The following is a 144,179-nucleotide window of genomic DNA, read 5'->3' as shown; positions in this document are numbered from 1 at the left end:
TATAGAGTAAAAGACAGCTGTTTTGGTAAAATTTTGCAGTTCTCATGTGGAGATTGAATGGAAGTCCTGGGTACAGTGGGAGTTTCCAGAGGGCTGTGTCAGTTGGCTGGCATCTTCATATCCTGTTACACGGTTGACTAGAGCAAGTAGGTGGAGAGTCTCAGCAGGGAAGCTCCTCAGAAGTTATTGCAGTTCCATTAATGTCTGTCTAAACTCAGCTGTGATCCTAACGAACCCTGGCCGAGCCTCCTCATTTTTATCGCTTTTTATTCCAAGCATAAAAGCAGTTGCCACATAGGTGTGGCAAAGAACTTAGGAAAAATGTGTTTGTCAAATTGTCTTTGGTATCCCACTGTTTCCTGAGTGTTTTCAGTTATTTTTTCCAATTCAAATCCTCCTGGAGATGTTTAGCTATAGCAGCAGTTAGACTCTCAGTATATCATACTATTGGCGCTCTGATTGCAGGAAGGGGAAACCTAAATAAAGACAGGTTTATATGCACACATACATGCTCTAGGCTTTCCTAATATACTTAGAATAAACAATGAAGGAGGGTTGACCTCTCAATTGCCTGTTATTCACTGTGTCCTTTTATGAAGTTCTGGAATAAAGTTAGTTTCCCCAAACTAGCACTAGGAATCTAGTCAGTAGAGTAGTAGTGTATTCTTAGTTTTCCCTTCCTCTCATTCTATGCATCAGCTTTTTCTGCTAAACAAATTCAAGTCATGAAATTCCAAAATCAAGCATTCTCCTTCCCATTCTACTTGTTTGTGAATAATTTATTTTTCCCTTATCTGAAGAATGCATCCTCTCTCCTCACTGTGTATGTCTAAGTAAAATATTGATGCCGTATATGGACAGGTCTATAAATGATGTTAACCATGCACCAGGTAACCTGCAAGCATAGATTGTGTTATGAATCTCAAGCCTTAGTGTACAACATTTACTTGAATATATATCAATCATTTGGCTATTCTCTTGAATATGCCAGGAACAACAGCCCATCAGATATGGGGACTTGTTAGACCATAGTTCCAGTGCCTCACTCATCTCTGTCCCTTCTTATTTTCTTCCTTTTGACACATCACCTAATGTGTTTGCTGTGTAATTATGGTACTTCCTGAAATACCTGCATAACACTGAAGAATTTCTATGTACTCTGGTTTCCTAGGGACAACCACTTATCCAGCACTCAGAAATTTAGTGCTTGAATTTGAAGCGTTCATTTGGCTTACTAGAAACTTTGTCCTTATGGGTTTGAATATATTCTACATTCACCTTTCTTCTAGTACTGGATTCTTTGAATGAACTTTCAGACTCTAGGTAAAGGTCTCTTGTTTTCTTCTCCTCACAGCTCTGGATATTCTAGAGTTAGCCTGTCATCTTACAAATAAAATGAAACTTGTTTCTTGTTGCTACTGTTATCACCAGTTCAACTCAAACACATTTTCCTGTGTTTGAGTTCTGGGAGATGTATTATTCTGTAAGATAATATATAAAAAATTTCCTTAGTTATTGTTTTGCGTGGATTCATGTGGGTTTTTTTTGTATTTTAACATATGGTATTCACTATAAGATCCATAGGTTGTAGTATAAGTTTACATACATTAATATATTATCAAAATAAAAAACCTTCCCTTGGCTTCTGGGTGCTAACTAAAGAAAACATACAACTTTATGGTGGTTTAATTTTTATCATCTTCTTGCTATATAGATAATTTTACTTACAAACAATGAGAAAGAGTGAGTTGCTAGGGAAGGAGGAAACTTGTGTCAGGAAGGATTATTTTCTTTTTTTACTTTATTTTTTTTCCTCCATCTTTATTAACTTGGGTATTTCTTATTTACATTTCAATCGTTATTCCCTTTCCCGGTTTCTGGGCCAATATACCCCTAACCCCTCCCCCTCCCCTTTATATGGGTGTTCCCATCCCCATCCTCCCCCCCATTACCGCCCTCCCCAACAATCACGTTCACTGGGCAAATACATAGGAGAATGCCAGCAGCAAACCACTGAACTGAGAACAGGACTCCCAAGAAGGAATCAGAGAAAGGACTGAAAGAGCTTGAAGGGGCTTGAGACCCCATATGAACAACAATGCCAACCAACCAGGAAGGGATATTATTAAGACCTTTTGAATACCATTTACATCTTTTAAATAAATATGTGAATAAGTTACCTACAATGAATAAGTAGTGATCAGCAATTTCATGTTGGGCTGATCCATTCGCTACGTGATGATCATACTTTTCTCAGTTCCCTAGTTAATACCTCATGAATGGGAACTATTGATCAGGGTGAGTGGCTATGTTATGGCAGCTACACTCAATTTATTTCTGTAAAATGATAATTATATATTATTTCTCCTTCAAGAAATGAAAGCAGGAAGAAAATGAGACTTTATTTATACTATTTATGTACTTCTGTCAACCCCACAAGGCAGAGTTAAAGCAATGGTGTTCAATACAAATTTCTGTGATAATGCAAACATTCTGTCTTGTAAGTTGGTAATTTTTATTTGTATCTGACTACCAGTCACTGAAAATATGAGTACTGATGGAGTATATTTAAAATAATCTTAAATTTATTCTTCCTCCACCTTCCCACTCACCCATCTTCATGTTCATTCTCTCGATTAAAAGAAAACACACACACAACAGCAAAGAAGTCTGATTCATGTTAGTCAGTTACCCTTTACCTGTTACTTGCTCTAACAGGTCATTTCTTTGAAGAAAAACAATTTCCTCTTTGGGTGAGGTGGGACTTTGTACCTACCTACCATTTCTTCATGCTGGGATTTTTGTCTTGCTTAAATTTAAGTAGGTCTCATACATGATGGTACAGCTTCTATATGTTTTGATTGTATCTGCCATATTGAGTCTGGAACATTCTGTCTCTTTGGAGGTGTCCACTACCTCTCTTCAATCATTCTACCTCTTCTTCTGCATAGTTTCTTGAACCTTGAGGGAAGACGGTGTGATAGAGCCATTCCATTTAGAGTTTAGCCTTCCAAAGTTTTTCTCACTCTCTGCATGTTGTACAGTTGTGGATTCTGTATTAATTACCATCTACTACAAGAAGAAGTTTTGCAGGTGAGGGTTGAGTGATGCTTTGATCTATGGGTATTACAATATGCTATTAGGAGTTGTTTTATTGCTATATTCATTTAGCAGAATAATAGTATTAGATTTTTTCCCCGGGCCTGTGACCGATCTGTTCTGTTCTCGGGTTCTTGGCCTTAGTGGTTAACCCATCTTATTTATCTTAATTTCTGTGATATTGGACAACTAAGAGGTTGAGTATTTTGACTCATAAGTAGTGGCTCTTTGATTGCAATTGCAAAGTTCTCAGCATTTCTGTACCACATACATACTGACCAGGGAGGGGGATCTTTGGTATAAGTAGCCTTCCACATTGCTAATGCTTCTGAGATTATTTGACCGTTGCACTTATTTCTTGTTGATGCTATGCTACTGTATTTATTTCCTTCAACAAAATTGCTCCACTGAATAGATGGTTGTGACATGTGCTATTTCTGAAGGTACGGAACTTTTATTCAGAGTGACATTTACGTAGATTTGATGAAACACATTTAATTTCCTCCTACTAAGGAACTCATTTAGTGTGAATAAGTACTTCTCACATCAAATAATGAAGAAGAGTTAGAAATATCATCTTTAATTTACCAAGTACTGATTACTAGTATCTCCATGATCACTTTTGGAAAAAAAATCTCTCGGGATGTACAAATGTAGCTCAGTGATAGAGCACCTACCTACCTTGTATGAGGCCTTGGATTCTACCCTCAGCTCCAAAATAAATAAATAAATAAATATATACATATATTGTGATGGCTAAGAAAACTTTGTAACAGGCACCCATTTAGTAGCTGTTGATCTTTGCCATAAAATTCCCATGGGCTCCTAGAGGCATGCATCCTCCCCGGAATGATGTTGCTGCTATGAGATAAAAAAGAAAGAATGGTGTGCCTGCTCAGAGATAATTGACTGCTTGTTCCGGATTTTGTAAACTGCTTATCGCCGTGGGAAAGGGAACGAAGCAGTTTTCTGTATCCCAGTGTAATGGGAGTGAGAGATAGTGTTGGGGAGTAAAAACAACCTCCCCACTCAGTTGCAGAGTCCACAGGAAAGAGTTAACTGTAATACCTACCCCTTCCCCTATCCCTCTCCATTGTGATATGATCTCACTTTGGTTCTAAGGCTGTTGTCTTCTGCTAGGAGTAAGAACAAATTCATTTAATTTTAATCTAAATTTAGGTTGAGACTTTAGCTTTTTCCAAGTGGATTTGAACTCCATAACAAGGTAAACAAACAACAAGGAAAAGCAAACCAAACCAAACCAAACCAAATAAAGAAAAGAAAAACCAAACACAAAATCCAAATCACTCATCATTTAAAATGAACCAGCAAACCAGGTGTCTGGCATTTTAACACTTCATTTATTTCCTCAGAGTTGGCTACCCAGCCTCATGCAAGAGTTAAAGTGACAGGAACTACTTTTGTTTGTATCCTAGAGTTTCTCATTCTACTTTAAGGTGACTTATATTCCTAGATAATAGCTCACTGTAGCATGAGCACATTTATTTTAGGTCATGGTTCATACATCTAGGGTAATATGGCATAAACACTTCATTTTCATGTAGCATCATTTCGCAGACTGAAGATGTAGTTCCCCTTTACATATATCTTCCCATGTTGAGTTCCAAGTGTAGACAAACCTAGTTTTCTTCACTATTAGGTCCTGCTTATCTTGATATGAATATATGCTAATTTATCAGTGGCCCATTTGAGGTAAATTGATACCCCATCTGTGGATTCCCAAATTACTCACAGAGCCGAGGATTACTGCTCTCTTTTCCTTTTAAAACAGGGCTATTCCAATACTTTTATTGACTGATGATCAACTAGAAGCATGTTATCATATTTTCAAGTATTAGGTGACATCTCTCTTCTATTCACACAGTTATGTGTAGGTGGACTTCATATTAAGCCAGTATTAGATCTCACCTTGATTACATTGGGGAATGCATTAACAGACGCTTCTGTAGAATCAAGTCATTTATCCTGTTCACTAGAATGTGATTGATATGAACCTCGTAATATCAGAGAGTTTGGAAGTTATTTCAGTTGATGAAAACTACCTTGCCAAGGTTTTTCTTGCATTTGGGGATAAGTTCTATGAACTGAACAATAATACAGCAATAAATGTCATAACCATGCTCTTCCCTCAACTTTATTTCATAGTCCCCTTAAAATCTTGTCTCAGATCCTTTACTCTCTCTGGGAAATTAAAAAGGATTTGGAATTTCATCATGTTTGTCTCATGTGATTACTTCGTTTTTACAAATGTGACCACATAATCATTATGCAATGTTGAAATTAAGTTAACTTTATTTGTTTACTCAAACATCATTTCGTTATTGCAAACTCCTTACAAATCCTTTCTTTTACTTTTTAAAATTATGCTGCAAATATGATATCTACAGTGAATGTGCTGTGTTAACAGTGCATCAGAACTTCTGACTCCTATGTATGTCTCATCGGTTAGCCTTTCCTTATCTTTCATTCTCTTCAGTCTCCTTACCCTTAGTCAAAATTATGCTATCCATAATGTATTCTTTGATGATACAAGAGTTTGATTTGATTACTAAATAGATTATGCAATCTTTGCACCATCAGAACCACAATGTACAGATCACAGAACAAATGAACAGGGAAATATCTTTCAGTAAGGAGAGGGTTGACTCGCATAAATATTAACTTATACTGCCTGATGGGTGATCACACTAAAACAGTGATCATATGGAAGAACTGTCTTTGACTAAACCAGTTGGCCATTTCAATGGTTATAAATAAAGCAAACGATTTTCACCAGTTTTACCTCACAATAATACTTTTTAGATATATCTGAAAAGTTCTAACTAGTAAGAGCATGACTTATATGTCATTAGGGAAAGGGAAAGTTAAGTTTTATGGTGAGAGGTGGTTGACAATATTTGGTGTAAAGTGCAATCAGTTTGAAGGGTCTTTCAATGTCCTATGCAGTTAATTATGGTAGAAGTCAGTGTCTGAATGCATCCCGGTATAATACGATGTTGTCTAAGCAAATAAAAGCATGCAGGCTGATGTTATTTTCAACTACATTTTACTGAGGTGTTTCTCAGTTTCCTCATGTTGTATCTTTTGTTTAAGTTTGGAGTTATGTTTTGAAATATATATTTATGACGAAGGAGCTAGACTGTGAACAACACCTTGATATTGTTTTTGTTTATTTTTCCATATGAATAAAATAGTTTCAAAATCACAGGATGAGAATGTAAGGAAATATGTAGAGGATAAGACCAATATCTGACCTACAAAAACTATTCAGCAACACATCATTATGGTAAATATATTTTAAATATGTTTGTTATTATTTATTTTCTAAGATTACTAGAAATTAAACCAAAATGTTCCTTCCATATTAAATACTACAGACATTTTGCTATTTGTTCATAGCATAATAAGAATTCCTTTGTGATTATATTTTGTAATTATTTGATAAGTTTTCTTTGTTAGTCTATGAGTATTTTTAAATTTTAATTCTTTCACCTTTATTTTCAACATTAAAAAATAACAGAATCTGTGAAGCAACAGATGAAAAATGTTATCACTTTTTGAATAATGCATTATGTTGAAAATTAAATGATTTAAAATATAATTGCTTCTGGAAATGACTTTATGAGTAGGAGGATTTAGTAGAGGAATGAAAATAATGTGCATGAACAAAGCATAATTTGATTTCTTACCACAGCTATGTGTGAGTTAGTTATTCCCCTCTTCTGCAGAACATGGTCAGTTTATTATTAGTAAACAGCTAGCTCCTACTTTTCAGTGACATATTTTTAAGCATGGTTAGTTCATATTTATGTTACTGGGATGAGAAATCAAATACAAATTACATGTGCTCTAAAATAGAAACACAATCTAATTTGCAAATGATAATTATTCTGATTTGCTTAAAGCGATCTTGTTGGTAGTAAAATTGTTCTCATTTGTAAAGTTGCAATGCTGTCCTCAAAGCTGTAGAGTGGCAATGTGTAAGACACAAAAGCCCTTGTAAATTAAGAACAGTTAGATAGATTTTCAGCACACCTGTTTATTCCAGGAGAGTAGGATCTTTGTTTTAATGATATATAATATATAGTGACATAGCAATGCTGATTTGAGGAACTCCAAATGAGCAATATGGCATTCAGAATTGTCCCAAATCTCTTAGGTGTGGTACATTATTTTCCCTTCAACATTGAGAGTAGCTAATATTCTGTAGATGACTTGTTCCAAAGTCCTACTTTTGCAGACAGGACTCAGGCCTTTACCAGTGTTTGTATATGCTCCCCTCCAGGAGTGGCACTCTTAGGAGGTGTGGCCTTGTTGGAGTAGGTGTGTCACTGTGGGTATGGGCTTCCTGGAAGCTAGTCTTCTCCCAGAGGCCTTCAGACGAACCTGGAGAACACTCAGCTCCTCCTGCACCGTGCCTGCCTGAATGCTGCCACGCTCCTGCCTTGATGACAGTGGACTGAATCTCCGACCTGTAAGCCAACTCCAATTAAATATCGTCATTATAAGAATTTTCTTGGTCATGGTGTCTGTTCATAGCAGTAAAACCCTAAGACACCCACTATCCCAGTACTTAGTGGTAGAACAGTCAGGACACATCGCTTAATTCCCTTTAGATTCCAGTGCTCAGTGTTCTTTGAAATACTGTATCCTCAATATGACTACTTCCTTGAACATGCCTCATTATCATTTAATTACTTTTTATTTTAGTCAAAGAGGTGATTGAGATGTATATCTGAATCATTGTCTACAAAACAAGAACAGTGACCAAATGACTCTATTTTGAATGTATAAAGAACACTGAAATTCCTGTGTTTGCAATGTCTCCAAGCTAAAAAGTTTCTGCACGTGTCTTTTGTCTCACATTTTTGATGAAAGCATTCCATTTATTTTAGTATGTTAAAACTATAAATCTAGTTCTACCCTATTTAATAGAGAAAGAAACAGAATGTAAAGTAACGTCTGAACTATAATTGTTGTTTGTCTGAAACACGTATTAGATAAGAAAAATGGTCTGACAAAAAAGGGAGAAGTTGGGATGTTTATTTCTACTTTTTTTTTTTTTTGCAGACGATCCTTGAGGTTTGCCCACTACCTACTTTATATTTACTTAGGCAAAGCATTCTAAAGTTTTACATTGCCAAAGAGTACATTATTTTCATCCGGTTCTGTAGCTATAACTCCTTCAGAAGCAGATGCGTCTTATCTGTGACTTCCTGGTTTTCTCAAGGATGCTGTTAATCTAGAAAGTACACTAAGAGTCTACCTCAGAAAAATAAAAGGTCACTTGGGCCTGCTTGCAGGGCTAAAAAGAAACTATGTAACAGAAAAGTGCCAGCTCTCCTTGTTTGCTTGTTTTAGAGAAAGAAAACCAAAGGATCCGGCAGGGAAAGCAATCTTCTGGCCTAGAAGCCCCCAGGAGAAAGTGCACACACTGGTAAGTGGCATGTAAGTAGTTAGTAGGTTATCTAGCTAGAAGATGGCAGAACTGGAGCTGGAATCTAGGGAGTTTACACTCCAAAGTGAATGGGTCTGTTTACTCACTGTCTGTACTGCAAGAGAATGAAGTAAATGATGGTCAGCATAAAAGCACGCCCCTTTGCTTTGTTTCCCTGGTGTGGAAAGGAATTGCCTTGCTCTGTGTGAGTGCCTGATAGCCCAGAAAATGTCTGCTAGTGTTTTCTGTTTTCAATTGCAGCTAGCACAGGCAGTGTCAAAAGGGTAGCTGGGTAACAAAAAAACATTTGGTATAGAGTGGCAATTGCTAGAACGGAAATAAACCACTTGTTAGGAGCAAATCTACAGAGAGCTTTCATTACAAAGAAACCACCCTTTTCAATGGTTCCTATTCCTCTTATGCTTTTCAAGCACTACTTAGCCTCATTGTTGGTACTAAAGCTTTTATGTTTCCAGGCACTTCAGAGACTCCCAGCATGGTTGATACCTATTCTCTTTCATTTCCTTTATTGGTTTTGATGCTCTTGATTTCTCTATTGTGTTTAGGGCAACTATACCCTGCATAAGCTTTAGGAGCTTTTCAGAAGGAGCCCATACTTGCTTTTGCTGCACTGAGCTCTCAGTACCCAGTTAGAATGACTGCAGACAGGAGGTTGATTAACCTGTACCATCTTGTAGATGGTTTCACACTACTACTCCTGGGTATTATCCCACCACAACTCCTCTGCAATATCTAACTTTGCATCAATGTTTCATGGAGTATCAGTACAGGCGTGTTGTTGGGATTTTTGTGATTTAGGAAAACGAAATCATGCTAAATGTATTCAAATTATGACCAGTTGAGGAAGAAGACAGAAAGAAAGAACCTAGTCATGATGTTTTTATATAAAAGTGGCATTGTAAAATTTTGTAAATAGTTTATTTCCCATAAAAGTTGAAGTCTAGCTAAAATGAAATGAAATTCTGACACAGAACATTTTCCCATACAAATTTTCTAAATGTTTCTCTATTTTAAAAATTTTGGAGATGGTTGCTACATTTAAATGTCAGTTTGGGATTGTTTCCTGGGTTGTTAATAACTCATTGAATGTGAATCATAATCTGTTTTCTTTCTATTTTTATTGGCATTTGTGATTGCTTCTTAATCTCAGTGTTGTTTTTGGGCTTGCTGCAATACAGTTCTTATGAAAAATTCCAAAGAAATGAGTTCTTTTACGTTTTAGATTTCATTTTGTTTACAATAGTAGATACAAATACTGTGTATTTATATAGTGGTATTTATATAGTACTATATATTTATATAGTGCATGTATGATGTCTCCTTTGATTATTACTGTGACATTTCACAGTAAGTATAACAGACATTATAATTCTAACTTATAGATAAGAAATTTGAAAATCTAAGAGATCACAGTACTCATAAAAGTTTTAGTTGCAGATCCAGTGAAACTTCATATCTATAAATTTTGAGAGACATTTTCTCACTATGAAGTCCAAGTTGAACTCATGCTCACAATACATGGACCATAGGCTCCTGAATGCTAGACTAAAGTTCTTATGAATCTTGAAAAGGAATGATACAGGTTGTAGGACATGGGATAAGAGTAAAATATAGTGTGGATCAGGGGCTTATGTATTAATTGGAAACTTACTGCTATTTGGGTTTCCTCTTTCCTCACCAGTTCCTACTATGGCTTCTGTGCCCACGTCAGTACTGAATTTCATAGTCTTCGAAATAGTGGGAGACTTGACATTAGAGGCATGAAGGTCATAGCCTGAGTTTTGGGAAATCCAGCAAGTGAAGAAAACCTCTACCTGCCTTGCACAGCACTAACTCTGAGTAACAGAGACTTTGTGGGCTGTCCTGGGGTGCACTTGGGATTGCTCCCTGCATCTCTGCTTCTCAAGCCATCCTCCCAGGTGCTGAAATGCTATACAGCATTTTGTTTTCTCAGAGGACTATGATGCATTCTGATTGAATTTCATGTCAAAGATGAGCTTTTACCAGTTGGATATTCTCCCTTGTTTTATTTTCCTCAATACTGATCACTATCTGATAATACATTCTTTTCTGCCGTCTCTGCTCTCAGAATACCTGCTTCCTGAAACACGGAGAATTTAGTCCTTTTTTTGTGTTCAGTCAAATACCAGGATCTTTAATCTATATATGAAAAATAAAGAAATACATAAGCAAATAAATAAATCAGTGTTTTCCAAGAATAAGTGTATTTTAGAGTGGACTTTCTACAAGAAAAACATTTTACCATCTTCTATAACACCATTATATCTCATTAATTTAATTAGTTTAGTTTATATGCTTATAACCTTCACATTTCTTCCTTCTACTACAAACTCATTCTGGAACAAAGTATACAAGGGTAAAGAAATGAAAGATATAGAACACAACAAAAATCATCCTGTCATAAGACATTTTGGGGAATGCTAAATGGACGGAAGCAAGGGGACTGTGGCCAGGTGACTTGAGTATAAGAGTGAGGTACTGTGACTATACTAAATATAAATCTATTTAAGAGAAAATGATTATAAGCAATTAGTGAAGAACAGTTTATTACTCGGAAAAGGACAGAGATTTGAAACCACTGTCTGGCAACTACAGATACCAAACCTGTGGCTTTCAGGACTTTCGTGTTCATGGATTAGAATCTGCCTTGGAGCATACAAGAAAAGCAAAATTCACCTACTTTAACAGAGAGTCAGTGCTTCTCACATCTTACCCCATGTTCATAGTGACCCCATTAGCTAAATGATTGCAAAATCTAATGCTGACCAAGTGTTTTCTGTGTGAAAATTTCTAGGTGAATGGTATCTTACTTATTCATTGGTTTTTCACCCATTAAAACTCTGTATATGAAGGAATATAAATTCTGCATTAAATTAGGTTGTTGCATATAATGATAAAAAATATCAAAACACCCTATTGCAGGTTACTCTCTGGCCGCAGTGGTCTCCCTGTCCCCATGGCATTCCCAAGTGAACTTCTCACGGTTCACTTGTCCCTGAACTGCTGTTTTTTTTAGTCATTCAAACCCTGTGGCTAGCTACTGCCAAACCAGGCAGCACTTCCAAATTTCTGTGGCTAGCTGGGGGCATACTCTCTCAAACCCACGCTCCACTACAATTACCTTTCCCATGGAGCTCAGTTGAGTAGCTGCAAAATGGAAAACATCAGACAATCTTAGTGTAGAACCAACAGATAACACAATCACTGGTCATGGAATCTATCACTATAATTTTATTAACTATTTCTTGTTACAATCTTCTGGTGGCAGATTCTGGTGGATTCGGCCACTAGTTCTAACAGTCTCTGGCCTACATTTTGCCTGCTTTTGCTCCCCTCCATACAAAAGGAAATACCCTCTTCCTTCATTCCCTCTTCTTCTCTTGGAACCGGAAGATTTGTCTCCTCCTCCCCCAGTAATTGACTTCATGTCATCATTATTATTCAATTAATTAGGGGAGAATTCTGCTACATGAGGTAACAGAGAAAACTGGCTCATTGACATAATAAGCATTATATTACCCTTTAAACTAGTTAGATTCAGTGTGTTTAATTCTTTTAAAGGATGTGCTTATGACTTCAATGTACTCATTGAGTACTTCAAGTACTTCTGTAATGTTCAACAAAATGTCGTGGTTACCAAGACTCCATAGTACTGAAAGTAGGTGTATCTGGAGGAATACCAAATGACATTTAGCAACCTTCTAGACTATAAGACGTTTCCTTCTTAAATCTTTGTTGGAAACCTTGCGCTTTGTAACACATTATTTTACAAATCAGGAACAGAGAAGGCATAGAAAAAACTGGTGCTACAAAAGTGGTTGGGGCACGAATTTACTTTTTGCTTTCATACAATGAATTTGTTTTAATCATTAGTAAGTTCTAGGTACTTTCTTATGTTCTGGCATAAACAATAAGCCATAATGACAAGGCTCAATCTTTTGTGAAATTTAAGCTTTAATAAGCAGAAGTAGGAGTATACTTATACTGAAAGTATAAGAAATTATTATTTTTTGGCCAAAACTATTTCAGATGAGCCCTGAAGAATGAGAAAAGGAGTAAGTTGTTACTTTCCCAAGATAGGATTGTTTGACATTGCAGTATGACATTTATGGTGGTGCTATCCCATTATACACCAATACACATACATAAATCTAAGTTCTCATTAGTTGGTATTTTTTCAGAAAGTTATGAATGTAGATTTTTCCATGCTCAGGCACCGTCTTTGTCTGCACCATTGTCTCTAGGCATTCCCTGCTGCATGATGGGTTTTGCCCCATTGTCATTGCGTGTATCCTGTTTAAAGCACTGATTTCCTTTACCAAGTTTGCTCCCTAGTACACTATCAGTGATATTCTAAGACTCATTCTCATTTCTCTTACTTCCACAATCAGAACTGATCAGATCCTTTTATGATCTTTTGCTATTTGGTAGCTATGACTATTTTGATATTTCTCATATTTGAGGATATAACTAAGCAGACAAGATCGGTATCGTATTCACAGACTGCATCAACTGGTTTGTCATCAATGCTAGTAATCAGTGTTTATGACTGACTCCTAAGAAAATCACTTAATTTATTGGTATGATTGTCTTTGCGTATGAACATATTTATACCACAGTGGAGACAGCAGTAATAGCTCTAGAAAGTAGTTAACCCTAACTCATTAAGAGCTAAGGTACTTTATGAGACAGAATATGAATAAAGTTGTCCCATGCTAACACACAAACAAACAAGCCTGGTAGATTATTTTATTGAGAATTCTTTCTCCTGTTCCAGTGACTGTACTAGATTATGTGTGATCTGGGATTGAACATAAAAACATCACTCTGTTTCCCACATTTGTAAACTTTATCTTCCCCTTACCTTTTCTCAAGCTTTTGGTTATTTTTGTTTTCCAGGTTGCTGAAAACCATGTTTCAGCATCAAGTTTTGCAGAGCCTAATTTTAATTTTAGACTTGAATGCTTAATGTCTAATACTTTTTGCATTGAAGTGCATACATTCCTTCAAACATCCTTGTGATTAATTGAGTCATTAAAGCAACTGTTGCCTTATTAGTGATCCAAGAATGTGGAATGGAATTCTAGAAGTGAAAACTAACCACATTTATTTTCCTTTCACAGTACGTGTGCTTGTGTGTTTTCAAAGGAGATAATGCTGCAATGAAAATGCAAACTGTATAAGACTATAATATATTATAATTCATAATAATATGGACAACTCAGAGGGAGAAAGCATAATAGAAACACAAATATAATGTCTATCTGGCCTCTGCTTCTGCAAAGAAACTTGGCAGTAGAGGCATACTTTAAAGGAGAATTTCAGTTGATAAATTCAATGACATTTAATACTAGCTACCGTAACAGGATTATAAAATCTAAAACTCAAAAGGCAATGATACTAATATCGTCTGTGCTGAGTCACCATTTTCATTCCTGTTTGTAACTAAATTCAACAGTGTGTTGTTTCATTATATTCTTCCTATAATACCCAGAAACACAGTTGCTTCCCTTTCTCCACATTTCCCATAGAGCTTTAGTTTTAATGATTGATGTGTTTAGATAACGGCACTGGAGAGGCATGACTTTGAGAGGTATGCTCACGAAGCACTCCTCTGGTTTATACACTGAGTCTATGTGACATCATAACCAAATTAATCCTGAGAAATCTCAGAATGGAGTCTGTTATTGAATCTAAACACTTATAGTGTTTTACTCTAAGAATAATGGCTGCTGGTTATTTAACCTAAGGATTTTGTAGTTATTGCAACAGCACATGGGTATCTGAAGCCGGCAGACATACAGAGCTTGAACTCCAAGTGGAATTCAACCAATGCAGTTCACTTTCATAAAGAGAGGTACGTGATAGTATAGTGTTCAGTCACAAATAGGACATCAGTAGCACACATCACTACCAAGGATCAGGGATCATCACAAAAGAGGGGGCAGAAAGAGTGTAAAAGCCAGAGTTTGCAAAGGATGAGAATGAAATAGTGTTTTGTGGACATGACAGGCCTGTTCCACTCATGAACTCACAGCAGCTGTAGCTGCCTGCACAGGACTCGAGCAAGAGCAAGGCAGCCAAAGTGCGAGCATGAAAGTGAAAGAGGCTACCGCAATTCACATGTACTTATTTGTATGAATAAGTCTTAGTACATGAAACCAGAGCAAAGTTTGGAAAGAAATGAACTGAACATGAGAATTGATCATGGTAACAAAAGTCTCACCTTTATAACCAATAGTTAATATTTTGCTTCTATAAAATGAATTTGAATTAATGTTTTATCTTGTGCTGTATCAATGTTATATATAATAATAATCCTGGAAAAATTCAGTAATATGAACTTGACTATATTTGTTGATTTAGACAAGACATTATTTATTTCTAGTGCTAATGCCTTTTCTGGCTACATGTATTATAGACATCCTTCACTAATCTGTTGTTTATATTTATTCCTTTAAAATTATATATTTTTATATAGACATCTTATGACTTATCACATCATTTTGTATTATAACCAGTAAATTCTTTTTGTACTAAGATTAAAGTATTTTTCCTAACATATAAGAGGTTGATTTCTTTTTAAAAATACTATTCTGCTGTATCGTTAGGTTTTACGGCCACGAACAGATGCCATGACCAAGCCAACTCTTACTAGGACAACATTTAATTGGGGCTGGCTTGCATGTTCTGAGGTTCAGTTCAGCATCATCAATGCAGGGGTATGGCAGCGTCCAGGCCGACATGGTGCTAGAGAAAGATCTGAGAGGTCTACATCTTCATTTAAAGGCTGCTAGGAGAAGACTGGCTCCCATGTGATTAGGGGGAAGGTCTCACTGCCCAGCTCCACAGTGACACACTTCCTAACAAGACCACATCTCCCTGGGCCAAGCATATTCTAACCACCATATCTACCCAGTATTTATTTTGCATGTACTATGAAGTTGATATTTAATTTCTTTTCTATTTTATTTACCCTCTGACTAGCTAATGCATTTATAAAAATGTGTTTACATATCTTCATTTTGTTGTGGTTTTGTACCATTGTTTCTAAAACACCTCTAATACATTTAAGGCATTGGGTTAAATGTTATGAAATTAAACTTGTGAAGCTTATACAAATCTACTAGAGTGAATAAATTAAAAAAAACCCTATTGGATAGTTTTTCAGCACCTAAAAGATAACCTTTTATATATTATAATATTTTCATAATAATTTTTCTTTGCAAATCACCATAACCTTAAAACTCTAGGCACACTGAGCTAGCTGAGGACTTTTTTCTATCTTGCTTCATAGTGTAATTTAAGATGGAAAAATCTCAAGTCATTTTGTGTGCAACATTCATCTAAGAATTAATTCAGAACCCTGATTCTCTTGTAGGGGACATTTCAGATGGAAGTGTTCTGGGGATCACACTTTGAGAATAATGTTTCAGAAGAAAACATATCCATCTTATTAGAATAGTTGCTTGGTTGATTGCTTATCTCCGCATTTAAAAGTCCAACATTAAACCAAGAACATGAGAACCCAGAGGCGAGAATGAACTAACAAGTCCTGCATTGAACCATTTGAAAATGTCTTTAAAATGTTATTTATTTATTTATTTATTTACAGACCAACTGAGTTATTTTTTTTTACTTATTTAATGCACTAAGTTTAGCTAGTGTTACCCATAGATGTAGGGGTATAGTGTTGCCCACTGAGGAATGCACAAGCAGAGGCAAAACCCCTAAAGAAAAGCGAGTCTACTTCCCTCAACAGCCATCAACTGTCTGTATCTCCTCAGTTAAGGGTATGCCTTCTTGAGTCCCTCCCTCATCCATGGTGGAGTGTTTAACTGCCTTGATCTTCTGCAGGTAAGAAGAATAATCAAGGAAATAAGGGTTTCTGTACCTGAATGTTTTGGTACATTGAGAAGCATATATTAGCCTGTGGCATACTTTTAATTATAAAAAAGAAGTTAAGCATGCTAGCCAAAATTTTATGACAGATTGTCCTTAAGTGTCAGCTGCATTTGATAAACACAGGCAGTAGAGTGACCTGATTAAGTGAGTGTAGATTTACAAGATTGCATAGAAGAAATCACTGTTGACAGTGAATATCCAACTTATATGAGAGTAAATCCCTGACGTCCCCATCTTGAAAAAGATTACATGTGGACGAAAATGAAGCTTGGTGACACTAGACCGCTTCTTGTTTTCTTTCTGTCAGCATGCAGTGCAAGTACCCTTTTGTTTTCTTAGTGGAATGGCTACCCTCTTCATAGGATTCCCTGAAGCACATATACCTTGTAAAGGCTGTTCAGAGTTATGCTTCCTGTTCCCTTTGAATTCTTTGCATCTTAAAGGAAAATTAATTCCCCCTTGCTTTCTTACAGTTTTTCTTCTACCATCGAACAGTTCATTATTTAGGTCTCTCTCTCTCTCTCTCAAATTAGAAGTCCTCATGATTCTTTTTCCTTATTTACACTCTTAAAACGATCTTGGCTATACACATAGCAGTTTAGACATAGATTCAATTGGTTCACAGGGGAGAACAGGAAAAGGGAAGAAGAGCAAGGAAGAAAGTAGTTAAACAACTTTTATATATTATCTAATGATAGGTATCAATTAAATAATCACGTCATCCAGACACTGGGCTAAGGATATTCACTGTATCATCTAATTAAGTCATTGCGAAAAACTCACTCCATGCTTTTTGGTACTAAGCCATTTCCCTTATTGGACTTCTATAGATACCCAATCTCTTTTTCCCCATTGGATGTTTTATTTATTAATTTTTTAAAAATGTTATCCCCTTTCCCTGCTTTTCCTCCACAAAACACCTATTGTCCTTTCCCTGCTTCTATGAGGGTGCTCATACACCCACCTTCCCACACACTTCCAGCTCACTTCCCTGGCATTCCCCTACACTGGGCATCAAGCCTTCACAGGACCAAGGGCCTCTCCTCCCATTGATGCCAGACAAGACCCATCCTCTGCTACATATGCAACTGGAGCTATGGGTCCCTCCATGTGTACTCTTTGGTTGATGGTTTAGTCTCTGTTAGCTCTGGGGGTCTGCTTGGCTGATATTGTTCCTTCTCAAGTTCAGTTAGAGACTTCCCCTCTGATGCCACATCAGCAATTTTTGATCTATTGCATCAATGCTAAAATAAATATGCTGCAATTTTATTTAATCTAATGGACGGAATTATGTTCTTACATATCCTTCCTTCTAGAGCATCAATTCTTTGTTGTTTTTCAGCAAACTTGCTTACATTTGTTATTTCCGACTGCTCTCTGTCATAGTTAGGGTTTCATTGCTTGGAAAAGACAGACACCATGACCACAGAAACTCTTATAAAGGAAAACATTTAATTAGGGCTGGCTCACAGTTTCAGGAGTTTAGTCCATTATCACCATAGTGGGAAGCATGGCAGTGTGCAGGCAGCACCATGACTTGATATGAAGAAAGCAGGACACTGACTGTGTACCATACTGTGAACAGCTCAAAGTCCATTCCCACAGTCCATTCCTTCAATATGACCCAACCTACTCCAACAAGGCCATACTTCCTAATAGTACCACTACCTATGGGCCATCCATTCAAACATATGAGTCTGTGAGGGGCATCCCTTCTTGTTCTCCTTCCTTTATCATTTGAACCCACTCCAATCAGACTTCTACCTTAGTAGTTTGCTAAAGCTCCTATTTTTTCATCCCTCATGATGTTAGAATTTCTAGTTTCAATGATCAAATATCAGCTCCCCTTTTCCTTGGCATACATGTAATCTCTGAGGAAACCACATCTTCTTCATTGTATTTCTCTATACTTCCTCACATGGTACTGCTATCTCTGTCTCATTTGCTGATTGCTTGGTGATTGCTCTTTTTCACAAACTGAAAAGTGTAACACCTGAGGGTTAAGCTCCACTGAATTCTAAGACTTCTTTCTGTATCCCTATTCACTAATCAAATTGGTATAGTGGGGCTTTTTCTTACTTTGTTTTTCTTTGTTTCTTTCTTTTCTTTTGTACTGTTTTGAGTTGCTTTACAAGAGTTCTAGGGGTTGCAAATATAAAGTTTTGGAAATGTTATTATTTTCTTCCTTCGGGTAAAAGGCACTGAATATTGCTCCTTATTTTCAAATGACTCTGTTCATGTTTGCCTGACATATTGTGTTTGTGAATTTGTGTAAATCTACCACTAACCTGATGATTTTGTAAGGCCATCAGGTATACTGGGATAAGAACAACCTTATCATATTTTTATTTAGGGATCCTATAATAACCTGACTTGGAATGAGTTTAGTTTCTAAGGTATCAGAATTTAGGACTTTAACATAATAACTCTGGGATGGAGCCAATTCAACCTATAACTTGATTTTATTAAATAACATGACTTTGGGTGCCATGTCTATAATGAATTCCAGAAATATGTTCTATGGTCCTTTCAGATATTTAATATTTAAGATCTTCATAGCAAACTACTCATCTTTGTACCCTAATATTCAGTTTGGTAATGGAAACTTCACACTGCTAGTTTCTTAAGCTAAAAATGTTTATCCTGTGTGCATTGTCTTTCACATATAAAATACAATCCATCAGCAAACACTGTTCTACACTCAAATTCATCTGGAAATCAAAATCCCTCCAAACCTTGACTTGAATTATCTGCCTCTTGACCAAAAATTATTGATAATAACTCGTTTCCCCAATTGTAATTGCCCTGTGACATAATATTCTATTCATCAAGATTGGTGATTTTAGAAAACCATATGAACTACTGCCTTTGATCCTAATAAATATTTTTATCATCTTGGATCCCAGTTACCCTTTTAACGTTAATACCCATTATATTTCTACTTCTAACATTATGCTCTGTTACACTTCCTTCTCTTTACTCTTCCTTCTTCCTGCATTCACACCAGCCTTCTTTCTGGCTTTCAGACAGGCAGGATTTCTTGCCAAAATGTTTTACACTAGCTCTTGTTTCTGCTAGCAATATTTCTTTTCCCATTGATGGCATAGTTTAATAGTTTACTACCTTCAAATATTTGCTCAAATGTCACTTTCTTAAAGGCCTTTCTTGATCTCCTTGCTCAAAATGTCAGCTCCTTTTGCTTTACAGCAATGTTGTACCTCTACTCTGCTTTTCTCCTCAGCATTTTTCACATCTGATAAACTGTATGGTTCATTTTTTATTGTCAGTTTTGATCTGTAGAACCATCACATGTACCTCTGTTTAGAGGTTTATATTTTCAGAGTCTGTGATTATTTTGAAGAAGTATTTGTTGGCCCTCAAAGTTTTTCCTTAGCAAATAGTCATTTCAGGCTGCCTTATCTGTGATCAAAGCAGGAACATAAGAATTAGAACATCACCATTTTTGTCCTTGCCCTTGAGGAAATCACAGTGCAATCAGGGAGAAAGTTAGAACTCCCAGTTCTCCCAGGGGCGGCAAATGGCCCAATAAGTAGCAAACAGTCTTGATCTGAAAGGAGACAATCAGCAAGTGAAGCCCACATGTGCTTCACCCTGAGGCTCCTCTCTGACTTTGCAGTTTTCCCTATTTATAAAATAACCACCATGCATCTCTGTTTACTCTGACTTATAAGCTTGCAAAATCATGACTATGATTATTTATGCAAATGACATTAATTTCAAAATTCATCAGCATCTTTAGTGTTTGGCGAATGAAGATTTCACACTACTACATTTCCTGTTAAGAGTTAGGTCTGATTCCAATTTTGTGAAAACAGCTCCTATTTAAGGAACACGGCTGTGACATAATTTTTAAAAATCAAAATATTTTTATTTCAAAATTAATAATTTCCCCCAATTTACCTCCTTTGTATGATTTGAAAAGCTATGATGCATACCCTTCTGACAGGAGGCTCAAGCTTGTGCATGATGGAGTTGAAACAACAATAAATTGAGTCTTTGTTCAAGCAGCATTATGGATTTACACTATGACTTGAAATTAGGTTTTCTGATGTCTACATTTTCTTCTTCACTAATAAGGCTACATTCTTTGTTTGCCAAAGTTACTTGACAAACACAGAGTCTGTGACTCTTCCTTTTGCTTTTTCCTATGTAATTGTGTAACTGACCTTTTCCTAGACCCTTGGATAACAATACTGACTGATCTTCCTAAGAACCAAGTCTAAATTTCTGCTTTGTGAAAACTCAATACTTAATACACACGTAGAACTAAGTTTTGCTTTTGTTTTTCTTTGTTCTCTGTCTCCTACCACTTTATGACCTGTCTATGTGAACGTATTACTTTCATGATTATTTTAAACGAATATTTATCAGAAATGCAAATAAATGCCCATACATAATTTAGCAAATTAATTGATTCTTTCCTTCAAAAATAGGAAATAAATAGTTAAAAGTGAAAGTGAGAATAAAAAAGATTTTAATTTTTATTCAGTGGACATTCATACTCTTCTCCAGGCTCAGTTCCAAGCCCTTTTAAGCATTAGCTCATTTAATCTTCATTTAACTCCTTGAGGATACAAAGACATTGAAAATTTAGAGAAGCTTGTCCAAGGTTACAGATTTCTAAACTGGCAAAGCTTGGATTCTTAGGCCCAAGGATTCTTAGCTCCATGTCTATGCTCTCAGCTTCCACATACACGCACTGTACTAAAGAGCCTCGATGTCTGTCTTCACCGAGATTTCTGACAGTCTGCATAGATATTACTGTCCATGCTACGGTCTGAGGCCCTGCAGACACTGTACCTCTTTCCCTTCACATCCTTGTCACTAAACTTGCAGTTCAATTTTCATTCTAAGCCCCTGGTTGTTGTTGTTGTTGTTAATTACCCATATCTTCCCGTTTCTGTGTAATATTCATAATATTTTCTTTCTACCAACTGAATTTTCAGTCTACTTAAGAAACTTATAGGCTTCCAATCTTAACTCACTCCTTACATTCTTCCAATTTTAATTTCAGAGTCCAGCATGAGTGGTCAAGCATACCCTGATATCCAGTAATAATGAAGCAGAGGTATGTATTTTTCTTTTGCTTATTTTATTGTATCCCTTAGTCATCATCATTAAAGGGCCATAATTAACTCTCATAAACATTATGAAAACTAATGATGTGCAGTTGTAAGCCCTCCTGTCCCCTCACCAAATCCCAGGCTTTTTCTATAACAAAATTGATTTCTTTTTTAAACATCTTTCATCACTTGTCCATCCAGCATATCCTCAATGTACCTTTATTTATAATGACTAAGTCCTTCTAAGAAAGTAAAGCCAATACAAATTAACTTAGGAGTCAAATGCAAATCTATTCTTCAGGATCTTCTATAGAAAGCATCACATTCAGATTTAGAAGAGCTGTATGTGATTGAGGATTAGGATAACACTGACATCACATCTTATGATCGACAGAATAAGGATGGCAGACAAAATGATCTCTCAGGCCCTTGTCAGCTCTTGTGTTCTTTTGTTAATCAGATCCAGGAAAATCACGAAAGGAAACTGAAAAACAGTTTAGCAATTGAGAACTAAAGCTATAATTTTGCTTTCTCTAGGTAGTGATTATATGAAAGTGGCACTTGTTCTGAAATAATTTATATTACAGTCACACTTAGAGATAGTTCAGTCCTATTAAAAGCTCTTAATGAAATTATTATTCAAATAATAAGATGTTATTAGATTTTTTAGTAGTAATGATATTCATTGTAACAGAAGATTAATCTGGCACTAAAATTTAAGCCCAGCTCCGAGTGTAAGGGTCATTTCAATGTGAGAAGAGCAGTTTGCTTATGAAGAACATGATGAGTAAACCCTGCTTTGGAGCAATGGAAAACATGGGCTTTTCCAAACACTGAGAAAAACAATTTCACTTACTGATTTAATCAAAACTTCTAATAAGCGATGTCAACTCACCCAATTAAATATAATGTGGGCTTTTATAATCAGTTATTTATTGAAACAAATTCAAATGTATAATTAGTTATTTCTGCAACTTGTTTACATGTTGTCTTCTCTGTTCAGCATTTTACTATTTGCAGCCAAGGTACAGTTTTTAAGTCTGATCTTTATTTTTTAAGTCCTTTTTTTAAATGTTCTCTGATTTGGATTAAATTTGAAAATACTTATCACTGAGATTCATTGACTTCTTAAAATTTTGAGACAAAGTTGGCCATGCAGGTCTTGGACGTGTGATTCTCTTGAATCTGCCTTGTACGTAGCTAAGATTACTGGCCTGTGCTCTAATACACTATTTTCATCAATGTAGTCTTGGGTGACTGTTAACTATGTGCTTATTCATGGAAAGTGAAGTTCATCAATTGTGTGGTATTTGTGGGCGTTTGATGATGGCACACAGAGATGAAAAGGTGAGTACTAGGTTACTGGCCAAAGCATATTCCTTCAACTATTCAATTATGATGGGAATTTCCATCTATTTTTCTATTATAATAATTGCTTATTAAGTTTCATATCCATTTTTATATATTATGTTACTATACTACAACTTAATCAGAAATATTTTGTATTTTATAAAGGGTTTACTCTTGTTATAGATTTCTGTGTCCTACAAGTGGGAGAAAGATATTACATATTCTATAAACAGCTGTAGAAAGTAAGGCTCAGAACTTTGATCAGACAACTGGTAAATCAGAGACTCTCAATTTGTCTAGTGCAAACCCCATGCACCTTCTACATAATTTCATTACCCCTCCCCATAAGCAAAGGGCAATCAAGAATTTTGAGCATGTTCACACATCAATCACTTCTTAAAATCAATAGTGAAATCAAAATTTTCTACATAAGTTCACTTTGCATTTGTCTTTCTCATTTAAAAGGTTCACAAGGTTACTTAACTTTTTAATGTTGCATAGCATTTTAGCTTTACGGGAATGGGCCCCAATCTCCTTTAAAGACTCCTGGGCCAGTTCATAGACTAATTACCAGCTGAGGAAGTTCTCTGTGTGCCGAGGGTCTGCTCAGTATGATGAATGTTCATCTCTGCTAGGGTGAATGGATTGCAAATGAAGTGATTAATTTAAAAAATCAATTAGTGTGGAGAGCAAGTATTTTACTTACAACACCCTCCAGTTTAGAGTAGACCCCTTCATAAAGCAGTGGTAGCATAGCAATAAAACTGAACAGGGAGGAAGCTATGCCAAGAGAAAAAAAAAGCACAGGGTACACTGATTGTTCTTCATCCAGGAGTGGGAGGAAAGTTTCAGTGAGCCAAGAGCTTTCCTTCCTCCCACCCTGCTGAGTAATGAATGCCCTTGACTTGTTCCATGATAAGATTCCAAGATGAAAACACTTACTTAACATTGGATGCTTTCCTGCCTTATTCTCTCTCTCTCTCTCTCTCTCTCTCTTCTAATTTTGGGAATCAGAGAGCAATAGATTATCAATGGAAACAGTTTTCTGTGCAGTAAAACATGCACCAAATTGGTAACCACCGCTAGCCTGGAGACATTTTGGAAATAAACAGATTGTTCAAGTCAATGACATGGAGGTAATTAACTTAGGAATATTTTATTCTGTCTTTAGCTCATGTTTTCCAAGGTAATTGATAGCTGTAGTAAAATTAACTGGATTGCTCTAGTGGAACCCGTGAATTTTTCCTCATTAGCCAACTTGGTTGATAAAGTAGAGGTGGAGGGAGAGAAGCCTTTGCCCTTCATTGCTCAGCCGGCCACAGGTCTGCATGTGCTTTATACACTGCTACTCTGATGCTTGTTGATAACCCACTATACCTACTAGTAATGTCACTTTTCATCCCATGTTACCCTCGTTTTGGTGGTGAAGTCTGCAACCACCCTGCTCAAGGCTTCTCTTTTACAGGGCTACTTTGACTTTCAAATAACTAGGAGTAACTGGCTTCTAAATTGTTTTTATATTCTGTTTTCTGAACCCGCAAGCAGATAAACTGACCAAAAATAAAAGTGCATGGGAAGTCAGCTTTATTGAAACTGAATACTGAGTTCGTTTACTAGATCTGACTTACAAAGTACCAGAGACACAGTGGTGGCTTAAATAATAGAAATGTCACTGTTTGAGACTGTAAGTTTGAAACAATAGATTCCAGCAGAGCTAATCCATTCCTGAGAACCTTAAAAGCAGGAGTCACTTCAAATTTCCATGTTATTTTCCACCTATATTTTTACACTCATTCTCTCTGAATGCTCTCTCTTTATTTTCAAATCCAGTTTTTAAATAAGAATATCAATAATATAGTATTGTGGTCACCCTGATAATTTTATTTAATTTGATCACCTACATAGTGTCAAATAATGTCTTTAGCCGCCCCCCCCCAAATATGTCCATATTCTGAGATGCCAATGCTTTAGAAAGAATTTGGGGCAGATGATTAAATTCAAACCAAGCCCACTACAACATGTAGTAGAAAAAGTGTTTTCCCAGGACCATTTTATTTAAATCTAGTAACAAGCTTATAAATACTAACTCCACATCCTTATTTTCCAATTAATGAAACTATAACTCATTGTGGATTACTCACCCCAAAACACTGCCACCAGGTAATTATCTGGATGAAAACCTCCTATCACTACGGCTCCTGCCACTCACAGAGGTAGAAATATTATAATTCTATAGTTTGGTGAAGAATTGAAATTCTTAAGTCTTAAATTTATATGAGGTTTTATTGAATTGCAGAAACAAGACAGAGTTATACATTAACTCAAAACGGGTAGTAATGTTTTAAGGGGACCACAGCAGAGTTTGAATAGAGAAATAGAAGAGGGTAGTTAAAAGGATGGATTCCAGGTTGGAGTGATGGCTCAATAATTCAAGGCATTTGCTGTATAATGATGAAGACCAGAGTTAAGATTTTAGATCTTATAAAACAAGCTGCCTTTTTCTGACCTGGGTGCAAATCCACCTGCCCATGTAAACACACAGTCAACAACCAAAATTATTTAAGAAAATAAAAAAGAAGGATGAGCCTACTCTAAGTGAACATGACATAGAAGAGAGTTGTGCATATTTCTCCAGTCTTTTTTTTGGAAAATTGCTGCCCGGGCCTACTCTGTCATTTTTGTTATCATGCAATTATCTTACTTGGAATTTCTAAAATGAAATAAATACTTGGGGACATGAAGCTACAGTTTATGTACTGTACATTCAATGTGACAGTGACAGGACCACACTCAACTCTTCAGTGCTGTGGTCTCAATATAGTTTCTGTAAGATGTGGTCACAGGTGGAACCTATTGACTTAACTGCTGTGTGAATTATAGTTACACATAAATTGGAAATTATTTTCCTATATGGTTTAGTCTAATCTTGCTGCTGCTATCAAGGGTCTGTAAGTATGCTGATTATTACATGTTTCTTTTCTTTATAATACCCTCTTATTTGTCTGGAAACAAGACCCTCTATGGCAGTTAGAGACATTGGTCAATTCAATAGAATGGTGCTGAATGATTACTGAGGTAGTTATTCTTTGGCAGAAGAATCAAGACTGATTTATTTAAACTAAGAAAAGCATTCGGATTTCTGTCTCACTTGAGGGAGACCATAGATTCTGTGGCTGGATAAGAGATGATGTGCCATGTGTTTCTACATTTTCAGATGCTCACTGACTCAGGGACTGCTGCTTTCCCTCTGCTTCCTTCTTTGTCCACCATGTTTTGTAAACAGGATGAGTGTATATACATCAGAATAGTGAGCATCTCCATGATGACCTTTCCAGAATTCTGCCTTTGGATTATTTCTGGATTTCCTTTTCCTTGCTAGAGAGGCAGAGCATGTGGACACATTTCAGTGGTGTCTGAAATTCATGTTTGGACAGTGTTTCATAAAACCATGTGCTGATCCCAGAGGGGAAAGACAGAGTAATTAAAATCTTTCCTTGAAAGACATAACCGACCATGGATATGCTTATAACTAATAAGACTCACAATTCTTCCAGGATATGAATTTTTCTTTAAAGAGACAGGGTTGTTTTTTTACAACATTTTTAAATAACAAAAGAAAGAATTACCATTTGAATAAATCTTTATAGTTTTAAGTGTTTTCCATCTGTTATTTCATGTAATGCTTTAAATAGCTTTGCAAGGTAGGGAAAGCAAATGTTGTCATTACTAGATTGCCTTGGGAATGCAACATGTTAGAACTTAAGCACCACTGGGTGGCAAGACATTGAGGAAAGCAGTATGAATTGTCAAAAATAGTCTGGGAGCTAGTATAAATTCAGTTATAAATTTACACAGAGCTCACGGCTAACTGAAAATCATGTCAGTGTTTAAGGATCACACTGATGTTCATGTAAAAGCCCCATCAGGTTAACAAGCCTTGATGGTTGGTATGGTAAGTGTTTGACTGAATCTTATAGGAGTTAATAAGGTACTGAGTTACCTTGATAGAGAAAAGACTGACATTTGGTCATGAAAATCCTGGCACATATATCCATACATCCCTTCCCAAGCACACAGATAGGGAAGGGACATATTCCAGTCTCCTTAGTAGACAGGGATGAGGTTGTCAAAAAACACAGGTTTTGCCAAGATTAGGCTAGAGATTGATGTAGGTTAAAAAAATGAAGCAGAAGGAACAGCTATTATCTTTCCCTTTTATACCAATAAACACATGAACAATTTTAAGTTGAATCAAGAGAAAACTGTAGGCTATTTCCAAATAGTCTTTTACAGGTTCTGAAGTCTTTTACCCAGTAGAAACAGGAAGGGTTCCAGCATTAGAATACTGAACTCTGTGGTGAAGTGATAATAGATGTGAAAAATTAAATTACACAAAAACATGGAGGATGGACTTAGTGAACACTGGAAGTTTTTGTACGCGCCTGACTTTTGTTCTCAAAGTCTTTAATATAATAACTAAACTTAGGTTTCTGATTCAGATTTCACAGAAACTTTCTCTAGCTTAAAACACTGTTCTTAAGTCTGATTTACAGAGCCAGAGTTCTTGTGGTCTATGTGGACTTTTGCATTGCATATACTATGTCATTGTTATAGAGTTGTCACATACACAAATTATATGTACAACATAGAGAATAGATTCAGTGCATAATTCTCATAAACTTTTAATCCTTATAAAGCAAATATGCCCATTAGATAATTTCTTAGAATGTACCAGTGTACAGTTGTGGATGCAATTATAATGAGTAGATGTGAGTTGTGAATATTCTATATTGAATTGCTCTGCATCTATTATTGGATATAATTATGTGTGAAACTGACAGTCAATGATTCTATGAGCTCAAGGACATGATAGATTCTAAAGAAAATAATATCTTGAGGTAATTTTAATTGTCTGTGTTCTCAAACTTTGTGTTTTACATAACTGTTTCTATCAATAGAATAAAAGCTTATTAAAGGTAGGGTATGCATGTTATTTCTTTCTATGATACTATGGCAACAGAAAAAGTAATTCTGAAGATATTGGAAGATTAATAAATTTGTTTGCTTAGATTTACAGTAAATGAGAGAAACAGAAAATGGTGCTATCATTCTTTTAATAGACGGTTGTATTCTAATCTGAAAAGGCACTGGTATTCAAACTTAGGCCTCCAAAAAGAGAGGCTACAAATAAATATGTGGTAAAATAAAAAAATGACTGAATTAAATTGTTAATAGTAGAGTGCTAAGAATTGACAACTCACATGATTCCAAGGGGCTATTAATTGATTGAGATCCTTTTTCCTTGTTTTCAAACAAAGCCATTTAGCTGATCCTTTCTTTTGGATCTATCCTATACATCAATTTGATTGCCCAAAGGGAAACACTGCACAATGGCTTCAATGGAGAGGTTGGCAAAACAGACATCTCTGGGTATTTTACTGTAGTAAACAAACACACACACACACACACACACACACACACAAACACACACACAGTGTGTGTGTTTAGTATGTTTGTCATTACACATCATGGTCAGTTTTCTTAGGATAAATTGGTGGCACCTGAACATTTAAAATCTGTTGTCAAAATCTTCTATGGAAAGAAAATGATACACGATATGCTGCTCTCTGAGGCAGGAGAGATGTTTCCGTGGGTAAAGGGAAGACCTGATTTTAGCTGTGCAGTATCTACATAAAAGCTGTGACCTCTACAAATGGAGCAGGATGCAGAGATAGACAGATCCTGGAGAGTTGCTGCTCAGCCAGTCTTGCCAAAACTGTAAGCTTCATGTTCAATGGCAAACCCTGTCTCAAAACATAAGGTGGAGAGAGAGAGATGAAGACAACTTTGAAATTTGACTTCAACAGTACAGAAACATGCACACAATAGGATAAGAGCAAGCTCATTCTACTGCTCCCATAAAGACTATGATTTATTATTATTTCTTATTTATTTTATTATTTTGAAATTTTCTGTTGCACTTTTACTTTGGTATGTTACATATTTGATAATTGAGACTCTTTGTGGGAATTGCTTTTTTCCTGGTTGGTTTGTAAACATTTTTTCCATTTTACAGCTTCCCTTTTGGCTTCTTTTATTAGATATATTTCTTTACTTACATTTCAAATATTATTCCCATTCCTGGTTTCCTGTCCATAAGTCCACCCATCCCCTCCCCCTCCGCCATATGGGTAGTCCCATCCATCCCCCTTACTGCACCTCCTCCCATATTCCCCTGCACTGGGGGGCCAATCTAGGCAGGACCAAGGGCTTCCCTTTCCACTGGTGCTCCAACAAGGCCATTCTCTGCTACATATGCAGTTGGAGCCCTGGGTCAGTCCACCGAAAGTACTGAAAGTATAGTCTTTCAGTAGTGGTTTAGTCATTGGAAGTTCTGGATGGTTGGCATTGTTGTTCTTATGGGGTTGCAAACCACTTCAGCTGTTTCAATTCTTCCTCTAATTCCCCCCAAGGGGGCCCTATTCTCAGTTCAGTGGTTTGCTGATAGCACTGACATCTGCATTGGACATGCTCTGGATGTGTCTCTCAGAAGAGATCTATATCCGGTCCCTTTCAGCATGCATTTTTTAGCTTTATCAATCTTGTCTAGTCTTGGTGGACATGTGGGGAAGGCTCTGAATGGCCATCCCTTCAGTCTCTGCTCTAAACTTTGCTTCCATATCCCCTCCTATGGATATTTTCCCCCTTTTAAGAAGGAATGAGAGCATCCGCATTTTAGTCATCCTTCTTCTTGAGCTTCCTGTGGTCTGTGAACTGCATCTTGGGGATTTCCAGCTTTTGGGCTAATATCCACTTATCAATGAGTGCATACCAAGTGTGTTTTTCTGTGATTGGGTTATGTCACTCAGGATGATATTATCTAGTTCATTTCATTTGCCTATGAATTTCATGAAGTCATTGTTTTTGATAGCTGAGTAGTACTCCATTGTGTAGATGTACCATATTTTTTGAATCCATTCCTCTGTTGGAGGGTATCTGGGTTCTTTCCAGCTTCTGGCTATTATAAATAAGGCTGCTATGAACATAGTAGAGCATGTGTCTTTGTTATATGTTGGGGTATCTTTTGGGTATATGCCCAGGAGTGGTATAGCTGGGTCCTCAGGTAGTTCAATGTCCAATTTTTTGAGAAACCTCCAGACTGATTTCCAGAATGGTTGTACCAGTCTGCAATTCCACCAACAATGGAGAAGAGTTCTTTTCTCCACATCCTCGCCAGCATCTGCTGTCACCTGAGTTTTTGATCTTAGCCATTTTGACTGGTGTGAGGTGGAATCTCAGGGTTGTTTTGATTTGCATTTCCCTGATGACTAAGGATGTTGAACATTTCTTTAGGTGCTTTTTGGCCATTTGATAATCCGCAGCTGAGAATGTTTTGTTTAGCTCTGTACCCTATTTTTTAATAGGGTTATTTGGCTCTCTGGAGTCTAACTTCTTGAGTTCTTTGTATATTTTGGATATTAGTCCTCTATCAGATGTAGGATTGGTAAAGATCTTTTCTCAATCTGTTGGGTGCCATTTTGTACTAATGATGGTGTCCTTTGCCTTACAGAAGCTTTGCAGTTTTATGAGGTCACATTTGTTAATTCTTGATCTTAGAGCATAAGCCATTGGTGTTTTGTTCAGGAAATTTTCCTCAGTGTTCATGTGTTTGAGACTCTTCCCCACTCTTTCTTCTATTAGTTTGAGTGTATCTGGTTTGATGTGGAGGTCCTTGATCCACTTGGACTTAAGCTTTGTACAGGGTGATAAGCATGGATCGATCTGCATTCTTCTACATGCTGACCTCCAGTTGAACCAGCACCATTTGCTGAAAATGCTATCTTTCTTCCATTGGATGGTTTTGGCTCCTTTGTCAATGATGAAGTGACCATAAGTGTGTGGTTCATTTCTGGGTCTTCTGGCTTTTAATGTTCATGTTACATAGTGTGGTAGCTTTATATTTTAAGAGAGTCATATGTAATAATCCCCCTTTTAAAGGTTTCTAGTTTTATTTCTTCTTAGAACTGTCTGCTTCGCTCAAATAGCATGTAAAAATGCATTTATTGTCTTCCATCTTGGTGGTATTATGTGGGTTAAAGAGATTAGAATCCCACACTTGCTTTATGATTGTGGAAGTCTTTATGTAAAAGCATTTTGTTGTGCTTAATCAAGTAACAGTTTCCTTTATTATCCTTCTTTGATAAGCACAGTTGCTAAGTAGAAAATTTGAAAGTGTTTTAAATAAAAAATGGGTACACCATTCTATTCTAGTTCAGGGTAACCCCAGTCAGTTTATTTTTTTAACACTTTTATTATTTTTAACCTTCCATTTCATCCAAATGATAGTGTTGAACTTTTGCTGAATTTCTCTGACTTTTTATTAGTTTCTTTTTCCTAGATATGGATTTTCTGTGCAGAAAATCTTCTTTCCCTTCTGCTTTTCCTTTCAAGCTACAGATGTGTCTCTTTACGTGGCTACTTGAAGGTTAGGTGTTTTTCTTAGCCTAAGATATGCATAATATATTAATTATGCAGCTTGAGAAGAAACAATTCCCTTTTGCTTTCTAAATTTGATAAATTTGTCGGTTTTATTGTTGACAAAGCAATGCAATAATATTTGTGTCATCTTTGGGTAAGAATGGTCAGCATAACATTGGGTAGGGAAATACAGAGTCAAAAGATCTTCCAAATCACTGTGATAGATCATGATTAGTGGGAATAACAGGAGATATGTTCTTATCTTCTGAATTGAAGATCATAGAAGAAGCAAGGGCCTAGAATAGAAAATCTGTTTATGGCAAAAATAAGACCCATGAGTTCCTATAGACACAGGATAGGGGTATAAGTGAATATATAGGCCTTTTGTTAACACCAGGAAACCAAATGCTTTGGTTAGCAGGGTTAAACAAATTTTGCATGGGAAAATATAGATCCAGTGTTGTCAAATTGTCCCTGATTTTTAAAGGTAAGCTATAAAACTGCATTTTATTTGGTGTACTCAGAAGGTTACATGTTGACAACTAATTTATATGTAAAAGTAAGCGAATAAACCAGGGTACAAGTGTGCAGTCACAGAAAATACATTTTGAAACCATGACTTGGTAATTTTTCCCTAGGCTAGGATGGCTTCAGTACATTCTCCTATAATTATAAGAAGATTGTAGACAATGCAGTTTCTTACTTCCTTTAAGCAACGGAAGACCAGAGCCTCTTTTAATTTCTTGGAAGTACAGCAAAGGCAAGTGCCTTCACATGTAGGGAACAGGACAGAAAAGATAAGAAGGGAATGATAGAGAGGGACAAACAAGGAGATGAGGAAGAGGTAGAGATAGAGATGGAGTTAGATGGGGGAAAGGAGAGAGGGGGAGATAGATGATGGACAGACAGATAGGATGTATTTGATCTGGGAGAGAGATTTAAGAATGAGATGGCAGTAAAAACATGCCAACAACAGCAAGAGTAAATGGTGTGCGAACAAATACATTCTTTTGTTCTTTTAAGGAGTGAGACTAAGCCAATTTAATGGCCTGTGAAGCACAAGCTCAGCAGCACTCCTGCTTACTTTAGTGTAGCTTTGTGGTTGTGTGGTGGCCCTGTGTCTAATAGGGCAGTTGTAGATGTAAATGAGACTAAAATGCTTCTCCTATACTATCCTTCCACCTAAAATTTAAGAAATCCCTTGAAAGAATGACTATTTTATATTGTGATGGGATTCTTATTAGAATAGTAGTTGCTGATGCTAATAGAAAATATGTATGAATTCAATGTGTTTTTTGATTCTTAGATCGTTCCATATCAAAGGGTATTTTGAGCATAGCCCTAACACTGGTCTGTATTTCAGAGATCAGTTCAGAAACTGTTTTCTTTTGTGAACTTGCTTTAATGTCCCTCAATATCCAAATCATGTTTACTCTCTAAACTTTATAGCGCCTGTTTCTTTCATGTTCCAAATTGCAATATAGGTTTTAGAATCATATTTTATATTTATAATTAATGTAATTAAGTTGTTCATCTTTCCTTGTTTGTGGGGAGACTAATCTGAAGGAAAGATGGAGTAATAATTGATAATGCAAGCACATATAACTTTCTGAATAGAAAACCTTAGTCATGGGGGTTTTCCTGGAGCATTCTGACGCTGTATCTTTGATTCACCATCATAGATGATAAAGGTCCTGTTCCAAAATATAGCACAATGTTCTATAGCAGTGCTTTAACTACTGTGTATTAGAGCAACTTAAACTCTCATGGCTAGGCTAGCAAGAGCTAGGATGCTAAGAGTAGAACCCAGACATTTGGAGGCTTGACAACTCCATAAGTGGTTGCATATGCAGTTAAGTTTGAAATTCAGTGTTCTTCATACTGGTAAATTTGATCCCATGCCAGCAAAATGTTTCAGAAAACATTCTTCATTTTCTGTAGCTTCTGTGCACTTACCTGATCCATTTATTTGCTTTTAAGACTCTTTGGAGTCCAAAATAACAACAAGCCCTATTTCTTTCTTAAAAAAATGGAGATAATAGTGGCTTTTTCTCTTCTTGTTTTACAGGGTTGTTGCAAGGATTTAATGAGGTGATATAGGGAAAAGTGCTTTGTGAACTCTCAAGAGCTATAAAAATGCTTGCCTTTCCACTTACCAGACCCATATTTTCTTTCTGCACATATTTTATTTATTTCTTGTGAATGAATTGGCTTCCAAAGAGTGTGAAATTTATTTCTAGGATTACTTAAAAGCGTTCTGCATTTTAAATTAACTTTGTTATGATCCTTTTCTTATTGTAGACCTAGAGCTGTTTCTTTTATTTTTCTCTCTTGACAGCTTTACATTGATCCAAATATAGCCTACTTCAAAACTCTGTGAATTATGAGCAATATCTCTTATAAGTATTGGAGCCATTCATGTAAGCTCCAAAGAACTAGTACATTTTTCAAAAAAAGTGCAGCATATTTTTTTTGCAAATAGAGTCTGTATTATACTTTTTTGACTGTTAGTTTTATGATTAAAATATTTAAATCATTTCTCTCTTCCCTTCCCTCCTTCCAAGATCACTCATATATCCCTCCTTGCTTCTTTTCATATTCATGGCCGCTTTTTAAATTAATTGTTGCCACATTCAACCACAACCATTCAAAACAAAGAGTAGTAGAGCCCAATCCCAATGTGTACAGCTATAAAACAACACCTTTATCAAAGGTTCACGGATCATTACACAATAGAGTGAGGTGGAAAGACAGTTAAGGTGGGCAAGTTTCCTTTCAGAGTGTGTCACCAGCATGATTGCTTAAACATGAGCTGAACAAGGAAATAACAACAAACATGCCAAAGTAGCCTGAGGAAAACCCATGAAGCCTCAACCACACACAAAGAACTACAGGCAAATTGGGAATGCTGAGAGTGGGAGAAATAGTGTTCCCCAGGGAAGAGTGCATCAATTGGTTATAGAATGTTTTTGTCTTTGAGATATTTTTGTCACATATGATGAGATGACATATTGAATTCTACCAATTTGCATGGCAGATACTTCATAGAATAATTTGATGAGGGACATTTCTTTTGATAGAAATGCAATTCAATGACATTTAAAATACAATGAAGAGAAATCTTGGCAAGGGAACCAAGCAATAAATTTCCCATGCCTTGTTACACTGAGCCTTCTCAAGGTAGTATATCTCAAATGCAAACATATGGGTAGTATAATTTTATAATCTCCAACAAAGCATTTTTATACTCATGCCATTATTTAATTTTTTGGCTTTCAGAAGAAACATGAGTATAGTAGAGGGCTCTGTAGTCCTCAGAGTCACATCCATAGTAAATATTTCCACTCACCACAGTAAGCCAATTTTTTTACAAGCTAAAACTGGTTAGCTTTAAATTGCCATCCAAGTGCAATGCCCTTTATTATATCAGCACAGTAGTTCCAAAAGGTACAGTATAATACTGATGCTCCTGAGAACAAGGCTTCTAGAGATAGGAGAGTAGAGATACAACACAAATTCATCCATGCTTATTTCACCAATTGGGTTAAGTTAAAGTCTCCTTGCTTTGCATAGTTTTTGCCTGTAAAAGAATACTACTACCAGATGTTCAAACATCACTGAGTGGTTTCATAAGTGAAAAACAAGGAAGGCTTTTGAAACTGTAACATTTTTCTCTAGTAATCTATAACTGAGAAGAGATTTTTGAGACACACAGTGCTTATATATATGAGGCAAGGCTGACAAACAATGCTATAATTAATTAAAGATACAGCATATCCATAGGTTGAGCATCACTGTTATAAAGGTGTAGGAGGATTGTAAGAACCAGAGGATCAAAGGTTTTCTTTAAGGGTGGTTGATCTCACATCCGCGAATATAAATGCAGCACAAACTGAGCTTGATGCATTGTTAAAAACTAAGAATTAAGGTGATACAAATTTGTGATCGAAGTGGAGATGGCTCTGGTAGGAATTAGAGGAGTTTGGAGGTGAATGCTATCAAATCATTGCATAAAATTCTCAAGAAATAATATTTAAAAAGGAAAATTGAGAACCATCTAAAAGTAGTTTTAAAATACTAAAATTTGGACCAAAAACACTCTAAGTAGCCAATTTAACCATAAAGAACACAACTAAAGTCATCATACTTTTTGAAATTTAATGATGTTGTGAAGCACTAATAATTGAAACAGCATAAAAATGGATAAACCAATCCATAGAGTATTAAATGGGAAATAGGGTTATGCATTTACAGTCAAGTGATTTAAACATTTTTTATGTTTGAGTTATAATGGAAAAAGATTGTCTCTTCCTCTGGAAGAGGTTAATATTGTGGCATGGCATAGATATATTAGCTCTGGTGAATAGCTGTTGTTACAAAGCATGTTTGCTTCTCTCCTTTGTATTCACTTTTACTGTGAGACCATTCATCATGGTATGATGTAACCAAAACCTCAAAGCTATAAGGTTAGTCTTCTTTCTTTATAAGGTACTCAGTCATAGATTTTTTTTTTTTATTACAACAGGGGTTTGTATTCTAGAATACATTAATGTAATAGAATATTATGTATTAATTAAAAGCTTATAGTTGTTAATTATATATAATTATATAGGAACATGCATGCATATGTACATATGAGATCTATTTTTCAAGTGAGAAATTTGAAAATGGAAATTCTGTGGATGGTGTTCTTTCACCTACGATTTGATTTATTTAGAAAAGGGTGGCGTGGAAAGAATTTACACGTTGGATTGCAAATGGTAGAAACTGGATGAAATGCAGGAAAGAAACTGATTACAATTTTAATTATATGGATTTTTACCATATTGATAATATTTATTCATATATTGATCTAAATTTCAAAATCAAGTATGTACTTGGAATTTTCTTTCACCTAAGAAGTCCATGTTGTAGAGGTTATAAATATTGCACAGTGTTTGTTTGCTGCTCTCTTCCTAGGGACTCAAGTTTGTTTCTCAGCACCCATATAAAATGGCTCACCATCACCTATAACATCACAGTCACACAGTCACAAACACACAATTAAGGATTTTTCTAGAGGAATGGGTTTTGATTGTAAGCCTAATCCTTATAGGCTAAGCTATTTTCCAACATATAAGTGTAGTCTGCATACTTCATCAAAGAAATTCCATTTTTGTTGTTGTTGATGTTTGCTTTTGTAGCAGAAGAACACTACCATGGAACACCATAACCAAAAAAATGAAGAGTTGTGGAGTCTCAATTGTTACATCTACAAAACACTCCTGTACCTGAGGCTCACAGAACACTGTGGAAGATGGGTCAGAATGATTTAAGAGCCAGAGGATCCGGGAGATTGTTGTAAGATTGCGTACTAGCAGTGTTAAAAGATACACCTATAAAGTCTTACCAACATGACTATCTAAACATGAGCTGAACAAGGGTGACACCAATAGACATGACCAAAATAGATAGGGAAAGCCCACTAGGTCTCAACTATACACAAAGAACTAGAGATAACTAAGGAATGTTAAGTGTGGGAAAAATAGTCTTCTCCAGGGATGATCATGGCACTTTGTTATCCAGTACCAAATGGTCAACCTTGAAAACACACATACAAGAAGTAACATTATACAGGTTTAAGAGGATAAATTTAGTTATGTATACATACATACATACATACATACATACATACATACATACATACGTACGTACATATATACATATATACATACATTGATGCATGCATGCAGTGAGAATTAATGAAAAAGAAAAACCGTGTACTTGAAAATAGGCAAAGAAAGATATATTGGAGGGCTTGGAGGGAGGAAAGGAAGTGAACAAAGTTGTAATTATATTAAAAAGTAAAAAAGAAATATCTCCAAATTAAAAAAAATTCTTAGGTTTCAAAGAAAAAAATTCATGTCTTGGCATATGATGTAATACTTCTGTACTATGACAGGGAAAAAGAAAACACCAAATAAATTTCATGGCACCCAAGGCTTTTATTTCCTCATATAAAGCATGTTGCTTCTGTATTTGTACAAATTGGTATGGGAAGGGTTCATGCCCATAGAATGAGCAATTCCTTGGGTTTTAGAAAATATAAGATGATTATACAGTTTATAGTCAAAGGTGATTACTGGCAAGCATAAGTGGCATAGTGAAATTAATTTTCCTCCTGGGAAGAAAATAAGAAGTGACTGCAAATGAATAAATGATGATTTATACTTAAAATACGTGATTTTTATTTTGACATAATTCCTAATTTATAATAATTATTTCAATGAGTTCAGCTTTTGTATCTTCTCACAGTTATTTAAATATGACAAATAAAACTAACATCTGAAAAAAGGCATTTATGAGTATAACTACTATCCAAACTTTTGTTACAAATTTGGTTCTAACCACAAGAAAATTTTTAGATATTTTTCTGGGTCATCTCTTTTCAGGATGGAACATAAGACATAGATGAAACATCTACTACTTAAAATAGGATGGCCCAAACTTTAGTAACACAAAAAACCTAAACAGAGATTGTCCTAGCAAGACTTCAATACTGTCCTTTACTTGATGTCATTGTAAGAAATTTCTATGAGTCAAATAACACATTGCTATGAAATGGACATTCTATATCCATTTTTTGGGCTGGGACTTAGTTCAGTGGTAGAGCGCCACCTAGGAAGCGCAAGGCCCTGGGTTCGGTCCCCAGCCCCCCCAAAAAAAAAAAGAAAAAAAAAAAAAAAAAGAATCTATATCCATTTTTAAAAATCTGCATTGACAATTTTACCTTTCCTATATACTGACCATTTTACCCACCCAATAACAACACTTGTTATATTATATTTGAAAAATCAGACAAGAATTAGATGTTAAAGTAGTCATCAACTTCCATGCCAAGAGTTTCTAATTTTTATTTAATTTTGGTAAATTAGTTGGATTCTAAGAATTTTTTATTAGGTAGATAGGCAACTATATAAGTGTCAAAAATAAATGCTGGTAATATATATTTTTCCTTGAAGCATTATAGTTTTGTAAAATGACAAATATGTACAGTCCATACAATAACTGAAATTCTGAAAATTAAAATTACTTAGAAAGAGAACCATTATTCATAAATATTTCAATATTCATAAATTATTCATTTGGTGAAATTATTTTTTGCTTGATGATTCAGTTGTCTTTTTTTCAATTGTCAGCCCTTCCTATTTGGTTCAGGGCGAGATACATGGCCGTGAGACTTCGATAAATATGTACGAACTCAATGAACAAATAATCTAAAGTTGGTAGAAGTAACCATAGATCCTACTCCCACACTGTTTACTTTGACTTCTAAATATAGTGCAAATCATCCCAGCTATCAAGGAGTGGGTGGCTAATTTAACTCTTTTCTTTTTTCTTTTTCAAAGAAAGACGTTTCTTTATTGACCCTGAAGAATGAGAATAGCACATAGAACATCAAATATTTTACAAACCTACATATGAATACAAACAAACATACATGATGGAATTTTTGAAAGATTGCTTTTAACCTATTGGCTACTTTCACCATAATGTTACCACGGCATACACATATACATCCCTCAAACTTCACATATTTTTCTTACTGAACACTATACAGCTTCAGATTAATTCTATTTTTTAGCTTAAGTTGCTAAAGCTAATTTTATGGGAAGTAAAGACATAGTAAAGTAAATTGATTACATTATTTTTAAAGGCAAATTAAGCAGGTTGAATACGTAGGAGGATAGCAAATTGAATAGATAGCTTTAAATGATTTTAAGGTTTATTTTAAACTTGATTGCAAGGTAAAGTGAAGTTACTGAAGACAAGAAGTATTTTTGAGAAAAATATTCTCATAGAATCAACATCTATACATAATAGGAGGGATAAAAACTAAAATTTAACATATTTATCAACAAAGCATAGACACAACATTGAATTTAACAGTCAAATATTAGGTTCTTAATATACTATAATGAATGATATTCTCTCTAATATCAATTTGCTTAACACTAGGTTGAGGCAAGGGTTACATTATTTGCCTTCATTGATTTAAATCTACTGAAGAGTAATTATAAAGGGGAAATATGATAAACCATGAGCAGAGCTTGTACAAGGACATTAACGACTTTATTTATCTCAGCCTTATAAAGAAATTTAATAGCTTCTTTTTAACAGTTATCACTCCTGAAGAGTCGACAATCCTAAGAAAATAATCTACTTGATCTCTCTAAACTCAGGGATGCCAAATAGTCCCTATGACATTACATCTGTATTCTGTCATCCCATTTCTTCTCCCCCAGTCTCCGAGAGGATGTCCCTATCCCCACCCCCACCCCATCAGGCCTTCCCATTCCTTGGGGCCTAAAGTCTCTACTGAGTTAGGTGCATCTTCTCTCACTGAGGCTAGACCAGGCAGTCTTCTGCTGTATATGTGTAGAGGGTCTCAAATCAGCTTTTGTATGCTCCCTGGTTGATGACTCAGTGTCTGGAAGATCTCAGGAGTCCAAGTCAATTGAGTCTGCTGGTCTTCCCAGGAGGCTGCCTTCCTCCTCAGCTTCTTCCAGCTTTTCCCCAGTTCAAGCACAGGTTTCCCTGGCTATTGTCCATTGGTTGGGCGCTAGTATCTGCATCTGAATTGTTCAGCTGCTTGTGGGGCCTCTCAGAAGCCAACCATGCTAGGCTCCTGTCTGCAAGCACAGCATAGCATCACTAACAGTGTTGGGGCCCTGGATCTCCCCTTGAGCTGGATCCCACTTTGGGCCTGACACTGGATCTCCTTTTCCTCAAGCTCTTCTCCATTTTTGTCCATGCAGTTACTTTTGAAAGGAAGAATTCTGGGTCAGAGTTTTTGACTATAGGATGGCAACCCCATCCCTCCACTTGATACTTGTCTTTCTACTGTCAACTCTACAAGTTTCCCCTCCCTACTGTAGAGCACTTCATCCAAGGTACTTCCCTTTGAGTCCTGGGAGTCTCTCACCTCCCAGGTCTCTCTGTACATTCTAGAGGGTCCCCACACCTCCTACCTCCTGAGGTTACCTGTTTCCATTCTTTCTGCTGGTCCTCAGTGTTTCAGTCCTGTTCCACCCCAATACCTGATCATGTTCCCCCTTCCCTTCCCTGTCCTCTTTCCCACCTAAGTCCCTCCCTGCCCCCCTCTGCCTCCTGTAACTACTTTCTTTTCCCTCTCAAATGGGATTGAGGAATCCTCACTTTGGTCCTTCGGCTTGTTAACCTTCTTGAATTGTGTGGGTTGTGTTCTGGGTAATCTGTACATTTTGGCTAATATCCACTTTGTGAGTACATACCATGCATGTCCTGATCCATTCTTCTGTCTTGGCAGAGAAGTTCTCTTAATTTTTCCATCACAGATATTATGCAAGATAATCCAAGATTTTTTCATTTCCTTCTTCTTGTCTTCCAGTTACACTTGTAAAGAATCTCCGTTTGAGATTACATTAATCATTTTAAAACACAGCAGTTAAATATGGAACTTCCTTTCCCTTTATTTTGCTACCAACTTAGAGTAAATTTCTATATCATACATAAATATATTTATGAAGATAGAAATAAATGAATAAAAAGAATTAATAATAAGCATCCTGCCACTAGACTTCTTTCTTATTTATCAATGTCACAGAACATATTTATGTTGATAATTAGCATAGAACATATTTACTCATATTTAATTTAAATATATTCCAATAAGTACAGATTTTAACCAAATAAATTCTACTACATTATTAGCTGACATTTTTTTGTTTGGCTATAAATTGTCTTTCAAATTTTTACTTTTTCCATTTTTCTCATCTCTTGACATCTCATCTTTTGACAATGTCATGATCTTTGCCATTTAAGACTACAGCATCTTCTTGAACCAGTGTTCTCCTTTATTCTTCAGCCATCCAGTCCTTACTATTAATCCTCTGTTTAAAAATGGATTACTTGGTTAAACCATCATTTAGTCTGTTCAGAGTGCATTAGGCAATTCTGCTATTGACCTCGGATAATTTTCTGCATTTTTAAATAATCCAGATTATTTTATATAATTGTTGGATGCCTTTCTTTGCTAAATAACACTAAAGATTGATTCTACATTTTTATTGAATTGATGCATATTAACTAAAATATGAACATACTCTGCTCTCATCTCCAGAACTGTTTTCAAATCTATTCTATGCATCTGAAATATTGCTCCTTAATTTTTCATTGAAATTTATAACCCCGTGAATATTTATTTTAATGATATCATTTCCTAGCTGATAAGGGTTTCAAAGAACATAAGATGAAATCCTCTCATGAAGGAGCACAATGTCTTGTTAAGAGATAGAGAACTCATACAATCCTGTAATGTATATTCATTGGTAAACTGTCAAGTGTTGTTTGAACTCACCAAGGTACCAGCTCTGCAGGCAGAGCTGGAATCTCTTATTTCAGACCAAAGCATGTTTGTCTCAAAAGCTGTGTCCCTGGGAATGTGTTTGCCCCTCTAACTATGTGATAGAAAGAGAAAATACAAAATATCCTAAGACTAAAAACACTATATCCTTAAGACCATCTATTATTGGGAATAGGAAGCCAGAACTTCAACTAGTGGGGACAGAAGCTTATCCACGAAGAGAAGTTGGTGCAACTCAGGCATCTCTTTAGTTGAGAGTTATTTATGAAGACTTTCCCCAACAAATTGTCCTTCTTTGAATCATCATAAATGAAAAAGGAAAGTAAAATAGCTGTCCCTGTTAGGTACAAGCATGTAATTTGTTTTAAATTCTAATGTGGCTTATATCCAGTATTCTGTATTTTATGGCCAATATCCACTTATCACTGAGTACATACCATGCATATCCTTTTGGGTCTGAGTTACCTCACACAGAATATTTTATAGTATCAACCATTTGCCTGCAAAATTCATGATTTCCTCATTTTTAGTGGCTGAATAGTATTCTATTTTGTAAATGAACCATATTTTTCTGTATCCATTCTTGCTGAGGTACATCTGGGTTGTTTCCAGCTTCTAGCTATTACTAATAAGGCTGCTATGAATATACTGGAGCATGTGTCCTTGTTATATGGCAAGGTATCTTTTGGTTATATGCCCAGGTGTGATATAGCAGGGATCTGCCTGGTCTGGACTCAGTGAGAAAAGATGTGTCTCATCCTTGAGACACTTGAAGTTCCAGGCAAGGGGGAAACCTGGGAGTGGTAGAGAGGGCAGCACCTTCTTGGAGGCAAGGGGAGGGGGAACGGGGTGATGAACTATGTGTGTGGTGAGGACCAGGAGGTGGCAATAGCTGGAATGTAAATAAATAAAATAGTCAAAAAATGCCAATGGAGGAGACAACAACAGCAAAGCCCCAAAATTCTAGTGGTAACATGGTGATGATAGGATAGTTGCAAAAGATGGTATTCGTGATTTAAGCAGTGTCCATGTATGCATAATACAGTACATTGTTTGAACAATTAGAGGACAAGTCAGTACAAATTTCTGTACTAGTAATGAAATTTTTATGTGTCTGAGAAAGTAAGGAAATATATTTATACAAGAAATTCTTTGGTAATAGCAGTAGTAAGTGTGCTGCACGATTCTAACTAGAAAGGCTTTATAGATGTTGGTAAACTTTGGAGAGGTAGCTATGAAGATATCTGGGGAACATCCACAGAAGCCCTTCTAGGGACAAATGGATATGAAACATATGATCTTAACAAAGCTGAAGATACAACTTTAAGAATTATAACACATAAATGACAATCAATAAGAAACAAGAAAAGGTTTATGGTTGAAGACCTTAAGGGGAAGCTTTCTCAGCAGCAAGAAAGGTGGAAAAGATACAACTCATTACAGTTCCTAGACTGAGAAGTGTTAAAAGTACATATTTGGGTTTAATGTTTAGGGTGAAACAGTTTTCTTCCCACAAAAGAACAAGGAAGGTAAATACTCACAGGGTACTGCTTGCTATGTGCCCACAAGCTCATGGGGCACTGTGATAAGTTCTGACAAGTGCTAGGCACATAGCCAGTTACTTTGTGCTAATGCTAAAAAAACCAAGGCCAGTTATCAGGTTTTGAAAATGAAAGAAATATTGGTTTAAGTAGCATACAAACTAAGCCAGTACCATTTTCCAAGAAGTGTACATTTAAGCAGTAATCATCCTGTGGTCGTCTTGACCTACTTACTTGCAAAAATAGTCACAGGAATAACTTAGAATCAGGAGATAGATAAACTTTTGTTAATGCACAGTCAAGAAGGATTTACAGAAATATTCTGGGTCCAGGTTAAGCTGTACCTTCCTAAAAGCATGCAATTTCATTTGACCCCCATAAACACAAGCAGAAGGGCAGAGTACGGCATTAGACACCACTTTATAAAAGAGAAAATGCCTACTGTATAAAGAAACCTGTTGTATTCTCTAACATTTGAGAAGGCCAAAACTGGAACTCAATTTCTGATACTTTTGATGCCTTTAATGTATTTGGAGTGATAAACAGAAGTCATCATTAAGAATTGAAGGATTCTTGATTGCTGAGTGTGGAACAGTATGAAGGATGCTAATCCAAGCAAGATTGGCATCTTGAGATGTTGTTATTTGTTTAAAATTCATCTCAGTGAAAATTCCACAAAGTTGTACTCCAAAAGTTACCTCAGTCAGTCCTGTAGATACAGTGCCTAAGATTAAAAACAGATAAAGTCTTGGCTATGATAGAGATCACTTAATGATCAAGAGTACTTGCTTAGGTGCCTATAATCATCTCTAACTCCAAGGATATAACATCATCTTTTCAGTCTCTTTGGGTACACACAAATGCTTCACACACACACACACACACACACACACACACACATACATATATATATATGTGTGTGTGTGTGTATACATACATATATATATATATATATATATATATATATATATATATAGAGAGAGAGAGAGAGAGAGAGAGAGAGAGAGAGTCAGAAGGAATGAACACTACTAACTTGTATGGACTTGCCCTTCCAATTTCCCAGCATTTATTTTCTGTCATGATTTCCAGTAATTGTAGAAAGTAACACTATATAGCATCTCAGCGCTAAATGCAATTAACAATTTAATGAAACTTGGATTCATTAACTTGTGTAGATTTTTACAAAATCACCTTGCTGAAGCCTGCAGAATGTGCCCTAATGAGCCATGAACAAGTCACACATACATTCTTGCAATTCTACAGTGAGCTTTTAAAACAAACTCTGCAGTAAATGCAGTGGCTAAGCTGAAATATGTCATCTTGCTCTCCTTTAAAAGCTCCTTAATTTATTTAATGGAAAGTGCAATTTAGTTGACAGCCACCTCTGCTTCTGCATCAGAATAAAATACATTTAAAGGTATGAGAGAAAATAAACTATCAGGTTATTTCTTTTGAGGGAAAAATAAAATGGAAAATACAAGTAATACCTAAAAGACTGATTTGCAATATCAATAAAGATGTATGATTGGAGATATTTTTCATAGGATAATGTTTATAGCAGAGGACAATGATTAAGTAGAAGCTAAGATGAAATGGAATATACTGATTGGAAAAGAAGCCATCATATGATCTATAATGGTCAAATAATCACAGGCTTCTTTATGTGTGAAATGATGCCAGATTGGTCTTAGAAAACATGAGCAGGAACTGATAATGGGAAATACCTCAGATTGTCCATTGTACCAGCTCTGGAAAGAGCAGGCATTGTGACAGAAGTAGTAAACATAAAGAGTTAGTCAACCTTTTCATGTAACTTGCTTGTGCCCTCATGACCTGTGCCAGCCTGAACAGGCATATACTACTTCCATTTGATAATAGATTGCTGCTGTGTCTATCTTAATTTGTGGATTGTTGTGTCAGATAAAAATACAGCTCAGCATAGGAAGCTTGGATCATATCTTCATTTAGTGGTCCATTGTCAAAAGCATTCAGTTTTATCCAGTTGTAGGCTAAGGAAGATCTTCCTTTCAAAATGAGAATAGTTATCTCCATATAATAGTAGATCCTTACTCCAAAATCTTAAAGGTCTCCTCCATTATTCACTTAATGAGGTCTGACCAAGGCCTCAAACACCTATCTACCACTAATTCCTCAAGAATTATCAGGACTACTGGATCATACGGTCCAAGTTGTAGAATAGCTTACACAGATAATCTGGATATGTTGCAGAACTTCTTTCTAGTCCAGGTCCCACACAAAGCTGTGACTTTCTGAATCCCTTGGTATATGGGCCATAGTAACATACCCAAGTAGGGAATATGCCACCAAATGCTAAATATTATATTTCTTTCTTGATGGTGGGAGGGTCCAGATGCAATAACTTACCTTTCATCTTAGAAGGAATATGTTTGCATGCCTCATACCACTGGACTCCTAAGAATTTCACTGAGGTGGATGGCCATCCTCTTTTGGTCAGATTTGTTTGCCATTCCCTGATACATGTGCATGTTACCAACAAGACCATAGTGGTGTTAACTTTTACTAACTTGATCTAATCAGCATAATGTTACCAGTGTAATATTTTGTGAAAAAGACAGATAAACAAGATCCTGTCAAACTAAGGTATAACACACGACTGTGTAGTTAGTATGTCCTTGAGGTAAAACTGTAAACATACTTCTGGCCTTACCAACTGAAAGCAAATAGCTTCTAACAGTCCTTATGGACAGGGATTGAGAAAAATGGGGCCAATTTCTAAATCAATAGCTGTATGTCAGGTACCAGAAAATGTGATATGTTACGCCATTTGACATAGCAACCTAATCAAAGCCAGCTTTTGATTAAGTTATCAATAGTCAGGTGTCATTTTGCATGATCCATTTGACTTCTACACAGAGCAAATAGGAGAGTTGAAGGAATATGTGGTCAGTAGCAGTAATTTCTTGATTTGATCCTAGTTTGAGGTAGTGTCACTGGCTCACTATTTTCCCTGGTAGAGGCAATCAAATGACTTTCATTTGATGTTCCAATCATAATAGTGTTAGGTCTAAAACTCAAGATAAATGCTAACTGGAGTGCCTATTTAATATATCAAAGCAGACCTAGCAGTCAGGTCCTCCCAGCATCCCTCAGTCTCTACCTGTTCCAGAGTATGTTCAGCATACCCTGCTCCTACCCTATACTTCTCCATCCCAGGGGACTTCCCTATGTAATCATGCCATTTTGGTTACTTGACCCCTTGGCCAGTCTCTTGGTCCAGGCTGCCCTTCTAGATTAGCAGCTTCTCTTCACTCCCCTTCTTTCCCCTCCTCTACTTGCCCTTCCTCTTCTCTCCATATGGCCTTGATCAGGGTCATATTGATTCTGGACTCTCCCAGATGACCATACCTCTGGCTATGATCTCCTTTTATTTTCAATAAACTTTCTCCTCCACCATACCTAGGAACAGTCATGTCTTTCCTAGTTATTTCTTTGTTATTTTTTTTTCATTCAAAAACCCTTCACTTGACAGGCTGAGAAACTAATGTGGAAATTCTGCATACTGAGTTACAGTGATATATTGTGAAAGTTGAGAAATAACGACAAGCTAAGTTTGGGACCACTTGTCCTACTGTTGTAAGGGTCTGTGATTAACTGAAGAATGATACCTATGGACACAAATGCAAAGAGTGTTTTATTTTGTAGAAGTCCAGCTTGCTTAGGTCTCCCATTACTAGCATAGAGAGACAATCAAGTGAGCTTAAAGGCTTGATTTTAAGCACATTAGGGAATTCCTGGGTAGGCGACCTCTAAGTTAATCTGTTGGGTCTATCTCAATGGACATTCCATTACCAGGCTGTGGAGGCTGGAAACTTGCTGGAGAGGTTTGGAAACTGCTGCTGACCCATGGTCCTTGCCTCAGTACAGGTGGTAGGCAGCTTCTGAGGCCTGGACTTGCCTAGAATTATCCAGTTCTTAGAAATAGAAATTTAGGTCTAGTTTCTTTAACTTCCAATTTGAAGCCTGTCATGGAATCAGCTTAGCCTTCTCACCGTGAGTCAGGCTTCAGCCAAAATTCCACTCATTACCTAACCTCCAGAAGTCCCCACTTTAACTGGAAAACCATTATGGTTTCTGAGGTATCCTAGAATCAATGTCAACTCAGAACCAGTATCCAATAAGCCCCAGAAAATATCTTTTTTTCTTTTCACAGTAGTAAAAATGCTGTAGGTCTTCTGGAGAAGGGTAGGAGAAGGGCTAACAGTAAAACTCTTAGGTGTTTTTATCAAAGTCTTTCCTTCAGAGAACAGTTTTTCCTCATTCAATTACTTGGTTGGCACTGAGAGGTTGGCACTCCCAAATCCTGTGTTTCAATGTTTGAGTATCTAAAAGACTGTATCCTACAGGTCTGAGAATCAGTTTGTGCAGTGGAGAATAGGAAGTGAAAACAGAAACTGTATTTACATTATTCCTTCCCCCATCTCCTTTTAATTTTCCCTCACACTATTCCCTCACCTCACTCACTGACTCACCTCTCTCTCTCTCTCTCTCTCTCTCTCTCTCTCTGTGTGTGTGTGTGTGTGTGTGTGTGTGTGTGTGTGATTTTGGAGATTTAAACTTGTTATATGATAAGCAATTAGGAGTCCATCTTTGGGGAAGGCTGTTTCTCCATGCTCTCCATCAGTCTTTTCTGTAGTTCTTCATTTACAGGTAGGATTATGAAAGATTCTCCATCCACACTGATGTGTTTGATAAATTATCACCTTAAAGCTCTTTTTAGGAAAACATAGGTAGATTTGAAGCACAGATGACATTTTAAATTCTTGGATAAAAGTGCTTTCAGTGAAAGCCTGATGACCTGAGTATAGATTCCCTAAAAATCTACATAAAATATCAACACTGAAAATGAGTGACTCTAAGAAACAGAATAATCTTGAAGTATTTCAAAACAATGGAGAACATGCATTACAAGGCTGTACTTATTTCACATTCTATGTCCCCCTTCTAGAAGTATCAAAAGGTGACTTAGATTTGCCACTGATGACACAGACCTATGAATAAACTAACTTTAATATTAAATATTCCTTATTTGCAGAATACTTAATAGTGCATAACAAATATGACAAAGGAAGTAAAGTACTATTTGAAATAAATCAAGGGTGAAGTTAGATCTTATTTAATTTATTGAATTATTAGTATGTAAATTCCAGGTAGTTTTACTTCTATATTTCATATTCTTAAGAATAAAACATCAGGTTGTAAGATATATGTTGATAAATGATGTTAATGAGTAAGTAGTTTCCAGATAAAATATGTTTCTTTATCATGGGGAAATATATGTGAGCTTAAAAATTATACATGCTGCATTCAGTTGTCTTAAAATCAGTATCAAGAGACATCTTAAAACAACATGAAATTTGTCATTTCTCTTGGAATATAACCAAGAAGAACTAATTAGAAGGAAAAGTTTTCTTCTGCAGGCTACAAAATTAGTCTTGAGGTCAAAATAAATGATAATGAGGAAGTTGGGTTATTAAGTCTAGGCATAGTTTCCAAAAGATAAATATAAAAGGTCATGGAACAGAATATTATCATAGCTAAGCTTTCAAGTTAGTAGACCTAAGCTTAGGTAATATTAATTACTAAATTTTTAACAAAGGTGCTTCATATATACCCCTCCTATCTATTGAATCATTAAATTAGAAAATATAAGCCCCAAGACATTTCAATATTAGTGATGAATTAAAAATATTCCACATTTATATTTTCAGTGGCAAAGTATAGGCTTGTTTTTTGAAGAAATGATCATCCTATTGAAATAGAAGTGGATCATTCCCAATAATTTTAAACAAGTGAGTAGGAAATTTGTAATTCTGCCTTCTGTCTGACTTCCTTGTATGTTCCACAAACATTTCTTTGAACATCTATTTTGTGTAGGGCACAGTGGTTGGAGCTATGCTAAATGTAGCAATGGTTCCATTAAGGATTCTGAATCCATTAAGAATGTAGCTTGAGAGGGAAAAATAAAACACATTATTCTCCTATATGACACAAGATTAAATCCTACAAGCATATTAGAAGCACATTTTACACAGGAAGAAAACTATTAGTTTTACTCAGGACAAAATGCTTTGGGTGAGGATGACATTAGAAGGCAATGTGTGAGTTCCACAGAAAAGCAGTAAGTTTGAAAGAAAGATTGCAGTTAGAAAAGTGTAGAATTTTTAAGAAGAATATAAAATTCAATGATATTAAATTGGGAACTGCACCTAGAAGAATAATGGGAGATGTAAAATATGTTTATCAACAAATATTTAATATGTATACCTTGTATTCTATGAGGTGGTGTAGATATTGCAGATGTGGACAAAATTAACTCTTTTGATTTATTTTTGTGTTTGCTTATTATTTTTATTTGAATATAGATAATGAATATCTACAAATGCCTCCATGCATGCAGGTATAAGTGTTCCTCGAGCTTTATACTTACAGGGCACTGAGATCCATAGCGTATGGGCCCTAGAAAGGAAACTCTGAACCTTTGCAGGAGATCGTAAATGCTGAGTAATCTTTCCAGCTGTAAGTCTTAATCTCATGAAATGCTGAACAGTTATTTGAGTAACACAGAGACAGATCATCAAAGGTAGTATAAGGGATACATGATCAGGGCTCTTCAAGAAAAGACTATGAGGAAGCTACTACCTATGTGTAATCACTAGCTGAACTTGAGCCCTATTATTTGAGTTATCACATGAAGAGAACAAAGCAAGTGACAAAATTTGTGTCCAGTTTCACATCGAAAATAAGTCATATCAGTTATCACATTGGTTCCATTTTATAGGTTAGGATTAATGCTCAAGTGACTTGCAGATATATATGGGCTAGAAATTTTTTTTTCTTTTTCTTTTTTTCGGAGCTGGGGACCGAACCCAGGGCCTTGCATTTGCTAGGCAAGCGCTCTACCACTGAGCTAAATCCCCAACCCCGGGCTAGAATTTTTTAATTATTTTATTTATATTTCAAATGTTGTTGTTCTTCCTGGTCTCGTCTTTGCAAACCCTCCTCCCATCCTCTATTGCCTTTGCCTCTAAGAGGATACTCCTCCACCCACCCACCTACTCCCATCTCACCCCTCTACCATCCCCCTTAGCTGAGCAACACGCCTCCACAGGACCAAGTGACTCCCTTCCCATTGATATCAGATAAGGCCATCCTTTACTACATATGTTATCTGGAGCCATGGACCCACCCTTGTATACTCTTTGGTTGGTAATTTAGTCCCTGGGAGCTTTGAGGGGTCAGGTTAGTTGATATTGTTGTTCTTCCTATGGGGTTGCAATTCCCTTTAGCTTTTCAGTCCCTCCCCTAACTCTTCCAGAAGAGTCCCCAGGCTCAGTCCAGATCTATCTGCATCTGTCTCAGTGAGCTGCTGGTACAGCTTCTCAGAGAAAAACCATGCCAGGCTCCTGTCTGCAAGCTTAACTTGGCATCAGCAATAGTGACTGGGTTTGGTGTCTGCAGATGGGATGTATCCCTAGGTGGGGCAGTCTCTGGTGGTCTATTCGGGTTCTATCTTCCCACTTTTGGATATTTCAGCTAATGTCATTCCTATTGGGTCCTGGGATCCTCTTGCCTCCCTAGCATCTGGGACTTTCTAGTGGTTCCCTGCCCCCTTATACCTCACCCCTTCTGTTACATATTTCTATTCATTCTCCTAGCCCTCTGGACTTTTCTCCTATCTCTTCCCATACCTGAACCTGTCCCCCTCTTTTCCAGACATTTTCCCTACCTCTGTCCTCTCCCACCCAGGACCCTCTCTCCCTCTGTCTCCAGTGACTATTTTGTTTCTCCTTCTAAGTGGGATTGAAGCAACCACAGTTTGGCCTTCCTTCCTGCTCAACTTCATATGATCTGTGAGTCGTATTGTGGGTATTCTGAGCTTTTGGGCTAATATCCACTTATCAGTGAGTACATACTATATATGTCCTTTTGGCTCTGGGTTACTTCACTCAGGATGGTATTTTCTAGTTTCATATATTTGCCTGCAAACTTTGTGAAGTTGTCATTTTTAATAGCTGAGTAGTATTTCATTGTGTAAATATACCACATTTTCTGTATCCATTCTTCTGTTGAGGTACATCTGGGTTCTTTCCAGCTTCTGGCTATTATAAACAGTCTCCTATGAACATAGTGGAGCATGTGTCTTTGTTATATGGTGGAGCTTTTTGGGGGGATATGCCCAGTATATACCTGGGTCTTCAGGTAGAATTATTTTCAATGTTTTGAGGACCTGCCAGATTGATTTCCAGAGTACTTGTACCAGCTTGCAATCCCATGATCAATGCAGGAGTCTTCCTCTTTCTCCACATACTTTCCAGCATCTATTGTCAGCTGAGATTTTGATCTTAGCCATTTCATTGAAAATCTCTGTCATTCCAAGTCTCGTACTAATTTCCTGTAGCTTATAATACCCTCAATAGAACCAAAGTCTCCCCAAATACTCTATCTATCTATATTTTTTCTTACTATGTCAACACTACCTTCAATGGAATTCTAAAGAGAATATGATCGACATATAATGCTCAAAGTATTTTCAATTGTTAGTTTTGTTTTTGATGAAAATAATATCACATAGGACATGCAAGCATGTCATAAGGTTGTGTCCTAAATGTACCACAGATGCTGATTCTTTGACTTTTGGTGTGGTTATTCATATACTGCTTTATAACATTTGTGGATTGATTCACATGTGTTTGACAAATTCTCTTGCTGCTTTTCTTTTGCTTATATTGAAGATGCCCCACATTGATTTAATAGATCTTTCATAAGGGTGACTTCTTTCAAATGCTATGGCAACATATAGCTTTTAAGGACTGCAAGATAAGCATTTCCCTTGAGAGAAGCAGGATTGATTATTTATTAGAGATTTATCTTAGTGGTGCTGATGTAGTAGAAGGCTATAAAAAGTATAATCAGGGCTTACATACCAATTTGGAAAGTTTGAAAGGCAGCAAAACCTACTTGTGAATTTTATCTTATTGATACAACAGTTGAAGGAAATAGCATTGATACATTAAGACAATTGTGTTAATATTCTATTAAAGGATGTTTTGGTATCACATAGAGATAATTGTCTGTAACAGATACTCTATCTCTCACTGCAGATAAGGGGAGTTACCCCACAAAAGTCAGGGGCCTAATCTTGATTAAATTATTAACATCATTTTATGAACTAACTTTAATGTATGTCTTGTTATAAGTGTTATTATCCTTTGCATGAAATGTTTTCTATATCTAGGAAAAACCTACACTGCTTTGTACAGGTACTTAATATTACTTAAATGAATAAATCAGTTTAAATAGTTGCTTCTTTACTGTACTCCTTCTTCTTATTTATTTTAATATGGATTGCTGTCTTATACCTGGCTTTGTGCTAAGCATTTATGATACAATAGAAAGTCAGTGAGATGACTCAGTGTGTATAATGGTTTATTAATTCTAATGCCTACTAACTGTCTGGATTTTATTTTCCATGGTCCTTTAATAATACTCATGTATATATACTAATTATTCTTTCTCTATCTTATTAATAAACATCAAATGAAAGAAATATTGTATATTGTTTACATTTTGTGTTAGTTTCACAGATATATCCTAAAATAATACTTGGGGCATGATATTCATCTTAAATTTTCTGTTATAGATGATTACGTTCAATCAAAATTTCCTAATATATCATTTAAGTGTAGTCGCTTAACATCAAAAGAGCATACACGTAGCAAAGAAAGAATATTGAATTGGGTGCTTTGATGCTGAACTGTCTATGCCAATTTTGGCATAGCACTTGGACAGAGTATAAGGATAGAAACATGGCTCACCCTTTAGGGTAAAACTTTGACACATAATTATTTGCTGGATACTTCTCATTTGGTCTTAACTCTACTGCTTCTAATACTTTATTAGGCACACCACAAGAAGGTGTTAAGAAATGTGTGGAAAAAGCTTGAAGGGGCTCGAGACCCCATATGTACAACAATGCCAAGCAACCAGAGCTTCCAGGGACTAAGCCACTACCTAAAGACTATACATGGACTGACCCTGGACTCTGACCTCATAGGTAGCAATGAATATCCTAGTAAGAGCACCAGTGGAAGTTGAAGCCCTGGGTCCTGCTAAGACTGAACCCCCAGTGAACTAGACTGTTGGGGGAGGGCGGCAATGGGGGAGGGTGGGGAGGGGAACACCCATAAGGAAGGGGAGGGGGAGGGGGATGTTTGCCCGAAACCAGGAAAGGAATAACACTCAAATGTATATAAGAAATATTCAAGTTAATAAAAAAAAAAAAAAAGAAATGTGTGGTGGATGTTATAATTTAAATACATCAGCAACTGGAAATTTATTGAGTTTCCACTCTTCCATAATTGTTTTTCCAAAAGAATATATGCCATGATTCTTTAATTGGCTTTTGTATTTGATCTGGGCTGCTTTCCATAAGATGTAGGGACATAAAATGGGAGTGTGGAAGTGACGAGCTTTTCTCAAAATGACCCTCACTTTGACTATTAATTTTGCTTTTGTTTATCTATGAAAGTCCTGCATCTGTCAACAAAGCAGCTACCAAGATATTTTCTCTCAAACTTGGCAAGCAAAGCTATCTTCCTCAGCCAATTTGTATTTAAATACATAGATTCTAATTTTGTAGCTCTTTACTCATAATACTTCATTTGTTTTGCAGTGTGTTTTTAGAAGTCATCCAAATTTTATTTAAATATTGCTGCAGCATAAATATTACTTCAAATTAAAAGTGGAAGCATTGAGTGTTTTGGTATATGAAGCTTTGGTTCTGGAGTTTTTATGGATTTTTTTTTCAGAGTTTATCCTAGAATTGCTGGGGGTCAGCCCCAGCAATGGCCAGGTCCCACAGTGGAGATAAGAAGTCAGGTATCAGGTCAGGGGGACCTTGCATCTTGACTGACTGGCAATCAGAGTACGTTTTTTATTTATACAGAAATCAGTGGACAGGTATTGATTCATGTTGTTGCAAACATAGATCATTTTTGTCCCAGGACATGTGTTTTAATTTCTTCTTGGTCATAATTTTAGTCATCAGTGATAAATAGTGACAGAGGAGCATAATCCTTTACAATCATTTTTCCTCATCAACTCCATAAACCAACTTTTAAGAATCTAGAGGCATATTTTTCCAAAGCTGGTAGCTCTTGCCTTTTTGGGGGCACGAGTCAGAAAGAAAATCTCCAGTTCAGCCTGGTCAGATTGTTATGTCCTGAGCAGAGTATTATTAGCTCTTAATGGTCAAAGTGCATAGTAAAAGGAGGCTTTTAATCTGATCCACTGCCGACTTCTCTAGCCCATTGAATCGTGTTTACCATTTTAAGTTACTTTGTTCTGATTATCTTGTCCCTGAATAAGTACAGGGGCAGATGTTCCAAGAGTATCTTGGAGTCAGAGCCTCATGATGAGTTCTCTGGAGTCTATGTGAGTCACAACCTCCAGGGTGCAAGGACGACCTTGAAGTAGGCCAGGTAAAGATACCTCCATAAAAGCAGAAGGAGTAATATGCTCAAGGCATTTCTCAGAAGCTTAGAAGCAGTACTACTGGGAGAAAGTGTAAATGACTCATAAGAAAATGTCTATCAACCTAATATCCCTTGTTGTGCAAATATTAAAATGGCCCCCAAGCATTCAATACATGGAGATCAAGACCAAAAATGGAAGACTACACAATAGCAATTGCATCGCCTGGCTCAGCTTTGCTGGGTTTTTGTCAAGCAGCTGTGTTGCTTTATGATTTTTACTGTTCCCATTAGATATGACTGTCCCACACCCTTTTATTTGTTAATTTATACATCTATAGATCTTATTGTGTGGCATGTAGAACATTTCTTCTTAGATGAAGACTGGAAATATAAGAATCAAAATAAGCACAACTCCGAGGATAACTCCTGAATTGAAGACAGACCAAAATTCTTTCTTGAGACACAAGAAGTGAGAGATCATAAGAACCTATTTGCAACCTCAGAAGCTGAGGTAGATTCCAATTAAATCAAAGTAATTGCTATAAATGGATGCTATAAAGACCTCATGTTTATAGCTTACTCAGAATTGTTCTGTAGGCTGTGGAGCCTTGGAACTTGTGCCCAGGTCACCTTAAAAGCATCATATGGAAGTGGAGTAACATGGATCCAATTAAATTTTGAATGACATGAAACAATTAATCTAACCTTAATGTTTTCAATTTGATTACCAATAAATAAGACTGCTTCTTCTAACACATTCACTCAACCTTCTAGATTTTTATCATTTTTCCTTGAATGATTAATGCCAAGGACACATATTTGAAAGCTGATTAGCATGCTCTGCAGTATGAACCTGTTGAACTAGTGGAGGCTATGACTAACCCTAAAATTTCAATTAAAGCAGTAATTTCTAATATAAGGGCAGCAATAAATCTTTTTGAGCACTGGAAATGTTACCCAATGCATAAATGCCTGGGTCATCAAAACAAGGCTGCCCCAGATTTACAGGTAATAAAACCTAAAAAGGTTAATATGGAAGAATTGTTTCATGATATAAGAAACTAAAGTTCTTTCTTTCCAAAGGGAATTAATACAATTAGTAACCATACAAGAAGAACAATATACAGTAAAATTGAAACTAGACTTAGAGATAATTCAGTTTTTTTTTCCCCATCAATATAGCACAGGGAGCTAGAACACAAGCCTATATTTCTAATGTTTCAGGATACTTGGTCTTAGGCCTTAACACTATGAAACACATAGCCAAAAGCATTGTATCTTGGTACTCTTCCATTAGTGAAGATGTTGAAGTGGTGGCAACAACTCTGAGACCATGGTTTCTAGGTCATGATCAGGAGGATTAATATCTGCTGATGACTTATTGCTGTCAACCATCATTGCTTCATTTTTGTTTTTGCTTTTGTTTAGTTACCCCTTTTCATTTTTATTGATTATTTTTTTGTGTTTCAAATGTTATCCCCCTTTCCAGTTTCCCTTCTGCAAACCCCCTATTTCCTCCCTCTCCCCATGCCTTTATGAGGGTTCTCCCAAACCTGCCTACCTACTCATGTCTCAGTGTCCTAGTATTTCCTTACCATGGGTAATCAAGCTTTCACAGGACCAAGGGCCTTTCCTCCCACTGATGCCCAACAAGGCCATCCTCTGCTACATATGCAGCTGGAGCCATGGGTCCCCCATGTGTACTCTTTGATTGGAGGTTTAGTCCGTGGGAGCTCTGGGGGTAGTCTGCTTGGTTAATACTGTCGCTCTTTCTATGGATTGCAAACCCCTTCAGCCCTTCAGCCCTTGCCCTAACTCTTCCATTGGGGTCCCCTGCCCAGTCTAATATTTGGCTGCATAAATCCACATCTGTATTGGTTAGGGTCTGACAGAGCCTCTCAGGGGACTGTGGAGGTAAAGATGGGTTCTGTTGGTACCTCAACTGTTGAGACTGGCATAGTAGAAAGCCTCCATAAGGTTGAAACAAAAGGATAGGCCCTAAAACGACAGAGTAAGCATCGGAGTAAGCATCCTGTGGAAAACCACAAGCATACCCTTCACTTGCAGTTAAATGCACATTGGGTTTTTTACACTGTTAAAAGGTCTTTTGACCTTTAAAAGGTTATGACTCACAAGTTGAAAAATTGCTCCAAGTTCTTTGCAAACTGTTCAAGGTTATTGTCTGCTTGCATTATAATATAGTAATTCTTCAGTCTCTAGTATTTAGCTGTGTCCTTAATCTATAGCCTTTTATTGATTTATCAAGATCATATATTAATAAAGACATTATAATATCTGATAAACTTTAAAATGCCCCATAACCTTATACATTTATATATTTAAAAACTTTTTAAAATATCGTTTTTAATTTTCTGAAAAACTTGAAAGCTTTCTTTAAAAAAGTTTAAAATCTCCCACTTGTGTGTTTTACACTATCAAAATAAAGTACACCCTTTAAAAAGAATGAAGACACAGAACAAAAGCATAATTCTTAGGAAGAAAACACAAGTTTTCACACTACAAACAATTTAATTACCCTAGATGCACAGAACACATGAAACTCAAGAGGGATGACCAAAATGCAGTTGATTCACTCCTTCTTTAAAAGGGGAACAAGTGTCTTTAAAATCTGTACCACATGGATTACTTTGTTTTTTATAAAGTTTGGCTGTCAGCATGATATGTTCTTATATACAAATGCATGGAGGTGCAGCTTTAATATCTCATTAAACAAGCATTGTTTTAAGTCTTATTTATTATAAACCTGTTTTTTAAGATAGGACAGGAGTGATATAAAACTTTTATTCCAATTTAAAAGAATCTTCAGATACTCTAAGAGCATGGTTATTAAATTCAAACTAAGCAGAACAAAATATCATTGCTATCATTGCTACAAAATCCTGCCTGTTCAGTGTTAGGACCCAGCCCACCTTCGTGCTCAAAGTCTGTCAAATTTCTACATCTTCACCACAAAATAGCTTGTTATTATTGTTTCTCACAATTCCACAGAGGCCAAGTTCCTTTTTCACTAGAGGTATAATGCAACAATAGATCCCACAAATAGACAGATATGTTAAATACTTTACCCAGATATGTAATTAAATAAAAGTCTCCTCAGATACATGGCCATGTAATAGCTTGATACATATACCAATGGATACAAAGCACTGTAGCCCAACTCAGTTGTCTCACAGACACTGTATTATGCTTGGAATTTTGTTTATATTTGGTAAGTTTATACATGCATAGCAATATAGGAAATGACAGAAAAGAAAAATAGGTTGCCCATTTTGAAAAAGTATATGAGGGGACTGGAGAGATGGCTTAGTGGTTAAGAGCACTGACTGCTCTTCCAGAGGACCTGAGTTCGAATCCCAGCAACCACATGGTGGCTCTTTAATGAAATCTGATGGCCTCTTCTTGTGTGTCTGAAGACAGCTACAGTGTACTTAATATATAAATAAATAAATCTTTAAAAAAAGAAAAAGTATATGAGAATTAATTATTTGTTTATCAGATTAATATCTATAGAACAATTATCATTGTTAAAATAATCACAATTTGAGTAATTATTTATTTTGTTCAGTACTTCTAGCTACAAAGTACTTTTATTTGTAATTATGGGAAGTTATCTTTTCTGATGTAATGATTATATATTTAGTGACAAACAGCTTTAACATATAGATTATACTCATAAAGTAAATGATTCATAGTTAGATTAATATAATCAGTTATAGATAATTCTGGGGTTCTGCAGTTTTTTCTGGAATATTTAATGTACTAGTAACTGACAGTTGTGAGTTCACTTCAGTTAGGGCAAATAATCAACAAATGGAATAAAACATAGATGATTCTGATGCTCACACAGGATTTGTCAGTTTATTATTTCATATCATAGAGGTCGAATAATTTTTTAAGTTTCACAAGGCTATGGACAGTATACTCAGAAAATTACTTGAGTTGTAGGAAATAATTATTACCAGTAGAATAAAGGTTTTTCTGTTTAAAAAACAATGTAAGAAAAGATAAAAGTTTATAATTTAATTGCATATGAGAATTGAGTAACATGAATATGAATAAATCAAAATAACAACAAGAAGAGTGAGAAGAATGACAGATTTAGAGAACAGTAAGGGGTGCTGTGATATGCTGTCATCCTGACATGGCATGGCTATTGTACTCATGAATTCATAGTAGCTGTCTTTACTTGTGGAAGACCTGCACAAGTTCAAGCAAGCCAACCTTCTGGCATAGATGATGGAGATCTTCTCAACTTCCATCTTTAGTAATAATAACTATTATATTGATTATTATATTTTTTTTTTTTTTATTAACTTGAATATTTCTTATATACATTTCGAGTGTTATTCCCTTTCCCGGTTTCCGGGCAAACATCCCCTCCCCCCTCCACTTCCTTATGGGTGTTCCCCTCCCCATCCTGCCCCCATTGCCGCCCTCCCCCCAACAATCTAGTTCACTGGGGGTTCAGTCTTAGCAGGACCCAGGGCTTCCCCTTCCACTGGTGCTCTTACTAGGATATTCATTGCTACCTATGAGGTCAGAGTCCAGGGTCAGTCCATGTATAGTCTTTAGGTAGTGGGTTAGTCCCTGGAAGCTCTGTTCTCAGTATTGACACTAAAGAATGGTGGACAAATTACTAATGTATTATAAACTACCTTTATTGTCAATCAAATACATCAATCAAAAGAATTCCTTCATTTAAAAGTTATTTTTGATTGCTTTGGAGAAATTATGATTAACAGTGTTTATAAATTCTGGAGATGGCTGTAAATGCAATTTTTTTCTCCTGTAATATTATCTCATGGGCTTACTTCCTCCATCTGCACACCTAGGCCTATTCCAGGAAGTTTCTAACCTCTATACAATCTAATCAAGGCCTAGAATGCTTTCAGCTTCTGAGACTAAGCTCACCCTTTCTTGTTCTTTCTCAATTCTAGCTGGAGAGTTCAACTCAGATGTTTAGGTTCACTCTTCTCCAAGCTGACTGATCCAATCTGGCCTCTCTCTCTCTCTCTCTCTCTCACACTCTCTCTCTCTCTCTCTCTCTCTCTCTCACACACACACACTTTTCTCCTGAATTGTTCTATTTGGCCTTATACTAACTTTGGCAATATATTCTAATCTGGGTCCTTTTTATTCTCTGGTTTATGCTGTCTTCACCGGTGTCGGTGTCTAGCTTGTTCTCTCTTTTCAACCTGTCTCTGTACGACTCTCCTAGTAACACCTGCCTCCTACTTCCTGTGCTGCTCTTCCTTAAGTACCTCCTTTTTCTCTCTCTTCTTGTGAGAGCTGGACATATCCTATTCTGCCAAATCTCTCTCTGATTCATCACTTTGTCTGTCACTCAATTAGCCATCACTTTCAAACATTGGTGCTTCCTTCTGCAAGCTAACTTTATATTCATTGTTTGGGATTAAAGGTATGTACCCAAGATGTGTCTGTATTCCAGCCAAAGTGACTAAAAGTGTGTGGTAAGGATGTGCCACACCACAACTAGAAACATGTGTTTTCAGTAGATGACACAATGTCACCATCACACTGCAATAAAATACCCAGCAACAATTTGCAACAGAAATAGGCTGTGGTCGTAGAGTAAGGGAATATAGATTAATTGAAAATATATTTTAAGGTTAAAATTCCCATAAAATTTAAAGAGTTGAAGTTTATTAAGAGAATGAAATCACATACTTATATTTAAGCATAATAATGGAGAGAGAGGTCAAAGGATAGCGGTACAAATTTTAGGCAAGACAATGAGTGAATCTGAATTTATAAAGAGAGCCACCATAATTTTCATCCTTAAATTCTAAGTAATGTTTAGGAGAATGTAGCTGCCCCCCCCCCACACACACACCGTGGCTGTGGGGAGTTTCTCTTAGGCTTAAAGTAGTTTCCAAACAGAAAACAGATATACAGAGGAAATTGCTTTACCTGGGGATGCTGTGAATTCTTCTTGAAAATCAAAAGTATTGCCCATTGATTCAGTTAAGAATCTCAGGGTGGTCGAGGAGCAAAGAAAATGAGGTAGGAAAACAGTACGGTAGATTTCCAAAGAGAAGTATATTGTTCTGACTTTTTTTTTCTTTCAGTCACTGAGAAGTGGCTGAATATCCTAATTTTTCTTCCGTTTTATTGCATGTGATATACCCAATCTACACTGCTTTGTGGCTTTAATTTTATTATTGGACTTAAGGCTTTCTGCTAATAACTTTGGATGACATCAAATAAGGAAAATAATGTTTAATAGAAAGGTTTAAATTGCTTAAGTAAACCTTATTTATTTTGAAAGTTTTAGTCCAAATACAATAATATGAGAATACCTAAGGTTTACTTCCCTTAATGTTGCAAGGCAACAGGCATAAAAGTACTGTTTTAAAAGGAAAGATGTCAAGGCTTAAGGAAACACAGAAAGATCACAAGGAAGGATATATATTAAGAAAGTTTTACAGGGATAGCTGTTATGAAATTCATCATTAAGCATTTTAGAATGTAGGCTCACATACATGAAGCAGTTATTCCTATTTTTTTCTATTGGTAAGGATGATGGTTAGTTTTGAGACAGTGAGGTCTTAGATGGGAAAATACATTTTTTTTTTAAAAAACTGGAATTGTGCTTCTAGCAATACGTAGTAAGTTTTCATTTCTTTATGGCATTTTGCTCCCAGCAGTAAGTTTCACTTTCTGAAACACAGGTCATTTGCCTTCACACGTGTGAGTCTCCAGTTATACCACTCTTCTCAGCAATTCAGTTATCCTGTGCTTGTGGGCAGAGACAGAGATGCAGTTTCTGCTATACAAGGGTACATAGACATCTTTAGGCAAATAGAAAAAGGGAGGGAAGATGAATCACTGGAGTACCACAAACTCCAGTGAAATTATAAACCCATTTAAAATCAGACATCTGACCAATTGTTGGGCTGATTTTCTACATGAAAAGTCTGTGATTCTTGCCAACCAACTTCATTTTGTTTTTGTATCAGCATGTTGTACTGTCATTTAATTATTTAACTAAGGAAGAAAACGAGTATACATGGTAGCTGGTATCAGTTTTAATTGTCAATTTGACATAACCCAGAATCATTTGAGAAGAGAGTCTGAGTGAAGAATTGTGTAGATCAGGTTGACCTTTGGGCATTTCTGAATGGAATTGTCTCTATTGTATTCTAAATAATGTGAGAAGATCTATTCTGAAGTAAGTGGCACCATTCTTTAGCATACATAAACTCACTCTTTTTCTCATTTTGGATGTGATGCAGCTAGATGCCTGGAATTCTTGTATTACATTTCCCTTAATTCTAACCTCAAATTGTAAGTCACAAAAACTCTTAGCTGCTTTTTGCAATGGTATTTTATCACAAAAACGTAAATTAAATTAGAACAGTACATATATGTGATTACTAGTTAAAAGAAATTTTTCTTCCTGTAGATTCAATGTTTGTTAAGAATGTAGCTGCTGATAAATGCGCTCTCCTGTTTCTTTTTGCAGGCACTCAGAGCTATGAGTTTTTCTCTTAGCACTGCTTTCATTGTGTCCCATAAGTTTGGGTATGTTGTACTTTCATTTTCATTAAATTCTTAGAAGTCTTTAATTTCTTTCTTTAGTTCTTCCTTGACCAGGTTGTCATTGAGTAGAGCATTGTCCAACTTCCATGCATATGTGGGCTTTCTGTCATTATTATTGTTATTGAAGACCAGCCTTTGTCCACAGTGATCTGATAGGATGCATGGGATTATTTCTATATTCCTGTATCTGTTGAGGCCTGTTTTGTGACCGATTATGTGGTCAATTTTGGAGAAGGTACCATGAGGTGCTGAAAAGAGGGTATATCCTTTTGTTTTAGGATGGAATGTTTTATATATATATCTTATATAGATATATATGATAAGTGCATTTGGTTCATAACTTCTGTTAGCTTCTCTATGTCTCTGTTTAGTTTCTGTTTCCATGATCTGTCCATTGATGAGAGTGGGGTGTTGAAATCTCCTAATATTATTGTGTGAGGTGCAATGTGTGCTTTGAGCTTTAGTAAGATTTCTTTTATAAATGTAGGTGCCCTTACATTTGGAGCATATATATTTAGGATTGAGAGTTCATCATGGTTGATTTTTCCTTTGATGAATATGAAGTATCCTTCCTTATCTTTTTTGATGACTTTTGGTTGAAAATCGATTTTATTCGATATTAGAATTGCTACTCCAGCTTGCTTCTTCTGACCATTTGCTTAGAAAGTTGTTTTCCAGCCTTTCACTCTGAGGTAGTGTCTGTCTTTGTCTCTGAGGTGTGTTTCCTGTAGGCAGCAGAATGTTGGGTCCTCATTGCGTATCCAGTTTGTTAATCTGTGTCCTTTTATTGGGGAATTGAATCCATTGATGTTGAGAGACATTAAGGAATAGTGATTGTTGCTTCCTGTTATATTCGTGTTTGGATGTGAGATTATGTTTTTGTGCTTATCTTTTCTTTGTTTTGTTGCAAAACAATTAGTTTCTTGCATTTCTAGGGTGTAGCTTGCCTCCTTCTGTTGGGTTTTTCCACCTATTATCCTTTGTGGGGCTGGATTTGTAGAAAGATATTGTGTAAATTTGGTTTTGTTATGAAATATCTTGGTTTCTCCATCTATGTTAATTGAGAGTTTTGCTGAATATAGTAGCCTGTGCTGGCATTTGTGTTCTCTTTGGACCTGTATGACATCTGCCCAGGATCTTTTGGCTTTCATAGTCTCTGGTGAGAAGTCTGGTGTAATTCTGATAGGTCTGCCTTTATATGTCACTTGACATTTTTCCCATACTGCTTTTAATATTCTTTCTTTGTTTTGTGCATTTGGTGTTTTGACTATTATAGGATGGGAGGAATTTCTTTCTTGGTCCAGTCTATTTAGAGTTCTGTAGGCTTCTTGTATGTTTATAGGCATCTCTTTCTTTAGGTTAGGGAACTTTTCCCCTATAATTTTGCTGAAGATATTTACTGGCGTTTTAAGTTGAGAGTCTTCACTCTCTTCTATACCTATTATCCTTAGGTTTGATCTTCTCATTGTGTTCTGGATTTCCTGTATATTTTAGGCTAGGACCTTTCTAAATTTTACATTATCTTTGATGGTTGTACTGATGCTTTCTATTGTATCTTCTGCCCCTGAGATTCTCTCTTCTATCTCTTGTATTCTGTTCTTTAAGCTTTAAGTCCTTGGTATTATATACCATCCTTTTTCTTACATGAATATTCTCCCTTCATGTCATATAATCTTTCTTGGTTCTAATCAAATCATGTGATATGTTTTCTGTTGTTACAGATATGACTCAAACTTTTTTTTTTTTACAAGTAATATGGATAGATTTTTCTTCGTGTAGGCAGACAGACAGACACCACTTGGAAATTATTACTGAACAATTATTGTAAATTTTTGATCAATGTGTTGGGTCCTAGGCATCTCTTGTGATTTTCTAGTGGCATCCCCCACTGCAACACATCTCTTTTCAATTTCCTGATACTCTACTTCTCCCAGTCTCCTCCCACACCTGATCTTGCCCTGATGGTTATATTTCACCATGATCTTAATGTTTGTGATTCTTTCCAATTTATATTTTGTAATCCTAACCTCTTAAGTTACAGATGGGTTTCTTGGGGCATTTGATACATGAAAATGTATCTCATATATATGTAGTTAGTGTTGCAATAAAGGTAATCCCAGGGTGTTTTTGCTTTTCTGACTATGTGAAGGCACAGAAATCAGATGCTTATTTGTGAACTAGAATATTGACCCTTACCAGAATATATTGTTATTTCTTTCTTGATTTCTACTTTCAGCATGGTCATAATTAAATAATGTGTTACTTAATCTCCAAATATATGATTACTAGAAATTCATTTTTGCTGTTGATTTTGAGTTTTATTGTATTTTAGTCACGTAGTAAACGTGAAATTATTTTAATTTCTGAACTTGATAAGTTTTATTTTGGATCCTGTCATATATATTTTATTTTAGAGATGATACCATGAGCTGCTCAGTAGAGTGCATAGTGTTTGGTGTTAGATTAGAATACTCTGTACACATCTGTTAAATACATTTGATGTATGGTTCATTTAATTACAATATTTCTTTGTTTATTTTTGGCCACATGACCTGAGTCTTGGTGAAAGGCAACTAAAATTACCTACTGAGTTGGTATTAATCTGTATCTTTAAGTCCAAGTATGCTTTTTATGAAATTTGGCATATGAGTTAAGTGTTCATATGTTTAGGATATTAATGTTTTCTTGGCTAGTTGTTTTGTTGATTGGAATGAAGTCCTTCTATAGATTTTCTAAATAATTTTAGTTTGATGTTGATTTTGTCAGATATTAGAATAATAACACATGCTTTCTTCCTGGTCCTATTTACTTGGTATATGTTTTTCCTTTCACTTTAAGGTACTGTTCATTTTTTAAGCTGAGTTTCTTGTAGATAACTGAAAGATAGATTTTATTTTTAACTCATTCAACTAACCTGTGCCTTTTATTTGAGAATCAGAAGCTATTAATGTTTAGAATTATTGAAAAGTGTGTGAAAATTACTATCATTTTTTCTTCTTGTATTCCTAGACCTTTTAATGTTTCAGTAGTTACAGCTTCATTTGTCTTCCTTCTATAATTCTTGGCTGTGCTTATTACTATTCAATCTGAAGCATTGTTTCCAGTATTCTCTGTCAGGCTGATGTGCTGGCTAAATTTTATGTCAACTTGACACAAGGTATAACCAATTGGAAAGATGGTTAAAAATGGCCCTACTATATTATACTGTGGACAAACCTGTGGTACATTTTCTTGAATGATGAGTGGTGTGGGAGGGTCCAGCTCACTGTGGGTAATGTCTCCTCTGGCTTTGTTGGCCAGGATTCTATTAGAAAACAGCCTGAGTCAGTCACAAGAATCAATCAAGTAAGCATCAATCCTTCATGGATTCCTCCAGTTCCTGCTTATAGGTTTGCCTTGACTCCATTTATTCATGGACCACTGCCTATTGCGTAAGCCGAAAATAAACCTTTCCTCCCCAAAACTGTTTTATATCACAGGTTTTTATTGTAATGACTAGAAAACCTTTTACTAACACATCTGGTTTGTTTGACATGATATTTCTTGACCTGTTTGATCATAGAAAATTTCAATCGTTTTCATATATGGGACAGTTTTGTTAGGTACAGTATTGGCATTTGTGGTCTTTTAAAACTTGGAATACAGTTACAAGTTATTCTGGCTTTTAAAGTTTCCACTGAGAAGTAAGCTGGTTTTTTTTTTTTTTTTGACTTTTTTGTGACTTGGAGTGCTATACTCTGGCAGCATTCAAACATTTTTTATTCTGTATATTTAGTGTTTTAATTTATGCTCTGAGTAGTTTATTATTATAGTCTTATTTATTTTGTGCCCCATGACCTTCTTGTATCTGTTTGAGTCTGTACATTATTAGTTTTAGAAAGCTTTCTTTCATGACTTTATTTTGAGATGTGGTCTAGGCCACTGACTTTCTTCCTCATCTGTACCTATATTTTGAGAATTTGATCATTTCACAATGTTCTATAATTCCTGCATGTTTTTTTTCATTTGTGTGTGTGTGTGTGTGTGTGTGTGTGTTTCTGTATTATTTGCTTATGTGGTCTAATTATTTTTCATTATCTTCAAGACTTAATGTTCTATGTTCTATTTCATACACTCTACTTGTAAGGTTTACTCCTAGTTTTTCTAATTGGGTTATTGAGTTTTCCAAGTCTGTCCTCATTTTATCTCATGTTCTCTTCAAATTTTCTGTTTTTATTTGAATTCATTTTTAAATACTACATTGCCTCCATAATTTCATCAGTTTAATGTTTGTGCTTTTCTTGGCTATAATGGAGCCATTTATTTTCTTGAAGTTCATTATAAATTTGTTGGTACTGTATTTAAATCGTTTGAATTCACTGGTAGAGCTTATAACTATTGTTTTTTGAACTCTGTGTCCTGGGGTTCATCAAGATCATTAAAATTAGAGAATATTTTTGTAAAACTGGTAGATCTTTGGGGAGTCTTGCATTCTGTTATGGACTTTCATAATGTTTGTGTTTTACAATCTGACCTGGGCTTTCTTTTGTTCAGTGTCTCTTTAAATTAGATCTGCATCATGATGTGTTAATGAAAGAATTCTGGAATGAAGCTAGGGCCTCAGATAGGAGATGATATGAGTAGAAGAAATGCTCAGTTTTGTAGGAATACATGCATTTGGAAGTTAATTTCGAATCCAGTCCATAGTATTTCTAGTAATTGAAGTTTTATTAGAAGACATCTATGGTCATTTGCTTACTTATAATCTAAGTTTAATGTCAAGCAATAGTGGTGGCACTGCAACTTTGTACCTTAAAGTTATTTAAATAGTTTGTATTTGGCTCTTTACAAAAATATTTGTCATTTTCAGTGAAGTGATTTCAGAAGACCATTAAAATCTAATATGTCCTTGAGAAGGGTGTCATCTATAAGACAGATATGGGCACAAACACTTAACAACTTTCTCAACTCTTTGCTTTCCTGGGCATGAAGTTTATTTCATGTAAAGAATTTAACATATCTGTGAATTTATGTTATTCACTATTACTTTTGTTACTTACATGAGCTTTTTATTGGATATTGCTAGTTTAAGAAATTATATAGTATAGTAACAAAAGATAAGAATGGAAAAGTATGGTGGAGTTTCAAGTATGAGCCAGATAGCAGAAGCCACTGACTGCAGAGATTCTATTTAAACTAGTGTATACTGGTGCTTTGAAAGGTGATGGGTAAGTGAAGAACATGATGAAATCCTTGGCTTAGGAAAGTTTCTCCCTGTCTTCCTCACTCTGTGACTTATTGTGTATACCTGTTTTTATGTTGTGGTAAAAATAAAAAAAAATGACTGAACTGGTTCCCACATGTACCCTAGCAGTCGCTAGTTCTGGCTCCAATGGGTCATTGGAACTAGTGCTAGTTTACTTCAGATTAGTATCTCTCCTGGTGGTTCTCTCCTAGCCATGAACTCGCTGGTTCCGGCTACATGGTAAAATCATGGTTCTAGATGTCCAGCAGTGGCTGGCCTATAGCGGCTCCCTGCCACAGACTATGCCCACACTCCCAAAACCTGCCGTCTGGTAGAAAAAGTACAAACTACCCAGTAAAATCAAGACTCAACAAATTGTAACCCAACAATCAGATTTATGTATTAAATTCTCAATCCACAATACATCCACACAATATTCTCTGATCCAATTGATAAGATATAATTTGCCCATCTATACAACACAAAATCCTGTACACACCCATCCCTTAAGAACCCCATAAAAACAACAGTGCCAAACAACCAGAGATTCCAGGGACTAAACCACTACCAAAAGACTATACATGGACTGACCCAGGGCTTCAACTGCATAGATAGCAGAGAATAGCCTTTTTGGGGGCACCAGTGGAAGGGGAATCCCTTGGTCCTGCCAAGGCTGGACTCCCAGTACAGGGGAATATAGGGGGCAGTAAGGGGGATGTATGGAGGGGAATACCCATATGGGGGAGGGGGAGGGGAAAGAGAGGGGATGGGGGCTTATGGACAGGAAACCAGGAAGGGGAATAAAATTTGAAATGTAAGTAAAGAAATACATCTAATAAAAATTTAAAAGAAAAGAATAGTCATAACAACATATAATATGTGCAGAGAGGAATCTTAACAGCCACTGCCATGTTCTCTCAGTTTCCTCCTCCTTGCTCCAGCCTCCTCTGTCACTCTAAACCTTTTTGTCACCACCCACCCTTCCTTCTTGTCCAATCACAGGTCTCGTTCTATCTTGTACCTGCCTTCACTTGCATACAAGCCCCATAAGCATTGATAACAAATGAATCTTATGGACTCAGGAAGTGTACGATACATACAGATTATTCAATAGATTTTAAGTATATAAGAGAGATTCCACCTTGAAATGCCACTACAGACGGGGTTAAACTCAAAAGTAAGTGTTGGGTATAATTGTTAAAATATTGGCCAATATTTGGTCTTAGGATATTGTTTTCATTGTTTCAATAAACATATCAAACACATAATAATTCAAAAATGCAGAAGGCAGATGGGATTGTTATCAAGGAGAATTTTTTCTTTCCTGAAACTATATTTGTAGATTAGGTATCAGGTATAATTTGGTAATGGTCAGGTGAATATAGAAATATAGGAAAAGTGATGTTATTGGGCCAAATAAAAATGCCACTGTTGTTGATAGAATTGATTTCCTGGTGTTTATCTTGCTTTTGCATACAAATAAACTAGCCTAGTCTGTTACATTTCTCAGAATTTCTGTGATCTTTTTTGCTTCAGTCTGAGCAATTTTATTACTTTGGCGCAATTTTATGTTTATACTACAGCCATGATGGATTAAATAGTATTTCATATGTCCCTCATCCTCTTTTCTTTTGCAAGGACTTCAATATTTACATGTCTGTATTAAATTGCTAATATAACTGGGCTGAGGATAGCATTTAACTACTTCAGAAATGTAGTTTTCAAAACGTTTTCTTCTTCAAGATCCTAAAGTAAATGATCGTGCCTTCAAGAATGGTCATTTCTTTATCAGCAATTGCCTCTCACCTTCTTTAGCAGCAGTTCATTAATAGTCCAACAAGTCTTGATTCTTCGAGTTACATACATAAATAAGTCTCTCATTTTAGATCATATTTCATGCCTTCTTTTTACTTTTGTGTTTTCCTGAGGATAATAGTTGTAGTCAGTTTGGCATGCTATAGATTCCCAAATTATGCTCTCCTGTTATTTTCAGAACCCCATTATCATTTTCAAGAACCTCTGCCCCATTTTTTTTATCTTTTTTTTTTTTTTTTTTCGAGCTGGGGACCTAACCTAGGGCTCAAGCGCTTGCATAGGGCAAGTGCTCACCACTGAGCTAAACCCCAGCCCCCATTTTCTTTATCTTATCAGAGGACAAAAGTGAGTATGGTGTACATAATGTAATAAATTGTCTCCAGGATTAATTTGAAACTCAAGAGGAAGTCAAAAAGTACAGGAAAACAGAATGATCAGAAGTGCTGTAGGGCAAAGAAAGAATCTGCAAGACGCATCGTAAGAAAATGGAAGTGATTTGGTATTGAAGAATTTCAGACAAAATATCAAGTTTAACATACGCTTTCAAAAGAAATATGTGTTTCCTGGATTAGGTTAAAATATGGCCCAACTGAAAACTTTCTACAAAACTTATGCCCATCAGGCCTCTTGTTATTTCTTTTAGCATTAGAAGAAATAGTGCAAGGAGAGTGTTAAGTATTTGTGCTTTCTATTTTTCAGCTCCTTAAACTGATGCCATATAATGTTCTCGCATTTTTGCTTTCTTCTAATGACAGAAGTTGGCTGTTCTGGGATACTATTTGTTCAGTACATAACTGACAGCAAGTCCACTCCAAGCCACTTTCATTGCTTTCCCTTATTTTAAAACTTGTGCTGACCATGACTAAAACATATTGCATTTTGTATCCCTCAAATATATCAAAAAGTCTATAATAATTTTAGATAAAAAATTGTTACTAAAATTGTTATGTATGATTTTAGTCTCAGAAGCATAACATTAGTATATATCTACACTTTTGCAGGCTAGCATGTCATCAGCATACTTGGGATGAATGTAGGATTCACTGTTGTATGGCTGGATGACCTCAGATAAGAAGTTTACATTTTCTTAGCCTTTAAAAGAATTAACAAATTAAACATTTAAAGGAGTGAATGAAATGCCAAAATTACAAGGAGAAGCTACTTGATAAAAATATAGCAGTACTTAATCATCAATGAAGTACATCATTTACTTCTTTTCTTCAAATGTCAGAGTTCCCTTTATTACCATCAAATTTGTTAAATTTTTACCATTTGTACCTATGAATTGTTCTGGTAGTTTTTTTCTTCTGCTCCTCTATATCTGAACTTTAATAACATCAAGAACTTTTGGAATTTAATCTTTATTTACCTCAAGATTTTACTCCAACTTTCCCAGTGTATTTTTATAAAATCTCTATTGACTCTGAAATTTCAAGTAAACACCTTAACCTTAACCTTAACCTAATTTCTTCTGAGAACACCCAGTAAATTTACATTCTTGCATGCCTGCCTCATTAACTGTAACACATGGGCCAAGTCCATAATTCAACTTCATGTATTTTCAAATTGGGCTATAGATAATAACTACCAGGCCAATCATGGTAACTATAAAGATAGTGGCAATTTTCCATTGTGGAGACAATTGGTATCCAGTCTCATGGTTTTCTTCAAGAATATTTGCTATTTATCATTCTATTTTTAATTTTTTTCTATTATTATTTTGATGACAGAGTGTTACTACATTGTCCCTTTTACCACTTTGCCTTTTTAGTATTAATCCCCTTTCTTCATTTCTTATTTTTTATGTCTATAACATAACTCATTTTTGTTATTAGATAGGTGTATTGTCAATTTTAAATTTTAAAATTTCAACACCTGCTTTTGGAACCCCTTTTCTTTCTACTGAGTTGCTTTGCCCACCCTTTATAAGAGGGTTTTTAGCCTATTCTTATTGGAACTTATGCTGTATTCAGTTGATATCACTGCTCTTATCTGAAGAGAAATGGAGGAGGAGTGGACCTGGGCAAGATGAGACATGAGGTTGAAGGAGCAGAGGGAGGGGAAACTGTGGTTTGCATATCATGACATAGAGAAGAATAAATAGAAAATTTTAAAAGGAATTTCAAAAGTTCAATACATATTATTGTTAATTTATTGAGAATTTATTTTTATTGTATATTTTATTTATTTATATTTCAAATGTTATCCCCTTTCCCTTTTTTTTCCTCCAGAAATGCCCTATCACATCCCTCCTCCCCCTGCTTCTATAAAGGTGCTCACCTACCTACCCACCACTCCTGCCTCTCTGCCCTGGCATTCCCCTACACTGGGGTATCAATCTTTCACAGGAGCAAGGGCTTCTCCTTCCATTGATGCCAAACCGTGCCATCCTCTGTTACAAATGTGGCTAGAGTCATTGGTCCCTCAACGTGTACTCTTCGGTTGGTGGTTTAGTCCCTGGGATCTCTGGAAAAATCTGGTTGGTTGATATTATTGTTCTTACTATGGGGTTGTGAACCACTTCAGCTCCTTCAGTCCTTCCCCTAACTCCTCCATTGGGGGACCGGTGCTCAGTCTAGTGGTTGACTACAAGCATCCATATGTTGTATTTTTATCATCATATTTATCCCCTCACCCAACATTTTCCAGATTTACCCTTTATTCCTTATTTACCTAACTTTGGGTTCCCATTTTTAAATAGAGAAAATTTAGTCAAATATCTATCTATATCTATATCTATATCTATATCTATATCTATATCTATCTATCTATCTATCTATCTATCTATATCTATATATATATATATACATATATATATCAGAAAATGTTTCACCTACCTGGAGCAAAGAACCTTAAAGAAAACTGACTCTGCTTTCTCCAGAAGTTGTCTGTTGGTTCAATTGGTGGTCAGCATGTGGAAGAATGCAAATCAATCCATTCTTATCTTTTTGTACAAAGTTCAAGTCTAAGTGGATAAAGGGCCTCCACATAAAACCAGACTACACAGAAACTAATACAAGAGAAAGTCCTTGGGGACATGGGCAAAGGGAAAATTTTCCTTAAAAGAACATCAATGGCTCATGCTCTAAGTTCAAGAATCAACAAATGGGACCTCAAAAAAATTGCAGAGCTTCTGTAAGGCAATGAACACTGTCAGTAGAACAAAATGACAACCAACAGGTTGGGAAAAGATCTTTATCAATCCTACATCCAATAGGGGATTAATAACCATTATATACAAGGAACTCAAGTAGTTAGACTCCAGAGAATTAACTAACTCTTTTAAAATATGGGCTACAGAGCTAAAAAATAATTCTCAGCTGAGGAATATCAAATGGCTAAGAAGTACCTAAGAAATGTACAACATCCTTAGTCATCAAGGAAATGCAAATCAAAACAACTCTGAGATTCCACCTCATACCAATCAGAATGGCTAAGATCAAAAACTCAGGTGACAACAGATGCTGGTGAGGATGGGGAGAAAGAGGAACACTCCTCCATTATTGGTGGGATTGCAATCTGGTACAACCACTCTGGAAATCAATCTGGTAGTTCCTCAGAAAACTGGACATAGTATTAACTGAGAACCTAGCTATACCACTCCTGGGCATATACCCAAAAGATGCTCCAACACATAACAAGGACACATGTACCACTATGTTGATAGCAGCCTTATTTATAATAGCCAGAAGCTGGAAAGAACGAAGATGTCCTTTGACAGAATAATGGATTCAAAATTGTGGTACATCTACATAATGGAGTACTACTCAGCAATTAAAAACAATGACTTCATGAAATTCTTAGGCAAATGGATGGAGCTAGAAAATCTCATCCTGAGTGAGGTAACCCAATCACAAAACAACAACAACAACAACAACAACAACAACAACAACAAAAAACAGCACATGGTATGCACTCACTAACAAGTGAATATTAGCCTAAAAGCTCAGAATACACAAGATACAATTCACAAACCACATGAAACTCAAGAGAAAGGAAGACTAAAGTGTGGTTGTATCAGAACTTCTTGGAAGGGAGAATAAAATACTCACAGGAGGAAATATGGAGACAAAGCTTGGAGCAGAGACTGAAGTAAAGACCATCCAGAGATTATCCACCTTGGGATCCATCCCATATACAGACACCAAACCCAAACAATATTGCTATGGCCAAGAAGTGCATCCCGACAGGAACCTGATATAGCCATCTCATGAGAGGCTCTTCCAGAGCCTGACAAATCCAGAGTTGGATGTTAGCAGCCAACCATTGAACTGAGAACGTGTCCCCAAGGGAGGAGTTAAAGAAAGGACTGGAGTAGCTGAAAGGGTTTGTAACCCCACAAGAAGAACAATGATACCAACCGGACTCCCCAGAGCTCCCAGGGACTAAACTACCATCCCAAGGGTATATAGGGATGAACCAATGCATCCATCTACATACGTAGCAGAGGATGGCCTTGTTGGGGCATCAAGGCATCAATGAGTCCTGTCAAGCCTCAATGCCCCAGTGTAGGGTAATGTCAGTGAAGGGACGTGGGAGGGAGTGGGTGCATAGGTGAGGGAGCACGCTCATAGAAGCAGAGGGAGGGGGGATGGGATAGCATATTTCTGGAGGGGAAACCAGGAAAGGGGTAACATTTAAAATGTAAATTAAAAAAATCCAATAAAAAAAAAAAGAAAAAAATGTCTTCTCAGTTCATTAGGTATAGCATTTGCCACTACTTTCCTTCTATGCTTAGAAGTTTTCCCTTGGGAATGCATAATATTGCATAAATACTCCTCCTTCTCCTCCTCCTCCAACTTCTCCTCCTCCAACTCCTCCTCCTCATTCTCCTCCTCCTAATGATAATAATAATTGTGAGTTCACATGTACAACTGCCCTATTGTGTTCAGAAAACTGTTTTATGTTAGCTATAACATTTGGTTCTTAGAATTTTTCTGCTCTTTCTTCTGTAATCATCACTAATCTGGGGTATGAAGGATGTCCTTTTATAGTTGAGCATTCCGAAGCTCTTATTCTCTCTCCTTTTATCCGTTGTGGGTCTCTGTGTTAATCTTCATTTACTGTGGAAATAAAATTTCTCTGATAAAGTTTGAATGATGTATTTTATGCATATAGTGTTTTCATTAGTGATATATTAAATATTATGACCTCAATAAGACTAATAGTAGTAAGTCTTCCTCAGCTATATACTATCATACTCTAGTTCCTAGGCTTTGGGATGATTATAGAAGATGAAGAAGTAACACTATAAGTACCAAAGATTGTAGATTAATACAAATAAAGTGTTTCTTTTCTGAACACAACATAGCAGTATCATTCCTGTATACTATGATTTCTCAAAATACACATGTGTGACCCAAGTCACAGTGCCAGATACATCTTCTATTTTATGTTATGGCCTTTAAGCCTAATCAGAAAGTGGTGGTTTACTATCAGGACATTCATGTGCATTTTGTATCAGGGGCCACATGTATGTTCATATTTTAGGAAGCTTCTGCAGTAGCAGGTTTCCCTTTGACTTTTCAGAAAGTCTTTAGTGTTGGTTATCCCTTACCATATTCCCTCCTCTCTCCTGCTCTCCTATCTCCCATTCAATTTACATTATTGCCCTTTCCATTTTAAACCATTTTCTTCTTTCTTCCTTTGAAAGTCTTTCCCCAATTGTCCCTTGCTAATTTTCTGACCCTTGGAGATACTCCAAATAAAACATGAAAATCTAGAAATTAAAAACAGCATAACCCTGGAATGAAAATAAACACATTAACAAATGGAACATAACTGAAAACCCAAATATAACCCAACATGCTTATAGCTACCCAATCTTTGACAAAAAGGGCAACAATACACATCGAAGAAATGACAGCATCTTTAACAAATGCTGTTGGCCAAATTGGATAGCTACATTTACAAGAAAGAAACAAGACTTTGTCTTTATCCCACACAAACCTCAATTTCAAATATATCAATGAATACAGCCTAAAAACCGATATCTTGGCCATGATGGGGTGAAAGCACTTTCTGAACAGCACTCTGAAAACATAGGTTTAGGAACAACAGTAGAGAAATGAGATCTCACAAAATTGAAGTGCTTCTGTGTAGCAAAGGACACCAACATTCAAGTGAAGAAGGAGTCCCCAGACTAGGAAAATATCTTACCTACTACTATAAATCAAACAGAAGGTTCATATATAGAATATACAAAGAACTAAAGAGAAATCTGCTCATCAAGAAATCAATAACCCAAATAAAAATGTAGGCATGTTAATAAACATTGAGTTCTCAAAAGTTGAAATATATGTAGTTGATAATATTCTTAAATTTTTTCAACACTTTTAGTCATCAGGGAGATGCAAATCAAAACTATTTTCATGTTGCATCTTACTCTCGTCATAATGGCTAAGAGCCAAACAACAAATCTATATATTTATAATCCATCTTTTAGAGAAATATTCTCCTGGAGCAATATTCTCTACTATTTCTATTACTTATACATTGCTAAATCAAAGTTATATGACCTATCCAAAATTTCATTCAGTTCCCTTCTATTTAAGGAAAAATTCCCTTCAAAAGTTGCAGAAATGGAACACTAAATACTACTTCATACTTAGATATGCTAATTTTTCTTACTTTTGGGACATCACAAATTTGGTAATATTCTGAGACAATAGTAGGTGCTTGGAGAAAATAGTAGGTGCTCCTTCCCAAAAGTTAGAATTATTACTTTGAAACCAGAAATTTTTAATATTAAATTGCAGCTATTTAAATATCATAATTACAATTGTAACAATAGAAGATGTTATTAGGACATGCATTTTTTTATCAGTAAGTAGTTATTGAATTTCATTAGTTTTTCCTAATACTTGCATAAATTATTGGAGTGCAGTTCTACGAAAAGGAAACATTTATTCTCTTTTGTAGAACTAATGGTTTAATACAGGAGACAGATGTAGACATACCACTATTATATTTTTATAACAAGTAGTAGAATAGAAACAGTACCAAAAGTAAGAAAACAATGTGTGAGTCTTAGGCTTCAGGATGAGGTTTTGAAGAAATGACATTTAATCTGAATCTTGAACGATGACTAGGAGTTTCAAATTAACAGTAAGATTTGAGTGCCTTAAGCAAAGAGAACAATATGCAAAGAAATATTTCAAATGAAAGCACTTGTGATTGCTTTACGTGAGAAACAGGTAGATGGTTAATAGCTGCTAAGAAAGTCAGCGTCCATATCAAGAGTAGCATCATATACTACAGAAGAAGCTTATATTTTATATGATATTCAGCAGAACATATTCAATTACATATTAACATTTGAAATTTTAGAAAAGTACATTGCATAAACTGTGCAGAATTAATTTTAAGGAAGAAAAAGCAAAATATAGACTAGTTTTTAGGCTGTTAATATAGGTGAGGTGTCGGTGATGTTATTTTGGTCTAGGGCAGTAACAATGGATACACAATATTTGTGGGTTTCAGATATACTTTTGGAAAAAAACAGAATTTACTTGTGGACTGGGGATATAGTTCTTGTTTGATCATTAAAAAGGTGTTGATTACAATTATTGACAAAGAACTTGATTTAAGGGGTGTTTCTAATTACTTTGGTTAGAATCTCGAGTACTATATTGAATAGAGAGAAAGAGAGGGCAGCATTGTCTAGTCTCTGATTTTAGTGAGATATTTCAAGTTTCTCTCATTTAGTTTGATGTTGATCATTGGTTTGCTATATTGCTTTCATTATGTTTAGGCATGGGCCTTGAATTCCTAATCTTTCCAAGACTTTTAGCACGAAGGGGTGTTGTATTTTGTCAAAGGCTTTTTCAGCATCTAATAAGATGATCATGTGGTTCTTTTCTTTCATCTTGTTTATGTAGTGGATTACGTTGATGGATTTCCATATATTAAACTAACCCTGGATACTTGGGATGAAGCCTGCTAGATTATGGTGAATAATCGTTTGGATGTGTTTTTGGATTCAGTTTGTGAAAATTTTTTTTGAGTATTTTTGTATCAATATTCATAAGGAAATTGGTCTGAAGTTCTCTTTTACTGTTGGGTCTTTGTGTGGCTTAGGTATCAGTGTGACTGTGGCTTCAAAGCAGGAATTAGGTAGTATTCTTTCTGCTTCTATTTTGTGGAATAGTTTGTAGGTCGTGTTTAAAGGTCTGATAGAATTCTGCACTAAAAGCATCTGGTTCTGGTCCTGTGCTTTTTTTTTTTTTTTTTTTTTTTTTTTTTTTTTTTTTTTTTTTTTTTTTTTGTTTGGGAGAATTTTTATGACTGCTTATATTTCTTCAGGGATATGGGACTGTTTAGATGGTTTATCTAATCCTGATTTAATTTTGGCACCTGGTATCTGTCCTGTCAGAATGGATAGCTAAGATAAAAAGCTCAGGTGACAGCAGATGCTGGGAAGGATGTGAAGAAAGAAGAACACTCCTCCATTGTTGGTGGGATTGGTGAACTGGTACAACCACTCTGGAAATCAATCTGGTAGTTCCTCAGAAAATTGGAAATAATTTATGAGGATCTAGCTATATACCACTCCCAAGCATATACTCCAAAAGATGCTACAGCATATAACAAGGAAACATACCCACTCCACTATCTACTTAGCAGCCTTATTTATATAGCCAGAAGCTGAAAGAACCCAGATGCCCTTCAACAGAGCAATGGATACAGAAGATATGGTACATTTACATAATGGAGTACTACTCAGGTATTAAAAACAATGACTTCATGAAATTCTCAGGCAAATGGATGGAACTAAAAAATATTATTCTGAATTACCTAACCCTGACAGAAAAGAACACACATGGTATATACTCACTGATAAGCCTATATTAGACAAAAAGCTTGGAATACCAATGATATAATTCAGAGACCATATGAAGCTGAAGAAGGAAAACCAAATTATGGATGCTTCAATCCTACTTGGGGGAACAAAATTATCATGGGAAGAAGATCAAGAGAGGGATTTTGGAGGGAGAGAGGAGGGAAAGCAAAGGGGTGGGGCAGGATCAGGTATGGGAGAAGATGAAGAGACAGGGTGGAAGTACAGAGGGTAGGAAATTAAACAGAGGTGTATAGCAGTGGGGGATGTGAAACTCGGAGTAGCTACTAGAAAGTCCCAGAAGACAGGTATTCAAGAGGTTCCCAGGAGTCAACAGGGATGACATTAGCCAAATAATCCAACAAAGGGGAGATAAAACCTGCAGAGACCACCATATCCAGTGGCTAATCATGGCCCCTGTTGAGGGATGGTTCTACCCTCTCATCTCAAAAATATTAACCCAGAATTTCTCCTGTCTAAAGGAAATGCAGGGACAAAGAGCAGAGATCTAAGGGAAAGTCATCCTAAGACTGCCACATCTAGGGATCTATGCAAACTACAGGCACCAAACCCAGACAATCTTGCAGATGTCAAGAAGTGCATGCTGACAGGAGCCTGATATAGCTATCTCCTGAGAGGCTTGGCCAGAACATGACAAATACAGAGGTGGATGCTCGCAGCCAACCATTGAACTGAGAATAGGGTCTAACATTGGTGGAGTTAGAGAAAGGATTGAAAGAGCTGAAAGGGTTTACAGCCCCATAAGACCAACAATACCAACCAACCAGAGCTCACAGAGACTAAACCACCAACCAAAGAGTACGCATGGAGGGACCCATGGCTCCATCTGCATATGTAGCAAAGGATGGCCTTGTTGGGCATCAATGAGAAGAGAGGCCCTTGGTCCCGTAAAGGCTCAATGCCCCAGTGTAGGATAATGCCAGGGTAGTGAGGCAGGAATCTGTGGGTGTGGAAGGGAGCACCCTCATAGAAGCAGGGGCAGGGGAATGAGAAATGAGAGATGGTGTTTGTGAATGGGAAGCCCGGAAAGGGGATATCATTTGAAAAGTAAATAAATAAAATTACCAATAAAAACAAAACATTTTAAGCACACTTCAACTGGGCCATTTTGGGCACTCCATTTTTCTTTGATTTCAAACCTTAACTTGTTGGCATGACATTTAAATATCTGATATGCTTACCTTCTTTCCTCTTCCCCAATTATATCCTATTTCCTTATAACTATCATCTTCACCATTAACCATCTCTAAGGTGTTAATGTTTTCTGAACATTAAATACTATTGCACAATTGGTTAGCTTTTACATTTTGCTCTGTCATGCTTTCCTTGGTAGCCCAGGACAAAATGGATGATTTTTATTTTCTTAAGTTTTTGATATTGTGAGGTTATGAGGAGAATACATTGAACCATCCATGGTTATCATCACGAGTTGTAGAAATGATGCACTAATAAATATACATTTTATCGATTGGTCTATGGTAGTTTGTTATATAGTCAGAGATAGCTAATAAACTGACTTATCAAAATACTATGAATGTATCTTGTATCATATTTAAAATTGACAGAAACAAATGCTAGAGGTTTACAGAACAATTGAAGCAAGGCAAAGGAGTGTGAGAAAAGTAATCAATATCATGCATATAGAATCCAAAAACACTCAGGCATGTGAGACTCTAAAACACACATTCAGTCCCACCATGTCCTCAACTTGTAACATGATAGCAAAACTAAAAATAGGCATTTTTCTTTTAGCTGAAAACATTGATATACATGGTTCCACAGTTGACTTCTGAAACAACACAGAATATCAGGTGCTATGTAGGTGGTATTTAGGTGGTTATGAGCAAAATATCCACCATATATATTTATTGCTATCCAAACACTTATTCATCAATTTGGTTGTTTATCAATACAGGATTTTTACATAGCTCAGAGTGACCCAGACCTGGTTGTGTAGCTGAGGTTGGCATCAAACGTGTGCCAATACTTCTGTTTCTCCTTTTGAGATACTGGAATTAGAGTCATATGCTAATACTGCTGGCTTTTGGTTGTTATTTTAGGCTTCTTAAATTGCTATGATATTTTACTAAATTAGAACTAGGTACATTTTGACAGTTTCAATTCTCGTAAAAATTCTAGAAGTAGAATATTATTTTATACATTTACTATGAAGGGCTAAAGAGATGTTGAGCAGTTATGAGCATTAGCTATATTTCCAGAGAACTGCTTTCTATCCCTAGCATTCACACTGAACAGCTTATAACCACCTGGAACACTACCTCAAGGGGATTTGACATCCTGTTTTGCCCTCTGAGGTTCCCTTCACACAGACATACATATAGACACAAATAATAATAAAAGAAGGTCTTAAAATATTTACAAATGTAAAGGTTGATTCTATAAAGATTGAATATTTCTCACAAGGTTATATAGATAGGAATTATTAGATATAGATTACAACTCTATATAGTTCACTCCCAAGGACAACATTTATTTTATTTTTTATTGGATATTTTTTATTTACATTTCAAATGTTATTCCCTTTCCTGGTTTCCCGTCCACAAGCCCCCTATCCCATCCCCCTCCCCATCTTCTATAACGGTGTTCCCCCTCCCCAAATACCTCCCCCTTCCTACCTCCCTGCTTGACATTCCCCTACACTGGGGGTGTCCAGCCTTGGCAGGACCAAGGACTTCTCCCATTGATGCCCAGCAAGGACATTCTCTGCTACATTTACAGCTGGAACCATGGATCTGTCCATGTTTAGTCTTTCAGTAGTGGTTTAGTCCCTGGGAGCTCTGCTTGGTTAGCATTTTTGTTCTTATGGGGGTTGCAAGTCCTTCAGCTCTTTCAATCCTTTTTTCTCTAATTCCTCCAATAGGGGTTCTGTTCTCAGTTCAATGACTGGCTACTAGCATTTGCCTCTGTATTTGACATGCTCTGGTTGTGTCTCTCAGGAGACATCCATATCAGGCTCCTGTCTGCATGCACTTCTTGGCTTCAGCAATATTGTCTAGGCCTGGTAGCCATGTATATGCGGGCTGTATTCCAGGAAGGACAACATTTATAAATGCTGAACAATCTACCCTAATAAGTTATAACTACTTCAACAAATAGTTTCTGCATATGACCTGAATGTACTTGTAAGTTGGTTTCTCCTAAAAAACAAACAATTATTGCTTTTTTGATTTTGATTTTGTAAGGTCTTGAATGGAGAATTAATCCACTGCTATATCCATGATCTGTGGAAATGGTAAGAAGATAAATGTTCTCTTAAGCTATTGGTTTGTGGTAATTTTATATATTGTCATATATGACTAATAAACCAACTTACATGTCAAATATAACCATAGCTTATGAAGAATTTATTAAAGGCATTTTTGGCATTATTGTCTTCAAGGTTCAGTTTCAAGTAATTTGCCCAGTGTATTTATCTTCTTGGTAGAAAATATTGTATAATTTCTCCCCAATTGAATTTTTTACTCACAGCCTAATAGTTTTCAATTTTCATTGCCTCTACTGCTAAATTTTATTTTGCTATATATAATACCACCTGAATGTTTGTTATTCTTTAATAATGGCTGTTTTCTACCTTTATCTTATATTATGTATACAAACCTATTTTGGAAGTCTTTTCATAAATGAATTATTGGCTAACATGATGTTTATGTCAGTTAACAGAGTGTGGTAAAAGTGATAATATAACATATGCCTGTTATTTTTTCCTCAATTTTTATTGGATATATTTTTATTTACATTTCAAATGTTATTCCCTTTCCCAGTTTCCTGTCCATAAGCCCCATATCCCCTCCCCCTCCCCCATAAGAGTGTTCTCCCCATCCACCCCCCTTACCATTTTTAAATTAATGGATACCCAGTATTTGTGGAAGATATTCCTCACGTATAACTTGGAGTCATTATGTTAAAGAGAAGTAAGATAAATATATGAAGAACTACTTAACCAATCCCTACTTGTTAATCATCCTAGACAAGCATGCATGGCTTGTCCTATTAATATTACTATAATAAACTATCTGATAAGATAAAATAATGGTGACTGTAAGCACCATTAATCCATCTCTTATGACCCATACTATTTTTTCCTCCCAACTTCATGTTAGTTCTCACTCTCTCTACTTATATATCTACTACATGCATTTAGTGTTTTCAATATATTTATGGGTCTGAGACTATTTACTGGACCACGGGTAGCTTCTCAGAGACAGTATCATTGAAAAAAATATTTTCCTCAGAAACCATCAATTGTCAGTACCTCAACTAACGATAAAGCTTCATAAGCCCTTTCCCTACCCGTCCTGGGATTTTGGCAAATTTCCTGTCCTTACTTCTGTGATTATCTATGAGTCTTGAAGGGATGTGAGTGGGAAATAATTGATCCTTGCAGGACTACGCACCACAGTCATGTATTCTTTCCATGTTGACTAGTTGTGGGTTTCTGAATTAATTACCACATACCTTTAAGGAAGTTTCTATCCAGAAATTTGAGAGATGCACTAATTTATGGGGATAAAGGCCAGAATTTACTGTGTTGAGTTAATAGAATAATAGTGTAGGCTCTCCCCTAGGGACTATGGTTTGGGTTTTCAGCTGAGGTAATTGTATCAGAGATGAGTTCTATCTTATGGAATGGGCTTTAAATCCAATGAGAACTTGATTAGTTAATTCTGTTACATTCATGCCACTGTGGCAGCAGTGGGCATATCTAGGTTAGTTACTGTTGTAGTTTGCAGTGTTCACAACTAGGTAAAACTGCTGCAGAATTTTATCCCCAGGTACCATGGATACCAAAACCTTCTAGAAGTTTGAAAGCTTGCAAATAGGGCTACACTCCCATGTTGGAACCAGTTGGGTTTGTCTATGTTCTGTGACTCAGATATATGGTGTCTTTAGCAGTAGCGTCTTCAATGAAGTTCCAGGGAGAAGCCAAGAATGATTACAATTGTGTTTAATGTTTGGGGAGCAGGTTTATGGGACATCACTGACAAATAACTAAAAAAGAGGTAGCTCATATTTGGCATTTAAAAAATTTGATAGCCTAAGAAATCTATATAGGCATTGCCCCCATTACAGAATAATTCCATTTAAACCCAGATGTATATGTCGATGAGAGTATTTAAAGAGATGAGGAATACAATGTACCACGTTGTATAAAGGTGGAAAGGATAATAATTGAACAGGAAGTATTGATTGTTAGGTAGAGATTATGGGTAAGGATATAATAATGAGAACATATAGAAATATCTTGAGAAGCTACTATTATAAAAGCATGTTTTAATTTTTACTGAATCCCAACGACTGGATTTCCTAGGTTACTTAATAAATTTAAAATTTCAAAAACTACAAAAATTTCATAAAATATTTGTACTATTTTATATTCTTGTCAGTAATGCATGAGAAATCTAGTTCCTTAACATCCTGACAAATATTTGGTAGTGTCATATTTTTATATATTTTATTTCAGTTATGACACAATTACATCTGTCTTCCCTTTCTGTCCCTCTAAATATGCCCATACACCATGTCCTGCTCTTCTTTTCCTCTTACTTTTCTTTTTCTTTTTCTTTTTCTGGTGCTGGGGACCGAACCCAGGACCTCGTGCTTCCTAGGTAAGCGCTCTACCACTGAGCCAAATCCCCAACCCCTTCCTCTTACTTTTGAGATAATAATATAATTACATTTTCCTTTCCTTTTATTCTCTCCAAATCCTGTAACATATATTTCCCTTCAAATTCATGGCCTGTTTTTACTGTTATTACATGCATACATGTAGTTTAGTGTGTTTCTTTTTAGATGTTTTATACATTTACTTGGAATGAAATAATATAATGCTCTAGACAATATACATTTCCTCTATGACCAATTAATATATCATATTGCAGTAAGGCTTGTCATTCATACATCATATTGTCTTATGTCTATTCAAATGTGTTTATACATATTTTAGTGGCTTTTTGATTATTATTTATTTGTAAAAAGCTTTACACATTTGAATGCAAATATTTTATCATGTGTCTTTCGATTTCACTCTCAATTTGAGAATAGTCTGATTTGTGATGAAAAATTGTTTGAATGAAGGCAAACATATTTCTTTTATAATTTTTTTGGTTTTTTAAGCTTTTGATGCCACATATATATTTTTCCAACATTATTTACAAGTTCAGATTACACAATTTTGCTCATACTTCTAATTTATTTTTTAGTTGTAACAAATATCTTTTTTAAAATTTTTATTATATATATTTCTTTAGTTACATTTCAAAGGTTCTCTTCCCAGTTTCCTGTCCATAAGCCTCGTCCCTCCCTTTCCCCCTCTCCCATATGGGTATTCCCCTTATACACCCCCTTTATTGCCCCCATATTCTCCTGCACTGAGGTCCAACCTTAGGACCAAGGGCTTCCTTCCACTGGTGCCCAACAAGGCTATTCTGGCAGTTGGAGCCCTGGCATCCATGTATAGTCTTGGTAGTGGTTTAGTCCCTGAAGCTCTGGGTTGGTTGGCATTGTTAATTTTATGGGGCTTTTCAGCTCTTTTCAACCCTTCCTCTAATTGTCCTAAATGGGTCCTGTTCTCAGTTCAACGATTTGCTTCTAGCATTGACCTCTGTATTGGACGTGCTCTGAACGTGTCTCTCAGGAGAGATCTATATCTGGTTCCTGTCAACCTGCACTTCTTAGCTTCATCCATCTTATCTAGTTTTGGTGGCTGTATATATATTGGCCACATGTGAGTCAGGCTCTGAATGGTCACTCCTTGAGTCTGGAACTTTACTTTGTCAAACTTAACCATAATGCTTTTAGTTCTATGCTGCTTGTAGTTAAGTTTAATATTTTTTATTTTAAGCTTAGTATTCTCTCAAATGTTTTAATTACAAAGATGTGAATAGAGGGTTCTCCTTTATTTTCATTTATATTTGATTTAGTTTAGAAATTTGACTCAAGGAAGCAGGAGTTTATTTAGTTTCACATTTCTTGAGTATAATCTACTGTGGCAACAGGAGCATGATGGTTCTAGGTATAATGAATTTGGAGTCAGGCAGCAGGAAGTGATGAATACAGGTACCAAGTTATATTTCTTTGCATGCAGTCTAGGACACCAGTCCAACAATGTTGCCATACACAGTTAATGTAAATGTAATAAAATGTGTAGTTATGTAAATAATGCAATGTTCAGTATAAGTAGAAAATTTACTCAATAATGTAAAATAAGTATTTCCCCACAGACATGCCTAGAGATTTGCCTTAGATAATTGTAACTTCTGTCAAGTTGACAATACATAGTAATCAATACACATATCATATAAGGAATTCTTTGGATTTGAATAAACTGAATTTGGAAATATATTGAAACAAATTTTATAACCAATTTAGAAAATTCAAACATTTTTGTTCTAATATACTTTTATTGGATATTTTTATTTACATTTCAAATGTTATTCTTAAGGTCAACCCCCCTCCCCACCCACCCTTCCTGCCATCCTGCCCTGATATTGCTTTACCCTGGGGAGTCCAGCCTTGGCAGGATCAAGAGCTTCAAGCTACATATGTAGCTGGAGACATGGGTCTGTGCATGTGTACTCTTTTGGTAGTGGTTTAGTCCCTGGGAGCTCTGGTTGTTTGGTATGGTTGTTATTATGGGGTTGCAAGTTCCTTTAGCTCCTCAATCCTTTCTCTAATTCCTCTAATGCTGACTCCATTCTCAGTGCAATGGTTGGCTGCAAGCATTCACCTCTGTATCTGTCATGTTCTGGCAGAGCCTCTCAGGAGATATCCATATCAGACTCCTGTCAGCATGCACTTCTAGGCTTCAGCAATATTATCTAGGTTTGGTGACTGTATATATGTGGGCTGGATCCCCAGGAGGGGGAGGATCTGAATGTCCATTCTGTCAGTCTCTCCTCCAAATTTTGTCTCCTGTATCTTAGATTTTCAGAACTTTTGAGCTAATATCCACTTATCAGTGAGTACATAGCATGTGTATATTTTTGTGATTGGGTTACCTCATTCAGGATGAGATTTTCTAGTCCCATCCATTTACCTATGAATTTCATGAAGTTACAGTGTTTGATAGCTGAGTAGTATTCCATTGTGTAGATGTACCACATTTTCTGTATCCCTTCCTCTGTTGAAGGACATCTCGGTTCTTTTAGCTTCTGGCTATTATAAATAAGGCTGCTATGAACATAGTGGAGCATGTGTCCTTGTTATATGTTGGAACATCGTTTGGGTATATGCCCAAGAGAGATATTGTTGAATCCTCAGGTAGTTCAATGTCCAATTTTCTGAGGAACCTCCAGAATGATTTTCAGAATGGTTGTACCAATTTGCAATCCCACCAACAATGGAGGAGTGTTCATTTTCCTCCACATCCTCACCAGCATCTGTTGTCACCTGAGTGTTTGATCTTAGCCATTCTAACTGGTGTGAGGTAGAATCTCAGGGTTGTTTTGATTTTCATTTTCCTGATGACTAAAGATGTTGAGCATTTCTTTAGGTGCTTCTCAGCCATTCTATATTCCTCAGTTGTTAATTCTCAGTTTACTTCTATATCTCATATTTTGATTGAGTTGTTTGATTTTCTAGTGGCTAGTTTCTTCAGTTGTTTATATATTTTGGATATCAACTGAGAATTCTTTGTTTAGCTCTCTATCCCACTTTGAATAGGGCTATTTGATCCTCTGGAGTCTAACTTCTTGAGTTCTTTGTATATTTTGGATATCAGCCCTCTATCAGATGTAGGATTGGTAAAGATATTTTCCCAATCTGCTGGTTGCCATTTTGTCCTAATGACAGTGTCTTTTGCCTTACTTTGCTTTGCAATGTTATGAGGTCCCATTTGTCAATTCTTGAACTTAGAGCATAAGCCATTGGTGTTCTGTTAAGGAAATTTTCCCCAGTGCCCATGTGTTTGAGGCTCTTTCCCACTTTTTCTTCTATTAGTTTGAGTGTATCTGGTTTGATGTGGAGGTCCTTGATCCACTTGGATTTAAGCTTTGTACAGGGTGATAAGCATGGATCGATCTGCATTCTTCTACATGTTGACCTCCAGTTGAACCAGCACCATTTGCTGAAAATGCTATCTTTTTTCCATTGGATGGATTTGGCTCCTTTGTCAAAAATCAAGTGACCATAGGTGTGTGGATTCATTTCTGGGTCTTCAATTCTATTCCATTGATCTATCTGCCTGCCTCTCTATGAATACCATACAGGTTTTATCGCTATTGCTCTGTAATACAGCTTGAGGTCAGGGATGGTGATTCTCCCAGAAGTTCTTTTATTGTTGAGGATAGTTTTTCCTATCTGGATTTTTTGTTTGTTTGTTTGTTATTCCACATGAATTTGCACATTGCTCTTTCTACCTCTGTGAAGAACTGAGTTGGAATTTTGATGGGGATTGCATTGAATCTGTAGATTGCTTTCAGTAAGATGTCCATTTTTACTCAATTAGTCCTTCGAATCCATGAGCTTGAGAGATCTTTCCATGTTCTGAAATTTTCTTCAATTTCATCCTTTAGAGACTCGAATTTCTTGTCATACTGATCTTTCCCTTGCTTATTCCAATATTTTTATGCCTTTTTCTTCCTTTTCCGTTTGGTACTTCCATTGTACAAATGTTGAAAGCAAATGCCTCCAAGGTTTTTGTGTTAAGTTGTTTATTTTTTCTTAAGATTTTAATTACTGTTTAAATGATTAGATCACTTTCAAATACACTTAAGATTTTGGTTCATTCTGCAATCCAAAATTGACAATATATTTATCATTTGAGTTATTGTATTTTTAATATAAGTATTTTCTACTTTTTTTTATAGTCTTCTTCCCTTGGTTTTTGTTTCAGATTGCTAAATGATTTTTAGCACATTACCCTTTAGAAATCTCAACAGTTTTTCTTTATGTACGTTGAATACATTTATCATTGCTGTTTCAAGGCAATTGTTGAATTTGCCATGCAGGAGCAGTTAATTCTTATTGACTGTTGTTTCTCTCCAGTACAGGTCATTCTCTCCTTTATCTTTTATATTTTTGTATTACTTTGGGTGGAAGCATGACATTTTCTGTAATTTATTGTAGTGTCTATGTTTTCTGTTTTATTTGTTGTCAGAAATTTTATTCATTAGTATTTGTTAAAGTTTTGCTTTTAGAAATTTGTGTGGGAAACTGTACAAGGTGTATTTTGCATTTCTTTAGACATTGAAAACCAATCTTAACTTCTTTTCTCTTTGCATATTTTCTTTGTGATTGTTTTGCCTACCTGGCATCATAGGAATTATTTCTATTCTGTGAAGTCAGCCACTGAATAGGTAAATAACTCTGTTCATACACCTCCAGCCCAAGCTTTTTCAAACTATCCTGTTCATTTCAAGAGCATATTCTAATTTATGCTCAGTTTCTTATTTTTTTACATTGGAAATGTTTAAAGTATACAGAATGATGTTGTGAGACATATGTATTTGCAAGGACATATTTGCTGACTTAAATATAGGCAGTTATATAAATATTAAATATAATTATATATTATATGCAGATATTAAATGCATATAATTATTTTAAATAATCAAGAAATTAACTAATAATGTATCTCAGTTTCCATTTTTTGTGGTAAGATCATTAATGATATACTCTCCAAAATTGTCCAGTGGGCAATACCATATCAAGTGTATTTTTCATGATGTAGTTTGTTCAGATCTCTAGAATCTTCCAATGTGCTCTTCTGGGTTTCCCAGTGTATCTGTGATTTTCCAGCCAACTAGGACTGTGCAGAAGCTAATGTCAGTGCTTCCATGTGCTTAATTTGAAGAATTACCTCCTTAATTTTCTGTCTTGTCTCTTGTTCACCTGGAATCATTTCAACATATCTAGGATAACGAGGCCTTGGGCCTTTCCTCTCTGTCCTTAAATGAGTCTGTCACTTTGAAGCCTGCAAAGCCTTCACTTTTCTGTCTTCTTCTTCATTCCCCTGTACCTTTGCAATTTGAGTTCACCACTACTGGCTACAAAGGTGCTGTTTGTCCTGTCAGGCTCAAATCAGTAAACTGACAGCTTTGACAGCAGAGTGGAAGGTGTGTGGATGGCACTAACCCACGAAAAGAAGTTTGCAGACTCACAGTGTAGTCTCAGCACCATTCTTACCCAATAGTTCTAAAGCATAAAACACTTTTTATTTGATTCCCTGTATCCCAAAGAAGATTCCAAAGTTTTTTCCTTCTAACTTGTATACTTCTTTTCTGCTAAGAAAAAATATTTTTATTTCACAGTTTGGTGTACTCTAAGGCCTACTTCTTGAGCATGATTTTGAATTGTAGCCTCTATTTCATAAGTATTAAGTTGATCAATTGCTCTCTCAACTGAGCACTAGTTATTTATCTGGCTTTAAAGACTGCTCAGTTATCTAGTTATCTAAATCATTCCTGTAAGTTGTTTATAATACTCCCTATTTCTTTTTTTTATTTGACCATGCTTAGTATTTTAAAGACTTTAGTTGAGGCACAGTACACATAATATAAATCTAACATATATAAATACAGGGTTTGATAAAATTTGACATTTATACACTTTAGAATTGTCCCCAAACTGCTTCTAGCCCCGTGGAAATACTGTGCTGTTACTGTTACTAAGTCTAATATTCAAATAGCTCCTGATTTATAAAGCCCTTCTATATAGAACCTGTAAAGACCATATTCAGTGGTTAGGCATGGCCCCTGGTTGAATGATGGGGCCACCCACCCACCTCAAAAATAATAATCCAGAATTTATTCTGTCAAAAGGAAATGCAGGGACAAAGAGTGGAGCAGAGACTGAAGGAAAGGCCACCAGAGACTGCCCCACCTGAGGATCCATCCCATTTATGCTCTATCTTATGGGAAATATAAAATTTCACTTTAAAAATTGTGTTTTATATCTTGAGATTATAATTAAATCACTTTTCCCTCTCTTTCTTCCTCCAAATCATAGCATTTACTCATCCTTGCTCTCTTGCAAATGCATAATATTCTTTTTACTCATTGAAGAATGATGAGAGTTACATGTAAGGAACTTTAAACTGACTAAGCACTCTCTGTCTCTCTGTCTCTCTGTTTCCTCTCCCTCCCTCCCTCCCTCCCTCCCTCCCTCCCTCCCTCCCTCCCCCCCTCAGTGTGTGTGTGTGTGTGTGTGTGTGTGTGTGTGTGTGTGTGTGTGTGACTGGACTAATTATATACATTTGTCTGGACTTTTGGTAAGACAAAGTTGTTTAATTCTGTCTCATCCTTACCACTCTTATACACCAGGCTTTACCTTGAGAAATGGATATAAATTCTCAAGCCAAACATTTTAAAGGGGTATATGAGGTGAAATTATTTACAAATTAGAAAATAAAAAAGATATTATGGAAAGACCTGTGATTGCACCCTAACAACTAACATAAATTTCAGAGAAAGAAAACAATCCATCTTGAAGCCAAACTCAACGGAGCCCTATGGTAGAGGAAACATCAATAATTTCTTAGGATCAGAACATTGAACTGTAGAACAAAGTTATTATTGCAATCTAAATAAGAAATTCAAATATAAACAGTATTGAGAAAATAAATCTGTGTCTCAAAGAGAGTTTCGTTCATCTATGTTTGTCAGATACACAAAGTGAAATACTGGCAAGGCCTGGAAAAAGATATTCTGAAATAAACTTTTGAAATTCAGTAATAAATGAGTGAGTTTGCATTCATTTAGGAGTCAGTCAGGAAGGCAGGGAAAGATTTGAACCAAGAAAATGTTTCATTATGTTTTATATTGATTTGTAAGTGTTTATATTTATATATGTTATATATACATAATTCATAACAATTTTATGACAAATATTTTCAAAAAGCTTTTCTACTTTAATTTTGTTCTATTTATTTTCTGCCATTTAGTCAACTTTTCTTGACCTTGATACAAGTGTACAGTAATTTGAGCACTATTCAAAAATAATAATTATGAGATAGTTTTAACAACAGCAAAAATAATAATATATTGAAACTCAGTACTTTATCCTTATATGAATAAGGTTTTAAACTATATTTAGTGTGACATTTATTTTAATTAAAAACATGAGAAAAAGTAATGACTTTCCAGTTTGTTAGACCACTTATTCAGCAATCAGTTTTCATTAAAGAGGTTGAATGTATCATAAGATTTAGAGATTTTTTATTTATTTTATGAGTACACTGTAGCTGTCTTCAAGCACACCAGAAGAGGCATGAAGTTCTATGACAGATGTTTGTTAGCCACCATGTGATTGGTGGGAATTGAACTCAGGACCACTGGAAGAGTCACCAGTACTCTTAACCTGTGAGCCAATTTTTCAGCTCCATCATAAAATTTAAGACACTATCTCAGAGTAAAAAGATAAAAAAAGGTCATCCAAGCAAATGGTCCCAAGAAGCAAGCAGGAGTTGCCATCCAATAAAAATTCTACCAGAGAACTTCTTTAGCTGATAAACAACTTCAGCAAAGTAGTTGGATATAAAATTATCTCAAATACATCAGTAGCCTTCCATTATACAAATGATAAACATGCTGAGAAAGAAGTTATGGAAACAACTTCTTTCACAATCGTCACAAAATTTTTAAAATACCTTGGGGTACCTCTAACCAAACAAGTGAAAGACCTGTACAACAATAACTTCTAGTTTCTCAAGAAAGAAATAAAAAATCTCAGAAAATGGAGAGATTTTCCATGCTCATAGATTGGCAGAATTAACATGGAAAAATGGCCATCCTATGAAAGACAATCTACAGATTCAATGGAATCCCCATCAAAATCCCAACACAATTAATCAAAGACATGGAAAAAGAAATTCTCAAATTCATCCAGAAAGGCAAAAATCCAAGAATAGTGAAAACAATTTTTAAAAATAAATTCAAACAATAAAATGGATGGGGAATCACCATTGCTGACCTCAAGAAATACTACAATACTATCAATATTGATTGATAAAAAAACTTTATAGATTGGTACAGAGACAGATTGATCAATGGAATATATTTGAAGATCCATAAATAAAACGACACATTTATGCACACTTGTTCTTAGACATAGAAACCAAACATATAAAATGGAATAAAGAAAACATCTTCAATAATAGTGCTGGTCTAACTGGCTGTCTGTATGTAGCAAAATGAAAATAGACCCATATTTGTCACCTTGCACAAAGTTCAAATCCAAATGGATTAAGGACCTCAACATAGACCCAGATAGAGTAAAGTTAATAGAAGAGAAATTGAAAAAGAGCCTTGAACTCATTGGCACAGGGGGAAACTTCCTAAACAGAACTCTAATGGCCCATGCTCTAAGATCAAGAACTGATAAATCAGACTTCATGAAAATGAAATTCTTCTGTAAAAAAAAGGAAATAGTCAATAAGAAAAAATGGCAATTTATAGATTGGGAAAAAAATCTTCACTAACCCCACATCAGATAAAGGGCTAATATCCAAAATATATAAACAACTGAAGAAGCTAGCCACTAGAAAATCAAACAACTCGATCAAAATATGAGATATAGAAGTAAACTGAGAATTAACAACTGAGGAATATAGAATGGCTGAGAAGCACCAAAAGAAATGTTCAACAACCTTAGTCATCAGGGAAATGCAAATCAAAACAACCCTGAGATTCTACCTCACACCAGTCAGAATAGCTAAGATCAAAAATTCAGGTGATGACAGATGCTGGTGAGGATGTGGAGAAAGAGGAACACTCCTCCATTGTTGGTGGGATTGCAGACTGGTATGACCACTCTGAAAATCAATTTGGAGGTTCCTCAGAAAATTGGAAGTAGACCTCCTAAAGATGCAGAAATACCACTCTTGAAATATACCCCATAGATGCTCCACCATACCACAGGGCACATGTTCCATTATTTTCATAGTGACCTTATTTGTGATAGCCAGAAGCTGGAAACAACTTAGATGTCCCACAAGAGAAGAACGGGTACAGAAAATAAAGTTCATTTACATAATAGAATACTACTCAGCTATTAAGAACAAGAACTTCATGAAATTCATAGATAACTGGATGGAGCTAGAAAATATCTTCCTGAGTGAGATAATCCAATCACAAAAAAAACCACACATGGAATGTACTCATAAGTACACTGTAGCTGTCTTCAGATACACCAGAAGAGGGCATCGGATCTCTTTACAGATGGTTGTGAGCCACCATGTGGTTGCTGGGAATTGAACTCATGACCTCTGAAAGAGCAGTCGGGTGCTCTTAACCGCTGAGCCATCTCTCCAGCCCCATGGTATGTACTCATATGTGAATATTATCCCCAAAGCTCAGATTACTCAAGGTACAATCCACACACCACATGAAGCTCAAGAAGAAGGACAAACAAAGTGTGGATGCTTCAGTTCTTCTTAAAAGGGGGAACAAAAATATTCACAGGAGGATATATAGAGACAAAGTTTGGAGCAGAGACTGAAGGAATGGCCATTCAGATGCTGCCCCACCTTGGGATCCAGCCCATAAACATACAGCGACCAAACCCAGACAATATTGCTGATGCCAAGGAGTGCATGCTGACAGGAGCTTGATATTGCTGTCTCCTGAGAGGCTCTGCCAGAGCATGACAAGTACAGAGGCAAATGCTTGCAGCTAATCATTGAACTGAGAATGGGGTCCTCATTGGAGGAGTTAGAGAAAGGATTGAAGGAGCTGAAGGGGTTTACAATCCCATAAGAACAACAATAGCAACCAACCAGATCTCCCAGGGACTAAACTACCATCCAAAGAGTTCACATGGCCAGACCCATGGCTCCAGCTGCATATGTAGCACAGGATGATCTTGTTGGGCACCAATGAGAGAAGCCCTTGGTCCTGCCAAGGCTGAAACCCCCAGTGTAGGGAAATGTCAGGGCAGAGAGGTGGGAAGGGGTGGGCTGTTGGGGAGCAGGAACACCCTCATAGAAGAAAGGGGAGGGGGTTGGGATAGGGGATTTATGGATGGGAAACCAGGAAAGGGGATAACATTTGAAATGTATATAAATTTTAAAAAAGGAAGAGGACATCCTGAGTTTTGCCAGCAAATGGACGGGACTAGAAAATGTCATTCTGAGTGAGGTAACTCATGCCCAAAAGAACATGCATGATATGTACTGACCAATATGTGGATATTAGCCAAGAAAAGTACAGAATACACAAAATACAGTCTATAGAACTCAAAAAGGTCAATAATCTGAAGGACCCAAGTGAGGATGCCTTGATCCCACTTGGGAGGGAGAAGAAAGCAACCACAAGGGGTGTGGGAGGGAGGACAGGGGAGGAAAAGGGGATGGGGTCAGGGGGAGAGGGGAACATGATCTAGAATTTGGTGGGGGAAAATGACTGAAGCCCTGAGGCCCAGCAGAAAGAATGGAAACATTTGACTTTGGGAGGTAGGAGTTTTGGAGGACCCTCCAGAATATACCAGAGATCTGGGAGGTGAGAGACTCTCAGGACACAAACAGAGGTACCCTAGTGAAATGACCTACAGTGGGGAGAGGGAACTTGTAGAGACCACTTCCAGCAGAAAGACAGGGTATCAAGTGAGGGATAGGGTTGCTATTTCACATTCAAAACTCTGACCTATGACTGTAGCTGTCTGAAAGAACTACAGGGATAGAAATTGAGAAAAGCCTGAGGAAAAGAAGGGATCCAGCTAAAAGGGAGGCCCCAAGACTTGAAACCATTACTGAGGCTATGGGACATTCACAAAAAAGGATATATCATGACTGCTCTCCAAAAGACCCAACAAGCTGCTGAAAGAGTCAGATGCAGATATTTGTATCTAGCCAATGAACAGAAGCTGCTGACCCTGTGGTTGAATTAGGGAAAAGCTGGAGGAAGCTGAGGAGGAGGGTGACCCTGTAGAGGACCAGCAGTCTCAATTAACCTGGACCCCCGAGATCTCTCAGACACTGGACCACCAACCAGACAGCATACAGCTGAGATGAGGCCCCCAACACTCATATAGCAGAGGACTCCCTGGTCTGGGTTCAGTCAGAGAAGGTGCACATAATCATCAGGAGACTGGAGGTCCCAGGGAGTTCAAAGGTCTGCTGGGCTGGGTTGGGTGAGAGCATTCTTGTGGAGAGTGGGGTGGGGGATGAGGTATGGAATATGGAACAGTCATTCATTGGGTGGACCAGTAGGGGAATAAAATGTGGAGTGTAAAAAGAAATAAATGAATTAATTAATTTAAAATATAAATATTATAAATTTGAGGGACAATATTATTAGTTTAAATTATTTAAAGTTATTTAAGTAACATTTTTCCTTTTCAGTACCTGCATTCATATTAAATAATTTTGATTGAATAGATTTTTACAAAATACTAAAGAAATTTCATATAAAATTTACCTAATTTCCTCTCCTATTTTAATAAAACCTCTATAATATCTCCACTGTAACTTTTAAAGTATAATTAAAGCTTTCTCCATATTCTATGTGTAGAATCTTTCTCTACTTTTTTTTTTACACCCTTTGGCTTCTTTTTAGTATGCTCGCCACAATAATTGTTTTAGGCTCTCTTCCCTTCACTAAACTGTGAACTCTTTAGAATCTTGGAAAAGTTAAATTCTCTCAGTTTCTCTTGAGCTTAACATATCATCTGGCATTTAAAAGGAAATGAATAAATTATGAGAGATGTAAATGAAACAAATCATCACATTCATGCTTTTAATTTTCAGATGATATGACTAAACCTGAAGAAAAATTGAGGAGACTGTCACATGGGTTTCATGTAGCAGAGAAGTTTCTGTCTCAATTTTGACAATTCTGTAAATTGAAATACTCCTAGCACCACAAGAGGCAGAACAGAGATTAGGTGAGGCCTTGGACATGTAAATCCCAGCCACTTCTCTCCCCAAAAAACTCCAAGTCTCAGAGATGTCAATGGTCTCAGTTCTCAGCCAAGTATGAAGGAGTTATATATTGCCAATTTTTACATCAATCTATTTAGCTAGCATTTGGAAGGTACTTTTTTATAAAAAAATTTTCTGTTAATTTATTCACTTTACATCATGATTGCTGCCAGCCTCCTGATCATAGAGTTCCTCCATTCTGCCCCCTCCTGTTCTCCTCAGAGAGGATAAAGGATACCCACTAGGTTTCTCCTACTATAGGATATCAACTCCCTGCAGGGTTAGGTGCATCTTTTCCCATTGAGGCCAGACAAGGCACCTTAGTTAAGGGAACATATCCCATAGACAGGCAAGGGCTTTTGGGAGAGTTCCCACTCCAACTGTAGGAAGACCCACATGAAGACCAAGCTGAACACCTGATACATCACATGTATGAAGGTCCTAGTTCTAGCCCATATACACTGTTTGGTGGTTCAGTCTCTGATAGCCTCCCAAGGGTTCATGTTAGTTGACTTTTGATTATCCTTTGGAGTTCCTATCCTCTTTGTGGCCCTTATTCCTTCCCCCAACTCTACTCTAAGAGTCTTTAAGCTCCATACAATGTTTGACTGTGAATCCCTGCATCTGTTTTGGTCAGATCCTGGTGGAGCCTCTCAGTGGACAGCCATTCTAGACTCCTGTCTTCAAGCATAACCAAGTATCATTAATAATCTCAAGGATTGGTGTTTGTCCATGGGATCGTCTCAAGTTGGGGCAATTATAGTTTGGCCATTCCCTCAGTTTCTGATCATCTTTATCCATGCATTATTTGTAGAGAGGACCAAATTTGGTTCAAAAGTTTTTTGGGTGGGTTACTATAGTTATTCCTCCACTGGGAGTCCTGCCTGTTTGCCACTTCAGGTTGTACATTCCCACTGCTAGGAATCTCAGCTAAAATCATCCCTATAGACTCCTGGGAGTCTCCCCAACCCTGGGTCTCTAGCAAGTCCTAAATATGCCCTCCACCTCTCCAAAGGTCAATTCCTATTCATTCTCCCAATCCTCTGGCTTTCTTTCTTTTCTTTCCTCTCACATGTTCCTGGACACCTCACATTCCTCTTCCCATCCTCTCTCCCAGTCTCTCTCTCTGTCTGCCTCCCATGAGTGTTTTATTCTCCCTTCTAAGATTCAAGCATCCTCGGTTGGGCCTTCTACCTTGTCTAGCTTCCTTGGGTCTGTAGTGTGTTGCTTGCGTATCCTGTACTAAAGTACAGGATAATGTAATGGCTAATGTCCATTTATTAGGGAATAGATACCATACATGTCTTTTGGGGTCTTGTTTACCTTACTCAGAACAATATTTTATAGTTATACACACTTGCCTGCAAAATTAATGATGTCCTTAGCTGAGTAGTATTGCACTGTGTAAATGAACCATATTTTCTGTGTTCATTCTTTGGTGGAAGGATGTCTAGGTTGCTTTTAGTTTCTGGCTATTATGAATAAAGCTGCCAAGAACAGCAGAACACATGTCCTTGTGGTATGTTGGAACATCTTTTGGATATATTCCCAGAAGTTGTACAGCTGGTTCTTTAATTATGACTATTACTAAATTTCTGAGAAACTACCAGAATAATTTCCAGAGTGGTTATACAAGTTTACACTCCTACCAGCAATGAATGAGTTTTCCCTTTTCCACACCCTTGCCTGGATGTGCAGTTGCTTGAATTTTTTATCTTAGCCATTCTGACTGGTCTAAGGTGGAATCATAGGGTCTTTTTATTTGCATTTCTCTGATGACTAAGGAAGTTGCACATTTCTTTAAGTGTTTCTTAGCCATTCAAAATTCCTCTATTGAGAATTCTCTGTTTAGCTCTGTACCCCATTTTTAATTGGGTTATTTGGGTTTTTTGGAATCTACCTTCTTAAGTTCTTTATATATTTTGGAAATTATCCCTCTAATCAGATGTAGGATTGGTTTGAACATCAATTAAATGTTCTGATTTAACTCCATGAGTCATTCATTTCTCTGCATGAAAGAGAGAAGAATAGATGTAGGAAACATATTTCCTAACCACCAAAATATAATTTGATGAGCCTGAATTTCTTGATCTTTATAGATTTACTTATTTTATTTTATGTGTTTGAGTATGTTGTTTGCTGCTATGTGCACCACATGAGTGCTTGGATGGTGTCAGCAGAGATTAGAAGGCACTGTGAACCCTGAAACTGGAGATACTGCCATTTGCATGATGAGAATCAATCCTGTGTCCTCTGCATAGACAACACATATTCTTAACTGCTGAGCCATCTCTCAAAGCCTGAATTTTAAATTTTAAGAATTCTATAGCTGAGGTGGTGACATATGGATTTTGGACTCCATGGAGCAAACTTGCTGAAACTGGTCTTAGACTGATGATCATTACAAATATTCCAACTTGACATTTTGTGCATGGAAAATATAGGTTTGGGGATATTGTTTTAGGCCTGAACTCCTAAAATAGATCTTGAGATGAGAATTTATATAAAAATTATTTATGAAAGAGCATTATCTAAATAAATCAGTAGTAGAGTAGTAAATTGGTATCAGGAATATAAGAAGGGGAAATGTCTGTATTAAACAAAATCTATCAGAGGTTAATTTTGGCTCAGTTACATAGGGTAGTTAGATACACTGAGATCACATCTGAAGACCATTCCAACCATGGCTGAGGGAACAGGGACACTAAAATACATGTAATACTCTCTTACCATAAAATTATGTCTACTTAAGAATAAAAATTCTGGATGCTTCTTGTCCTTTCACCTGTGTTCAAGGGTTTCAGAAGCATGAACATATTCTTTGAACAAAGAATGCTGTCATGTAAGGACTAATTTATGGAAATTAAAGCTAGGAGCTTGTGTGCATTTTAATGACAATGAGGTTCAAAGGTACAGAAACAGGATAATGTCTAGTATAATAATACCAACTTTTATTCAGTTTCACAAGACACACTGTGATTTTCTGTGATTAACCAAAGTCTAGAAACATCATAAAAAAACCCTAGAAACAAACTATTAAAATGTTAAAAATGTATTTCTCCTTTTCCTATGCTCTATCCAAACCCTTCGATATACCTTTGCTAGTCTCCTTCAAGTTTATGACTTTTACCTTTTCATAATCATTCCTCCATACACCTTTCTCCTTTTAGTGGGATCCTCACCCCACTTTGGCACTCTCTTTGAAGCTAGACACTTTCCTTCTGAGGCCAGAGAAAGCTGCCCAGGTAGTAGAATATATCTCATGTACAGGCAACAGCTTTTTGGTTAAACCCTGTTCCAGTTGTTCAGGATAGGTCCTGAACATGAGGGCCAAGCAGCACATGTGCTACATATGAGCAGGGAGACTTAGGTCCAGCCCCTGTGTGTTCTTGGTTGGTGGTTCAGTCCCTGAGAACCCCAATAGTCCAGGTTAGTTAATTTTGTGGGTCTTCCTGTGGAGATTCTATCCCCTTCAGGGTCCACAATCCTTCCTGTTATTCTTCCATAAGAGTCCCCAAGCTCCATCTACTGTTTGGCCATATGTGTCTGGATCTGACTGAGTCAGCTGCTAGGTGGAGCCTCTCAGAGGACAACATGCTCCTTTCTGCAAGCATAACAGAGTATCCTTAATAGTGTTACATGCTGGTACTTGCCCATGGAATGGGCCTCAAGTTGGGCTAATTATTGACTATTGGTTGGACATTCCCCCAGTTTCTGCTCCATCTATGTCTCTGCATTTCTTGTAGTCAGGGCAAATATTTTTGTTAAAAGTTTTGTGGGTGAGTTGATGTCTCTATTGTTCCACTGAGATTCCTGTCTGGCGGGAATGACCTGGGGGTGGTCACTTCAGGTTCCATATCCCCTAATGTAATAAGTCACAGTAAGACCATCCCCATTGATTCTTGGGCTCCTTCCTTATCCCTGGTCTCTGTCTTGTCCTGGAGATGGTCACCATCTCCTCACCCCCATCAGTTGCAGATTTCCATTAATTTTCATGGCCTTCTAAGCCATCTCCTCTCCTTCAACAACCTGGTCCTGAGCCCCCGATTCCCCTCCTTACCCCCATTTTTCTAAATTTAACCTGCATATATATGTATATATATATATATATATATATATATGAAGCTAAATATATATATATGAAGGTTAAATTTAGAAATATATGTATATATGCATATATTGCATATATATATATATATATGTGGTTTTAGGCAAATAGTCAAGAGTATGGCTCCTTGTGACTTTTTCAGACATCCTTATTTTTAGTGTATCTACCTCCCTCCTTTTGTTTTTATCTCCATTTCCCTCCCTAAATAGCTCTTTTTTCTTCCTTTCCCCATCAGATAACTTATATCCTGCTAGTCTCCCTTACCTTTCTCATTATTCTGCCCCAACTCCCTATGTATTTGAATCATTCTTTGTTCAGTGCATCCATGGTATATATGCTACTCATCCACCAGTCATTTAGTTAAAGAACAACATCAAAATATTGTCTTCCCTTGGAGGGAAGAACAAGGTTGAGCCAAAAGAGCCATCTTTTTCTCTCTCTACGTCTTCTGTCCTTCTGTGGTTTGGAGACTATGTTCTATATGTTTTCTGTTTGTTGCGTCTGCTTCATATATCTGTCTTTGAAGACTGTCCTTTAAACAGTACATTCTTTGCTCTATTTATTGAATAGCACAGAAACCATGGTGTGGGAAAGGAATGAGGAATGTATTTTATGGAAATCGCCAGCAGAGATTTTCAACAGAAGAACTTACTGTACTGACCCAACTGACTTGGAGCAGTGCTCAAAACCACACACAGATGTTATCGATCTATATTCACATATTTCTTTCAACATTTCTGGGATTTTTTTATTTGACGTTACTTTCAACCTGTTGGCGATTTTCAGCAAATGATTACTAACACACACACACACACACACACACACACACACACACACACAGACACACAAACACACACACAAATGCACCTGTGCATCAGTGGAATGGAAATGGAAATGTACACAGTCCACAACTAAAGTGTATTTAGGTGAGGTTATAAAAGCATTTACATGTGATTTTCAAAGCATAGTAACGATAGTTACATTATTTTCTGAAATGAAGGTTAAAAACAGAATTTGTATATGGTAGAATTGCATATTAAGTCTATTGTCTTAAATGATCTCAAGGGATACTATTAGCTAGGTTGCACATTCTGGCAAAACTTTATGTCTGTGAAGGCAAGAAGCATTTTTAGAAGATGGTATCACCCCAATTTACCAGCTCAGTGATCATCTTGACTGTCTTGGTAGCTTGATGCTAAACCACTATTTCTACATCATACACCTCATTTCATCTCACCACATAGGTGTACCATTACTACAAGATTATGTACACAGTATTACAAGAGAAAGGGCAAACAGTTCATTATGATAAATTCATATAGAAAAAAACATACATATTTGGTGTTTTATGGTATTGTGTTTTCAAAAACCTACTGGAGACATAAAAAAATTCTGTATAAATAAAAGGCACTATATTTAACTCCAATTCAAGTTAATTTATAGAATTTATTTTTCTCTTGAGATCAAATAAAAATAAACCAAAACACTGTCTTTAACTTAATATATTTCCCTAATTATTTATCATTAGTGCAGCCAGGAGCAGTGATTGGTGTCATAGTGCCTCTATAACCAAGATTTAAATAACACATAAAAACACATTCCAAGAAGGCAGTCAGATAATCCTAACTACAATTGAAACAATTAGTATGGATGCCAATATTTATCATAGACTTTAATCCAAGTTAATTCTTCAAACCTTGCCACTATACTTTTGTTATATTTGCTTGACTGTTTAGAAAACAGGGTTAATCATGGTGACAAATTTGGAGATTATTTTTAGCTAACCTCCTTTACTTAGAAGTGATTCACTCAGGAGATAGGAAAGCAAACAGTGTTCTCCACAGCCTACACACCAGCTTTTGCTCCTTAGTGGAGCTCAGAGATGTGAATCTGCTCTACTTCCCAGTAATTGTTTTTGATACTGCAGCCTTAGAAGCTCCAATGCTCAGCTGATCATTGTCTCAGCAGTAAGTCTGACTTATTTATAATGTCACTGCTACTGGTATAGTATTGCTTTCCTATTGGATCATTTCCATCAAGTTATCCTTAGGGCATGTGAAAATAACATATCTTCCTCTTTTTTCCCCCTGTAGTATAGTGGTAAGCTCATTAGGATGAAAATACGAGCACTTGAATCTCATCTCTACCACCTAATTTCAAGATATTTACTTTCTTTCTTTTTTTATAGTATAAAAATAGAGTTTATTCAGGGCATGGGAGAGGAGTTAGAGAGTAGTAGGGCAAAAGAGAGAGAGAAGAGTAGAGAAGAAGAGAAGTAGAGGCCAGCCATGAGCATGTGGCGAGAGGAGGAGACTGAATGGGGAGAGAATGGAGGCAGGAAGGTAAGAGCAAGAGAGGAGCAAGAGCAATTTCTTGTCTTCCTAATTATGTTTTAAGTGTGCATAATTATAAAACTTTGAGATTAACAAATGTGAAATGCTGGTAAGTGCTCAAATATATTTGCAATATCTAACTAAGCTATCATTTCCACATCTATTAAAGTTTTGAAAATAGTAATTTAACCATTTTAAGATTTATTTAAAAGTAGTGTTTTCATGTGATGTTGTTAAGCGTGTTAATTATCTGTCTCTTCACCATCATACTTTTTCAAATACATGCTCCAACATTACTTTCATGAACTCATGTTTCTTGTCTGCTCCAATCAATGTTGCATCCCCAGTATATAAAATTGTGCATGGACTGTTCTAGATGTTATAGATTAACTCAGTCATTAAATGTGACAAAATGAATTAGTGGCATTTTTGAATGACAGACAAGTTCTTTAATTGTATAACTCTATTATATACAATCCCACTAAACTTCTTCAATGGATTTATTACTTTCCATAGTTTGCTTCTCTTCATTTACTCACTTTACAAAAGAATTGAATGTTGGAAGGAAAAACTCAAACTTAAAAACAAATGTTTAACAAGTGAACAGAAGAGCAAAATTAAACCAACATAAAAGTCACATTTGGCTGTTAATGCAGACAAAAGGAGAACATTAATTGGTCTCATGATGGAAGTAGTGTAGGAGATTTGTATGGATAACGCTGTGCATCTACCACAAGACTCCCTTTTGTGCCTCTTTGATGGTGAGGATCCTGACACTGAGAGAGTTTATTTAAAAAGCTCAAGTGACAAAAATCAAGCATAGCAGTGTTTTAGAGGGGTATATTTCAACTACAGAAACTATAATACTGATTCTTATATAGGAAAGCTATGCACCAGCACATTGAAAAGTGTCCTTGATCATAGATTTCAGAACATTCTGAGAAAGACTTCAAGTGATTATTTCTGATATGTTAGTCCTTGAGAAAAGCCCAAACCAAGTGTTATAAATAACACAATGACAGTGCTTCTAAGGTTTTGTGATTATATGATTTCACATAAGAACATAGGTTGTTGAATTTGAACTAATGAAGATCAGCTTAATTCTAAATGGATTCCTCTAACACCAATAATCTACTTTCTTTCTATTGAAACTGTAACAATCCATTGTAAACCATCAAAATAGAAGTGTACAAATGGAAAAAATGAAAATGCAAACAACTCATATTTATACTGTGAATGCTTTTCATTTCTTGTTAGAAATTTTATTTTCTATTTGCATGCCCCTGTATTTGTGTTTGTATGCTTATATGCACTAAAAGATTATACAAGGATTTCTATTTGTATCAGGGCATAAAGCTAAAATCATTGGTCTGATTTCCTGTATGGAAATAACTAAAAGTCTTGTTAAACTATTTCTTAATCCATTGTAGATTGCAGAAGAAACTCTCTGGAAAATTAAAAAAAAAATCTCATAGGATAGAAAGGGAGTGAATTTGAAAATTCAGAAAAACAAATGTGCATAAAACTAATTTTGCTCAAGGTCATCTGTCAAATCCTGAGACTTCAAGGTTCATTTTGATGACTACTTGGGAGTATGGGTGATTTGACCATGATTATTATGGCCTGTGGTAGTCTTCTTTGGATCATGGTATAACTGTGGTTACTGGCCTGTCAGCTAGCCATCTGTGGGTGTGTGTGGACTGTATGGACTGTGTTATACTTTGTCTTTTATGTCTCTGAGTGTGTGTGTGTGTGTGTGTGTGTGTGTGTGTGTGTGTGTGTGTGTGTGAATCTATGCCTGTTGCTAACAAAGGACTTTGTATGTATTAAACAGCACAGAAATCATGGTATGGGAAAAATCAATGGTACCTTTTTACAGAACTCTTTAACAGTTTTATGAAGGAAGAAATTACTGACCGCAGCTGACCCAGAGTGGCACTCAGAACCACAAGCCATTCTTACCCATCTTTAGCCACATGTTGCTCTCAACATTTATAGAGTATTGTATTGCTTAAGGTTACTCTCAACCTGTTTGCAGCTTTTAGGAGATGATTACTACAGCACACACTTCCAATAGTCTAGGTCAGGGACATAACTTAGTAATAATTTAAGATTAAAGCTATGCATTTAGGTTAGACTGTAAGAGCTAATTGAATGGGGAGAGTTAAGTTTATTGCATTTTTCCTTAAAGGCATATTAAATTTAAAAAGAATGAATATACTGTATGATTGCAGGTTTTATATATAGTCTTAAATGATCACAAGGCATATTATTTAGTTAGTTGCAAGGTATGAAAAAAGTTCATTCTCTGAGAAGGAAAGTGATATTATCATAAAAATGTTTCATCACGGTGGATAATCTGATACATAATTAAAGACAAAAGATTATGGCTTCTAGTTTTACTGCCTAAGAATTTCATAGATGTATTCCAAGGTTCATGTGCTCTTTTAAAAAGGATTTCTCTTATTTACCCTTGCCATAACCTCTCTCCAACCCTCCCATATGGTCCCTCTTGCTATTTTTCAAATTCATGGCTTCTATTTTATTAATTGTTGTTATATATTAATTTATATTCACACACACACACACACACACACACACACACACACACACACACACACACACACCCTGCTTATCGTGTATGTTACTTGTATAAATGTTTTCAGGAATGACCATTTGGTGTTGGATAACCAAATTGGTATGCTTCCCTGGAGAACTCTTTCTCCCACTCTTAGCATTACTGTTACCTGTAAGTCTTTGCAAAGACTGAGATCTTCTGGTATTTCCCCATCCACTTTGTCGTGACCATTTGTGTCATTCGTGTTCAGCTCATAATTAGGCAGCCATGTTGGTAAGACTTAACAGGTATAGCTTCGGACATACTTATTGACATTTGATGATATTCTGACACAATATCATCAAAAATTCCCAGTCCCTTTTCTTTTACAATCTTTCCACACTCCTTCATACAATGTTTCCTGAGTCTTAGATGCAGTAGTTGTATTGTATATGTATCAGCTATGTGACTGTGCTCAATAATTCTTTATTTTGATTAGTTGTGGTTTTCATTAACTGGTTTCATTTGTTTCAAAGAGAAATTTCCTTTATCCAGTATGAGAACTATATTTATCTTTTGGTAAAAGGACGAATATTTTGAATGCAGTTTTGAAATACGCTGGTTTGTTTGTAAAGATAGAGTTGTAGGTTGTTCTTAGGATTCTGACTTCATTAGCTTTAAGTAGTTAGCTAGATAATTTTCCAGGACCAGGCATGATTTTTTTCTTCTAAATGAGTCTTAAGAACAATTAGTGAGATGGGTGTGTGGCTCTATTCCTCAACTGGTGGCTGTGCCTTACCTCTGAATATGGTCTCTTCAGGTTCTCTCCCCTTTGTTGGGTATTTCAGCTAATGTCATCCTCCTTGGGACCTGGGACTCTCTTGTTTTTCTGGCATCTGGGACGTGCTGGTGGCTATCCGCAGATCCCCATCCTCCATTGCTACACATCTCTGTTCAATTTTCTGACCCTCTGTACATTTCCCCTGTCTCCCCCCACACCTGATCCTGCCCCCCTTTTCCCTCCCACTCCTTTCTTTCCTTCCAAGTCCCTCCCACCCTCTACTTCCTGTATTTTGTTCCCCCTTCTAAGATGGTCTGAAGCATCTACACTTTGGTCATCCTTCTTCTTGCGTTTCATGTGGTCTGTGGATTGTATCTTGGGTAATTCGAGCATTTGGGCTAATATCCACTTATCAGTGAATGTGTACCATGTGTGGTTTTCTGTGATTGGGTTACCTTATTCAGGATGATACTTTCTAGTTCCATCCATTTGCCTATGAATTTCATGAAGTCATTGTTTTTGATAGCTGAATAATATTCCATTGTGTAGATGCACCACATTTTCTGTATCCATTCCTCTGTTGAAGGGCATCTGGGTTCTTTCCAGCTTCTAACTATTATAAATAGGGCTGTTATGAACATAGTGGAGCATGTGTCCTTGTTATATGTTGGAGCATCTTTTGGATAGATGCCCAGGAGTGTTATAGCTGGATTCTCAGGTAGTAAGTACTGTGTCCAGTTTTCTGAGGAACTCCCACACTGATTTCCAGAGTGGATGGACAAGCTTGCAATCCCACCAATGTAGGGATGTTCTTCTTTCTCCACATCCTTATTAGCATGTGCTGTCACTTGAGATTTTAATCTTAGCCATTCTGACTGTTATAAAGTGGAATCTCAGGGTCATTTTGAATTTCATTTCCCTGCTGACTAAGGATGTTGAATATTTCTTTAGGTGCTTCTCAGCCATTCAAAATTCCTCAGCTGAGAACTTGTTGTTTATCTCTGTAACCCACTTTTAAAGAAGTGCTTGCTGACAGGAGCCTGATATAGCTGTCTCCTGAGAGACTCTGCCAGAATCTGACCAATACAGATGAGGATGTTTGCAGCCAACCATTGAACTGTGTACTGGGACCCCAGTAGAAAAAGAGGAGTTAGGGGAAGGACTGAAGGAGCTGAAGGGAAGAACAACAATATCAACCAACCAGACCCCCCAGAGTTCCCAGGGACTAAACCATTAACCAAAAGTCCATATGGGGGCCCTATAGCTCCAGCTGCATATGTAGTAGAGGAAGGCCTTATCTGGCATCAGTCGGAGGGGAGGCCCTTAGTTCTGTGAAGGCCTTATGCCCCAGTTTAGGGAAAGGCCAAGGTATTGAGGCAGGAGTTGGTTGATGGGTGGGGGAGCACCCTTATAGAAGCTGGGGGGTGGGGATATGGGGTTTTGAGGAGGGGAAACCAGGAAGGAAGATAACATTTGAAATATAAATAAGTAAAAATATCTGATAAAAAAAAAAAATTAGTGAGTTGTTGTGTAAACAATATATGCAAGGTAATATGACCAATTGTACCCTTAAGGTTATTGTGTCATCACGGTTATTATCATGGTTCACTGGCCTCTTTATTTTGGAAGATTTCCTAGTGCCTTCTGGTACTATGAAAGCTAATCTTCAGGGAGAAGGATTTTATGTAAGTTGCAACTGACGAGCCATTGAAACCAGTTTATGAAGTGTGTGGACTATTCAACAATAGGGATTCTTCTTTTACCTTTAATATCTGCTCATGAAATTCTGCAAATTAAGTCAGATATTTAAAACTTATCAGTTAACGCTAATTTTAGAGTAATTTCCAAATAGCGCCAGGAACACACACGCACACACACACACACACACACACACACACACACACACACACACACACACACACACACACACGAGAGAAAGAGAGAGAGAGAGCTTTATCCAAGATTAAGATAAGATAGATCTGCCTATCTGTTTGTCCATCTTTAAATCTATCATTCTATATATCTATTAGAATTGTCTTCCATTTCTAGCAATTCCTCTCTTAGAAATGTAAATTATTTTCTTTTATTTGCATATCATTAGCGCTATAAGGTATGTATAGGAATCATGTAAAAAGTTAGTGCATCATAGGAAATAAGTTCTGCCTTTGTGTCCTAAAAGATTATGGGAAGGGGCTAAGATTTTTTCCAGTACTAGTAGGCAGTTTATTTAGCATCTTAATTATTTTGTTTATTTTCATTCTTGTTGAGAAGACACTCTATTTGTATCACTTAGGAAATAAATCTTAGCCTATTATCAGTTTAATTTCATTTCAAAATTATCAGTGCACTAATGGGAAAATTTTTGTCATAATCAATATATAATTGGACTCAAACTGAATTAATAAACAGGATAATTAATAGACATTGTAATTTAAAATCCTAAAATAATCTGTGATTTTCATGGTTTTCTTCAGTGACCCAGCAGGGCTGGTTTGTTTCATTTTTCATTTTCTGTCTTCTACATTGTTGATATCATATAAGGAAAGTTACTCCTAGAATCCCAGATAGTTAACAACTATGTACAGCTATATTTATATATTGTGGTAAGTTCAACTGTTGTTTTGAAGTGTGTGAAAACTAATTGGTTCCAGTTGTTCTGGGTTTATATGTAGGGATTAGAAATATGGGTACTTTTATGAAATTTTTCTAACAACGTTCAAGGTTCTATTGCTATGAGAGAAGAAATAGATTCTTGAGAGAAAACCAACAGATACCTGCTATGTGAATTAATCATTCCTTTAGATGTAATTTCTGGAGCAAAAGTGATTATTTAGCAAATCTGGAAACCTGAGTGGAAACCTGAATTTGATCCTGGAACCAGGTAAAGATTGATGGAAAGAAATGACTCTGAAGTTTCCCTGTGACTTCTACATGTGTACTCTGGTACTTGTAGACTGGCCTCTCCCCCCACATTACACACACACACACACACACACACACACACACACACACACACACACACTAAACATATGTATGTAGTTTGCAAAAGTGTTTCAGGAGGATTGTTTAAATAAGCTCTCAAAAGAAAGTGCATACTCCAAAAACTCAATCAACAATAAATACAAGTGCTTAGAAGTTTTTCAGGTTTTGTTTATTTTGTTTAGGCACTATATGCAAATATTCCAATAAGAGTTGGGATTCATCCCATATGCAGCCTCAAAACCCATACACTATTGTGGATGCCAAGTAGTTCTTGCTGAAAGGAGCTTGATATGGATGTCTTCTGAGAGGCTCTGGGAGAACCTTACTGATACAGATGAGTATGTTTGCAGCTAAGCATTGGACTGAGCACAGGGAGCCCAATGGAGGAGTTAGAGAAATGACTAAAGGAGCTGAAGGGGTTTGCAATCCCATAGTAAGAACAACAATATCAACCAACCAGACCTCCCCCCAGAACTCCTCTGGAACTCCATGTGGGAACCCTTGGCTCCAGTCACATATGTAGCAGAGGATGACATTTTCTGGCAGCAATAAGAGGAGAAGCCCTTGGTCCTGTGAAGGCTTCTTTCCCCAGTGTAGGGAAATGCCAGGGTGTTGAGGTGGGAGTGAGAACATCTTCACAGAAGCAGGGGGAGGGGGAATGGAGGATGGGAGAGGGAGAAAAGGGGATAACATTTGAAATGTAAATACATAAAATCCAATAAAAAGAAGGAAAAAAGAGTTGCTTTCTAATTGGATATTTGATTCATTTCCCAGGATGTAGTCTGTGGAATAAGAAAAAATAATTGGAGTCCAGTCACAGGTTTACCAAAAATATGGCTCTGGAAGCTGGGAAAGTTCTTTCTCTGGTTTACAGATTTGCTCTGATGGTATACGATTATCGGAAGTAATATGAGTGACTTACTGAAAATGCTGAAGTCATAAGTACTGACCAAATGCCTGAGCTGAATCATCATTTCTTGTTTAGACCAAAAGATTTCCTTTAGGATATGAACCTTGCCAATCGCATTTTGACCTTCAAAAGAGGATTGCTCACACAAAATACATGTATAATTAAAAATGCTATTGAATTAATTCCTATTGTGTCTTGGTAACTTTACAATTTTAAATGTTATCTTACTTTCTCACTTTATAAACTAGACCAGATGTGTTAAGAAATATGAGAAAAGTATCAGTGAAAAAATTGAGTAAATAATTTTCTGCTAACATTTTCTCCTATAGTTTTTAGACCTTTTGAACATTGTTTTTATGAAGAAGACTAAATGTAATTAATCAGAATACAAGTCTTGGCAAAAATTAAGAAACCAAAAAGCAGTATTATTGTTCTTATTATTTTTAGGAAGGTGGATATCAGTTGATATCTTCCAGCATGTTTCCATTTCTTTTAATATGTGCTAACCTATAGTGAGATTCTATACTACATAATGATTTTTAAGTTACAATGTTATTTCCAATTTTACTTTTTCTTTTTTATCAAAGCCTACTTTGTCTCACTTGCCACATCCTGAGAGTCTTTGGCCTTGCTTTGTCTGTAAGAAAAAAACAGACACAGATGAACAGAAAAGCTGCAGTCTGGCATTATTCTCCAGGAAACTGGAATTCTGAGAGATTTTGTAACTTAGCTTTGAGTGCAGATCTATCTCAGTTTGAAAACCTTCAGTTTTTCTGCAGAAAACTCTATAACCATATTTTTGGGTACAAGGAAAATTGGGTTGAGTAAGGAGAAGGTAGTACATCACAAGGTTTCTTTGCTTGTATCTGAATTCATATAGTTCTTACATCAAAGAAATGCCATTCCACCCTCGAGCATCTGGATACAAGACATTCCTTAACAAAGCTGACAATAACAACCATGCCTTCTTGAGGACCAAACAGTTCAGTATGAAATGTTGTCTCCTTGGCTAGTTTCCCTATTTCCACTTTGGCTTGGATTAGCACTTTCAGGAGATTGAAAAGGCCCTGTAGTCAGGCTTTTATCGCAGCTATTTTATCAAGGCAATGGATCGCTTTCCCTTTTCTTTTAATGAGCACTAGAAGTAGCTTTCCTCAGCAAATTCTGTTTCTTTTCTCAGAAAGCACTACTGAAGTCCAAACTCTTTCCCTCTCTCCTTCTGCTTTTCCTCCTAGTTATTTATATAGTTTAAAACTCACACAGGAAGAAGACAATGGCAAACATCCAACAACACCTCCTATTCACCATCCAGAATAAGGTTTACATTTGTAACCATAGTAACCAATTCTAGCTGCTATGTAGTTCTCTCTTGAAATCTCTTGCATATTAAAATATATGGGAAAAGTCAACCTTATCACTGAACTAGGAAAGCAACTCTTCTATGTCACTATATAGCTTTGTGAAGAAACTTATTCCCTCTATTGAAGTCTAAAAATTTGAAAACAAGTTTGCATGCAACACAATGTTAGCTTTTCTCTGCAGATATTACAAAATTCCCAGAAGATTTACAAGTACTCTTTGCAAAAGTAGATTTGGTGAACCTAGAAGATGACTGAAAGAACAGCTGATATTGATAAAGAAACACACATTTGTTGCATACTATTTAAAAGTTGTTGATTTACTGGAGGGGAAATGGGATCACTAAGAAGAACTCTGTGCTGGACATGGGAACATCTAATGTGCCATTATGAAAAAGATGACCTATTGCATTTTCCACTTTTCCTAACTGTTTAATTTTCAGGTTGTTCAATGTGGGAATGATCAAGAGTGAGAGCTGATGGTGTCTTCACCAATGAGCAGGATCATTACTTTACCTGACGTCCTGTTCCATATGTCAAACCGCACAGGAGAATAGCTGTGGAACTACAAGGGGAACTTAATGTGGTAAGTTTTCATTCAGTTTGACTTGTCTGTGATTCCACACTTTCTTCTCCTCAGGGGATGTCCTTTCTTCTGTAGCTTGGCTTGCTCACAGATTTGAGTGTGGTAGAAGGATGTCACAAAGAAACCTAGTATGGCGATGTCTTTGATGTGTTTCCACTGGAATTCATAGCTTGAGTCTTAATAAGATTCATCAGTATCTTCACTGATCTATGTGGCCTTCTCATTTCTGGAGAGATTCTTTCCTCTCACAGAAGCAATCCTCATAGGTCAGACATAGCCTATGTTCTCCAGTATCTTTCTTTGTCACATTGTGATGAATGGCTCCTTAGGCACAGCTGCAGCTTTTGAATTTTGGCAAGAGTCTTTTCTACTGCTCTTATGTGCATTTCGGGGGTGGGCAGTCTTATATTTCCATTAAGAAGTATGGATCTCAAACTTGGGAAGGCTTATTCTAAGTTTCTTCCTTTTTCAATTTCTTAGTTTTAGAGTTCTTTTCTCAGGAGTAATCCATGTTTACCTACTTAATGATTTTTTTTATCTGTTTCTTATTCATTGTAGCAATACAATTCAAATATGTATCTACAGAGGATAATGAATTTTATATTTAATAACTAATATGGATAGTCACACATATACACATAAATCTGTAATTACATATGTACACACGCATGTGCACATGCATGAGTATATATGTGCAAACACTGTGCACATGTGCTACAAATTACAATAAACAAAACTTTGGTAGCAAAGTTCAAACATGAACTTTAGTTATCTATCAGAAAAGCCCACGAGAAATATGCTCAGATGTAGAACCTTCCCTGTTTACAACTGGGCCAGTGCTTTTGGCAATGGTAATCTGACTGTAGAAAATGAAAGTGATAAAAACTATTTATTGAGTTCCAAAACACTGACTTCAAAACAATTAAACTAATAAAGTAGTTTCACTATTTCTGAACTCAAAGAGTCTTTAAAAATTAAATTGTTTTTAACTCATGATTTGTTAACTCAATAAATGTGTTTTTTCAATATAATTGCCTTTGAAGTTACTGTTTTTGAGTACAATAAAAGTTTTAATTTTTTCCTTTATTATTACCTTATTTTGTTAATGGCTCTCAATCAAGTTTTTCTTTCTATCTGACAGTTTCAAGGACCAATTTTCAGGGAGTCAGTGCCCTACAGGGAAATGAGTATGAACTGCAGCTTTCTTAGTGCACAACTTTTCTGAAATATTAGTGAGAATAAATGCCACCTATACACGAGTTGTTTAAGCTCCCAGACACTCTCCTTTCCTGAAATAATCAGAATTGTGCCTTTCCCTATAACAATGCCTACAAAAACAGTTTGTAGTCATTTCCTTATTTTTTCCCCATGACCTCTCCCTTTATAACAGGAAAAATCAATATTCCTTTATCAAAGGCCAACTTCTTATACTCAGGTTTAGATTCTCTCTTGCATTCTTGGTGTCTTAGGGGCATTCATTTTCTCATTAAACTTTTTATTTTATCATAATAAACAAAAACTATTATATTTTCAAACTTTGTTTCTATTTTAATTTTATATTCCATATTGAAATAAATTTAAACATCATGTTTATCCAAAATCATCAGTGCCTTCTTTATTAACCCAAAAGACTGCATTTTACTCTTCATTTATTTTTTTTTCTATTTCAGTAAGAACATTTTTTTTTTATTATTATTAACTTGAGTATTTCTTATATACATTTCGAGTGTTATTCCCTTTCCCGGTTTCCGGGCAAACATCCCTCTCCCCCCTCCCCCTTCCTTATGGGTGTTCCTCCAACTCTCCCCTTGCTGCCCTCTCTAACAGTCTAGTTCACTGGGGGTTCAGTCTTAGCAGGACCCAGGGCTTCCCCCCTTCCACTGGTGCTCTTACTAGGATATTCATTGTTACCCCTTTATGAGGTCAGAGTCCAGGGTCAGTCCATGTATAGTCTTTGGGGTAGTGGTTTAGTCCCTAGAAGCTCTGTTTGGTTGGCATTGCTGTTATATGGGGTCTCGAGCTCCCTTCAAGCTCTTCCTTCCAGTTCTTTCTCTGATTCCTTCAACGGGGGTCCTGTTCTCAGTTCAGTGGTTTCCTGCTGGCATCGCCTCTGTATTTGCTGTATTCTGGCTGTGTCTCTCTCTGAGCCATCTGCATTCACATTTTGATCATCCGTCTTGAGTTTCATTTGTTCTAGGCATCTAGGGTAATTCAAGCATTTGGGCTAATAGCCACTTATCAATGAGTACATACCATGTATGTCTTTCTGTGATTGGGTTAGCTCACTCAGGATGATATTTTCCAGTTCCAACCATTTGCCTACGAATTTCATAAAAGTCATTGTTTTTGATAGCTGAGTAATATTCCATTGTGTAGATGTACCACATTTTTCTGTATCCATTCCTCTGTTGAAGGGCATCTGGGTTCTTTCCACTCTTCATTTATTTAGTCTCTGCACATTTTTCTCAGTACTGAGTTCCCTTTCTTTAGTTATTGTCTTCTAACCACTGTGTCCAGCTTTGTTCACTGGAAATACAATCATAGTCCATTTGACACTATTGTTTCTGTGAAATATTCAGATTTCTCCAGTTTCAGATTTTTTTTTTCTTTTTCTTTTTTTTCCGGAGCTGGGGACCGAACCCAGGGCCTTGTGCTTCCTAGGCAAGCGCTCTACCGCTGAGCTAAATCCCCAACCCCCCTCCAGTTTCAGATTTACAAACTTTTCTGTCTCTGCATCTACTGTGCAATTGATTTCATGAATTCTAATGACCACACACAGTACTTTGGAAAACTGTGCTGTAACCTGAGACATTATTTTTGAAGTACTAACCTTCAGTTCCTCAGAAGAAAATGGATCATTACAGGAATTTTTAAGTCAAAATATGATACTAGAGTAAGTCTTAACCCAACAGTTTGCATTATTGTGGGAAGAGGAAATTTCAGTATACAAAGATGTACCAAGAATATACATACATGAGAACATACCTTGTGCTAGTGTTGGGAGAAGGTGGCTTTTTGAGATTCAAGGAGAGAGGCCTCATCATAAACTGATAATACATAGAACATCTTGATCATATACTTTTAAACCAGAATTGTGGGGACATAAACTATCATTTCCCTAGCCACCAAGGATATGGCATTTTTGTTATAGTTCTTCCAGTAAACAAAAATATCTTTATTATCTTGATGTTAAGGACGTCAAATTTTATATTTTCAATTCCTGATCCTTGATCAACTACCAGAATTATATATCCCGCAACAGTCTTGGAAGCTCTACTATTTCATAAATCTTCCAAACTTATGAAAATTATATGCTCTTTCTGCTTTTACAATCCAGTTTCTTTTCATCTGCACCATTTCTGTAACTCCTTTCTATAGACTGTACTATCAAACATACATTCCTGTTTCCACCACCACTCAAAATATTCAAAAGAAAAATGGATGACTTAGAATGTGGCTTGGTCATGCCTATTTTATACCTATTGTCATTATCATTGTTCTTGTTAAAAAGCTGAATTTTACTTCTGTAAATACAATTATACTTTTCCTGGTCCATCTCTTACTTTCTTACGTTTCAGGTTATTTTCTACAGGCAACTGTCATAGCAAGCTTCAGAAATATACTGTGATAATACTGCTGAATTTCTTTAAATTCTCTGGTGAATTTCTATTGCATCTTTTAAGCATTTTTAACATTTTGAATATATCACACAAGTTCCTCTGTGATTTGGCCCATTGTTTATCTCTTATCATTTTTATTTCTTAACCAGAAATGAGTAGTTAATCTAAATTATCTTCATTTTCTGGAAACTCTTGCTTGATTCTAGATCCACAATATTTATCTTCCTTAAAGTGTTCTTCTCTTCACTCTTTAAATATTTCTCCTTCCTTCATTAGGGCTCACTTTGACATCCCCAGGCTACCCATGACTGAAATGCCTACACAGCAATTCCACTCTTATTAACTTTATAAACACACTAATTTGTTAACTTCAAGGCATGTAATCAATCTCTTAATGATTTTCGTATATTTATATGCACTGTTCATTTTCTTACCTACTAACGGAAATATGAGATTTCTGAAGTCAGGTGTCTTGTGTTATATTTCTTCAGTGAAAGTATATAACAACCCCAGATTCAGATGATGTTTATATGTTGCTATGGTTCATTGCAAGTTAGTACGTGATTTTTCTCTCCAAAGAGACAAAATGAAAGTAATGGCTACTTTGAGAGATTTGTTTTTCTTTGATGGAAAAGATTCATGTTGATGTGGGATACACTCAGTTTGAAACATGTCACTTCTTTATAGATTTATGGAGTTTCTTCTAAGTAGTTGACCTCACAAAGATTTGTATAGATTAGACAACAAATTCATATTGGTGACCACTGATCCTCCCTGGAGTCTATTGAGAGATACAGGCATTATAATACACTGACTGAAGTACCAAAGATAAAACTCATGAATTCCCATAGAGCCGTGTCTTAGTTATTTTTTGGTTGCTATGATAAAATTCCTTGGCATAGCTTGGGTGATGGTTCAGAAGTTAATTAGATTTGCTGCATATTCATAAGGATCAGAGTTAGGATAAATTGTTATGTAACAACCATGTAACAAAGCCAGCATCTTGGTACATAGTTGTAACCCTGACTCTTATGGGAAAAGACAGGAGGATGACTGTAACATAGATTCCAGCGCCGACAATAATATGTGTACCCCATACTTCTGTGAGGCTATGACTTGAAGGAATAAGTGGAGAGTGATGGAGTAGGACACCTGACAGCCTCTTCTGACATCTTCTTGAACATACAGGTACATGTATGTATTCACATATACGCATACACTCACATATAAACAATAAACAGAACTACACATAAATAAAAATTAAAAAGTAATATACACATAAATAAAATTTAAAAATATAATACAAGAACAGGAAAAACTTAAAGAAGCAGTCGTTTATTTTGGCTTAGAATTCCAGATTTTAGTACATCATTTGACAGAAGTTACAGTGGCAGGAACTTGGTATAATTGGTCATACTGCACCTAAATTCAAGAAGCATATTGACCCATCTCTCTAGCCCTGTAAAGAGATATTCATAGTGACCTGGTTTTTAATATTGAAATAAATCTATTAAAATAATTTAACATTTGGAAAAATCTTGAAATTAGAGATGGATCCAGAAACTATATTCAAGTAAAATAAGTTTATGTGGGAGAGGATACACATGAGCAAGACAGGCAGTAAGAATGACATTGGAAAGAAAATCATCAAACTATGTACTGCTAGGCAATTACCTTAGTGTGAATGGGACTGGTTTGTGACAAAACAATGAACAAAATGCATGTTTCATTGGTTGGATGACACATTAGCACTTTCACTCTTGGTGTCATGGAGTAAAATCTGTTCCAAGGGAGTAATTCAGCATTTTCTTTTTCTTTTTTTTTTTTTTAATGGAAGATTTTTTTTTTATTAAATTGAGTATTTCTTATTTACATTTCAAATGTTATTCCCTTTCCTGGTTTCCAGGCCAACATCCCCCTAACCCCTCCACCTCCCCTTCTTTATGGGTGTTCCCCTCCCCCTCCTCCCCCCCTTTCCCCCCTCCCCCCCACAATCTAGTTCACTGGGAGTTCAGTCTTAGCAGGACACTGGGTTTCCCCTTCCATTGTTGTTCTTTCTAGGATATTCATTGCTCCTATGAGGTCAGAGTCCAGGGTCAGTCCATGTATAGTCTTTAGGTAGTGGCTTAGTCCCTGGAAGCTCTGGTTGCTTGGCATTGTTGTACATATGGGGTCTCGAGCCCCTTCAAGCTCTTCCAGTTCTTTCTCTGATTCCTTCAACAGGGGTCCTATTCTCAGTTCAGTGGTTTGGTTGCTGGCATTAGCCTCTATGTATTTCCTGTGTTCGCTGTGTCTCTCAGGGAGATCTACATCCGGCCCTGTCTGCCTGCACTTTGTTTCATCCATCTTGTCTAATTGGGTGGCTGTATATGTATGGGCCACATGTGGGGCAGGCTCTGAATGGGTGTTCCTTCTCTCTGTTTTAATCTTTTGCCTCTCTCTTCCCCCTATAAGGGTATTTTTTGTTCCTTTTAAAGAAGGAGGTGAAGTATTCCACATTTTGATCATCACGTCTTGAGTTTCATTTTTCTAGCATCTAGGTAATTCAAGCATTTGGGCCATTGAATAACCACTTATCAATGAGTGCATACCATGTGTGTTTTTTCTTTTGATTGGGTTTACCCTCACTCAGGATGATATTTTCTAGTTCATTCTATTTGCTCATGAATTTCATGAAGTCATTGTTTTTGATAGCTGAGTAGTACTCCATTTTGTAGATGTTCCACAATTTCTGTATCCATTCCTCTGTTGAAGGGTATCTGGGTTCTTTCCAGCTTCTGGCTATTATAAATAAGGCTAATTCAGCATTTTCTAATGTCCATGCATTTCAGTAATTGGGAAAAAATGAAAAAAAAAAGCACCTCAATCACAGATAATGGACTCATATATCCCTATAGTGTCATTCACATTGAAAAGTAAGTTGATAAAATCATATTATTCCATTATATGATAGAATTTCCATTAGACATAGTAACTGAATAGACTATATACAAAGAGTGTATTAAAGGACTAGAAGAAAAATAACCAACTTGAATGTAGTTCTGTTTGTTATTGATATTATGTGATAAGTATAAGAATATACAACTTACATCATTATAACAAATATAATCTTACAAAGTAATGTTGTTAAACAAATGACATTTTATTAAAACTATATAAAATTAATCAATTGAAATATTCCACCAGTATTAATAGAAGAGCAATTATTCAATTAGATCTCACTTATCTACATTTTAAATGTTAATTCCAGTTAAGGCAAAGTTTGTCTACCAATGATAGTATGAACATAGAATCAACGGTCCGTAGAAACACCTTGAAATTCATAGAAGCAGGGAAAAACATGGAGGACAATAGTTAAATGGGTAGAGGGTTCTATAAGAATGCCGAAGTCATGAGGAAGATACTATAAGGCAGATGAAGATTATGTAAAGAAGAAAGATTAAGATCTTCCTCAAAATATTAAGGATTCTTACAACAGAAATATGAGATTCAGATGAGAGGCTTTGAAATGCTCACTAAGGTACTACTCTTTAGAGAAAAGGATATTTGAAAAGCATTACAAACCAAGGTAGACACACTGTCACAAATATAAGTTAATTTCCTAGAAGCACTAAAGAGATACAAGAAGAAGAAAACCGATATCTTCCACAGAAAATGCTTTCCCCTTAACCATTATATTTTTTTTCAACTTTCCTCTGTCCAACAGAGATTAGAAAGGCAATCTTTGGTAATTAATTTTCCTAACACACATTTTAATGAAAGGAGATAAAGCATCTGAAAAGACAAAATAATTAGTAGATACTGTTATTTTATTCATCCCATTTTTATTGGAAAACAGTCATTCCCTTGTTTATTGGCTGGCTTTAATCTCATTTTATATCTATGGGCTCTTGCCATAGCTTGGTTTTTAATACAACTAGAATATCTCCTTGTTTCACTCCAAGATTGTTTTGATACAAGGATGAAAACAGCATTAATTATACAAGAAACCATTTTGTCACTATGTCCATGCTTTGACTTAAGATGCTTTAAGACATTGACATAAGTAGGACACAGTGTTTTATTGAACTCAATTAACAAGACAGCAACGTTTCTTATTTGTGCCTTTAATGTGGATAAAGGATAAGAAAAGTGCAACAGATTTCTAATTTAAATTTGGAACCCTGCAAGAGGAGAAAGTTAGATTTGTTTAGGAGGTCTACAACTCTGTTAGTCATGGCCAATTTTTTAACATGCGCCATCTGCTAGTATAATACTTTTAATGATACATTGACTTGAAATTCCTTTCACATGCTCCCATGAGTTCCTGTACTCATACAGATCAAAAAGAATATTTGGCTCATGCATTTGGGGCTTCTGTGATCTACTGTCTTCATTGATTTGAGTTGACAATAACCTTCATCACTCAATAAGTCTCCTCAAGGGCTAATACTTCATTTATCTGATCTTTGCTCTCTAAAGGCTTTTGATATGATAAAATAACAGTACACAAGCTTTATAGCTTGATGTGTTTGGAATTTTCTGGGAAGTTGGGGATTTCCTGGGAACTAGTAAGTACCAATCTAAAACTTTATATCATATCACAAATAATTTGAGAGAGAAGGCAATCTAAATAGAATTAATCTCTGATGTCCACATAGGAGATTTTAGGATGCTTTCGCAGGATTATATCTAAGTTTTATGGTGCTTTCTTTTTTCTGTTCACTTTTGTATATTTTCTTTGCTAAATTATCCTCCTGTTACTTACTTGTGAAATCAGGAAATTTTGTTAGTTGCTATGTTTCCACTAGTTATTAATAGAACAATTTCACATTGTTGGTAATATTTGCAGGATTACATTGATATCTCTTTCTGTTTAATTACCAGAATATTAAACTCTCATTTCTAGATTCAACATTAGAAACATCAAAGTTGTACCCAGTGACATACTTCCTCCAAGGCCAGACTTCTTAATGTATCCTAACAGCATTCCTAACTGACGACCAACTATTCCAATACTGGAAACTATGGAAAGGATTCTCATTGAAACTACCGTATTCCACTATCTGTTCCGCATAGGCTTATAGCTATATCATAAGGCAAAATGAATGTAGTCTAATTTCAAAAGTCCATATAATCTTTTTAAGCCTCAACAGTATTTAAAAGTCTAAAATGTCTCTGAGACACAAAGAAATCATTTAATTGTAACCCCTTTTAAATAAAAAAGCAAATTATATGCATCCAAGGCACAATTTTCAAAAAACGTACATTATTTCAAAAGGGAGGAATAGAGGCATAGTAAGGAAATAAAAAAAAAAAAAAGCAAGATCAAAACCCAGCAGGAAAATCATCAAATCCTGTGACTCTGTGTCTGGTGTCAAAAATTTAGATATTACACAATGCACATTTCTTTGTCTGGTCGTGTTTAACTGTCTGAGTGCAGCTCTTCTTGGCAGATATCTCATGGTTATGACACCTCCAATATGTCAGGGTCTCCAGTGTATTTCAAGCTTCACTTCCAGAACTTCACACAACATTTTCTCAAGGTCTCTGGAGTGATGCACATACCACACATGTTGATTAGCCATAGTTGCTTTATGAAACCACAGAGGAAGAATCCACTATCTCCCTTACTCTTGTATACATTATGACTCTAAAGTCAGTGCCATATTGATGATATCATCAAGTTTAGATGCAAGCTATGATGGACCCAGTCACCCTTGAAAAACCTCAGTAGCAGTTTGTGCTTGTGGATTTATAGCAGCAGAAAAGTTCTTGGGCCTTTCCTTTTCCAAAATTTGAAGCTTGGATTGGTGTAGTCTTTTTTGGGGGTTCCTTTCTGCTTTTTAAGTTCCAGATCAGGTTTCCCCCTAATCTCATCTCTTTCAGCTCAAGCCTTTGCTGAAAAAGTAACTTTCTGGTGTTCCTCTTCTCTCCAAACTATACATTTAAAGTTTCTTTGTACTATTTGGTTTTTATTCATTGCAGACATACCCAAGAATGATTATTAACAACCACGTGAAGTCAATATTAACCTACCTTGAAATTTTCTTCACCAAAGAAATTAGCCCATTAATTTAAAATTTAGCCTCAGATAAGTTCTGAGACAAAATATGTAAAAACATATATATATATATATATAACCCAGCCACATTCTTAGCCAAAATATCACAAGAAAGGTTCCCTCTAAAACTTTTTGAGCTGGGCCTTCACAGTCTACATAGCTATTAACATTACTGCCTTCTAAGATCCTACTATAATGGCCCATTAATCTGTGATTATATCATTTAATTACTTTTATAGTTGAGAGTCACAAAGCTATTCACATACCTTCAAAAATCTTCATGGTCCGTTCCTTCACAATAGCCTACTTCCTGGTACCAATTTCTATTACTTGCTTTTTTTTCTAAGATAAAACACCATTTAGTAAGAGAATCCTATATAAGCAAGTTTATTTCCAGAGGGATTGAGTCTGGTTACCATCATGGACAGGAAGTCAGAAGCTTTGCATTTGTAATTGGAGAAGCTTAAAATGAGAGAACCTACACTACAAGAAAAGTAGAGAGGGTGAACTGGGGATCTTGAGGTTTTTAAACCCAAAGACCCACCTCTACACATACTTCCTCTAGAAAATCCACACCTCCCAAGCCTACCCTAACTTTACCCCAACTGGCATTCTTAAATTCAAACATTTGAGTTTATGAGAGACATTCTCATGCAAACTACCACAATAAACCTCCATTATTTTTTCTTTAGCTTTTATAATTTCATACATGAATATTCATAGTTACTGTCTTAGAGCTTACAGGTTCAGAGGTTCAGTCCATTAACATCAAGGGAGGAGCATGGCAGCATCAAGGCAGGCATAGTTCAGGAGAAGCTGAGAGTTCTACATCTTCATCTGAAGGCTGCTAGCAGAATACTGGCTTCCCAGGCAGCCTAAAGTGAAGGTCTTGTGCCCACATCCACTGTGACACCTTCCTCCCGCAAGGCCATGCTACCTAATCCAACGGGACACAATTTTTTTCCCATCTTTATTAACTTGAGTATTTTTATTTACATTTTCGATTGTTATTCTTTCCAGGATTCCAGGCCAACATCCCCCTAATCCCTCCCTTCCCCTTTCTACAAGGGTGTTCCCTCCCCATCCTTCATTACTACCTCCCTCAACAATCACATTCACTGAGGGTTCAGTCTTGCAAGACCAAGGCTTCCCCTTCCACTGGTGCCCTACTAGGCATTCATTTGCTACCTATGAGGTTGGAGCCCAGGGTCAGTCCATGTATAGTCTTTGGGTGGCTTAGTCCCTGGAAGCTCTGGTTGGTTGGCATTGTTGTTCATATGGGGTCTCCAGCCCCTTCAAGCTCTTCCAGTCCTTTCTCTGATTCCTTCAACGGGAGTCCCGTTCTCAGATCAGTGGTTTGCTGCTGGCATTCACCTATGTATTTGCTGTATTCTGGCTGTGTCTCTCAGGAGAGATCTACATCCTGTTCCTGTCGGCCTGCACTTCTTTCCTTCATCCATCTTGTCAAATTGGGTGGCTGTATATGTATGGGCCACATGTGGGGTAGGCTCTGAATGGGTGTTCCTTCTACCTCTGTTCTAAACTTTGCCTCCCTATTCCCTGCCAAGGGTATTCTTGTTCCCCTTTTAAAGAAGGAGTGAAGCATTCGCATTTTGGTCATCCTTCTCGAGTTTCATGTGTTCTGTGCATCTAGGGTAATTCAAGCATTTGGGCTAATAGCCAATTATAAACGAGTGTATTCCGTGTGTGTTTTTCTGTGATTGGGTTACCTCACTCAGGATGATATTTTCCAATTCCATCCATTTGTCTATGAATTTCATAAAGTCATTGTTTTTGATAGCTGAGTAATATTCCATTGTGTAGATGTACCACATTTCTGTATCCATTCCTCTGTTGAAGGGCATCTGGGTTCTTTCCAGCTTCTGGCTATTATAAATAAGGCTGCTATGAACATAGTGGAGCATGTGTCCTTGTTATATGTTGGAGCATCTTTTGGTATATGCCCAAAAGAGGTATAGCTGGGTCCTCAGGTAGTTCAATGTCCAGTTTTCTGAGGAACCTCCAGACTGATTTCCAGAATGGTTGTACCAGTCTGCAATCCCACCAACAATGGAGGAGTGTTCCTCTTTCTCCACATCCTCGCCATCATTTGCTGTCACCTGAGTTTTTGAACTTAGCCATTCTCACTGGTGTGAGGTGAAATCTCAGGGTTGTTTTGATTTGCATTTCCCTTATGACTAAAGATGTTGAACATTTCTTTAGGTGTTTCTCAGCCATTCAGCATTCCTCAGCTGTGAATTCTTTGTTTAGCTCTGAACCCCATTTTTAAATAGGGTTATTTGTCTCCCTGTGGTCTAACTTCTTGAGTTCTTTGTATATTTTGGATATAAGCCCTCTATCTGTTGTAGGATTGGTAAAGATCTTTTCCCAATCTGTTGGTTGTCATTTTGTCCTAACAACAGTGTCCTTTGCCTTACAGAAGATTTGCAGTTTTATGAGATTCCAATTGTCTATTCTTGATCTTAGCGCATAAACCATTAGTGTTTAGTTCAGGAAATTTTTTCCAGTGCCCATGTATTCGAGATGCTTCACCACTTTTTCTTCTGTTAGTATGAATGTATCTGGTTTGATGTGGAGGTCCTTGATCCACTTGGACTTAAGCTTTGTACAGGGTGATAAGCATGGTTCTTATACATGCTGACCTCCAGTTGAACCAGCACCATTTGCTGAAAATGCTATCTTTTTTCCATTGGATGGTTTTGGCTCTTTTGTCAAAAACCAAGTGACCATAGGTGTGTTGGTTCATTTCTGGGTCTTCAATTCTATTCCACTGGTCTATCTCTCTATACCATTCAGTTTTTATCACTATTGCTCTGTAATACTGCTTGAGTTCAGGGATAGTGATTCCCCCTGAAGTCCTTTTATTGTTGAGGATTGTTTTAGCTATCCTGGGTTTTTTGTTATTCCAGATGAATTTGTAAATTGTTCTGTCTAACTCTTTGAAGAATTGGATTGGTTTTTTGATGGGGATTGCATTGAATCTGTAGATCGCTTTTGGTAAAATGGCCATTTTTACTATATTAATCCTGCCAATCCATGAGCATGGGAGATCTTTCCATCTTCTGAGATCATCTTCAATTTCTTTCTTCACAGGCTTGAAGTTCTTATCATACAGATCTTTCACTTGCTTAGTTAAAGTCACACCGAGGTATTTTATATTATTTGGGGCTATTATGAAGGGTGTCGTTTCCCCTAATTTCTTTCTACTCGGCTTGTTTCTCTTTTTGTAGAGGAAGGCTACTGATTTATTTGAGTTAATTTTATACCCAGCCACTTTGCTGAAGGTGTTTATCAGGTTTAGTAGTTCTCTGGTGGAACTTTTTTGGATCACTTAAATATACTATCATATCATCTGCAAATAGTGATATTTTTGACTTCTTCTTTTTCCAATCTGTATCCCCTTGATCTCCTTTTGTTGTCTGATTGCTCTGGCTAGAACTTCAATGAAGCCTACTTGATCATGATGGATGATTGTTTTGATGTGTGCTTGGATGCGGTTTGCGAAAATTTTATTGTGTATTTTTGCATCAATATTCATAAGGGAAATTGGTCTGAAGTTCTCTTTCTTTGTTGGGTCTATGTGTGGTTTAGGTATAAGTGTAATTGTGGCTTCATAGAAGGAATTCGGTAGTGCTCCGTCTGTTTCAATTTTGTGGAATAGTATGTATGAGGTCTTCTATGAAGATCTGATAGAATTATGCACTCAACCTATCTGGACCTGGGCTTTTTCTGTTTGGGATAATTTTAATGACTGCTTCTATTTCTTTAGGAGTTATGGGATTGTTTAAATGGTTTATCTGTTCCATATTTAAGTTCAGTACCTGTTATCTGTCTAGGAAATTGTCCATTTCCTCCAGATTTTCAAGTTTTGTTGAATATAGCCTTTTGTAGTAGAATCTTATGACTTTTTGAATTTCCTCTGATTCTGTCGTTATGTCTCCCTTTTCATTTCTGATTTTGTTAATTTGTACACACTCTCTGTGTCCTCTCGTTAGTCTGGCTAAGGGTCTATCTATCTTGTTGATTTTCTCAAAGAACCAGCTTTTGGTTCTGTTTATTCTTTCTATGGTCCTTTTTGTTTCTACTTGGTTGATTTCAGCTCTGAGTTTGATTATTTCCTGCCTTCACTCTTCCCTGGGTGTTTTGTTCTAGAGCTTTTAGGTGTGCTGTCAAGCTGCTGATAAATGCTCTCTCCTGTTTCTTTCTGCAGGCACTCAGAGCTATGAATTTTCCTCTTAGCACAGCTTTCATTGTGTCCCATAAGTTTTGGTATGTTTTATCTTAATTTTCATTAAATTCTAATAAGTCTTTAGTTTCTTTCTTTATTTCTTCCTTGACCAGGTTATCATTGAGTAGAGCATTGTTCAACTTCCATGTATATGTTGGCGTTCTTCCTTTTTTTATTGAAGACCAGCTTTAGCCTATTGTGGTCTGATAGGACGCATGGGATTATTTCTATCTTTCTGTATCTGTTGAGGCCTCTTTTATGACCAATTATATGGTCAATTTTGTAGAAAGTACCATGAAGTGTTGAGAAGAAGTTATATCCTTTTGTTTTAGGATAAAATGTTCTATAAATATCTGTTCAGTCCATTTGGTTCATGACTTCTCTTAGGCTGTCTATATCTGCTTAATTTCTGTTTCCATGATCTGTCCATTGATGAGAGTGGGGTGTTGAAAACTCCTACTATTATTGTGTGAGATGCAATGTGTGCTTTGAGCTTTAGTAAGGTTTCTTTTATGTTTGTAGGTGCCCTTATATTTGGAGCATAGATATTTAGGATTGAGAGTTCATCTTGGTGGTTTTTTCCTTTGAAGAATATGAAGTGGGACCACAGCTTTTAATTGTGCCACTTCCTGGGCCAAGTATATACAAACTATCACAGTTACTTCCTTATTGATGTGTTAAGTCACATTAACCCAGGTAATTTATGGAAGAGTATTATTAGCTTACCACATTGGTGTGTGAGTTCATGACCATCATGTCAGCAAGCAGGTATGACACTGGAACAGTAGCTGAAATCTTACACATAATCCACAAGCAAGAGGGAGAGAAAGACAGAGAGACAGAGAAGCAGAGAGACAAAGAGAAACAGAGAGGAGACAGACAGAGAGACAGAGAGAGATAGAGAGACAGAGAGAGACAGAGAGGAGGCACACACAGGGAAAGAGAGAAATACGGATAGACAGAGCTAACAGAAAAAGCATCAGCCTTTGAAACCTCAAAGCCCACCCAACGGTGACATTCCTCTTCTAAAAGGGCCACACTTCCTATCCCTTCACAAACAGTTCCACCAATTATTGACCAAATATTCAAATATATAAGCCTATGGGACCATTCTCATTCAAATCACCTTTAGTATATACTGAGTTTTGGGTATGTCTTCTCTCCATTACTCTCTTTAAGTTCCCTTCCACTTAAACTCTTAACCAAAGTTCCTGTATCTTGTGGTATTTTTAATTTTTTGAATCACTGAGTTTAATTAAAATTGCATTCATAAGCATAACTTGAGGGTTATTTATTGGGACATGGGCAACTTATCATGCTACACAACTGAAGCAAATGACAATATCTCCTTCAATCTCCTTTAATTGCTTACAGGCTGTCATCCAATCTTTGCAAAACATAAAAATTAAGATTTCCAAAAGAATACAGCTTCAAATAAACAAAACAAGGAATTATACTTGAGTTTCATTCTTATTTCTATGTGGAAATTAGATTTAATGATAGTAGCATAAACTCATATCTATATTTCTAGTTTGTTTCTTTGCCATGTGTCTTAAGTATTAGCCATCTGACTCTCTGTGTCTCTATCTCTGTCTCTCTGTTTCTCTCTCCCCATGTCTCTCTCTGTCTCTCTGTCTCTGTCTCTGTGTGTGTGTGTGTGTGTGTGTGTGCGTGTGTGTGTGTGCACGTGGGTGTGTTTAGTGTGTGTGTAAAGATATTCTTTTTGTGCTGGTGTTATTTTGAGTTGAGATTAGCTGCAAATAATTTCTTTTATTGAATATTTTCTTTATTTTTACATTTCAAATGTTATCCTTTCCCTGTTTCCCCTCCAGAAACCACCTATTCCCTCCCCTCCCCCTGCTTCCATGAGGGTGCTCCTCCCCCACCCATCCTCTCCTTCCCTCCTCCCTGCCTTGGCATTCCCCTACACTGGTGCATCAAGCCTTCACAGGACGAAAGGCTTCTCTTCCCATTGATGCCACATAAGGCCATCCTCTGCTACATATGTGGCTGGAGCCATGGGTCATTCCATGTGTACTCTTTGGTTGTTGGTTTAGTCCCTGGGATCTCTGAGGTATCTGCTTAGTAGATATTGTTGTTCTTCCTATGGGGTCGCGAAGCTCTTTAGTTCCTTCAGTCCTTTCTCTAACTCCTCCATTGGGTACCCTGTTCTCAGGCCAAGAATTGTCTCTGAGCATTTGCTTCTTTCTGTATTTGTCAAGCTCTGGCAGAGCCTTTCAGGAGACAGTTATATCAGGGTACTGTCAGCATGCATTTCTTGGCATCTGCAATAATGTCTTGGTTTAGTATGTGTGATAGATCCCCAGGTGTGGCAGTCTCTGCACGGCCTTTCCTTCAGTCTCTGCTACCCATTTTGTGTTCATATTTTCTCCTGTGAACATTTTGTTCCCCCTTCTAAGGAATAACGCATCCACACACTGTTCTTCCTTCTTGAGCTTCATATGGTCTGTAAATCAAATCTTGGGTATTCTGAGATTTTGGGCTAATATCCACTTATCAGTAAGTGCATACTTTCTCTCTCTCTCTCTCTCTCTCTCTCTCTCTCTCTCTCTCTCTCTGTGTGTGTGTGTGTGTGTGTGTGTGTGTGTGTGTGTGTGTTTTGTTGAGTGAGAGTTACCTCACTCAGGATGATATTTTCTAATTCATTTCATTTGCCTATGAATTTCATGAAGTCATTGTTTTGTTTTTTGTTTTTTTTTTTGTTTTTTTTGGTTCTTTTTTTCGGAGCTGGGGATCAAACCCAGGGCCTTGCGCTTCCTAGGCAAGTGCTCTACCACTGAGCTAAATCCCCAACCCCAAAGTCATTCTTTTTGATAGCTGAGTAGTACTCCATTGTGTAGATGTACCACATTTTCTGTATCCATTCCTCTGTTGAAGAGCATCTGGGTTCTTTACAGCTTCTGGCTATTATAAATAGGGCTGCTATGAAATATAATGGAGCATGTGTCCTTGTTATATGGAGCATCTTTTGTATATGCCAGGAGTGTATATAGCTGGGTCCTCAGGGTACTAGTAAGTCCTATGTCCAGTTTTCTGAGGAACTCACAGACCGATTCCATTTGAATGGTTGTACCAGTCTGCAATCCTACCAACAATGGAGGAGTGTTCCTCTTTCTCCACATCCTCCAACATCCGCTGTCACCTGAGTTTTTGATCTTAGCCATTCTGACTGGTGTGAGGTGGAATCTCAGGTCGTTTTGATTTGCATTTCCACCATGTTCATAATGAGCCTCCTTTAAATTTTTTTGTCACATGTATTCAATTTATCTTCCATTAAAATACCTTTTCTCCTCTGACGGCCCCATTTCTTATCTTATGACATTTATCACACTGATTCATATATATATATATATATGTATACACATATATACATGTATATATATACATATATATACATACAAAAATTAAAATTAGGATCCACATATGGAAAGAACATTCCATATTTATTTATTTATTTATTTATTTATTTATTTATTTATTTATTTATTTTTTCTAATCTGGGCTATCTCACTTATTACACTAACTTTCCAAACATATTAATTTTCCTGAAAATTTTATAATTATTTTTGTGACTCAGTAAAACTGTGTTGTATATATGTACAAATTTTCCACATGTTTGACAACCAAGGATATTCTACTGAGATGTTATTTTAAATAGAACAAAATATATGTAGCTATGCAAGTATGTGTTAGTTCTATTTTTAGATTTTTGAAACATCTCCATAATTACCTTCATATTGTCTATACTGGCTTACACTTTAACATGAATAAATACAGATTACTCTTTCTCCACATTCTTACCAGTATTTGTTATCATTTGTTTACTTTATGTTTAATTATTTTCAATTTCTCTTTTCCTGCTGTTCAAAAACTTTCAATACTACTTTAAATGTTTATTGACCATTTGTATTTCTTTAAATTCTCTATTTTCAGTCCCAAAGCCCATTTATTTATTGTAAATTTTAGCTTAATATTTGCAGTTCTTTAAATATTCTAGCAACTTATATGAAGAAGAGGGGACATTTTCTCCTTTTCTGTATTCTGCCTTTCATGTCATGTAGTTTCCATTGCTCCACAGAACTTTTCTAATTTCAGATTTCTGTTGGTTATCTCTTTGAGTTATTTCCTCAGGTTTTGGACTCCTACTCAGAATTTCCTTGATTATGCCTATATCTTCGAGCATTTTCCTCTGGAAGTTTCAGATTTAAAGGAAAGGTCCTTGATTCCAATTGAATTGATTTCTTTTTCATGATGTCACATCCTTCAGTACTTTGTTGACATAATTTCATCCATAGATTCTTTTGTCCAGTGTACACTTTTTGATGTATTTGCCAAAAGAATGAGTGGCTATCATAGTATGGTTTATTCCTGCCTACCTTATTTTATTTCATTGGTCTACATGTCTGATTTTATGCCAGTAATGGCTGTCTTTTTCAATATGCCTCCATAGTATACCTGGAGTCACATTATAATAACTCTAATCTAGAGTTATTTTTGTTTAAGTTTGCTTTGCCTATATCCAGGATTTTTTGCATTTTGCCTCATAGGGAGTGGCACTATTAGGAGTTGTGGCCTTGTTGGAGGAAGTATATCACTGTAGGGTGGTTTTGAGGTCTCCTATTCTCAAACTGCATTTAATATGGCGCAGTATCTCCCTCTGTGGCCGGTGGAACAAGGTGTAAATCTCTCGGCTCCTTCTCCAGTACCATGTCTCCTTGCACACTGCCACGCTTCCCACCATGATGGACTAATCCTCTGAAACTGTAATCCAGCTCCAACTGAATGTTTTTCCTTTATAATCCTTGCCTTGGTTATGGTGTCTCTTCACAGCAGTATAACCCTAAGACACTAGGCCATCTGGTGTCGGTACTGTATTTCTTATGTAGGCAACCAAATTATTGAGATTTCATAGCTGAATCATTCTTGTGATGTTAAAAGAAAATCTCATAGCAGTTGTCCTGGTTCTGTAACTCTTAAAATTTTTCTATTCCTTCATTTATTATGTTTCCTCAAGCCTTAAATGTAGGGGTTTTACGGTAGATATGCCAATTGTGACTGGATAACCTGTGGTCATTTATTTTTTGAATGTTTACCAGTTTTCAGTCTGTGTAGTAGACTCCCCATTTGCTGCAGGAATAAGCTTCTTTGATGGGAGATTTATATATACTTCTCTATCTACATAAAGATGAGTGTTTAAATGCACTGTCTTTAATACAGTTGGTAGTTAAATAGATTTTTCCAGGTGGCAAGAATAGGTTCTCTAGGGTCTGTGTCCTCTCTTGCCACTCGGATTTGGTAAGATTTGCCAGGTATTAGTGGTAGTCCCCTCTTAGTGACCTGTCCAAAATATAATTATATACTTGTGAGCTCAGAGATATTTATTCCACTCTTCTATGATTGGAGATATCTCATCGGACTGCTCACTGTAATTGTTCATATGCGTTACAGCTATGTCTGAGTTTTACAACATTTTTTAGTGTTAGCAAGCATAGTCTTTTCTAATAGTGTGGGTATTCACCCTCTGAGAGGAGTATTCGAGGTTAGTACCAGTTTCTTTTCTCCATCTACTATGTCCAAACACATGATTTCTCAAGCAATAAAGTCTTATTGTCACATTCTGGGAGGTATCCAAGGGCACTGTCAACAGCCTATATTGTTTAGGAGCGCTCTTAAATTACCTTGAGCAACAACCTGGGTTGCGATTTTCCTTACTAGGTGCTTGGGAGAAAAGTGAAGGGAGAAATGTTGTAATTAAATTATTGTAACTTTAAAAAAACCCTATTTTTAATGATAGTCTTAAACAATTTAACCTCTGTTTCAGTCCTCCATCCACCAGAGATAACAACAACAACAGCAATAATAATGATAATAATAACAATAATAATAATAAGATATAAGAAAATGGACCTTTTTAGAAAGGTTCTTTAGAGAAATTCCTATCTATTTTGTTTGAAAAAAACGACAGTTCAATTCTTAAGTTAACAGTGACAACTTGATCTATTCTCAAACATTTCAGCGATACATCAATAGTCCAATTCAATAGTAGAGAAAAAAAATAAGTCAATAATGATGACACTGCCTAACAGAGACAGCTGAGCCTCATCCTTGACCTGAGTCAACAGGAGGGACCCAGAGGAATGCCAAGAATAGTTTTCAGTCATACCTCTCTCAGGAAAATTAAGATCAACAAAGATGCAAGACCCACGGACATTATACAACTAATTCTATAACCAAGCCAAACTCAGCCTCTGTTACTATCTATTGAGTCCTATTTGTACCCTCCAAACATCACATGTCCTCCATGGGTCTTACATCAATACATGTCTTGTTTCAACATGTACATCTAGCTCAAGACACCTTTCTACCAATCAGCCTGAGTCCTCAAAAGTGACAAAAAAACAAAAAAAAAAAAAAAAACAAAAACAAAAAACAAAAAAACTAGAACACACTACCAAAAGATTTTTGGTGCATTTCTCTCTAGAGTCCCAACAAATGCAGCTCAAATACACAATATATGACAGACCAAATCACATGTCCTTTCACTTGTTTACCTTTAAGAGAACATCCTTTCACTGGTGTCTACTGTAACTAAATGTTCCTTCAGGAGTCTGCCCCAGCAAAACACCATCTAATTGACTTTCAAAAAAAAAACAAAACAAAAACAAAAACAAAAACCCTAAGTTTCCCCTTCAAATTATAGGCACCAAAATAAAAATAAACTTTTTATTAACCTTTTTCTTTTATGATTTCATACATGTATATAATGCTTTCTGATTATTCTTGCTACATTCTGTTTTATTTCTCTCACTCTGGTTATATCTCCATATTCTTTACAAGTTTGTTTCCCACTTTCATGTCTTTTGCCTTATATTGTAAGCCAGAGTTCACCAGGTCCATTTTGCATGACTTTTAGACTTGAACTGCTCCACTGTATTCTGGTGGGCTTGTTTTGTTCCTGCAAACTGAGACAATGTTTCCTCTTTTTTTCAGACTATGTCAGTAACCATTAGTTCACACCAAAAGGAAGAGAGTCCCTGAATCTTTCTCCAATATCTGCCTGACTTATAAATCCATCTTTTGCAGGCCCATTACGGAGAGCAGATCCACTGTGAGCTCATGATTACATTTTACAACCCTTGTCCTTGTCTTCTGAGTCTTACAGTTTTCTGCCCTCCTTTTCTGGTGTTCCCTGTACATGAGAGGAGACATAAATATCTTTTTAGTATTAGATCCTCAGCCATCACTTATTCTCTGCATATTTTTGTTATTTAAAAAAGGTCTCACTATGTAGTCGACAAGAGTGGACTCAAATTTACAGAATTCTGCTTCTCTCTGCATCCCTAATGATGTGATGAAAGGCTGTACCATGATGCCCAAACATCATCAGTATCATGAACAGTCATGATTCTCTGTGTTTATTACTATTCGCTGAAAAGGTAGGCTCTTTTGAGCCTTCTGAGAATAGCATGTATCTATGGATATAAATAAATAACTAGATATACATTTCACCAAATTTACATTTAGCAAAAATTGTATTACCTATTTCCACACAGCAGTCACTGTATCATCCTTAAGCATGCATCCCTGGACCCTGAAGTTTATAGTAATATGCACATATTCCCTTCTGTGAAGTGGGCATCCAATCTAATCAGATCGTGGTTGGATACAACCAGAACTGCCAGGCTAACACCTCTTGCCTTGAGGTTGGTATTGCAATTCAGAGGATTCACAACAGGTTAAGACCATTGATTCCTTTTTCTCCCTAGTAGTCTGCACAACATCTGAGAGTATGAAACCAGTGGGCGGATGCTTTTTAGATGAGCTCCAGCTTGTTTTCGCCATATCTTGCAACCAAGTCATGTGGTTTGTATAGTTGGTTTAGGTACCAGCTTCTAGAAAGCCAAACTGTGACATAGCAGGGATTAGGAAAAATTGGGTGAGTTTGTTTGGGTTCTGTTTTGAAAAACATTTCATTTCTTCTTCATGTATAAAGGAAAAATTTTATGACTCAAAATCCATATATTTTGGCCATTGAATCATTATGATGAATTAGGGATGTTAGCATTATTTCAAAGGTGACTTTTTTCCTATACAGTACATTCAGTAAAGTTTTCTTTTAGCAGACCATTATGCCAGACGTCCTACATATGTCCTACTCAGTATATTAAATACTGCTTATTTTTAAGGAACACAAAGCACATTTGGAAAGTCAGTAGCTTTTAGTCTTTACTTAATGTTTACTATTTACTAGTCACAATCTTATTATAGCAAGCCCTTGTCAGTGTAGGGGGTGATTTCATTGCAGGTAGGTGCATAATTTTATTAAGAGGAATAAGTCTGTGTCACTCCATTGATTTTTTGCTTCATTGCTTTGATTATGAAGCATCTTTCAATTGCTTACTATATTCAATATTATTTAAAGTTAACCATATATTATTTCAATTTCATAATGTTGTGCATGTCTAAATTTTATTTAGAATATTCCTGTGTTCAAAAAAATTAACGCAGCCAGTTCAGAGATTCAATACAATTCAGGACAGTTTCATGAAATGACAGCTGCAAAGGTTTCAAAATGTTTTAATTTGTATATGTAGACAACAATCTCACAAACATATTTCATTTGATATATATTACAACACTGCATCAACAAATTAAAAGGAACAAAGTGAACTCTGGTCATGTTTGTAACTGTTGTAGGTTTTGCGACATCAAAATAAATCATGTCAATCAACAGCTTAAGATTTTTCCTTTGGAATGTGATGGCGGCATATAACCGTGAGAATTAGCTCCACTCAGTCTTTCATACTCTGACTTCACAAAACAAAACAAAACAAAACAAAACAAAACAAAACAAAACAAAACAAAACAAAACGGGTCATAGGAACTGGTATGGAACCTTGATTCCCTTGATTCCCTTGAAGCTATTGATGCTAATAAACATAAAGGCTTGTTTTCTTCCCACCAACATACTTACTTACTCAGGATAAAGTTAGTTTACCTTTACAGAGATAATGAATCAATGTCATAAGAATTATGTCCAGGTTTCCATTTCTGTGATGTCATCCTGTGCATGTGCAGCTACCTTCTGACCTTTAGTGTGCTGTTCCATGACTATTGAACATCAAATAATTCACAATAAGATACCTTTCTGCATAATGTTTCTTTCATAACTAATGATTTCTGTGTTAGCTAGAGACCCAGCACCATGTTTGAAGCCTGAGTTTTTAAGTTTGGAGGCAAGGTGCTTAGATCTTTTAAATTTCCATCTTAATGGGCAGTTGGAGCTGAATCGTTGCTATAGTACTGGAATTTGTTGATGCTGGTAATGAGTTACACTGTGAACACCCATGAGAATGCAAGTGTTTTGCAGTTACAGCATTGTTAGCTCTTCCTCCACCAATTACAGAAATATTTTCAATCAAATTGCATAGCTGTCTCTATCAAATTTTATACACACCCAGGAAGCAAAAGTATCCAAAATAAAGTGGTGCTTTTAAATTTATATTCTAATTCTGTCCCAATTTTGTAAATCATTTAATTAATACCTGTAACAAAATTACTTTCAGGAGAAATGGATCTTAGATACCACTAGTTGTCTTAATTAAGATTACTTTTGCTGTGATGAAACACAATGACCATAGCAACTTGGGGAGGAAGGGGTTTATTTGACTTATATTTCCATATCCATATTCCATAATGTTCATCATGTAAATCACCACTGCAATTCAAGTAGGGCAGAAACTTAGAGAAAGAACTTGGAGGCAGGAGCAGATGCTGAGGAGGTCATGGAGGATGATGTTTACTGGCTTCCTGCCTATGGTTATTCAGCTTTCTTTCTTAAAGACCCCACCAGCCCAGGGTGACTTCACCCACAAAGGTTGAGCTCTCACTCATCAATCACTAATTAAAAAAATGTATTATGGGCTTCCCTACAGCTCAATCTTATAGAGGCATTTTCTTAGTTGAGACTCTATCTTCTCAGAAGGCGTCAACTTGTTCCAAGTTGACATAACACTAGCCAGTACACTGTTCTAACTCCTCACATATGAATTTATGATTTTGTAGTTGAAGAGTCAAAAACTTTCAAATATTTTAGTACCAAGTAAATTAAAGAAATTTAAATATGAAATATAAACAAGTCAGAAACTATGGAAGAGTGCCTAGAGCCTCTATTAAGAATTTAAACACCTCTCAACCATATAAACTCTTCTTTTGACTTGTAAGTAGAAAACATACATTTAATAACTTTCTAGTTTTGAAATTATAATTACATTATTTCCATCTTGTTCTCTTCGTTTTCCAACATGCACCACCCTCACAAGTCATAACCACTTTTTCCTATAAGAATTCCAAATCCAATTGGCTTTTCAATATCAAAACGAGCTGCTCTTAATTCTCAAAACTACTTGGTAGTATAACTCGTACTATCACCATTTAGCAAATGAGAAAATCAGGGTTCAGAATGGTCACCTAGAAAACAATAGTCAGCAAATGGAAAAATTGGATTCAAGCCCAGGCCTCTAGCTTTAAATTCTTACATTACTTTCATTTATTAAACTGAACACTCCCTTTTATCTTAACTACATGAAAGAAATAAACTTCAGTATTTGACATACGAAGGTTTGCTTTTGAGTACCAGTATTTTGTTTTCGTTTTATAGAATTCATTTGAATATTGTGATATTTAAAAAGTCTGATGAACAGAAATAACAATATAGCAACTCCAGGTACAGTGAACTTGCTACAGTTTCAAAAGAATTTTTTTAAAAATATAATTTGTGGCCTTCAGTTATGATTTTATGTCATCAACCTCAATATACTGGCATTTATACCACTTTAGAAATCATAACAAAAATTCTATCCTGAAAATGAAATTCTACAAATATGGCTGATAAAATAGCTATTTTTAAACTCAAAAATGTCCTGCAACCTATATATACAAAGAATAGTAATATTTTATTTAAAATATGATATATGCCTCTGGAACTTATGATTTGGTATAGGAACTAATGATTACATTTCATTATATATATAAAAATTGTCTAAATTTTAAAGTTCACTCATAATTATTTTTCATGCTTTTATGGGGTTTACTTAATTTTTGGATAATTTATTTTCTGAGATATTTTCTTACCACTCAATTTAAACATAATTTCTTTTTGTTCGTATCAAACACACTTTGAACTCAGAATAAGATATTAATTTCATAAAACATACTTGATTTGAAATAATATTTAAATGTATAAAAGAATAAAACAGTGTAGGTAAAATTGAATTGTTTATTATATTTTTATTTTGTGGCATTTGGATCAAAAATTCTGGCAGCTCTAATGCTAAATGTTTGGAAAAAGTGTACCTTTGGATTATAAGGCAGTATGTGTAAGACCCTCTTCTGATTTTGCTGGCTTGGAATTATTCAGTTTTTGTGTTTTCTTGGGTATAGTTATTGTTCTTGTCTTAGAGTTTTTCTTCTAGTGTCGTCTGTAGGACTGAATTACAGGAAATATATTGTTTATATTGGTTTTTTATCATAGCATATCTTTTTTTTATCTCATCTGTGCTGATTGAAAGTTTTGCTGGTTATATTAGTCTGAGCAGGCATCTGTGGTCTCCTAAGGCAAGAGTTGGAATAGTGGAAAAATATTGTAGAACTTGAAAATTACCTCGAAACAGCCAAAAGCTAACATGTGTGAAAAAGTTATGTACTTAACATTGTTTTTTTCCAGGATAGAACAGTTAGTTACTTTAGAAAGTCATATTTTTAAGTACAAATAGAAAATGTTTTAATGTCCAGAGTATTATAGCATTGGAAACACATAACTTTATGAAGTATTGAACTCGATATCACTGTAGGAGCAAAGGCAGAGAAAATATTACCATAGGATGAAGGACTGCAGAGGGGATTCCTCCTGTGTTTATGGCACTTTTTTATATGAAGACTTTTTTATAAGTCTCTGTTTCAAAGCATAAATACTTAGCTCACCATAGAGAAGTAGTTTGAAAAGTTTGCCTATAATGTTTAAGAGTAATATCAACTCCACTCCACTCACTCCAGATATACTCCTCCATTTACATTCAGAAAAAGGCAGAATTCCAGGGATATCAAGCAAACATGGCAGATCAAGTAACAGTAAGACTAAGCACCTCATTAAGGCTGTATGAGGCAACCATTAGAGGGAAAGGGTCCAAAAAGCCAGCAAAACAGTCAAAGACAGCCTCTTGCTCCCACTGTTAATAGTCCTACTAGAAGACAAAACTCCACAACAATAACATATGAACAGGACCTAGGTCAGAACCATACAAGCTCCCCAATTATTGGTTCAGTCTCGGTGAGTCCCTCGGAGTCCCTGTGAGCCCTGCTTATTTCACCCAGTGAGGAGTGTTCTTGTGGTGTCCTTGAACCCTCTGGCTTCTTCAATCCTTCTTCCCACTCTTCCACAGGATTTTTTAAGCTTAGCCTAATGTTTGACTGTGGGTCTCTGCATCTGCTCCCATCAGTTGCTAGATGAAATCTCTCTGATGGTGATTATTCTAGGTTCTGGTCATGTTTGTCTGTCTGGATCTGGACCTCACTAAGGATGATTTTTCCAGTTTTATCAATTTGCCTGAAATTTTTATGTTTTTTTCTCACTGAGTAATATTCCATTGTATAAATATACCAAATTTTCTTTATCTATTCTTCAATTAGGAAATCACGATGATTCAGGAAATTCATAACAATCATAAAAAAATAAAAATAAACTAAAGGCAGTATCACTATCCTAGATTTCAGGTTATACTACAGAGCTGTAACAGTAAAAATAACATGGTACATATTTAAAAATAGATTCATTCAACAATGGAATAGAATGCATGACCAATATACAAACTCAAACTCCTACAATCACCTGAATTTTATTTATATGTTAAACCCTGTTCAAAAAATTAAGGACCTTAACCTAACATCTGATGTGTTGAATCTGTTAGAAAAATGTAGAGAATACACTTTATTCTTTAGACAGAGGAGAGAACTTTATGAACAGGAGGATCCCACCAGCAGAGACCAACTTTTAGCAAATGAGACTACATGAAGCTAAAAGGATTCTGTACAGCAAAGGACAGAATGCTTTAGTGAAGAGAAAGTCTAAAATATGGATAAAATATTGACCAATTGTACATCATAAATAGGATTAATCTCTGAAATGCAGATGTATGAAACTAAACAGAGTTCTCAAAAATGAAAACAAATAACTGAAAATCACCAAAAATATTCAGTATCTTTAGCCTTCAGGGAAATACAAATTAAAACTACTTACCCTGTCAGAATGGCCAAGATCAATAAAATAACAATGGAACATGCTGAGAATACAAATTTGTACAGCTACTGTGGAAATCAGGAAGCTGGGATTATATCTCCATCGAGGTCAAGCTATACCACTCTTGGACATACACCTAAAGAATTTTAATTCATCTACGTAGATACTTGCTCAACCATGTTCAATGTCACTATATTCATAATAGACAGAAACTGAAAATAGCTTAGTTGCTCATCAACTGATGAATGGGGATGTAAATGTGATACATTTAAACAATGAAATAGAAAATTTTATGATTTTTTATTAAAGAACTCTAATATGTATGTAAACATCTTTTAAAATGAAAAATAAGAAATTGTGTAAAAGCTTTGAGGACTTAAATATAGAAGGTTTATAGACAATTCCCAGCTTTGCACTTTTCAAATAGTAAGTATAGTCATTGCTTACACAATGGAGTTGAAAACTTATTGGCATAAAACCCCACAGTGAATACTTTGAGATTTATACATGATGATCAAAAGCTAAAAATAACTAACATGTTCCTTGAAAAGTCAATAGTAAATAAAACAGGGATAAATACATACAAAGAATTGAAAAATTAATTAGCTACCAAGTACAAAAAAATTGGATAACTTTAGGTGCTTAATGTGAAATTAAAGATAACCATCTGGAAAAAAATCCATGCCATATAATTCTAAGAATATAATGTTCTGCACAAAGAATAAAATGAACAATAGGAATGGAAAAATAATTCCGTTGCTGCTAGGGGTCAGAAACATTAGAGAAGAAGTAAATCCATAAAATACAAGGGGTTTGTAAAGCCTCCAAAATTCTGCTTTAAGCTATCATGCTTCTGATAAATTATGTGCATTTTCAAAAATTATCAAATGCAGAGAATACATTTAACTATAAGCCTTTGTGTTTGTGTTAATGTTATCACTGTTTGCTCACTAGCTGCAACAGATATGTTACATTCATTGGAGATGTCACTAGTAAGAGAAACTTTGTACAGAGAAGATGGGTATGTTGGAACGCTTTCTGTGTGCCATGTGTTCCAACGTTTCAGAAAATGTTGACAAGACAAAAAACAGCTTAAATCATGATCTTGCCCTTTCTCTGAGCAGGGATTCTGGGACAAGCTGAGCTGAGTTTTCAGCTCAGGGTCACAGAAAACTATAATGAAAGCAATGTTTGGGATGTGTCTTACCTGAAGCTATAGGTTTCTTCCAAATTGTTATGGAAAATTGGCAAAATTGCCATGCTACTATAAAAATCAAGATATTCTGCTTCAAGACCAGCAAAATGGTTTGTTTTAGCCAATTTCAGTTTCTGTCCTCTATACTATCATTTGAAGTTCTAAACTAATTAGGTCAAGCCTAGCAAGAATAAACTCTGTTTTATTTTCTCAAAGATGACCGTTTAGTCTCCCTTTACAATCCCTTCATTTTTATCCAATAAATTGCCATAATACCAAGACATTCTGATACTTTAACTACATACTATCGGTGAGAAACAGATGACTGTCATTAATACTGAGGATACTACACAGGGAGGTAGCTCACCAGGGATCACTAAAGGTGTGTTTTCCAAAGCACTACTCTTTGGGGAGAAAAAAGTTTGAGAAAGATCAAAGTGGGTAGGTAAAACATTTCTCCTTCCTGCTGGTTGCACTTTACTGTGGTAATTTACTATGTTCCTTATATTTCAAGATTTTGCTGTATTTTGAAATGTTAAGAATAAATCCTCATAAGGCAGCCATGGGGATACACACCCTTAATCAACAGCAGCTCCAAGGAATTATAAATAATTAGAAAATTCAAGGTCCTCCTCAGCTACTTAGTAGGTTTAAGCCTAGCCTAGGGGGCATGAAACTCTGTCTCAAAAAAACATGAATGAAAATATATATCATCAGCATTTGTTGACTGATATAATTTTATTTCTAATCTTTGAATTTTAAGTTACTCACAAAATTATACACTGTAACCTTTCAGCAAATGTATACATTATGCAATTTTAAATAAAGATATGCATATTTATCTTCACAAGCATTAATCATTCTTTATTCAGCAAAACTTTTTAGTTTTTAGTTTTTTTCTTAGTTTTTAGAAATATACTATACATGACCATTATCTAAGCTCACCCTCTTGTTCTAAGTAACTCAGTACCTGTGCATCAAACTTTATTCAGCTCTCTGCAAACAGTGTGCAGCTTTTAGTAACCACCATTGACTCCTAAGTTCTATGTGATCAACTATTTTCCTCCTCTGTTTTCTCACGCTATTATTTTTTAACTCTTGTGGTTCTAGTGGCTGGTAAATGAAGACATTGTACATGTTATACTACTCCTACATCTTCAGTCCCCCCTCCCATTTTATTTTAATCTTTTTTCCTAAATTTTACTATGATGTCTCACTGTGTTACCCTAGACTAAATTTGAACATTTGATCCTCTTATTTTTACCTCCCATGGAAAAGAACTATAAGTGTGCATTCCCACACCCAAAACGATATGAAATCTTTTGAATTTGACATAATTTGTGAACTCATTTAGCACTGTAATCTTTGTAGGCGACTTCACTTAATGGTTTCAGTTCCATCCATGCAGGATTTCAAATGTCCTTTTAAAAATCACTGAGTGATATTATATTCTATATCTGCATCATGTTTTTTTCATCCATTGTTTAGTTGGTTGCTACCAAGGCTGATAACATTTCTTTGCTATCATAAATAGTTCTGCAATGAATGTAGGACAGGTACCTCTTTAACATACAATTTGATTTTCTTTGTCTAATATGGTAATTCAATTTATCTTTTGGCTAGCTTTTGTATATTTTTTGTGTGCTAATTTAAATTTCTAAGCATAGTATCTAAGTTTAACTTTTCCCCATTTAAACACAAGCTTTTTGTCATTTGTAATTTTAACATTGCTAGCAATATGTAATCTTCCAATAATTAGTATTTTATACTCATGTGCTTTTATGATTTATGTATTTTATATTATTGTAGTTTTACTTCTGTGAAGTATTATTATGCTACTGTATGATTTAATCAAATTTATACATTGAAATTGGGATTATTGTTAGAATTTTTTCAATTTAAAATAGGGTAACACTGAACATTCTTTATTATGCCCTCTGATAAACTGTGCTAAAATTTTTCTTGCGTATATTCTCCAGGGTTAAGTTGTTGGCTTATAAAATATGTAATATTCAGTGCTGTAAATATTTTGATAATAGTTGCACATATTTTATTGTGTCTAAACTATAGGTTGCCATTGACAAACAACCCTATGGAATCTTGATATTCTGAATCTTCTTTTTGTCTGATTTGGTAGTCAGATGTTTATATTTCAAAGTATTCTCAATTCCATTATCTGCTATCATATTTGTACAATTCTTGAGATCAATGGCTTCCTCTGACTTGCATGCTTCTCTTATAATGATTTGTTTTCTCTTGTTCTGAATTCTATATTTCCATAGTATAATTTCATATGACATTTTAAATATTTTCACTCACATTTACTATTTTTTTATTCTAAAAAGCTTCTTATATCCAAGATTTTCTTAATCAAGCTGTTTTTCATCTTTCTTAAGGTTTTTTTTTCTGTATCTTAGAAGACCTTAATAGCATTCTTAGTTAGAGCTGGATATTGCTGTCCTCTTAGAGTCTCTGCCAACAGCTGACCAGTACAGATGCAGATGCTTGCAGCCAACCATCAGACTGAGCCCAGGGACCTCAGTGGCAGAGTTAGGTGAAAGGCTGAAGGACCTGAAAAAGATTACAACCCCATAGAAAGAACAACAATATCAACTAATCGGATTCCCCAGAGCTCCCAGAGATTAAACCACCAACCAAAGATTTCACATGGACACACCTATAGCTCCAGCTGCATATGTAGCAGAGGATGACCTTTGTTGGGCACCACAATGGGAGCAAGAAAGCCTTGGTCTATGGAGTTTGATGCCAAAGACAGGCAGATGTTAGAGTGGTGAAGCACGAGTGGTTGGAGGGTAGTACCCTATTAGAGGTAAAGGGGAGGAGGATGTGGATGAGCGGTTTTCAGAGGAGACTGAAGGGGAAATAAATTACATAATCAGCCAACCAACCAAAAGGAAAAAAAGTCTCTTACTCTAAATTGCAGTGCTATTCTTAGGTCCTGAATAGCTGAGGGTATTCCCATGTGGCTGGAATAAGGAATTGACTATTTAAAAAAGTTTTGTTATTGCTGTTTAGTACTTCTAATTGGTACAAACTTACACACATGATTTCCTATGATCTTAATATTCTTTTGATTTAAAAACATCTTTGGTCAATTTTTATGCTTTTCACAAATCATTAATTCAGCTGTATTCATTATTTCATCTCTTATAAATATTTTATAAATATGAGCACCTTGAACACTTCATCATACCAAATTATAGGTTCTCACAACATATATAATTGTCACGTATGATTTGTTTCTTTTCAAAATGAGTTAGTGTCCTATTTGCTCATGGGACAAAGAGCTGGTTAATAAAGAAACCATAGCCTGCTTCCCTGGTACAAATTGGCCAGATATCTCATCTTGTCTCCTGTAACTTGTAGGAGCATGAGAAGCATAGAAAACAACAGATATAAATGTGCAACTGACTTGCCCACAGAACAATTCCTCCTCTCTATTGGCAGCTGACCTTGAGACGTTTAGCTTACTGATTGGTTTTATTCTTTCTGAAACATAATATTCTTTCACTGTTTCATTGGGAAACATCAGTGCTTAAAATGTTGCATTGTTTAAAATTTATTTACAGCATAAATATATTTCAGTAGAAAATCCTTAATAGTTAGTGCATCATATTTACCAAAGTAAAATTTATATTCCGGTTGCTATACATTTATGTGTTTACAACAACTCATAAATAAGCTGCACTGTCTTGGTGATTGCCAGAGTTTGATTTGTTTTTGGTAATAGATAAAGATATGTGAGAACAGGCTTAATGGTATGTCATATATGTAAAGATGAGATGAAGCACAAAATTGAGCATCTCTTTGTATCACGGCAACATGTCTGCCATTATACTTAAGACATTCTTTGTTAGCACTTTAATTTAATAACGTAGCATCCACTATCAAAGATTACCCAACTCT

Source organism: Rattus rattus, chromosome X (assembly GCF_011064425.1).
Source record: "Rattus rattus isolate New Zealand chromosome X, Rrattus_CSIRO_v1, whole genome shotgun sequence".
NCBI lineage: Eukaryota > Metazoa > Chordata > Mammalia > Rodentia > Muridae > Rattus > Rattus rattus.
Note: the sequence above shows the minus strand (reverse complement) of the source record.